General features: G+C 43.3%; 6 protein-coding genes across 6 annotated transcripts in view; 5 read left to right on the top strand and 1 right to left on the bottom strand.

The window, feature by feature from the left end:
- LOC139374512 (Usher syndrome 2A (autosomal recessive, mild)) overlaps positions 1-5,640 on the top strand; it is a 267,344-nt gene extending 261,704 nt beyond the window's left edge. Inside the window, exons 66-67 of the mRNA XM_071115513.1 lie at positions 4,161-4,346; positions 5,551-5,640. Coding sequence (XP_070971614.1) covers positions 4,161-4,346; positions 5,551-5,640 — 276 coding nt within the window. The remainder of the gene's footprint in view (positions 1-4,160; positions 4,347-5,550) is intronic.
- An 8,137-nt stretch (positions 5,641-13,777) lies between these two features.
- On the bottom strand, positions 13,778-32,166 carry LOC139374319 (BTB/POZ domain-containing protein KCTD3-like). Its single transcript, XM_071115350.1, is given in 20 exon segments — positions 13,778-14,567; positions 14,686-14,824; positions 15,197-15,390; positions 16,790-16,886; positions 17,692-17,847; positions 20,649-20,819; positions 24,279-24,395; positions 24,513-24,600; positions 26,324-26,445; positions 26,585-26,621; positions 26,623-26,694; positions 26,769-26,853; positions 26,959-27,049; positions 29,683-29,848; positions 30,094-30,179; positions 30,489-30,547; positions 30,662-30,735; positions 30,880-30,925; positions 31,169-31,222; positions 31,821-32,166. Coding segments are annotated over 20 exon segments (2,610 nt in total). The 5' UTR covers positions 31,892-32,166; the 3' UTR covers positions 13,778-13,882.
- A 3,299-nt stretch (positions 32,167-35,465) lies between these two features.
- LOC139375349 (nuclear receptor-binding protein-like) lies at positions 35,466-47,618 on the top strand. The gene is made up of 18 exons (XM_071117047.1): positions 35,466-35,654; positions 36,349-36,707; positions 36,802-36,924; positions 37,500-37,604; positions 37,766-37,855; positions 37,994-38,034; positions 38,328-38,422; positions 38,581-38,664; positions 38,801-38,859; positions 39,011-39,109; positions 39,266-39,398; positions 39,559-39,649; positions 39,752-39,802; positions 40,275-40,410; positions 40,516-40,569; positions 40,691-40,754; positions 43,555-43,610; positions 46,072-47,618. The coding sequence occupies exons 2-18, from the start codon at positions 36,498-36,500 to the stop codon at positions 46,165-46,167; spliced, it is 1,587 nt and encodes a 528-aa protein (XP_070973148.1). The 5' UTR covers positions 35,466-35,654; positions 36,349-36,497; the 3' UTR covers positions 46,168-47,618.
- A 7,603-nt stretch (positions 47,619-55,221) lies between these two features.
- On the top strand, positions 55,222-65,105 carry LOC139374318 (keratinocyte-associated protein 3-like). Its single transcript, XM_071115348.1, has 7 exons — positions 55,222-55,336; positions 56,698-56,882; positions 56,974-57,033; positions 57,189-57,386; positions 59,095-59,229; positions 59,312-59,422; positions 63,457-65,105. The coding sequence occupies exons 1-6, from the start codon at positions 55,324-55,326 to the stop codon at positions 59,399-59,401; spliced, it is 681 nt and encodes a 226-aa protein (XP_070971449.1). The 5' UTR covers positions 55,222-55,323; the 3' UTR covers positions 59,402-59,422; positions 63,457-65,105.
- Positions 65,106-65,402: 297 nt separating this feature from the next.
- On the top strand, positions 65,403-99,732 carry LOC139374317 (frizzled-3-like). Its single transcript, XM_071115347.1, has 10 exons — positions 65,403-65,478; positions 66,567-67,204; positions 86,016-86,212; positions 86,766-87,231; positions 87,372-87,671; positions 88,115-88,366; positions 97,011-97,159; positions 98,049-98,160; positions 98,271-98,458; positions 98,794-99,732. Exons 2-10 carry the CDS (start codon positions 66,935-66,937, stop codon positions 99,020-99,022), a joined length of 2,163 nt encoding a protein of 720 aa, XP_070971448.1. The 5' UTR covers positions 65,403-65,478; positions 66,567-66,934; the 3' UTR covers positions 99,023-99,732.
- Positions 99,733-120,861: 21,129 nt separating this feature from the next.
- On the top strand, positions 120,862-143,734 carry LOC139375348 (zinc finger protein 658B-like). The gene is made up of 4 exons (XM_071117046.1): positions 120,862-120,919; positions 121,360-121,449; positions 126,613-126,784; positions 141,343-143,734. The coding sequence occupies exons 1-4, from the start codon at positions 120,890-120,892 to the stop codon at positions 142,863-142,865; spliced, it is 1,815 nt and encodes a 604-aa protein (XP_070973147.1). The 5' UTR covers positions 120,862-120,889; the 3' UTR covers positions 142,866-143,734.
- Positions 143,735-144,179: the final 445 nt, after the last annotated feature.

Genomic DNA, 144,179 nt, shown 5'->3' with positions numbered 1-144,179 from the left:
AATACTTAGGTGTCTGGTTAGACTGTAAACTCTCCTTCCAGACCCATATCAAACATCTCCAATCCAAAGTTAAATCTAGAATTGGCTTCCTATTTCGCAACAAAGCATCCTTCACTCATGCTGCCAAACATACCCTTGTAAAACTGACCATCCTACCAATCCTCGACTTTGGCGATGTCATTTACAAAATAGCCTCCAATACCCTACTCAACAAATTGGATGCAGTCTATCACAGTGCAATCCGTTTTGTCACCAAAGCCCCATATACTACCCACCATTGCGACCTGTACGCTCTCGTTGGCTGGCCCTCGCTTCATACTCGTCGCCAAACCCACTGGCTCCATGTCATCTACAAGACCCTGCTAGGTAAAGTCCCCCCTTATCTCAGCTCGCTGGTCACCATTGCATCTCCCACCTGTAGCACACGCTCCAGCAGGTATATCTCTCTAGTCACCCCCAAAACCAATTCTTTCTTTGGCCGCCTCTCCTTCCAGTTCTCTGCTGCCAATGACTGGAACGAACTACAAAAATCTCTGAAACTGGAAACACTTATCTCCCTCACTAGCTTTAAGCACCAACTGTCAGAGCAGCTCACAGATTACTGCACCTGTACATAGCCCACCTATGATTTAGCCCAAACAACTACCTCTTTCCCTACTGTATTTAATTAATTTATTTATTTTGCTCCTTTCCACCCCCATTATTTTTATTTCTACTTTGCACATTCTCCCATTGCAAATCTACCATTCCAGTGTTTTACTTGCTATATTGTATTTACTTTGCCACCATGGCCTTTTTGCCTTTACCTCCCTTATCTCACCTCATTTGCTCACATCGTATATAGACTTGTTTATACTGTATTATTGACTGTATGTTTGTTTTACTCCATGTGTAACTAACTCTGTGTCGTTGTATGTGTCGAACTGCTTTGCTTTATCTTGGCCAGGTCGCAATTGTAAATGATAACTTGTTCTCAACTTGCCTACCTGGTTAAATAAAGGTGAAATAAAAAAATAAAAAAATAATAACCATGTCATAATATGTCATAATAATCATGTCATAATAACCATGTCATAATAACCATGTCATAATAACCATGTCATAATATGTCATAATAACCATGTCATAATATGTCATAATAACCATGTCATAATATGTCATAATAACCATGTCATAATAACCATGTCATAATAACCATGTCATAATAACCATGTCATAATAACCATGTCATAATAACCATGTCATAATATGTCATAATAACCATGTCATAATATGTCATAATAACCATGTCATAATAACCATGTCATAATATGTCATAATAACCATGTCATAATAACCATGTCATAATAACCATGTCATAATAACCATGTCATAATATGTCATAATAACCATGTCATAATATGTCATAATAACCATGTCATAATAACCATGTCACAATATGTCATAACCGCTGGCATAACCTGTCATCATTTATTTTTTTTATTTCACCTTTATTTAACCAGGTAGGCCAGTTGAGAACAAGTTCTCATTTACAACTGCGACCTGGCCAAGATAAAGCAAAGCAATGTGACACAAACAACAACACAGAGTTACACATGGAATAAACAAGCGTACAGTCAATAACACAATAGAAAATAAAGAAAGTCTATATACAGTGTGTGCAAAAGGCATGAGGAGGTAGGCAATGAATAGGCCATAGTAGCAAAGTAATTACAATTTAGCAGATTAACACTGGAGTGATAAATGTGCAGATGATGATGTGCAAGTAGAAATACTGGTGTGCAAAAGAGCAGAAAAGTAAATAAAAACAATATGGGGATGAGGTAGGTAGACTGGATGGGCTATTTACAGATGGGCTATGTACAGCTGCTGCTCAGATAGCTGATGTTTAAAGTTAGTGAGGGAAATATAAGTCTCCAGCGTCAGCGATTTTTGCCATTTTCGGTCCAGTCATTGGCAGCAGAGAACTGGAAGGAAAGGCGTCCAAAGGGGGTGTTGGTTTTGGAGATGACCAGTGAGATATACCTGCTGAAGCACGTGCTACTGGTGTTGTTATCGTGACCAGTGAGCTGAGATAAGGGGGAGCTTTACCTAGCAAAGACTTATAGATGACCTGGAGCCAGAGGGTCTGGCGACGAATATGTAGCGAGGGCCAGCCGACTAGAGCATACAGGTCGCAGTGGTGGGTAGTATATGGGGCTTTGGTGACAAAACGGATGGCACTGTGATATACTGCATCCAGTTTGCTGAGTAGAGTGTTGGAAGCGATTTTTGTAAATGACATCGCCGAAGTCAATGATCGGTAGGATAGTCAGTTTTACGAGGGTATATTTGGCGGCGTGAGTGAAGGAGGCTTTGTTGCGGAATAGAAAGACGATTCTAGATTTAATTTTGGATTGGAGACGTTTAATATGAGTCTGGAAGGATAATATGGTCATAACACTGTCATGGCCCATATTTACACCTGTTGTGACATATATTGCGTTATTTTATGGCTGGCTATGACACGTACATAAGAGTGTCAAAACCCAGATTTATGTTCCTGAAATCTGCTCCATTGGAATAGGTGCATGTCTGACATCAACGTGTGCACAGTTACATGATCATTTAATATGGTCATTTAAAAAAAAATTATACATAACAAACATACTGTGTGCTATGGTGTAATGGAATGTTTTGCCTTGTGTGCTAGGTTTTGTAGGTGTCATAACCATCCATAAAATAACACATGTCACAGCAGGTCTAAATATATGGGTAATGACAGTGTTATGACCATATAACAGGTTATGACAGGTTGTCAGCTGTTGTGACATGGTTATGACCATATAACAGGTTATGACAGGTTGTCAGCTGTTGTGACATGGTTATGACCATATAACAGGTTATGACAGGTTGTCAGCTGTTGTGACATGGTTATGACCATATTACAGGTTATGACAGGTTGTCAGCTGTTGTGACATGGTTATGACCATATTATGACATGTTATGACGCTGGGTGCCAAGTAAAGTGTTACCAAAATATATATATTTATTCGTTTTTTTATTGTTGGACATAAAAGACTAAAAACACCAGCAAATCAGCTCCAAGTGATTTTAATTTTGGAAATCTTTTTCCAGCTATTCCCACACATAATAGAGATACAAATGGTTATGTTTTAGTCAAATATTATATCTGCTTGGGCTTCTTGTGGTCAATTTGCAGTGTGCAAATTGTAATTAGGTTCCAGCCCCCTGACTTCCGCTCAAGAAAAACATTGCCCTGCAGCTGAATCTAGCTGATCATCCCTGTTCTACATTTTGATAACACATGTGTGCCTCAACACCATTATAACCCGTATGTATGTATCCTCCTCTAAAGTTGACACGCACTGCAAACTCACACACATAGCTGATGTGTCACACACTGCCTCTGCCCCAGCAGTTTGATACGGTAACAGACTGTCTAGAGGACAGCAACGTGACTCTAAAGAGCTACACTATGAACTATGAGGTAGGAGGGGAGAGAGTGTGTGCATGCACCCTACTGTATACAACCTTATTGACTAGTTAAGGGGGAAAGGGAGTGTGCATGCATCCTACTGTATACAACCTTATTGACTGGTTAAGCGGGAAAGGGAGTGTGCATGCATCCCACTAACTCTTACACACTTGGCAGGATGAGAAAGTGTGCATGTACCACCCTATAACCCCAAATGGATGCATGCATGATTTGAGTCTCGGACTAACACGTTTACAATCAACTGGTGTCACTGATTTCTCCTGGAGGGTGAGATGATTTGGGTGATTCTTGATTCAGCTGTGCCTGGCCTTGTCCTTCTGTTTAGAATGTACACATTAATGGTTAACAATGACCATTTCATGTGGACATGTGGGTCGTGTTTCTCTTGGTGTGTGACATACTATTTTAGTATGTGGGATACTTCTATTCTACTGGTGGGTGGGTTAATGTTTTAGTATGTGGGATACTTCTATTCTACTGGTGGGTGGGTTAATGTTTTAGTATGTGGGATACTTCTATTCTACTGGTGGGTGGGTTAATGTGTGTTAGTATGTGGCATACTTCTATTGTATTGGTATGTGGCTGATGATTGTGTTGATGGCGGTCGGTATATCATTGCATTTCATCCACTTCTACTTCTTGTTACCCATCACCCCCCCAGGGCCTGACGGACAGTAAGATTGTGGGCGGAGGCTCACGGTTCAGCCCCATGTCGGTCCTCCGAGTGCCCAGCCAATCACAGCTCAGCCACGCCTACTCCCAGAACTCCCTGCACCGCAGCGTCAGTCAGCTGATCGAACAGGACAGGAAGTCTCTGATGGGGGAGGGAGGACAAGACTCTGGGCTGGTGAGAGGGGGAGGGACATGACTCTGGACTGGTGAGAGGGGGAGGGACACGACTCTGGACTGGCGAGAGGGGGAGGGACATGACTCTGGACTGGTGAGAGGGGGAGGGACATGACTCTGGACTGGTGAGAGGGGGAGGGACACGACTCTGGACTGGTGAGAGGGGGAGGGACACGACTCTGGACTGGTGAGAGGGGGAGGGACACGACTCTGGACTGGGAAGGAGGGGTACACAACTCTGGTGAGAGGTGGGAAAGGGGTAGGAGAGGGGACACAACTCTGGACTGGTGAGAGGTGGGAAAGGGGTAGGAGAGGGGACACAACTCTGGACTGGTGAGAGGTGGGAAAGGGGTAGGAGAGGGGACACAACTCTGGACTGGTGAGAGGTGGGAAAGGGGTAGGAGAGGGGACACAACTCTGGACTGGTGAGAGGTGGGAAAGGGGTAGGAGAGGGGACACAACTCTGGACTGGTGAGAGGTGGGAAAGGGAGAGGAGAGGGGACACAACTCTGGACTGGTGAGAGGTGGAAAGGGAGAGGAGAGAGGACAACTCTGGACTGGTGAGAGGTGGAAAGGGAGAGGAGAGAGGACAACTCTGGACTGGTGAGAGGTGGGAAAGGGGTAGGAGAGGGGACAACTCTGGACTGGTGAGCGGTGGAAAGGGAGAGGAGAGGGGACAACTCTGGACTGGTGAGAGGTGGGAAAGGGAGAGGAGAGGGGACAACTCTGGACTGGTGAGAGGTGGAAAGGGGTAGGAGAGGGGACAACTCTGGACTGGTGAGAGGTGGAAAGGGGTAGGAGAGGGGACAACTCTGGACTGGTGAGAGGTGGGAAAGGGGTAGGAGAGAGGACAACTCTGAACTGGTGAGAGGTGGGAAAGGGGTAGGAGAGAGGACAACTCTGGACTGGTGAGAGGTGGGAAAGGGGTAGGAGAGAGGACAACTCTGGACTGGTGAGAGGTGGGAAAGGGAGAGGAGAGAGGACAACTCTGGACTGGTGAGAGGTGGGAAAGGGAGAGGAGAGAGGACAACTCTGGACTGGTGAGAGGTGGAAAGGGAGAGGAGAGGGGACAACTCTGGACTGGTGAGAGGGGGAGGAGGTGGGAGGAGTAGAAAGTCCTACAATATAATGCTTAAATCCCACTGATGATCTCAGATTGTGTTGCATTATATGATCTCCTAACCATGTTGTTGTTTCTGTTGCAGTATGTGGAGGATGATGACTTTGTGGAAGCCATCAAAGCCTTCAGCTCTGTGAGGAAGGAACACACCATGTTCACAGACACACACCTCTAGATGCCCCCCCCCCCCACACACACACACACACACACACACACTACAACCACCAACACCTGGGCTCTCGACACACTACAACTGAACTGAAAACCCAGAACTCAACTTACAAACGCAGTCAAAACATGAACACAAAACATGGACCTCAAACTGAAACCATGAACCCTGAACTCAAGTTAGGAATCCTGGATTCAGAACTGAAAGAACCCCAGGCTTTCTAAAACTCCTATACTCGTCATTATTACTTTATGCCAACTGTCATAACCTAGAAACAGCTAAACATTTCAGCAAGTGTGGAACTCAAAGCAATGCCTCTCATCTCTTTCATTTTAATCATAACAGCGAATCTACTGTAAGTGTGTGGTAACTGTGCCTAGTAAACCTAGCATCAATTACATTTTTAATGGTATTTGTGACAAGACCATTTTTATAATCAGTGTCAAAGCCAACTGTTTATGTGAATGAACTATATCCACAAATGTATCATCTGACAGTATTTGTTTGATCAATGTTGTGGTAAGTGGTTGACGGACGTTTTGATGTGGTAATATTTTTCTTGAGGTTAACCATAGTGCTGTGTGGTGCTTCCACACACCTAACATTGTGTTTCAAACTACACTACATGACCAAAAGTATGTGGACGCCTGCTCACGGAGCATCTCATTCCAAAATCATCGGCATCAATATGGAGTTGGTCCCCTCTTTGCTGCAATAACAGCCTCCACTCTACTGGGAAGGCTTTTCACTAGATGTTGGAACATTGCTGTGGGGACTTGCTGTGCCCGACCTCACAAAAGCATTAGTGAGCACTGATGTTAGCTGATGAGGCCTGGCATTCCAATTCATCCCAAAGGTGTTTGATGGGGTTGAGGTCAGGGCTCTGTGCAGGCTAGTCAAGTTCTTCCACACTGATCTTGACAAACAATTTCTGTATGGAACTTGCTTTGTGCACGGGGGGGCATTGTCATACTGAAACAGGAAAGGGCCTTCCCCAAACTGTTGCCACAAAGTTGGAAGCACAGAATCGTCTAGAATGTCATTGTATGCTGTAGAGTTAAGATTTTCCTTCACTGGAACTAAGGGGCCTAGCCCGAACCATGAAAAACAGCGCCAGACCATTATTCCTCCTCCACCAAACTTCACAGTTTGCACTGGTATTCAATAACAGCACTTTGACGCGGGCAGCTCCAGCAGGGCAGAAATTTGTCGAACTGACTTGTTAGAAAGGTGGCATCCTATGACGGTGCCACGTTGAAAGTCACTGAGCTCTTCAGTAAGGCCATTCTACTGTCGATGTTTGTCTATGAAGATTGCATGGATGTCTGCTTGATTTTATACACCTGTCAGCAACGGGTGTGGCTGAAATAGCCAAATCCACTCATTTGAAGAGTTGTCCGCATACTTTTGTATATATAGTGTATCGTAGAGATTTTCAGCAAGTTTTCTTGGTACAGTAAATAATGTTGTCCTTTAGTTTTTTTACACTGGCAGTATTAATTTATTAATGTAAAAAGTATATATTTATATATATATATTTATATATATATATAGTGATTTTTTTTCTTTGTATGTGGTCTGGCCTATGTTCATAATGTCTTATAACTGTGTTACATATCTCCATCTTCAACTTCGTCTTGAGTCAGCTGTTTAGCCCAGACTACTATGACAATCCTTGGGCCAGACAATAGTTTGTTTTGCCCTGGCACTATACAGCTGATTCAAATAAAGCTTGACAATGAGTTGGTTATTTGAATCAGCTGTGCAGTGCCAGGGCAAACCCCAGGACCTAGTTTGTGAAGCCCTGCGCTAGAGAGATGGCACATGGTTGGCTGTACAGTTGGATGATCTGTGTAGTGACATGGCTGAAGAGAGACAGGCCACTCTAGTGTCCTAGTTTAGATCTCTCTGCCCCTCTCCTGCACCTGGCCTGGTTAGAACACAGTGACCAGTTGAATAAAACAAATTGACTCTTCTTGTGCAGCTTTGTGTAGAGAGCTGGGCACAAACAGTTTTCTAGGTATTCTAGGTACTAGAATGAGTTTTTACTTTTTCATGATAAGACCTGTCATATTGTAATGAATTTGTTTTTTTGAATGTCTCCCGATTAATAATGTATTTGAGAAATACATATTGTGATGTAACTTAAATAGTGTGATATGCTGCTTTTGTTGGTGGTATTAAAAACCAGTGGGTGGTAGATGCACACGCACTTTGGCCGGAATTCCATCCGATGCCGCTTTGTCGGCAATGCACGTTTTAAAGGCAACGTTCCAGCGTTCGTGGAGACCACATTCACTGTAAATGCTGCATCTATCGGCTCATTACCTTTATATGACACGTTGTACAAAATCCACAAGCTAATTCAATCCTGGCCTTTACAATAGACACTCTCCCAACATCAACATTAAATGTGTGGAAACCAACAGGATTGGAGTGAGGCTTGAAAACGTGCGCTATGTATGACACAGTTGTCAGAGTTGTGGTTGGTGTTTGAGGAAAGACAGAAGGTTGATATACTGGGTTATTGTGTTTTACTCCATCAGTACAGACTAGAGGAGACGTCAGAGAGGACAGAAGGTTGATATACTGGGTTATTGTGTTTTACTCCATCAGTACAGACTAGAGGAGAAGTCAGAGAGGACAGAAGGCTGATATACTGGGTTATTGTGTTTTACTCCATCAGTACAGACTAGAGGAGACGTCAGAGAGGACAGAAGGCTGATATACTGGGTTATTGTGTTTTACTCCATCAGTACAGACTAGAGGTGACATCAGAGAGGACAGAAGGTTGATATACTGGGTTATTGTGTTTTACTCCATCAGTACAGACTAGAGGAGACATCAGAGAGGACAGAAGGTTGATATACTGGGTTATTGTGTTTTACTCCATCAGTACAGACTAGAGGAGAAGTCAGAGAGGACAGAAGGCTGATATACTCGGTTATTGTGTTTTACTCCATCAGTACAGACTAGAGGAGACGTCAGAGAGGACAGAAGGCTGATATACTGGGTTATTGTGTTTTACTCCATCAGTACAGACTAGAGGTGACATCAGAGAGGACAGAAGGTTGATATACTGGGTTATTGTGTTTTACTCCATCAGTACAGACTAGAGGAGACGTCAGAGAGGACAGAAGGCTGATATACTGGGTTATTGTGTTTTACTCCATCAGTACAGACTAGAGGAGACGTCAGAGAGGACAGAAGGCTGATATACTGGGTTATTGTGTTTTACTCCATCAGTACAGACTAGAGGAGGCGTCAGAGAGGACAGCAGTTAATAGTTACAGAACACACACCTATTTCATCTCAATGCAGTGTAACAATTCCTATGACAGGTGGTACATCGAGACATTACACTGACAAAGGCCTTATGAAAATGTCATCATCTACCAACAGATAAACAGAATGCTCGTCAACAACAGAGTTTTTGTGGAGAAACCAATATTAAAACCACACTAAACTGTATGAAGTTTAGACATATGTAGTAGGTGACAGATAGGCACACATTTATCACCGTTGTCTGAACCTTGAGTTTACACACATCCACAGATCCCTCTAGGGGAGTCCCATTGTAGTAACTGGCCACCCAAACCCCTCTACCAAGCAGTAGAACTGGAGCTGCAAAACTAAGGCCTGCCATTCAACAAGTATTAGGTCCTTCATGTCAACCAATTCACATCACAGACACACACAGGCCTAAGGGGATGGTATTTCAGCGAGCCATATAGCTGTTAGTTTTGTTTTTATGTCCCTTAAAAAGGGACACACCAAACTGGCAGTTACGACTGTTCCCCAACTCAAGGAGGCCATTTTGACAAGGACAATAGTAGCTGCACGTTCACAGGCACATTCACAACTATTGTCAAAGTTTTAAAAAGTGCTTGTAGCAGACAGTATGGCCCTTGGCAACTCACACACTCAGATGCAGCAACATGACTTTATTACACTCATAAATCACACTGCTATCAAATGCCATTTTCAGACAACAAAGTTGCTAACGTCTCTAAAGGGAAGGTTACTCTCCTGAGGTCAGCGCTGCTGCCAAGTGTGTTAAAGACACCGTCGAGGACACACACACACACACTGACAAGAGTATCCACACCAAGCTGGTGCTTCCTCCCTGCATTACCCACTGAAATATAACAGACATGTTGATCACATGACAGTCTGTCCGAAGACTATGGCCTAGATTCATTCAGATCAAGCATTAAATGGCAATAGTGGACACCCGCATAGCTGCTCTTTTGGTGGTGTCGTAGGTATAACTGGTTAGAGATGTCAGATCTGTGAGCAGCTGCTCGTGTGGTCATTGTCGCGATGCCCGTCACACCCATCCCACTCGCGTTAGAAGTTCAGAACGAGAAAGTGTTGGCTATATAGAAATAGTGACGCTCAAATTGAGAAATTATTTAACTAAATAATACGGATTTATATCAGACTAACAAAGGTGTATGTTACAACACACATTCCCGTGGAGCTCAGTTGGTAGAGCATGGAGCTCAGGTGGTAGAGCATGGGGCTCAGGTGGTAGAGCATGGGGCTCAGGTGGTAGAGCATGGGGGTCAGGTGGTAGAGCATGGGGGTCAGGTGGTAGAGCATGGAGCTCAGGTGGTAGAGCATGGGGCTCAGGTGGTAGAGCATGGGGCTCAGGTGGTAGAGCATGGGGCTCAGGTGGTAGAGCATGGGGCTCAGGTGGTAGAGCATGGTGCTCAGGTGGTAGAGCATGGGGCTCAGGTGGTAGAGCATGGGGCTCAGGTGGTAGAGCATGGGGCTCAGGTGGTAGAGCATGGGGCTCAGGTGGTAGAGCATGGGGCTCAGGTGGTAGAGCATGGGGCTCAGGTGGTAGAGCATGGAGCTCAGGTGGTAGAGCATGGAGCTCAAGTGGTTGAGCATGGGGCTCAGTTGGTAGAGCATGGTGCTGAGGTGGTAGAGTATGGGGCTCAGTTGGTAGAGCATGGAGCTCAGGTGGTAGAGAATGGAGCTCAGGTGGTAGAGCATGGTGCTGAGGTGGTAGAGTATGGAGCTCAGGTGGTAGAGCATGGGGCTCAGTTGGTAGAGCATGGGGCTTGCAATGCCAGGATTGTGGGTTTGATTCCCACGGGACCAGTACGAATAAAGTATGAAAATGTAAGCACTCACTACTGTAAGTCGCTCTGGATAAGAGCGTCTGCTAAATTACTAAAATGTTTTTAAAAAGTTCAAACTTGTAACAAGGCTGCATGGGATTATTACTAATGCGACTCGGCGCACCCAATGGCCATGTCCGTGATATGTAGAACACCGGGAGCCATTTGCTAATTCAACACCTCCAACATTGCCTAAATAAAAACAATGAAACTGCTATGCCGTAATGGCAAAACTGATTGAATCTATCCCTATGAGTCAACCAAGTTTGTTATTGCTGGGATGAAGCAAAAACCTGCACCCCTATTATACCCGACCTTACAATACCATAGGGCCATAAATAGGTCCAGTCTTTAGACTTCATCCTGTCTAGTCAGCTCAGACACAACAGCAGTGCCAACAGGTGAATAACAGATTAGTACTATACCATAGGTCAGTAAGCACTGATACACACTATATACAGCAACATAATAATGTGTTTGTACATACGGTGTTATACAAAATGTTATAACGAGCAACATAAATAGATCTATTTATTTTCTTTAGTATCTGGCTGGAGTGAAAGTATAAATATGAGAAGAGATGTAGTTTAGGCCTAGATTCAATCTGATCGCCCCTATACAACATTCAAATAGATTCAATCTGATCGCCCCTATACAACATTCAAATAGATTCAATCTGATCGCCCCTATACAACTTTCAAATAGATTCAATCTGATCGCCCCTATATAACATTCAAATAGATTCAATCTGATCGCCCCTATACAACATTCAAATAGATTCAATCTGATCACCCCTATACAACATTCAAATAGATTAAATCTGATCACCCCTATACAACATTCAAATAGATTCAATCTGATCGCCCCTATACAACTTTTAAAGGCAATGTTCCCACTTTCGTAGAAACCACATTCACGGTAAACGCTGGATATGTCGGTTCAATAGGAAATTACCTTTAAATGTCAAATCGCACTATAAGGCGGATCTAACGTGGATCGGAATAAATCCAGGCCTTAGACACAGAGGGACAGGCATTATTCCTCAAAGGGCTAAATATCATCTCATACCAAATAAAATGTTACTTCATTATTTAGTCTTCATAGTGCGAGTGCAAATACAATTTAGGTACGATAAAATATGATTCATATCAATATATATTATAGGAGAACAAACAGATTTGTCGCAAACAACAGCAAATATGTAGATAGTTACATAAATATTAAATGCATCAGTATGGTTAGATATATATACATATATATAGTTTGGATTTTGTAGGTATACTCTCCATATACAGTATAATCAGGTTGCATATTATTTAAATGTACTTTGTACATGTTCAACATTCCATCTCTTATTGAACACCTCTATCTAAAACAGACCTGGGTCAAATACAGTACATTCAAATACAAGGGGTGTGCTTGATTTAGAGTGTTGGGCAGAGTTTGCACTTTTGGGACTATTCCATTGGTTCCATTGTAGTGGACAAGCTAAATCAAGTGCACCTCAAGTTGTATGTACTTGACCCAGGTCTGGTCCAGTCATGGGGTAGAGGATGTCTTAGGAAGGGAACTAAAGGATGGGCTCCATTGATAACTCTTGCTCTCTATCTCTCTCTCTCCCCTATTCTCTTTCTCCATCTGAAAGCTATCGTTGGGTAACAGGAGTGACAATAATAGCAGCTATCCAACCTGTGACAACTGGACAGTCAGATGTACAACCTTTGGTCTAAGGCCTGGATTCAATCAGATGGAGCTTTAACCAGCATTTGCAAGACAGTTAAGAACAAATTCTTATTTACAATGACCGCCTACACTGATCAAACCCGGACAGCGCTGGGCCAATTGTGCGCCGCCCTATGGGACGCCCAATCACGGCCGGTTGTGATACAGCCTGAATGTGTTGGAGTTGTACAAGCGGTATGAGCTGGCATATCGGTGAGCGGATGCTCCTGTCACACATCAATCGCCTTCCTTATTATCCCTTTGTGCTAGAGGTTCAAAACGGCACTAGAAAGTGCAGGCTTCTATCATATTAAAGATAATGACTGATGTCATTGATGTGAGGTTGATGCGTGTTTTCATGCTCATTTGATGGGGGATTTATGCCCACCAGTCTAATTTGAGTGTTTGAACTTTAACGCGGCCGCGTGGGATTTGTTGGGATTACAGTCTGGTGTGGTTTCGTTGCATCCAATGGCAGGTTACGCAAAGAGCCTCTTGTGGATTTGACAGCTCTAACGCAGTTCCACCTCCAACACCTCCAAAACCACGCTATGCGGCTGCCAATCTGATTGAATCTGCCCTTAAGACTCTAGATCCTCTCTCCATCACAGGACAGGGGGATACGTAGATTATGGCTGATGTCAAGGAAGGCACTACAAAATGTAATCCTCCTTATATTTAAAGAAACAATACCATGGAAAGTCACATTGATCTTCAGCATGAGACGTTGGTCTGTTTGGATCAGGAAGTACAGATAAAGTGATTTACTGTGTAGTGTTGAATTCATTCATGTCTAAAACACAACACACATGGCTACTGGCTACTGGTTTGGGAAAGTGACCACAAGGGGGAAATAAACGTATGTAGCACTTTGTTAACAGTCGGTAAACTACATGCATCCAACACAAGAAGTCTGAATGATGTCATGAGGGACTATTGGAACAAACATTGGAGGTGCACCCTGGCCGTGAACCCACACTCCAAGGGTGTCTCCTGGAGAGTTGGGATATGCAAAAAACACGTCCAATTCACACACAAGTATTAATACACACTTGTACATGTATGACGTTAGAACAAATATAAGCACCCACCAAATGATGTATTATTATTCATTGTGTAGCAACCAGATACCAGCAATGATGGAGATATATAAAGGGTTAAAGTCATGATCCTTAGGCTGCGGCAAGTTTCAACCTCTTGACTAAGAATATAGGGCTTTCTTTTGAGATGTCATGAGATGAAGTTGCCCTCAGACACTGATCTAAGGCCAGTTCCTCCTAATGGTTAGGCTTGTGGAGGGTTGGCTGGTCCTAGATCAGGGTTTACGGGGGTAACTTCTACCTGAGTTGACTGACAGACACAAGGAGTGTGTCTGCATCAGAGCTGTCTTTCACTCACAGGCTGCTGTCCTGATTGGCCGGCTCGCTGCACTTCCTGCGCCGGGGGGAAGTGGAGGCCAGCTTAGTGGGGGAGGGGGAGGCGGTGGAGGAGGAGTCACTGCATCCTCCCGAGGACACCCCCGAGGACAGCGAGGAGAGCTGGGGGACGGGAGGTGCCCTCTTCCTGCCCAGAAACAACCCCCCCTCAAACCCTGCCTTCCTCCTCACCTCAGACCTAGCCTCCGCCCCTGATCCAAGCCCCGCCCACTCCTCCTCCTCCAATTGGAGCCTTCGACGAATGTCTCCACCAGGGCTCTCAGGCAGTTGCCGTGGCGATTCTGTGATACCCTCAGCTGCATCGGTGTCTGTGACCACAGCAACGTTAGCAAAGACATTAGCGTAGGCGGCGTTAGTGGTTCGGCTAGCCCAGAGCTCCATGGCAGAGCCCCTCCTCCCAACCTCCTCTCCAGCCTCACACAGCGACCGGGTTCTGGCTTCTGTACCTGGGCGTGCCCCCTGTCCTGGAGCCTGTCCAGGGCTCTCCAGCAAGCCTTTCCCTAGGGAGAAGTTCTGGAAGTCTTTGTAGTTGTGGAAGGACTCTGTGCGCCGGGCTCGGGCCAGCAGTGGGCTCTCTCTGTAGGGTCGCAGAGCTCCGTAGGTGGCCGTCTCTGGAATGGGATTCTGGGCCTGCAGCTGGAGGCTGGAGAGATAAAGACAACGGGGGTCAGAGAAATAGATATAGACAGCATGAAAAAGACACAGTAGACAGACAAACGTGCACAACATAAAGAGTCAGACTCAGGGGTGTAGAGACTGACCTGGAGCAGGACTCTCAGAGATGGCTGGGCTGCAGCACCGAGGGGGCGGGGCTGATGTTGGGCGTGGCACAGCGGGAGGTGCTGAGGTCACACTGGTCCAATAGCTGAAGCAGCTCCTCTTCTGTTGGCCCGCCCACCTCTGTCAATCAAACACATTATAATTGATCAGTGTCAAACTACATGTGAAAACAAAGTGTCAATGACTAATCAAATCAAATGTTATCTGTCAAATGCAGAGAGAAAAATATAAAAAAATAACACGGGGAATAAATACACAATGAGTAGCAATATCTTCACTATATCCATGGGGTACAAGGTACTGAGTCGATGTGCAGGGGTACGAGGTAATTGAGCTAGGGGTAAAGTGACTAGGCAAAAGGATAGATAATAAACAGACTACAAGCCATAGATAGGTACAATGCCCTCAGATGCATAATGTTCCTATGCAAATGATTTGTTATCTTTTCACACAGACACACCTTTCCACTACACACACACATACTCTCCTTACCATCTTTCTTCTTCTCCTCTCCCTTGTTGGCAGTGTCCATAGCGGTGGTGAGGTCCCACATCTGAATGCTGCCATTGCCATGGCCTGTGAACAGGTACCTCCTGGGTCTAGAACCCATCCTGCTAGAACCCTCACACTCCCTAACTGTGAAACACGAGATGGTGGTCCCATCCACTGCCGCCACCTCACAGATCCTTGTGGGGACAAGCAGAACAGACCACATCAGACTGGAACAGACCGGAACTGACTGCATTCAGACCAGAACAGAGCAGCCACAGTTCTGGTAGCTCAGTATGTTGGAGCCATAGTAATAGTAAATGAATTACAATACTATAGTAATAGTAAATTAATTACAATACTACAGTAATAGTAAATTAATAGTAATTTCATAGGATTTCTATGGCTGGAGCATAGTGCTAGCAATACCTGGGTTATAGGTGGAATGTCTACTTGGACCACATTTGGTGAATTTACAGTTGAAGTTGGAAGTTTACATACACTTAGGTTGGAATCATTAAAACTCGTTTTTCAACCACTCCACAAATTTCTTGTTAAACAAACTATAGTTTTGGCAAGTTGGTTAGGACATCTACTTTGTGCATGACAAGTAATTTTTCCAACAATTGTTTACAGACAGATTATTTCACTTATAATTCACGCCTGAAGGTACCTCGTTAATCTGTACAAACAATACTACGCAAGTATAAACACCATGGGACCACGCAGCCAGACTACTGATCGTACTTTTTGGAGAAATGTCCTTTTGTCTGATGAAACAAAAATCTAACTGTTTGGCCATAATGACCATAGTTATGTTTGGAGGAAAAAGGGGGAGGCTTGCAAGCCGAAGAACACCATCCCAACCGTGTAGCATGGGGTGGCAGCATCATGTTGTGGGGGTGCTTTGCTGCAGGAGGGACTGGTGCACTTCACAAAATAGATGACATCATGAGAGAGGAAAATTATGTGGATATATTGAAGCAACATCTCAAGACATCAGTCAGAAAGTGAAAGCTTGGTTGCAAATGGGTTTTCCCAATAGACAATGACCCCAAGCATTCTTCCAAAGTTGTGGCAAAATGGCTTAAGAACAACAAAGTCAAGGTATTGGAGTGGCCATCATAAAGCCCTGACCTCAATCCTACAGAAAATGTGTGGGCAGAACTGAAAAAGCGTGTGTGAGCAAGGAGGCCTACAAACCTGACTCAGTTACACCTGCTCTGTCAGGAGGAATGGGACAAAATTCACCCAACAAATTGTGGGAAGCTTGTGGAAGGCTACCTGAAACGTTTGACCCAAGTTAAACAATTTAAAGGCAATGCTACCAAATACTAATTGAGCGTATGTAAACTTCTGACCCACTGGGAATGTGATTAAAGAAATAAAAGCTGAAATAAATCATTCTCTCTACTATTATTCTGACATTTCACATTCTTAAAATAAAGTAGTGATCCTAACTGACCTAAGACTGAGAATTTTTACAATAATTAAATGTCAGGAATTGTGAAAACGCTGGATGAAAGAGCTAAATGACCATGTTTATCAGACAAGGCTATAACATCATGATATGTGTGTATAACTGATGTGTAATACCTTTTCCCAGTGGAGGAGAGGCGAACAAACAGCTTGTTGGTGATGGGGATGACCTTCTGAATAAACACCTGCTGGTCGTCTCTCTCCCCAAATGGACCTGAGGGGAGACCACACCACCCTGGATACTGGTATCTAGACCCACCCTGGATACTGGGCTCTAGACCCACCCTGGATACTGGTATCTAGACCCACCCTGGATACTGGGCTCTAGACCCACCCTGGATACTGAGCTCTAGACCCACCCTGGATACTGGTATCTAGACCCACCCTGGATACTGGGCTCTAGACCCACCCTGGATACTGGTATCTAGACCCACCCTGGATACTGGTATCTAGACCCACCCTGGATACTGGGCTCTAGACCCACCCTGGATACTGGTATCTAGACCCACCCTGGATACTGGGCTCTAGACCCACCCCTGGATACTGGGCTCTAGACCCACCCTGGATACTGTGCTCTAGACCCACCCCGGGATACTGGGCTCTAGACCCACCCTGGATACTGGGCTCGAGACCCACCCCTGGATACTGGGCTCTAGACCCACCCTGGATACTGTGCTCTAGACCCACCCCGGGATACTGGGCTCTAGACCCACCCCTGGATACTGTGCTCTAGACCCACCCTGGATACTGGGCTCTAGACCCACCCTGGATACTGTGCTCTAGACCCACCCTGGATACTGTGCTCTAGACCCACCCCTGGATACTGGGCTCTAGACCCACCCCTGGATACTGGGCTCTAGACCCACCCTGGATACTGGGCTCTAGACCCACCCCTGGATACTGGGCTCTAGACCCACCCTGGATACTGGGCTCTAGATTTACTTTAACAATTGTCCATCCACCCCTTCCATTTACCATATCTATTCATTTCTCCTTCCCTCCCGCTCCCCCTCTCTCACCAATGTCATTGCCTGATGAGTAGCTGCCGTGGCTCTCAGTCTCCTCCAATGAGAGGATCTTAAAGGAGGCGAGGGGGGTGGAGCCAGGCTGCGTGGAGATCATGCCTCGGAACCGCGTCACTGTCCACGTACGCACATGGTTGTTGTCCGCACACACTGAAAGGAGACAAAACACACACCCACGGACAGACGAGAGACACACAATGTATATGAAACACAGCCAGACCCACCCTGGAGCCAGACCCACCCTGGAGCCAGACCCACTCTGGAGCCAGACCCACTCTGGAGCCAGACCCACTCTGGAGCCAGACCCACTCTGGAGCCAGACCCACTCTGGAGCCAGACCCACCCTGGAGCCAGACCCACTCTGGAGCCAGACCCACTCTGGAGCCAGACCCACTCTGGAGCCAGACAACTCTGGAGCCAGACCCACTCTGGAGCCAGACCCACCCTGGAGCCAGACCCACCCTGGAGCCAGACCCACTCTGGAGCCAGACAGCTCTGGAGCCAGACCCACCCTGGAGCCAGACCCACCCTGGAGCCAGACAACTCTGGAGCCAGACCCACCCTGGAGCCAGACCCACCCTGGAGCCAGACCCACCCTGGAGCCAGACCCACTCTGGAGACAGACGACTCTGGAGCCAGACCCACCCTGGAGCCAGACCCACCCTGGAGCCAGACAACTCTGGAGCCAGACCCTCCCTGGAGCCAGACCCACCCTGGAGCCAGACCCACTCTGGATCCAGATCCACCCTGGAGCCAGAGCCACTCTGGAGACAGACGACTCTGGAGCCAGACCCACTCTGGAGCCAGACCCACTCTGGAGCCAGACAACTCTGGAGCCAGACCCACCCTGGAGCCAGACCCACCCTGGAGCCAGACCCACCCTGGAGCCAGACCCACTCTGGAGCCAGACAACTCTGGAGCCAGACCCACCCTGGAGCCAGACCCACCCTGGAGCCAGACCCACTCTGGAGCCAGACCCACTCTGGAGCCAGACCCACTCTGGAGCCAGACAACTCTGGAGCCAGACCCACCCTGGAGCCAGACCCACCCTGGAGCCAGACCCACCCTGGAGCCAGACCCACCCTGGAGCCAGACCCACCCTGGAGCCAGACAACTCTGGAGCCAGACCCACCCTGGAGCCAGACCCACTCTGGAGCCAGACCCACCCTGGAGCCAGACCCACTCTGGAGACAGACGACTCTGGAGCCAGACCCACTCTGGAGCCAGACAACTCTGGAGCCAGACCCACCCTGGAGCCAGACCCACTTTGGAGCCAGACCCACCCTGGAGCCAGACAACTCTGGAGCCAGACCCACTCTGGAGCCAGACCCACTCTGGAGCCAGACCCACTCTGGAGCCAGACAACTCTGGAGCCAGACCCACTCTGGTGCCAAACAACTCTGGAGCCAGACCCACTCTGGAGCCAGACCCACTCTGGAGCCAGACAACTCTGGAGCCAGACCCACCCTGAATACATACAGATATATCATCATCATCATCATCGTTATTTTCTTATCCCGCTTCCATAATAACTAGTGCTGAGCGATTAACTGAAATGTCGGTAATTTGACAGATGTCGGTTTAATTATTTGAATTCCATTTTTTCTTTTTTTCTTTCTGTGAGCTCAATGTGCACATTGCACACTTTATCTAGAGATAAATCAGATCAAGCCGAACTGTGTGATGTAGTAGGAAGTTGTAGTTTACAACAGGCCAATATTCTACATAGTTTAGCGTAGAAAACGTGATAATCAACTACAATGACCATAATCCATTGCGCGCCTAAGTGTCCGGTCTGTGTTTCTTTTACGCCTGCAACGGAAGAGAGAAGAATGCGAGATCAGAAGGGGATAAATAGAGAGCAGTTGCTTCAACAGGTATTTCTACCTGAAAACACTGTACATGATCTAAGTGCATCCCACTGCTGTCTTTTCTCTTTATTATTGGATGTAAATGATTTATTTTAAAATATACTGAACAAAAATATGAATGCAACATGCAACCCTATCAACAGCATACCACCCTGCATCCCACTGCTGGCTTGCTTCTGAAGCTAAGCTGGGTTGCTTCTGAAGCTAAGTAGGGTTTGTCCTGGATGGGAGACCAGATGCTGAAGGAAGAGGTGTTGGAGGGCCAGTAGGAGGCACTCTTTCCTCAGGTCTAAAAAAATATCCCAATGCCCCAGGGCAGTGATTGGGGTCATAGGGTGCTGTCTTTTGGATGGGATGTTAAATGGGTGTCCTGACTCTCTGTGGTCACTAAAGATCCCGTGGCACTTATCGTAAAAGTAAGGGTGTTAACCCCAGGTGTCCTGGCTAAATTCCCAATCTGGCCCTCATACCATCATGGCCACCTAATCATCCCCAGCTCATTCATCCCCCTCCTCTCCCCTGTAACTATTCCCCAGGTCGTTGCTATAAACGATAATTTGTTCTCAGTCAACTTACCTTGTAAAATAAAATAAAAAGTGATTGATAGTTGGTATTCAGCAGTCATAAAAATATGCCTTTATTTACTTTGAAGAACTACTAAAATAGTGATTTTGATTGGCAGCAGCTCTATAGAGATGAGGAGTTTGAATTAAATAATAAAGTAATCAAATAAAACAAATGTAATATACACCACTGAAATATATGATTAAAGTAATGTGAATAAATGATGGTTAATAAGTGTAATCAGTAATGGGCAGTCACTACTATCATGGGACTTTTATTCATTGTTTTATTGTGTTACAGCATTCAATCCACATAATGCATAGTTCTTTTAATTCTGTTTTTAATTTTTTTATCAAAACCGAATCGAAAATCGTGATTATTTTTGTAATAATCGAACCAAAACCGAACAGACCTCAAAAAGAGGACCTCAAAAACAGACCTAATTATGTTTTTTAATCATTCAGCACTAATAACTCGGCTCAAATATATCACACTATTTCCCTTGTCCCTTGTTACCTGAGACCAGGTGTTTCTCAGAGAGCATGATCTTGGTGACAGGGGAGCGGTGGACAGTGAAGGTCTGGAAGAGCTGAGGTCCAGAGCCTACTGTCTCAGGGTGTTGGACTATAACCCACACTGCTCCAGAACTGGTCCCATACGCCATCTCTATCCAGTTACCACTCACACCTAGGGAGAGAGAGAGCAGAGACAACGAGATAAACTCCCATACAAAACATTAAGAACACCTGCTCTTTCCATGACAGACTGACCAGGTGACAGTTATGATCCCTTATTGATGTCACTTGTTAATTAAATCCACTTCAATCAGTGTACATGAAGGGAAGGAGACAGGTTAAAGAATGATTTTTAAGGCTTGAGACATGGATTGTATATGTGTGCCATTCTTAGGGTGAATGGGTAAGACAAAAGATTTAAATGTCTTTGAATGGGGTATGGTAGTAGGTGCCAGGCACACCGGTTTTTCAAGAACTGAGTTTTTCACGCTCAACAGTTTCCTGTGTGAATAAAGAACGGTTCACCACCCAAATGACATCTAGCCAACTTGACACAACTGTGGGAAGCATTGGAGTCAACATGGGCGAGCATCCCTGTGGAACGCTTTCCACACCTTGTCGAGTCCATGCCCGCATCCCTGTGGAACGCTTTCCACACCTTGTCGAGTCCATGCCCCAACAAATTGAACCGAGGGGGGGGGGGTGCAATTCAGTATTAGGAAGATGTTCCTCATGTTTGGTGTACTTAGTGTACACAGGCTTCAAACAGCTGAAATTACAATATTTTTGGTTATGGAAAATATATTTCACAGTGGTTTAGATGGTGCAATGATTCTCTTCCCAATGACTGTTTGCTTTGTCACAAACTGAAATTAGGCAAAATATTATTAATTTTAGCAACCAGGAAATGTCACAAAAACGCAAAAACACAACATAGAAAACGGAACATAGACAACCCATCCAACTCACGCCCTGACCATACTAAAACAAAGACATAACAAAGGAACTAAGGTCAGAACGTGACAATCTGCTCGTGGTGGCACAACACCTTTTTAAGAGACTTTATGTCCGAGTGCTTAGTTTACAGAAAAATACCACCTCAAATGCATATGCACACAAACTGATCCACCGAATGAACCTTATCATCACACGGAGATCTAGAATCCAAGTTCTTAAAAACTTCTTCAGGATTAGTGGGTCCCCTGAAGGACGGTTGAGCTAACGTAGGCTAATGTGATTAGCATGAGGTTGTAAGTGACAAGAACATTTCCCAGGACATAGACATATCTGATGTTGGCAGAAAGCTTAAATTCTTGTTAATCTAACTGTACTGTCCAATTTACAGTAGCTATTACAGTGAAAGAATATCAAGCTATTGTTTGAGGAGAGTGCACAGTTTTGAACATGAAAAGGTATTATTAAACAAATTAGGCACATTTGGGCAGTCTTGGCACAACATTTTGAACAGAAATGCAATGGTTCATTGGATCAGTCTAAAGCGTTGCACATACACTGCTGCCAAATAGTGGCCAAAATCTAAATTGCATCTGGGCTGGAATAATACATTATGGCCTTTCTCTTGCATTTCAAAGATTGTATTATCTTGTACCATATCTAATGTGTTATATTCTCCTACATTCTTTTCACATTTCCACAAACTTCAAAGTGTTTCCTTTCAAATGGTACCAAGAATATGCATATCCTTGCTTCAGGGCCTGAGCTACAGGCAGTTAGATTTGGGTATGTCATTTTAGGCAAAAATTGAAAAAAGGGGCCGATCCTTAAGAGAACTCCATGGACGCCCTGACCGATATGTGACCACTTAGTTACTGTGCTGTCCTTTCTGCACCAATAATCAATTAAAATAACCCTCATCAATACCTGTTGCCTACGTCTAATAGTCCTACTCATCACTAGGGCAGCAGACATCCTAGCGGTTGAGAACGTTGGGCCAGTACGTGAAAAACCTGATCGAGGCACTTAACCCTAATTGCTCCTGTAAGTCGATCCGGATAAGGGCGTCCGCTAAATGACAAATGTAAAATAACTTATTATTATTACAAATAGAAGATTATCACTTCCAACAATGGTGCTTGTTTAGTAAAGTTAAATCAGAGCTGAATCAATGTCTCGCAAGATCACAATGATTTATTAGTAATTTACATAACAGAACCGAATATAATAGCATACAGTGCATTCGGAAAGTATTCAGACCCCTTGACTTTTTCCACATTGTTACATTAGTCTTATTCTAAAATGGATGAAATACATATGTTCCTCATCAATCTACAAAACAGTTTTTTAGATTTTTTAGCAAATTGAAAAAATTTAATAAAACAGAAATACCTTATTTACATAAGTATTCAGAACCTTTGATATGAGACTCAAATTAGAGTTCTGGTGCATCCTGTTTCCATTGATCATCCTTGAGATGTTTCTACAACTTGATTGGAGTCCACCTGTGGTAAATTCAATTGATTGTAAGGCACACACCTGTCTATATAAGGTCCCATGGTTGAAAGTGCCATGCCGGCCATACTGAGCAATAGGGAGAGAAGGGCCTTGGTCAGGGAGGTGACCAAAAACATGATGGTCACTCAGAGAGCTCCAGAGTTTCTCTGTGGAGATGGGCGAGCCTTCCAGAAAGACAACCATCTCTGCAGCACTCCACCAATCAGGCCTTTATGGTAGAGTGGCCAGACGGAAGACACTCCTCACTTAAAGGTATGACAGCCCACTTGGGGTTTGCCAAAAGGCACTTAAAGGACACTCAGACCATGAGAAACAATATTTGGAGCAATATACAAAGAGATCCTTGATGAAAACCTGCTCCAGAGCGCTCAGGACCTCAGACTGGGGCAAAGGTTCACCTTCCAACAGGACAACGACTCTAAGCACACAGCCAAGACAACGCAGGAGTGGTTTCGGGACAAGTCTGACTGTTCTTGAGTGGCCCAGCCAGAGCCCAGACTTGAACCCAATCGAACATCTCTGGGCAGAACTGAAAATAGCTGTACAGCGACGTGAGTGATTGAGAATACTGTGAGAATACGTCACAATCATTGCTAAGAAAGGCTGAACTCAAATAATATATTTCTTTATTTTTTTACATTTTACCCCTTTTTTTCCCCAATTTCGTGGTATCCAATTGTTTTAGTAGCTACTATCTTGTCTCATCGCTACAACTCCCGTACGAAGGTTGAGATTCATGCGTCCTCCGATACACAACCCAACCAAGCAAGCCGCACTGCTTTTTAACACAGCGCGCATCCAACCTGGAAACAAACCACCAATGTGTCGGAGGAAACACCGTGCACCTGGCAACCTTGGTTAGCGTGCACTGCGCCCGGCCCGCCACAGGAGTCGCTGGTGCGCGATGAGACAAGGATATCCCTACCGACCAAGCCCTCCCTAACCCGGACGACGCTGGGCCAATTGTGCGTCGCCCCACGGACCTCCCGGTCACGGCCGGTTGCGACAGAGCCTGGGCTCAGGGTCTCTGGTGGCACAGCTGGCGCTGCAGTACAGCGCCCTTAACCACTGCGCCACCCAGGAGGCCCAAATAATATATTTCAGTCTTCGTTGGTGTGTGTGCATGCGTGTTTGAGAATGTATCTGTGTATGTACTCACTGGTCTTGGGTGTGAAGTAGACACTGAGGGCAGTTATGGCATCGTCAGATGGGTCGTGGTACAGTTCTGTCACCAACAGATCATTATCCTTCATCCTCAAAGGAAACTTCTGCATGTCTGTGTGAGTGAGTGAGTGAGTGAGTGAGTGAGAGAGAGAGAGAGAGAGAGAGAGAGAGCATATGAAACCAAGAAAGGCTGGGGTCATTTCCATTTCAATTCAGGTAGTGTGTGTACCTATATAGTAAATGGATCCGTTGTTGCAACCCAGAAGCAGGAAGGAGCCAGCTGTGTCACAGCTGGTGATGGGAACTACGTCTTGCACCTGATGGAGAGAAAAGAAAGGGTTAAACTCTCTCCCTTTCTCATACACACAATGTCAAACACATACAGTGCCTTGCGAAAGTATTCGGCCCCCTTGAACTTTGCAACCTTTTGCCACATTTCAGGCTTCAAACATAAAGATATAAAACTGTATTTTTTTGTGAAGAATCAACAACAAGTGGGACACAATCATGAAGTGGAACGACATTTATTGGATATTTCAAACTTTTTTAACAAATAAAAAACTGAAAAATTGGGCGTGCAAAATTATTCAGCCCCCTTAAGTTAATACTTTGTAGCGCCACCTTTTGCTGCGATTACAGCTGTAAGTCGCTTGGGGTATGTCTCTATCAGTTTTGCACATCGAGAGACTGACATTTTTTCCCATTCCTCCTTGCAAAACAGCTCGAGCTCAGTGAGGTTGGATGGAGAGCATTTGTGAACAGCAGTTTTCAGTTCTTTCCACAGATTCTCGATTGGATTCAGGTCTGGACTTTGACTTGGCCATTCTAACACCTGGATATGTTTATTTTTGAACCATTCCATTGTAGATTTTGCTTTATGTTTTGGATCATTGTCTTGTTGGAAGACAAATCTCCGTCCCAGTCTCAGGTCTTTTGCAGACTCCATCAGGTTTTCTTCCAGAATGGTCCTGTATTTGGCTCCATCCATCTTCCCATCAATTTTAACCATCTTCCCTGTCCCTGCTGAAGAAAAGCAGGCCCAAACCATGATGCTGCCACCACCATGTTTGACAGTGGGGATGGTGTGTTCAGCTGTGTTGCTTTTACGCCAAACATAACGTTTTGCATTGTTGCCAAAAAGTTCAATTTTGGTTTCATCTGACCAGAGCACCTTCTTCCACATGTTTGGTGTGTCTCCCAGGTGGCTTGTGGCAAACTTTAAACGACACTTTTTATAGATATCTTTAAGAAATGGCTTTCTTCTTGCCACTCTTCCATAAAGGCCAGATTTGTGCAATATACGGCTGATTGTTGTCCTATGGACAGAGTCTCCCACCTCAGCTGTAGATCTCTGCAGTTCATCCAGAGTGATCATGGGCCTCTTGGCTGCATCTCTGATCAGTCTTCTCCTTGTATGAGCTGAAAGTTTAGAGGGACGGCCAGGTCTTGGTAGATTTTCAGTGGTCTGATACTCCTTCCATTTCAATATTATCGCTTGCACAGTGCTCCTTGGGATGTTTAAAGCTTGGGAAATATTTTTGTATCCAAATCCGGCTTTAAACTTCTTCACAACAGTATCTCGGATCTGCCTGGTGTGTTCCTTGTTCTTCATGATGCTCTCTGCGCTTTTAACGGACCTCTGAGACTATCATAGTGCAGGTGCATTTATACGGAGACTTGATTACACACAGGTGGATTGTATTTATCATCATTAGTCATTTAGGTCAACATTGGATCATTCAGAGATCCTCACTGAACTTCTGGAGAGAGTTTGTTGCACTGAAAGTAAAGGGGCTGAATAATTTTGCACGCCCAATTTTTCAGTTTTTGATATGTTAAAAAAGTTTGAAATATCCAATAAATGTCGTTCCACTTCATGATTGTGTCCCACTTGTTGTTGATTCTTCACAAAAAAATACAGTTTTATATCTTTATGTTTGAAGCCTGAAATGTGGCAAAAGGTCGCAAAGTTCAAGGGGGCCGAATACTTTCGCAAGGCACTGTACATACCCACTTCCAATGGCACACAGCCCCACACACCCTATGTTGCCAATGCTGTGTGACAGCGTTCCAGACCCCCACCTTCCCCATGTGACTGGTGGCCACTAGCTGGTTCCCAATGAAGAATAGATGATCTACTGGTACACCCAGACTAAACACACCTGGAGAGAGCGAGGGATAGATAGAACAGAGACAGAGAGGGGGGGGGGGGGCGAGAGAGAGGAGGGGATAGAGTGAGTCAATAACACACACACAAACATGTCTCTCTTCGTCACAATCTCTCAAACACACGCCCCCTACCTATCTCGTTGCCGCTCCCTCCGTCCTGGATGGATGCTCCAGAGGATGATGTTGCTATCGGAGGCGGCTGCCACCATCTTGTCCTTATCGCCATGGGGACCGCCTACCACCTTAAAAAGAATACATATGATAGATAACGCAACTTTCAGGACAATCCATTGTGATTATAGCAGTACAACAGTACCTTGGCGTTGAGAGCGATTCTCTCAATGGACCAGTCCAGATAGGGGCTAGAAAACACCTGCTGCCACCCTGACGACTCCTTTATCCTGGAGTGGAGAATACACACACGTTAGTACACACACTGAAGATTCATAATCTATCAATAATATCAACTCCGAGTGGATGGATCCAACTACAAAGGCCAGAGTTACCTGTAACAGATGACAAAGTGTGTATAAGCCACTACGATCCAGTTATGATGTCCAGCTACAATCAGCACCTTCCTAGGATCCACCACAGCACCTGGAAACATAACATAGTACTTGACTAACTGCCTGGACACACACAGTGCTGTACAATGTACAGGTAACTGTACAGAGTATATTGTATATAGTACAAAGTATATTGAAAGCAGGTGCATTCACACAGGTGAAAATATCTTCCCATCATGCTTAGAGTCAAGTATAAAAATGCTAGGCAGGCCATTATTTTGGCTACCATGGCTATGCCTCCACAGAATGACAATGTCACTAATTGTTTGATGAGCCTGAAAACGATGTAAATCATCTGTCACTGCGCCTGAGACAGCATTTTCCACCACCTTCAACAAAACACCAAATTATGGAATTTCTCATGGAAGAATGGTGTCACTTTATTTTGTCAGTTACCTGGTTTGGGTAGGCCGGTGCTGGTACCATTTTCCCCTACTTTTTATGCTAGACATGCGCTGTACATTACCATGATTGTGCAATAGTGCTTACGAATGCAATGTGATTTTTAGAATCTGTGCATGACCATGTAAAATGTATTTGGGTGAGGGTGTCAACAAAATGTTATGTCATCAATATAATTCATAGAATAATTAAGTTCTGTGCGTACTACACTAAGAGCCCTGTCATGGTCTCTGACCAGCTTAAACCGGCTGTGGCTCTAACACACACACACACACACACACACACACACACACACACACACACACACACACACACACCATCTCAGAACTAGGTTAACTGGGAGCTTTTGACTGTGGTGCTTCTTACCCCCATCCAGACAGTGTCTGTTAACTCCAGCTGTAACGCAGCCACACACACACAAACATGCACACACCAAGGTTTCCGTTGGGAAAATGTGGCTCCGGACATTTTAATTTACTGGACATTTGAGACATTGACCAGAACCATACGCATTGGATGCGTAACCTGGTTAGGGTGTCCACCCACAGTGCAAAGAATGATGTAAATCACATTTAGAATATGTACATTCATATTAACAGAACATGCAAGTCTAGGATACAATGATATGCGGTCCTTACCTAATTCTGATGTGCACTTTGAACATGTTAGAATAACTGTCCACATATGCTTTTCCTCATCCAACAAGACAAGTAGCAAAACAACTAACTTATGTCAATCTACTATAGTAGAAAGGTTTAGGCTACCTATTCTATTGGTCAGCTTTTTAAGAAAGAAATAGCCGATTCCAAACAGACTCTGGGTCAGTTATAGACAGATCCCAAATTCATACAACCAGTAGGCCTAGGCTACATAAACAAACAATACATTTTAAAAGCAACGAGTCTGATGCAACAGATCAGAACTTGTAGCTTAAAATGTTGATAAACTATTATTTATTCACATTATAAGCGCAGCAATGCACACAAGGCAGGAGGCTACGCGTGAATGTTCGTTCCAAAATGCAATTAGCGGGACAATACAGTTGTCAAAATGGCACTGCACATGCGAGCTCTTTCATGTGACAGAGATGAAAATATTTGTTATAAATTTAGAAAGAGAAGATCTAATAGGCTACTTTGAAGCAAGTTAAGACATGCCTCATAATACTGTATTAAAACATTCAGGTTTCAAACAATTAAGTGCATGTTTTCAAAAATGCATACTGCCTCCAGCACACTGTAAAGTGGTGTGTGACGCGCTGATCAAGCCTGCCTTCCATTGCTGATTGATGCCACGTTCAAAACAACTGAGAACTCGGAAATGTCAGACTTCCGAGCGTTCAAGACAACTGAGAAAAAAACGAGCTCCGAATAGGAAAAATCTTTTTGAACGGTCATCCAACTCGGAATTTCAACTCGGAAACTCTGGCCTCTTTCTAGAGTTCTGACTTTCTGAACTAATTCCAACTCGGAAACTCTGGCCTCTTTCTAGAGCTCTGACTTTCCAAACTAATTCCAACTCGGAAACTCTGGCCTCTTTCTAGAGCTCTGACTTTCTGAACTAATTCCAACTCGGAAACTCTGGCCTCTTTCTAGAGCTCTGACTTTCCAAACTAATTCCAACTCGGAAACTCTGGCCTCTTTTTAGAGCTCTGACTTTCTGAACTAATTCCAACTCGGAAACTCTGGCCTCTTTCTAGAGCTCTGACTTTCCGAACTGAAGATCACTGACGTCATGATTTGACCTCGTATTTTCCCAGTTGTGTTGAAAGCACCACAAGATGCTGCAGCAGCTCAGCGTGGTCGAACAGATTTTCAACTCAAAGGCTCTGCATTTGTATGCTGTACACGTGTGATAAGATAAATAACAAATATACTGTGCACACAAGCCAATTTAATTTCATACAATTATGCAAATGACCTATAGACCGATAAGCATGACTAGTCAAATGTATTTCCATAGACTGGTATTTCCATCAGTGAATAGGCTAAAATGCATTATTTCGCCCCAATTTTATTTATCGGCTTTTCTAAAAACATTTTTGGGGACAAAAGTCGGCAATTACAGGCTAACGGAAACCCTGGCACACACACACACAGCCCATCTCCTGACCAATGGTAGGACTGAGTATTCTGATTGCTCGTTAAACAGGCACACAGTGTTCTAATGAGTCTGGGGAGTAGAACAGCCCAGCTCCAGCACTGCTCCATGCCTCATTACACACATCCTTGTTTTTTAACCCTTAACTGCCCCCCTGCTTACCCAGTCTGTGTGGCGCCTCGGCTCCAGGGGTTCCGGGAAGAGAGGTGTGGGGGGGGCAGGTTTGGGGGAACCCCCCTTCTGCTCTGCTAGGACCAGGCCGATCCTCAGCGGCAAGGCCAGAGGCTGCAGGGGTGGGGCTGGAGTTACGGGCTGGGAGAAGCACATTCTTTAATCCACCAATCAACCAACCAACTCATGAAACAATACATCAAATTCTACATTACTAACACATTTTTATAAATGTCAAAGATACCAAAAGTACAAAGACAAAACTAACACTAGAAAGAGCGTCACTAGAGCACTTATATTTCCCTTGTAAACAAACAGAGGAATAGAGAGAGAGTACAATGTCCTGTAATTCACCTGTGCCAGAGGATGCAGAATTCTAGGTAAGAGGAGTTGTGGGAATACAGTACCTGGAGGGGGAAGGTATCCATGGAACAGAACACTGCCACAGCACGAACGTTCTATTTCCTCACACAGCAGCAACCTCCTCACTGAAGACAGCCACCACAACACAAGAGACAGATATTCAGAAATACTTCAGAAACCAAACATAATTATGCCACCAAATCAGCACTTCGTGTCAGTTTTATATTGTATATTTTATGTAGGTAGTATAATGTATCTGATAGCTAATAGGTAAGTGGACAAGGGAAAACTATAAAGTGATTATTATTTGTGTTTTTCCCCAGATTAGCTAAAGACATGAAGTGAGAAATATAGCAAATAAATAACTATGTAATACCATAGTAATACCAGATAGTAGCATAGTAATTATTAAATTTAGTGCATGGAGGCCATACCTAATGGCGTTATCCCATAAAACTCAGCTTCATGGCGGAGAATGTTAATGTTTACCCCCCTACGAAGAGAAGCGAACATCAGTCAAGACCTAACCTGGCCCAATATGCTTCCCCATAATGTAGACTATATACACATATTGACCTTGTATGTAAGGAAGGTCAGGTATTTTTACCTTAAGTCTAACTCTTTGGTTCGAAGGAAATTCAAGATGGGCGCAAAGGCTGTTGGGTCCCTGTCAATAAATATCTAGAGGACAAGAGGGACATTTAGAATCATGTTGTTTTTCTTTTGGGGGGGGGGATAAATACCATTGGTACAGTAATATCACTGTATAAAAGAGCATAAGAGAGTAGATCTGTGGAATGTTTAGTAGAAAGACTCAGAACTCACAGCTCCAGTTTCATCCAGTAGAGATGATATTCTCCCACTCAGCAAACTGAAACACACACAGGCACATACACACACTTAACCTCTTGCTCTAGTTAGCCATAAAAAGCTAATCTCAGCTTTCGCTCTGGCTTTATCTCAACTGTGGGGCAATCCTGTAGTCCTGTTTGATACACTGTACATTACCAAAATTGATTCGCTGGGAGATAAACATGAAGTGAACTGGGTCACCTTTCCAGAGCTGTAGCCAGATCACATCTTAGCAGAGATAGAGATGTGTGGATTGACCCACCTTGAAAAGAAAGAGTCTGGGATCCACATGAGAGTCTGTCTAGAGGTGCTGAACCTGAGGAAGGAGAGGATATACCTAAGATCACACCGATTCAGACATATCATGACAACGCAAAATGAATGAGATTCAATAACAGTGGATTGTATTGTACAATACTACTATTTTCACGTTTTTCATCATATTCATCCAGAGATACACAAGCCCAGGTGTAGGATATCACCACATATTGTATTCCTATGTCCAAGCCAAGGTGGGATCATGTTACAGATCAATACACACATACATTATGGAAAGTGTTTAATGTGGGATATCATGCTTGGGTAATTAATATGCTGCTGCTAACACATATGTGACTGGAACACCGTCAATAATTTGGGGAATTTACTACACATTGTTCAGACATATCCTAAAATACGTTTTGCAACAATGTAAACATGCATTGACAATGCGGGCGCGTGTGTTGCGTGCTTTTCGTGCATTTTATCGCAGCCCGTATTCCATGTTATCGTCTGCGACATCATATCAACCTAAAAAGAACGACCAAGCCGTCTGTCTGCCTGTTCGAGTCTGTTAATACTATCCTGCCCTCCCTGAGAGCAAGCACATTGACAGTTATTTTAGACTGAATTGGTCGATTTAAACGATGTAATACCGTGTCCCACCAACGTTCAGTTGGATAATTTCTCCCATCCCAGATGTTAAATTGTTGCCATTCGCGGCCATGTTTCCACCCCGTCCCGTGCGCGTGGGTTACTCGTAGCCAGGAGGAGCTGTAGTTTCCAGTACGTTGTAGCAATCTCCAGTTTCCCCACTTCGGCTCCTCGCTCCCCCGCGTCCTTCCAAGCCTCCATAAAATATTTCACTTCCAAACAGCAACTGAAATTCTCCCTGCATACATAACCTAGCATAAACTACAGCTATGTGTAACCTTGTGGTAATGGTCAGGCGCGTCTAATTTTGCTGTATTCACCGATATACTGGTTCCTATAGATCCATGTGTGTTTTTAGTGGCGTGTATTTTAGGGTTCTGGTCAGTTTTCTGTGTGGTGCGGTGACTCGATGCTGTGATCTTCTTACATGAGGTATAATGGCGGTTGGCATCCAATATGTTGCATTACCGCCCCCAACTGAACTATAGTATAAATCCATTACACGTTGTAATACATCGTGGGAAAAGGGGAAACGGGAAAAATGTAATAAAACATATTTTTAATTACCATACCAACTAAACCTACACTCATTAAAACCCACCACCTTATTCCACTAATTGAATCTGATCCTACCCCAGGCCAACGACCTGGAAGGAAGGGACACCACCAGTCAACACACCCTGAAACTCTTCTGAAGTCAAATCTCGTACACCCAAGTACTTCTCAGCTGCTGCCAAAACAACATCTATTTTCTGTAATTTACTTTCCATTTCTGCGGTACAGTTGATAACCATTGCTACAGAATGAACGCTAAGAAGCGAACCTTACTGAAGCATATATAACTCATAGGCCCGTCCCTCTGTGCTGGCACAAATCTACTACTCAGAAGGATCCTCTCAGCATAACTCACCCTTGACCCATCTTCCTCTACTTTCTTCACTGCCTCGGCATACAACACCTGCCTCAGCATACAACACGTGCACTTCCGATCTCCAGCAACATTGACACACAACTTTTACCACTGAAACTACACAATCCTTTGTCTCATGCCCTCCTGCACACTTCTCACATCTTGTAATCTCCCTCCTAAACACTGGTGCAACATGACCATAAACGTAGTACCTGAAACACAGCAGTGGATTTTCCACTAAAGATCTAACAGGATAACTGAAATATCCTAACATTACTTTGTCAGGTAAAGACTCTGATTCAAAACTCAAAACGCACAGAGCGCCCACTCCCTCTGGGCGGAAGAAACACAAACTTCACAAGTCCACTTCAGCTTACCTTCACCGATTTAACAGTACCCAACATCTTTTCCACCCAACCTGATACCACATTTGGATCAGCCAAAATGCCTTATCATAGTAGTTACATATTCAACCTCAGGAGGCTGTGGAAATTTGGCTTGTCCCTAAAACCCTCACAAACGTTTACAGATGCACAATTGAGAGCATCCTGTCAGGCTGTATCACCGCCTGATACTACAACTGCACCGCCCGCAACCGCAGGGCTCTCTAGAGGGTGGTGCTGTCTGCCCAACGCACCACCAGGGGGCAAACTACCTGCCCTCCAGGACACCTTCAGCACCCGATGTCACAGGAAGGCCCAAAAAAATCGTCAACCACCCGAGCCACGGCCTGTTCACCCCGCAATCATCCAGAAGGCGAGGTCAGTACAGGTGCATCAAAACTGGGACCGAGAGACTGAAAAACAGCTTCTATCTTAAGGCCATTCCACTGTTAAATAGCCTTCACTAGCCGGCTTCCACCCGGTTACGCAACCCTACACCTTAGAGGCTGCTGCCCTATATTCATACAGTTGAAGTCGGAAGTTTACATACACTTAGGTTGGAGTCATTTAAACTCGTTTTTCAACCACTCCACACATTTCTTGTTAAATAACAAACTATAGTTTTGGCAAGTCGGTTAAGATATCTACTTTGTGCATGACACAAGTAATTTCCAACAATTGTTAACAGAGATTTTTCCACGTGTAATTCACTGTATCACAATTCCAGTGGGTCAGAAGTTTACATACACTAAGTTGACTGTGCCTTTAAACAGCTTGGAAAATTCCAGTAAATGATGTCATGGCTTTAGAAGCTTCTGAGTCAATTGGAGGTGTATCTGTGGATGTATTTCAAGCCTACCTTCAAACTCAGTGCCTCTTTGCTTGACATCATGGGAAAATCAAAAGAAATCATCCAAGACCTCAGAAAACATTGTAAACCTCCACAAGTCTGGTTCATGCTTGGGAGCAATTTCCAAATGCCTGAAGGTACCACGTTCATCTGTACAAACAATAGTACGCAAGTATAAACACCAAGGCACTATGCAGCCGTCATACCGCTCAGGAAGAGACACGTTCTATCTCCTAGAGATGAACGTACTTTGGTGCGAAAAGTGCAAATAAATCCCAGAACAACAGCAAAGGACCTTGTGAAGATGCTGTAGGAAACCGGTACAAAAGTATCTATATCCACAGTAAAATGAGTCCTATATAGACATAACCTGAAAGGCCACTCAGCAAGGAAGAAGCCACTGCTCAAAAACCGACATAAAAAAACAGACTACAGTTTGCAACTGAACATGGGGACAAAGATCGTACTTTTTGGAGAAATGTCCTCTGGTCTGATGAAACAAAAATATAACTGTTTGGCCATAATGGCCATCATTATGTTTGGAGGAGAAAGGGGGATGCTTGCAAGCTGAAGAACACCGTCCTAACTGTGAAGCACGGGGGTGGCAGCATCATGTTGTGGGGGTGCTTTGCTGCAGGAAGGACTGGTGCACTTCACAAAATGGATGGCATCATGAGGTGGGGAAATTATGTGGATATATTGAAGCAACATCTCAAGACATCATTCAGGAAGTGAAAGCTTGGTCGCAAATGGGTCTTCCAAATGGACAATGACCCCAAGCATACTTCCAAAGTTGTGGCAAAATGGCTTAAGGACAAAATGGCTTAAAGACAACAAAGTTATTGGAGTGGCCATCACAAAGCCCTGACCTCAATCCTATAGAAAATATGTGGGCAGAATTGAAAAGTGTGTGCGAGCAACGAGGCCTACAAACCTGACTCAGTTACACCAGCTCTATCAGGAGGAATGGGCCAAAATTCACCCAACTTATTGTGGGACGCTTGTGGAAGGCTACCTGAAACGTTTGACCCAAGTTAAACCATTTTAAAGGCAATGCTACCAAATACTAATTGAGTGTATGTAAACTTCTGACCCACTGGGAATGTGATGAAAGAAATAAAAACTGAAATAAATCATTCTCTCTACTATTATTCTGATACTTCACATTCTTAAAATAAAGTGGTGATTCTAACTGACCTAAGACATGGACTTTTAACTAGGATTAAATGTAGGGAATTGTTAACTGAGTTCAAATGTATTTGGCTAAGGTGTACAGTGGCTACGTTAAACGTTACTTTTTGTATCCTTGTAAGATTTTTTCTAGCCAAACATGGTTACTTTGTATCATGATGCGAATACAACATTGATAACTACGCGCTGATAAATAAGGGGCTATTTAGCCAACAAATGCCCTAATTAATGAATGGGATAGGGTTGAGTTGGAGGTAGAGTTATCTGATCCTAGATCAGTGGTAGGGGAGCAATGTTTACCTCTCGAGCACTGAGGTATAGGTTATCAAAGCTGCGCTTTACATGCGCATTGCGTACAATGGTGGAAGTAGTTCTGATATTCTGCGAATGGGTGTCCCTCCCCCTGGCCATTTATAGATAGCTAGCTTCTAACGTTATTAGCTAGATGAATTACGCACTGTGAGGGGTTTTACAATAAATACATGTCGTCGCTTTCTTATAAGTAAGTAGCTAACCGTGTGTGTTGATAGAATTGCTGGGTAACAATGGGACTATTGCTGACTTGTTAATACGCTAGCTAGCTGACAATAGCTAATAAACTGCTTGCCTAAGTTATCTTGCTAGTTCTCGAGATAGCTAGCTAACTTTGCTAACGTTAGCTAAAGTTGTGTTTTCAGCTTGTTTGTTGTTTATCGGAGTTAGTGCTTGACATTTCCTGAATGCATGTAACTGTTTATGTAGCATTTTGTAGATGAGACCAATGGCCGGGGATAACTTTACGTTTTAGTGAAAGTTGATCAATTAGCTAGCTTCTGTTAGTTATATCTAGTGTCCTGAGTTCGGTATAGAGAGGCGTGTAAAGTTAACTTGAGTGCCCGACAGCCAATTAGCTTGCTCACTAACGTTAGCAAACTAACAAAACAATTTACTTGGCTGCCTCATTAATTACAGTCTACTATAACAACTGCATAGCAAGTAAGCCACTTTTCAATTTTAATTCTGGTAAATCTCTTTTCTTTGCTGCCTTTACTGGTAACCATAGAGTTGTTGTTGAGGAGTGACAAAGCAAGTCTTGACCCAATTGGATTAGTAGTTCATAAAGAAAAGTTGAGGTCTTATTTCATATAACAGGTAAGGTATTGATTGCTATGTAAGTTGTGTGTGTGTGTGATATTAAGTGTCCCGTTTGCCTATAGTGCCTCATAGCTCCCAGGGTGTGTGAGAGGAGGGAGTGGAAGGGGGCGCGACTGCTACAGTTTGAGAAGAGCGAAAAAGGTGTTCTGCCTTCACGCCCCCCCAGAGGAGAAGCGTAGCATAGTCCTTCTCAGAGACCTGTATTGCTGTGATGTCAGAGGGAGACGGTAAACCCCTCCAGGTTCCGGAAGCCAAGGCAGAGACGGTGACCCCAAGTGGCCAGGGACCTGCGTCTGTGTGTCCCCCTGTAACAGGGCCCCCCGCCACCACCCCCACAGAGGATGAGGAGGAGGAGAGCGAAGACGAGTCGGAGATCCTGGAGGAGAGCCCCTGCGGCCGCTGGCAGAAACGCAGAGAGGAGGTGAGATGAGAGACCATTGGACTGTCAATTAACGTTTTGCAACGGTGTTTGTGAAGGTACTGAACCATGTCTCTGCCTCTGTTCTCTCCCCCAGGTGAACCAGCGGAATGTCCCAGGGATAGATGCTGCCTACCTGGCCATGGACACGGAGGAAGGGGTGGAGGTGGTCTGGAACGAGGTCATGTTCTCAGAGAGGAAGAACTTCAAGCTGCAGGAGGTACAGTATGCCTGGCGGCGACACCAGCAGGATGCTCAGTCTGAAATCAGACCCCCAGTGTCCTTTTATTGACTCATTACTTAATCTGAACTCAAATTCAAACAGCTCAAAGCTTCCTTTCTAAGTAGCTGAATACAGGCAGCTCTGGCCTTACAATAAAATAACATCATTTTATTTATACACCACATTTCAGACATGGAATGCAACGCAATGTGTAGTTTACAGGGGGGAAACACTGCTTCAGACTTCCTGTGGTCATGTATTCCGTGATGAAAATAACCTGAGGTGAAGACAAAGGGAAAAAAAGAAGAATCATTCAAATTATGTTGCTACATTCTTCCATCATTTCACTCACTTGCTTTGAGGCTTCTATCTCATGATGCAATCTGGCCTGGAGGAAGAGATAGCATTTGTTATTTCCCCCCTCCTCTCTCTTGTCTAGTAGAACTGTTATCTTTGTACTTGAGCGAATATCTAATGTCATATGCCTTGCACACTGATACAAACAGTTGAGCCCACCACTACAGACCCTGTTTAGTTAAATGTTTACCATGTCTATCCACCTCTGTGAACAGGAGAAGGTGAAGTCTGTGTTTGACAACCTGATACAGCTGGAACATCTCAACATCGTCAAGTTCCACAAGTACTGGGCTGACATCAATGACATCAACCGTGCCAGGGTAAGTTCTGTCTGCTACGAGAGGAGAAACCTTCCTTGTTTGGCCTGGTTGATATAATCAGGACTGAATGCGAGTGAGGAGTGAGGGAAATTATGGAACAATGTAACAACATAATTTGAATGATTCTTCTTAACTTGTTTTTTCCTTTGTCTACACCTCAGGTTATTTTCATCACTGAGTACATGTCCTCTGGAAGTCTGAAGCAGTTTCTGAAGAAGACCAAGAAGAACCACAAGACTATGAATGAAAAGGTGCAGATATCATAATAGAATTAACCCTGCCCACCACGTCATCTACAACACAGTAGCACATCAAAGGATGCTTAGCGTATAAGAAGACATTCAATAGTCTACATGTAACAGGAAGTATGTTGTTTGTTTGTTCTTTAGGCCTGGAAGAGATGGTGCACCCAGATCCTCTCAGCCCTCAGGTCAGTCTTTCTCTCACACAGACCATCTCTGTCATAGCTGCAACGCTAATACCTGGACCCCATATCCAATCCAAATGGGCAGCCAGGGTCATGCTCAGTAGGCACGAAACAGGGCTGAACGTTTTAAAACCGAATGAAATGGGGAGGTACTAATACCCGATATTGTCAAAATGTTTTGATTTCCATTCCAAAATATTTTCCTGTGTAGTGTGCTACTGAACCTACCCTGGTTTATGAGGTAAGCCAAAAAACCACAGTGCTTTACTTCTCTGCTTTCTGATGTGGCTCTGTAGTTACCTCCACTCCTGTGAGCCACCCATCATCCACGGGAACCTGACCTGTGACACCATCTTCATCCAACACAACGGACTCATCAAGATAGGATCAGGTAGGACTCTAGTCATAGCCACTGGTTTATTACGGGCTTAGCAGCAATGTCCAGGCCAGCCCTGTATGGGTTTATCTTCCAGAGATAACATATTTATAACCGGTTATAACAGATTTATAGACTGTCTAACCCAGTATATCTGTGTTTTTCTCCTTCAGTGGCTCCAGACACCATCAACAACCATGTAAAGACCTGCAGAGAGGAGCAGAAAAACCTGCACTTCTTCGCCCCAGAATATGGTGGTAAAGAAGGACATTTATGGATAGGTTATATGTTTGGTTATTTGTAGGGTATAAGGAATGCATATATTCTCAGGAAATGATGGACTATTAAGTCACTCAATCCATTGTTTCCTATCTTACATTCTCTCATCTGTAGCTGTTGCAGATGTCACTACTGCAGTGGATATCTATTCCTTTGGGATGTGTGCCTTGGAGGTGAGATGGGACACTTAACATCACCGATTTCCCATGTCGATTTATCTCTTTGTGCCAGAATTTGTGATGGCATTACTCCGCATCATTTTTATGTGACGGTGTTGCGACTTGTGTTGCGTGGGTGGTGGTGATATCATTGTGTGTTGTGTAGATGGCAGTATTGGAGATCCAGGGGAATGGAGAATCTTCCTACGTCTCTCAGGAGGCCATCAACAATGCCATACAGTCACTGGAAGACCTACTGCAGAGGGTAGGAGTGTGTTTGTCTGTGTGCGTAAACATGACATAATACAGAACATTAATAGATAAGAACAGCTCAAGGACAGAAGTACATATATACATGCGTGCATGTATTATAAGATTTTCCCTGGAACTGTGTGTGATGCCATGTGTGTGTACCTTGCAGGAGTTTATCCAGACTTGTCTGGAGGCTGACCCGTTTAAGAGACCTACAGCCAGAGAGCTGCTGTTCCACCAGGCTCTGTTTGAGGTGCCCCTGTTGAAGCTGTTAGCTGCGCACTGCATAGTCAGCCACCAGCGTGAGTTTTATTGTACACACACACACACACACTCTCACTCACATACTCTGTATCATCAGGCACCAGTGTGAGTCTCAAACACAAGACACGCATTCTCACAAACACACTGCATTGTCACCACCAGTGTGAGTACCCCTAATCTTTTCCATACCTCTTTTAGACATGATCCCTGAGAATGCCTTAGAGGAGATCACTAAGAACATGGACCCCAACCTCATCATCGCTGAAATCAAGGAGGGTGTGCAGCTCAAGTAAGAGACAACAGTTTATACTTCAAGGAAGCCACAGTTGTTTTTTGATCTCAGGGTATTTTCTTCAGAAACCTGTGCTGATCCTGTTTCTTTCCTCATCAGACTGTCTCAGTTTCCTGCCTTGGAGCTGGATAAGTTCCTGGAGGATGTCCGGTAAGGAACTCCCCATCAACTATTGACCACGACTGGACAGATGTCTAGCATGCTCACCACTAAAGGGCGTAGTTAACCCACAGCACTCAGTACTAGACAATGATCATGTAATACACTATACAACCACCTGGTGGCAGTATTTAACTTGGACTGTTATTCTGCTTTGCCTGTATCTCAAATGTGTTTGTATCCAGCCCTTCCACTACTCTTACTTTTAGTTGAAGTATTGTTAGAATCTCTATTTGAAAAATGAATGAGAATACCTGCAAACTCAAGATTTGCTCCCAGAGTTTTGATTTGGCAAGCTTTTGAACAATCCGGGGTCTTCACTTTGGCCTTAATTAAATGTGTGTAAGATTATTGCCTGTCTGTGATTTGACCCCCCCTGATTGGTCATAAACAAATAAAATGTGTACTTTACCCGTCTAATCATGACATGTAAAGTAACCCCGCTGCCCTCCCTACCCAACAGGAATGGCATCTACCCCCTGACAGCATTTGGCTTGCCCTCTCACCAGCAGCCCCAGCAGTCCCCTGTTAAGTCCCCCATTGTCACCCCTTCTGTTAAATCCCCCACCCCAGAACCTGCTGAACTAGAGACACGCAAGGTGAGTGGGGAAAGTATACAAATCCACTCAATGAACTAATAATGGTAATACTACGTAATACATTTTATCTGTTGGATTCCTATCTACATTTCTTACCTTCTGCAGGTTGTTCAGATGCAGTGTAATATTGAGCCGGTGGAGGAGGGTGCAAAACATCATGTAAGTAGCGTTAATCTAATTATTTTTAGATCAGTGAATAAAAGTTAGATGACCATAGACGAGTGTGTTCTAGTGGCCAGTCACTGAATGTGTAACCGTTACATCTCCTTTCTATCCACAGCTGACACTACTGTTGAAGCTGGAGGACAAACTCAACAGACACTTAAGCTGTGACTTGTTACCCAGTAAGAACAAGAGATAGAAACACACAGACATTGATCTGGGCAGGCAGGGACTGGAGATCAAAGTATACGAACAGCTAAAAGAAAAGGAAGACTGCACACACACTGTGATGCTATATCTATGCTATTGGCAACCCAGTGTGCTTTATTAGAACGCTTTGACCCTTAGGTCTTCTATAATAATAGCCTGACAATCCACAGCCCATATACAGCTCCCAAGGGGGCCAATAGGATTAAGTCTTACAGGATGGTCCCTCTCCTAACAGACCAGACAGACCACAAGTCTCCATCAAACTATGTGTTATAGACAGGTGTTTGGGTAAGATAACATAACCACACAGCATTCCTTTAAACCAGGGATGGCAAATGGCAGCCCTCAGATCAATTTAAAATATGTACAATACCAATCAAAAGTTTGGACACACTCAATTCAAGGATTTTTCTTTCTTTTAAAATTGTAGAATAATAGTGAAGACATCAAAATGCTGAAATAACACATGGAATCATGTAGTAACCAAAAAAGTGTTAAACAAATATATTTTAGATTCTTCAAAGTAGCTTCCATTTTCCTTGATGACAGCTTTGCACACTCTTGGCATTCTCTCAACCAGCTTCACCGGGAATGTTTTTCCAACAGTCTTGAAAGAGTTCCCACATATACTGAGCACTTGTTGGCTGCTTTTCCTTCACTTGGCGGTCCAACTTATCCCATACATTCTCAATTGGGTTGAGGTCGGGTGATTGTGGAGGCCAGGTCATCTGATGCAGCACTCCATCACTCTCCTTGGTCAAATAGCCATTACACAGCCCGGAGGTGTGTTGTGTCATTGTCCTGTTGAAAAACAAATGATAGTTCCACTAAGCGCAAACCAGATGGGATGGCGTATTGCTGCAGAATGCTGTGGTAGCCATGCTGGTTAAGTGTGCCTTGAATTCTAAATAAATCACTGACAGTGTCACCAGCAAAGCACCGTCACCCCTCCTTCATGCCGTTCACCTACTCTGCGTCTCACAAAGACACTGATTGGAACCAAAAATGTAAAATGTGGACTCATCAGACCAAAGGACAGATTTCCACCGGTCTAATGTCCATTGCTCGTGTTTCTTGGCCCAAGCAAGTTTCTTCTTCTTATTGGTGTCCTTTTAGTAATGTTTTCTTTGCAGCAATTCGACCATGAAGGCCTGATTCACGCAGTCTCCTCTGAACAGTTGATTTTGAGATGTTTGTTACTTGAACTCTGAAGCATTTATTTGGGCTGGTAACTCTAATGAACATATCCTCTGCAGCAGAGGTAACTCTGGGTCCCAGTTTCATCATAGCACTTGATGGTTTTTGCGACTGCACCTGAAGAAACTTTAAAAGTTCAAGTTCTTGACATTTTCCGGCTTGACTGACCTTCATGTCTTAAATGATGCACTGTCGTTTCTCTTTGCTTATTTGAGCTGTTCTTGCCATAATATGGACTTGGCTTTCGTCTGTATACCACCCCTACCTTGTCACAACACAACTGATTGGTTCAAATGCATTAAGAAGAAAAGGAATTCCACAAATGAGCTTTTAACAAGGCACACCTGATAATTGAAATGCATACCAGGTACCTCATGAAGCTGGTTGAGAGAATGCCAAGAGTGTGCAAAGCTGTCAAGGCAAAGGGTGACTACTTTGAAGATTTTCAAATCTGAAATATATAACACTTTTTTGGTTACTACAGGATTCCATATGTGTTATTTCATAGTTTTGATGTCTTCACTATTATTCTACAATGTAGAAAATAGTAAAAAATAAAGAAAAACCCTTGAATGAGTAGGTGTGTCCAAACTTTTGACTGGTATTGTATATGTATATATTTTTTGGGGGGGGGTACACTCATTCGGGGTCTCAACTTGCTGTTGTGAGTTAGAATAGTAGAATACACAAGGTGGATGTAGGTACCAGACCTGCGAGCAACTGCTGCCCCTCATGATGAGTTCAGATATATTGTGGGCCCCACCCCCATCAAAGTTGTCCATTCCTGCAATTAAACAATGTCAGATTTCACAATTGGAGAGATTTACAGTTATAACCCTCCCAGCTCTTGTTTCAGACTCTGTGTGTGTTGTCTGGGAATGGCACGACTTTGGCCATCCAAGCCTGTCTGTGTTTTTGTCTTTATGACTCCAGACACTGGCCTGCCCTAGTGTACTGTAACCCCAGCCTAACCCACACCAATGGGGCTGCTCCTATCGCATGCATAGCTGCCACCAACAGACTGTGTGCGTGGACATACATGCATGTGTGCCGTGTATGTGTGAAAAGTAGTGGGAGAGTCTAACGTGCAAATAAGATGGAATGGGGAGGGTGGGGGAATGCATAGGCCATATCAGGGATCCCTAGACAGTACAAACAGGATATTATTGAACCCTGTAAGGAATAGAGGTTTAAGTCAGGGATATACATGGAACAAGTCTTTGCATGGCCAGGTGGGTGTGTCCAGACACACACATGGCAGGCGTCTAGTGTTGCAGGCCTGCGTGTTGAGAATGGCAGGCGTGTGTATGCTGCTGGCAGCTGCTCTCTGGGGAGGGCTGGGCACTGACACTTTCTGCAGTAGACACACACATTATGCATCTATCAGTGATAGTAAGATTATAACAGGAAGAGACTAGGCACTACGGTTTCTGTCTAAAGTCCAATGTAACTCTTGTGGTTAATGTTGGTGTTACCAACACAGTTAATTTTGCACCTAAAGGGCAACTTCACTGCTAGACAATGTGTGTGTGTGTGTGTGTGTTTCCACTGACCCTGCTGTCTGTTCTGTTTCAGATGAGAATGTACAGGAACTGGCTGTTGAGCTTGTACAACTGGGCTTCATCAGCGAGGTAAGGGTGTACTTTTGTGAGAGAGAGGAACAAGTGTGTGTGTTTGTAGGGGTTCTGTGGTAGAGAGGTGTGTGTGTGTACAGTAGAGAGGTGTGTGTGTGTCAGGGTTTGTGAGAGTGTAATTGTTGTAGCTGGCATAGGAGAGGCAGTGAGTGTCCATTTAGAGGGTCACACCCTGCACCCACTTCAGCTCTCACTGACCCCTATAAACACACACCCAAATGCCAGATAGCAGCTCCTGCTTTCCACTCTACTATAGATAGGACTGTCTGTTTTTAGAGTCTCCCACTCTTACTTTGTGCCTTCAGAAAGTATTCACATCCTTTAACTTTTCCCACATTTACAGCCTGAATTTAAAATGGATTGTCACTGGCCTACACACAATACCCCATAATGTCAAAGTGGAATTATGTTTTTTAGATTTTAATTTTTTACAAATGAATTTTAAAATAAAAAGCTGAAATGTATTGAGTCAAGCCTAAATAAGTTCAGGAGTAAAAATGTGCTTAATAACTTGCATGGATTCTCTCTGTATGCAATAAGTGTTTAACATGATTTTTGAATGATTTCTGTACCCCGCACATACAAGTATCAACACCGGGGGAATAAATCAAATTACATCCGTAATATCGACAGAAACATGGCAAACGTTTTTTCTAATCAATCCTCAAGGTGTTTTTCAAATATCTATTCCATAATATATCAACTGGGACAATTGGCGTTTCAGTAGGAGCGAGAGGGAAAATGACTACCTGTCTTTTACGCAAGAATCACTCTGAGAGCCCTCAGCTGGCCACTTACGCAATGTAGTCGTTTACGTTCATTCTTCAACATAAAGGCGTGAAACTACGTCAAAATGCTGTAGACACCTTAGGGAATACGTAGAAAAAGGAATCTGGTTGATATCCCTTTCAATGGCCAATAGGGGTGCATAGGAAGACAACGGTTTCAAAATAAGAGGCACTTCCTGATTGGATTTTCCTCAGGGTTTCTCCTACAATATCAGTTATGTTATACTCACAGTCAATATTTTGACAGTTTTGGAAACTTTTTAGTGTTTTCTATCCTAAGCTGTCAATTATATGCATATTCTAGCATCTGGTCCTGAGAAATAGGCGGTTTACTTTGGGAACGTTATTTTTCCAAAAATAAAATAGGGCCCCCTAGTTTCAAGAGGTTAATAACTTGCATGGATTCTCTCTGTGTGCAATAATAGTTTTTAACATGATTTTTGAATGACTACCTCATCTCTGTACCCCGCACATACAAGTATCTGTATGGTCCCTCAGTCGAGCAGTGAATTACAACCACGGGTTCAACCACAAAGACCAGGGAGGTTTTCCAATGCCTCACAAAGAAGGGCACCTATTGGTAGATCGGTAAAAAACACTGACATTGAATATCCCTTTTAACATGGTGAAGTTATTAATTATTCTTTGGGTGGTGTGTCAATACACCCAGTCACTACATGAATATAGGTGGCCTTCTTAACTCAGTTGCCGCAGAGGAAGGACATCGCTCAGGGATTTCACCATGAGGCCAGTGGTGACTTTAAAATTTTAATGTCTATGGTAGGAGAAAACTGAGGATGGATCAACAACAGTGTAGTTACTCCACAATACTAACCTAAATGACAAAGTGAAAAGGAAGTAAAGTAGTAGTACTGCAAAAAATGTGGCAAAGCAATTAACTTTTTGTTCTGAATACAAAGTGTTATGTTTGGGGCAAATCCAACACATCACTGATTTACCACTCTTCATATTTTAAAGCACGGTGGTGGCTGCATCATGTTATGGGTATGCTTGTCATCGGCAAGGACTAGGGAGTTTTTTAAATTTATTAACAAAATAGAGCTAAGAACAGGCAATATCCTAGAGGAAAACAAGGTTCAGTCCTGCTTTTCAACAGACACTGGGAGATAAATTCACCTTCAGCAGGACAAGTACCTAAAGCACAAGGCCAAATAGACACTAGTTACTAACCAAGACACCGTTGAATGTTCCTGAGTGGCCTAGTTACAGTTTTGACTTAAATCAGCTTGAAAATCAAAAGCAAGATTTGAAAATGGCTGTCTAGCAATGATCAACAACTAACCTGACAGAATTTGAACACAATCCAGGTGTAGAAAGCTCTTAGGCTGTAGTCGCTGCCAAAGGTGATTGATTCTAACATGTATTGACTCAGGGGTGTGAATACTTGTGCAAATTGCATATTTCTGTATTTAATTTTCGATAAATTTACAAAAATATCTAACATGTTTTCACTTCATTATGGGATATTGTGTGTAAATGGGTGTGAAAAAAATATTTTTACTCCATTTTGAATTCAGGCTGTAACAACAAACTGGAATAAGTCAAGGGGTATGCATACATTCTGAAGGCACTGTATATCTCTGAAGCATGGCATCCATAATATCTTCAATATGTTCAACAACATGTTAATTGATTGATTGTCCCTACAGGTGGACCAAAGCAGGATGGCCACTGTGTTAGAAGAGGCCTTCACCAAGTTCTTCAGCAGAAACGGTTCCCTCAATCCCATTACTGTGTCCTCATAACAGGATCAACATGGACCCCCATTCCATTACTCCATTACCTACACGCTTGTTACAACCCTCCCTTTCTTACCCCTAAGGATCCATGGATCCCCACTTCAGTACATATACACCTATTGGCAGGCTTAGGCCTACACCTATACCCCTGCTGGCCCCAACCACCACACATACACACGCCACACCCCCTGCCTCAGACTCTTTCACCCAAAACCTTGTGTGGTGTCTTCTATTTCTCTGGAGGACCATAGAGCCTTATTGTGGGGCTGTCCGAGTCAGTCCCTCTCTGTTTAGTTCTCTCTATATACACAGTAGCAACTTCTTTTGGAAAGGAAGCCAACACAGTTATCATATGTCAGTGTTACTTGTTTGTTTGTGTTTTATATCTTTGCCATTTGCCTTCTCGGTGGCTGTATACATGCACATGCTATCCGCCTTAAAGTTCTCTGCTTCAGTGTGGTCACGCACGGCTGTGCATGAATGTCTGCAGTGAACTTACCTGTAGGTGACCATTGTAGGCTGCGTTTAGACAGCCTGCCAAATTCTGATCTTTTTTTCTCTAATTGGTCTTTTAACCAATGAAAAATATCTGAATTGGCTATATTTATGTTACAAATGTGTCATTGTATCTTTCCCATTTTTGTTTTTTACACTCATAGTTTACTGTGGTCTCAACTGATGGAGCCAATAGTCTGGGAGGGGCTGTATTTACAGGCTGTCAGTCAAAGCAGAGGAACACGCTGAATGATTTACTGGAGCTGTCCAATGGCTGGAGCTGTAGTTAAGAGGTGTTTGCGTGGTGAACAGTATTCATGCCTCTGATTTGTTATCACAACTGTATCTGTTCTGTAAAAAAATATATACTTTACATTGTTTGGCAAACCTTATTTCTTATAGTGTACTTGGATAATGAAATGGTTTCCTTTGGACGTTCCGTTGAATATTCTGCCTATTGAGAAAGTTTTTTTTGTTGTGAACAGCAAGTAAGGGTTTTACTTTACTGTACACATCCAAAGAGGAGTTTGTATGAGGAATAAATATATAGATATAAGTGGATAAATTGTTAATGTAGTGGCCTGGCTGTGTGACTGGTACTGCTTTAGCCAAGCTGTTGTCTTGCCAAATACAAAAATGAAATGCTGTTGAACGCAGTTAGGTAACCTTGGTCACGTTCAGTAGGACACAATTTTGTGGAATTAAAATCTGTTTTACAGTTACTGTAATATTCAATGTGCTTTTTTTTCTTTATAGTAGTCTATCTATGTTCTGAGGAGCACTTGGGCAGTGTAGTTAGTGGTTGAGAAAGAGGGTGTGTGTGCGTGCGCATGAGAAGTAAGTTTGTGCTCGTGTGCCTTCTGACAAGTGCGTATCCTATGACAGCCTCTGCAATGTATGACTTTGTTTCCTCTTTAAATTGTTTGGTATTTTCTATTTGTAAATAAATATGTAATGCACCACCTCTGCCCAAATATCTCATTATTTACTAAATCTCCTTCCAACTGGGATGTTTAATCAGGAAGTGCTAACAGTAACTAACTGAATACAGTTGAAGTTGGACGTTTACATACACTCAGGTTGGAGTCATTAAAAACTTGTTTTTCAACCATTCCACAAATTTCTTGTTAGCAAACTATAGTTTTGCTAAGTCTGTTAGGACATCTACTTTGTTCATGACACAAGTAATTTATCCATTAATTGTTTGCAGACAGATTATTTCATTTATAATTCACTGTATCACAATTCCAGTGGGTCAGAAGTTTACATACACTAAGTTGACTGTGCCTTTGAAAAGCTTAGAAAATTCCAGAAAATTGTCATCAGAAGCTTCTGATAGGCTAATTGACATCATTTGAGTCAATTGGAGGTGTACCTGTGGATGTATTTCAAGGCCTACCTTCAAACTCAGTGCGTCTGCTTGACATTATGGGAAAATCAAAAGAAATCAGCCAAAACCTCGGAAAACAATTGTAGACCTCCACATGTCTGGTTCATTCTTGGGAGAATTTTCTAAACGCCTGAAGGTACCATGTTCATCTGTACAAAAAATAGTACGCAAGTATTAACACCATGGGACCACGCAGCCATCATACCGCTCAGGAAGGAGATGTGTTCTGTCTCCTAGAGTTGAACGTACTTTGGTGCGAAAAGTGCAAATCAATCCCAGAACAACAGCAAAGGACCTTCTGAAGATGCTGGAGGGAACGTATCTATATCCACAGTAAAACGAGTCCTATATCGACATAACCTGAAAGGCCGCTCAGCAAGGAAGAAGCCACTGCTCCAAAACCGCCATAAAAAAAGCCAGATTACGGTTTGCATCTGCACATGGGGACAAAGATCGTAATTTTTGGAGAAATGTCCTCCGGTCTGATGAAACGAAAATAGAACTGTTGGGTCATAATGATCATCGTTATGTTTGGAGGAGAAAGGGGGAGGCTTGCAAGCCGAAGAACACCATCCCAACCGTGAAGCACGGGGGTGCAGCATCATGTTGTTTGGGTGCTTTGCTGCAGGAGGGACTGGTGCACTTCACAAAATAGATGACATCATGAGAGAGGAAAATTATGTGGATATATTGAAGCAACATCTCAAGACATCAGTCATGAAGTTAAAGCTTGGTCGCAAATGGGTCTTCCAAATGGACAATGACCCCAAGCATACTTCCAAAGTTGTGGCAAAATGGCTTAAGGACAACAAAGTCAAGGTATTGGAGTGGCCATCACAAAGTCCTGACCTCAATCCTATAGAAAATATGTGGGCAGAACTGAAAAAGCGTGTGTGAGCAAGGAGGCCTACAAACCTGACTCAGTTACACCAGCTCTGTCAGGTGGAATGAGACAAAATTCACCCAACGTATTGTGGGAAGCTTGTGGAAGGCTACCTGAAACGTTTGACCAAAGTTAAACAATTTAAAGGCAATGCTGCCAAATACTAATCGAGTGGATGTAAACTTGTGACCCACTGGGAATGTGATGAAAGAAATAAAAGCTGAAATAAATAATTCTCTCTACTATTATTCTGACATTTCACATTCTTAAAATAAAGTGGTGATCCTAACTGACCTAAAACAGGGAATTTTTACTAGATTAAATATCAGGAATGGTGAAAAACTGAGTTTAAATGTATTTGACTAAGGTGTATGTAAACTTCCGACTTCAACTGTACCTCCAGCTAATCTGTGTGGTTCACGCTCACCATTATCAAATAGTATTTGTCACATGCCTTGTAAACAACAGGTGTGGACCAACGGTGAAATGCTTTCTTACGGGCCCTTCCCAACAATGCAGAGGAAGAAAATGTAGGAATAGGAAAGTAAAACATGTAATAATAGATACACAATGAGTAATGAAAACTTGGCTATATACAAAGGGTGCGAGGGTTTAACTAACTATTGCACAATCGTATTATTTGGGGGGTAGAAGCTGTTCAGGATCCTGTTGGTTCCAGAATTGGTGCATCGGTACTGCTTGTCGTGCGCTAGCAGAGAGAACAGTCTGTGACTTGTTGCCTGGAGACACTGCCCGGTATAGAAGTCCTGGATGGCAGTCATCTACTGGGCCGTTCGCACTACCCTCTGTAGCGCCTTGCGGTAGAATGCCAAGCAGTTGCCATACCATGCAGTGATGCAGTCAAGATTATCTCAATAGTGTAGCTGTAGAACTTTTTGAGGATCTGAAAATCTTTTCCGTCTCCTGAGGGAGAAGAGGCGTTGTTGTCGTGCCCTCTTAACGACTGTGTTGGTGTGTATGGATTATGATCCAAATTAAATCAAATTTTATTTGTCACATGCGCCAGATACAGTGCTTACTTATGAGCCCTTTCCCAACAATACAGAGTTAAAAAGTAAGAAAAGAATAGCAAATAAGAAAAAAAGGAAATAGTGACATAATAAAATAACAATAGCGAGGCTATATACAGGGAGTACCGGTACTGAGACAATGTGCAGGGGTATGAGGTAGTTGAGGTAATTAAGGTAATGTGTACATGTCGGTAGGGGTAAAAAAGGGGACTATGCAATCAGGAAAGATAATAAAATCCAGGCACATGTTATTTGTCACATGCGCCGAATACTTACTTATACAAGCCCTTAACCAACAATACAGTTCAAGAAAATATTTCCTAAATAAACTAAAGTTAAAAAAATAAAATAAAAAAGTCACACGAAAATTATTAACAATAACGAGGCAATATACAGGGGGTACCGGTACCGAGTCAATGTGTACAGGTTAGTCGAGATCATTTGTAAAGTGACTGCATAGATCAAAAACAGCGATTAGCAGTAGTGTAAAAACAAGGGGGGGTTGGGGGTCAAATAGTCTGGGTGGCCATTTGATTAACTGTTCAGCAGTTTTATGGCTTGGGGGTAGAAGCGGTTCAGGAGCCTTGGGTCGCAGACTTGGTGCTCCGGTACCGCTTGCCATGCGGTAGCAAAAAGACCAGTCTATGACTTGGGTGACTGGAGTCTTTGACAATATTTAGGGCCTTCCTCTGACACTAACTGGTATAGAGGTCCTGAATGGCAGGGAGTTCGGTCCCGGTGATGTACTGGGCCGTACGCACTACTCTCTGTAGCGCCTTGCGGTCGGATGTCAAGCAGTTGCCTTACCATGTGGTGATGCAGCCAGTCAAGCTGCAGAATTTTTTGAAGATCGGAAGGCCCATGCGAAATCTTTTCAGCCTCCTGAGAGGGAAAAGGCGTTGTCATGGCCTCTTCACAACTGTGTTGGTGTGTTTGGACCATGATCCTTAGTGTATACTAAATACTGAACAACAGCTATGAACATAATATGTAACCCCAATAATCTTTGTCCCGTTAATGTCCCGTGGGCAGATTCTGCACAGTTGACCAAATTATGTGAGATTTTACTTCTGGGTTAACCGAGATTGCCCTCCCTTGAACTCCCAACTCAAACATCAAAGGCATCACATCCCTGGGAATAAGCTTCACCCTCCCCAATTTATTCAAACCCTTCCAGAACAAACTAATTCACTCAAAAATAATTTCCTTCCACCATTCATGTAGACAAGAGTGCAGAATCTAGAACACTTCCATAGTCTCCATTAGGGCTGTTGCGGTCATGAAATTTCGTCAGCTGGTGATTGTCAAGCAAATAACCGCCGGTCCCACAGTAAATGAAGGTTAATGAACATAAACACATTTAGCATTTCCTAGCTTCCAAGCCACTGATGCAGATCTTTGGAACATCTACATTTTAAAAAAGTCTAATAAATCCATGTAATATAGCCTACACCATCAAAATAAATCCATCATTTATTTCTGACCAGTCTAAAGAAACAATATATAAAGAAAATGTAGTCTATTTCAGAAGAACAGAATACCATACTGAGTTGTCCTTATGTTAGGCCCTGATCTGGCTATCCCATAGGGCTGTGGGCAACACTAGTTCATTTACCAGACAAGATTTGCTTAGTATTCCATGGCATTATTTTATATTATTTTATAGCATGAAGAATACAATTTAACATATATGAATAAAGGATATTTTCTCCAAATTATTTGAGGGAGTATGCATATACTCTGTGTTGAGCAGTTAACAAAGAAACAGGTACTCCTATATGCTTAATTTAGAGTTATTTATTTAACTTTAGTTGTGATACAAACATTGGGCTATATGTTTTAATACATTCTAAGGCTGCATGATACGACTCTAATGATCATTTGAAAAAGGTTGCATAAAAGGCATGAGCTCTGCTTTGTTTTTTTGCACAGGCTGTACACACTTCATCAGTCTCTCATTCACAAGCACTTGTTAATGCCTAAAACTTTACGTTGGCATCTCCTTTGTGTCGCCATAATGCCCCCTAAAAAAATCCATGCCTTTTGCGGCCAGGGGCCCTTGGGCAGAATATAACAATGATAATTTTCTTCTCGGGGCTGCATGCTCCGAAGCACCGCTAACTCACATGGCTCTCCATCAAATGATCGGGTCTTTCTCACAGGCTACAAGTGAAGACAGACACATTGGGGACACAACTGGGCGGGTCCTTATCCCATTCCGAGGCACATATTGAAGATATTGGAAGAACTGTCCACATTTACTTTTCATCAGCCAACAAGATGAGTAGGCCTTACGAACTGCAAAAACACTATCCTATGTCAATCTACTATCCACATAGTACAAAAGTTGACCTATTCTATTCTGTGCAAGAAATAAATATTCCAAACATAGTCTGGGACAGTTGTGGGATGCGATAGATCCCAAATTAATACAACCACTAGAATAAAAAAAAAACGTTTTTAAGCAACAGATCACAACGCTTATTTTAATATGTTGATAAACTATTAGGCCATTTCTTCACATTATAAGCACAGCAATGTGCACACAGTATTAGGCTATAAGTGCGAATTGTCCATTAGCGGGAAAACACCATTCTCAAAAGTGACCGCAAATTCGATATGCATGTAATGCTTTTTATTTTTATGGTGAAAATGATCTTCCCCAAATTTGAAACTCATTTACAATACCAGTCAAAAGTTTGGACACACCTACTCAGTCAAGGGTTTTTCTTAATTTTTTACTATTTTCTACATTGTAGAATAATAGTGAAGGCCTCAAAACTATGAAATAACACACATGGAATCATGTAGCAACCAAAAAAGTGTTCAACAAATCAAAATATATGTTATATTTTAGATTCTTCAAAGTAGTCACCCTTTGCCTTGATGACAGCTTTGCACACTCTTGACATTCTCTCAACCAGCTTCATGAGGTAGTCACCTGGAATGCATTTGAATTAACAGGTGTGCCTTGTTAAAAGTTCATTTGTGGAATTTCTATCCTTCTTAATGTGTTTGAGCCAATAATTTGAGTTATGACAAGGTAGGGGTGGTATACAGAAGAAAGCCCTATTTGGTAAAAGACCAAGTCCATACTATGGCAAGAACAGCTCAAATAGAGAAACGACAGTCCATCATTACTTTGAGACATGAAGGTCAGTCAATGCGGAACATTTCAAGAACTTTTAAGGTTTCTTCAAGTGCAGTAGCAAAAACCATCAAGCGCTATGATGAAACTGGCTCTCATGAGGACTACCACAGGAAAGGAAGACCCAGAGTTACCTCTGCTGCAGAGGATAAGTTCATTAGAGTCACCAGCCTCAGAAATTGCAGCCCAAATACATTTTAAAAGTAACAGACACGTTAAAAAAGTAACGTTTCTCAACATCAACTGTTCAGAGGAGACTGTGTGAATCAGGCCTTGCTGCAAGGAAACCACTACTAAAGGACACCAATAATAAGAAGATACTTGCTTGGGCTTAGAAACACGAGCAATGAACATTAGACCGGTGGAAATCTGTTCTTTAGTCTGATGAGTCCAAATTTTCAATTTTTGGTTCTAACAGCCATGTCTTTGTGAGATGCAGAGTAGGTGAAAGGATGATCTCCACATGGCACAACAGTCTAAGGCACTGCATCTCAGTGCTAGAGGCGTCACTACAGACACCCTGGTTTGAATCCAGGCTGTATCACAACCGGCCGTGATTGGGAGTCCCATAGGGCGGCGCACAATTGGCCCAGCGTCATCCGGGTTTGGCCGCTGAAGGCTGTCTTTGTAAATAAGAATTTGTTCTTGCCCGGTTAGATTAAATAAATAAAAAATGTAAAATGTGTGGCTCCACCGTGAAGCATGGAGGAGGAGGTGTGATGGTGTTTGCTGGTGACACTGTCACTGACTTATTTAGAATTCAAGGCACACTTAACCAGTGTAACAGTATAGCTTCCGTCCCTCTCCTCGCTCCGAACCAGGGACCCTCTGCACACATCAACAACTGACACCCACGAAGCATCATTACCCATCGCTCCACAAAAGCCACAGCCCTTGCGGAACAAGGGGAACAACTACTTCAAGGTCTCAGAGCAAGTGACATCACCGATTGAAACACTATTAGCACACACCACCGCTAACTAGCTAGCAATTTCACATCGGTTACACCAGCATGGCTACCACAGCATTCTGCAGCAATACACCATCCCATCTGGTTTGTGCTTAGTGGGACTATCCTTTGTTTTTCAACAGGACAATGACCCAACACACCTACAGGCTGTGTAATGACTATTTGACCAAGAAAGAGAGGGATGGTACTCAGCACTCTATTCCAATTATCTTCAGCATTTTGAAATGGAATTTGGTTTACTTTCTGAATCTAAATGGTATTGACCCCAACCCTGGAAGCCTACTCTACAACAATGACCATACAATGATGACCGTGTGCTGAAGCAAGAAATTATTGCCTACTTCACCCATATTTGGTAAAATTTTTGCAAACAAGTAGTGTGTAGTTCCAATAGTTCACTGCACCAGTACATGGCAAAAAAGGTTAACTACTGAAACACTTCCTAGATATGAATTTAGTTCAACTACCACCAAGCTAATAGAGCTCGCCAGCTTGTAGTCCTAAAAAACAGAAATTAGTTACTTCTGGTTTGTTCAGCCATTCCTATGGAGAAAATGAATGGGTAAAGAATAGGGATTTGGGATAAACAATGGAAATAAGGTTTGAGATTAACACAGGTTTAGGAGATTTTATACGTATTATTCTATGAGATAATATCAGTCCGTTAACATGACCTTTATGAATTATGAACCCTTTATGGGCATTGTGTGTTTTTTTCTGACAAATGCTTCAACATGTACAAAAAAATGACATTGGCTGATTAAGATTATTTCATAGAACAAAACATTTGAGATCTTCTAAGCCTGTGTTTACCACAAACCTTATTTTCTGCGTTAATCCGAAAACCCAACAAAAACGCCATTAATTTCCCCATAGGCTTTGTCCAACGATCCATGGAGGGGTTAGTGCCTACAAAAAGACACCATAACTATTCTCTCTCGGTATAACATGTAGGTCACTACACAACACCAGCAGTAATTCCCTTAACATAGAGATCAATAGTAATGGCGTCTTTTTGTAGGCGCAAACGCAAACGCAGGAACGCCCACATGCTGGAACGCCCCGAATTACGTGCTGCAGTTGCACACTATTGAAAACCCCAAATGAAGAAGAACAAAAATGAACGCCCAACTTCCGCTCGACAGGTGAAGCCCGTGACGTCACCGACTCGGAAAGCGCGAGGAACTGCTTCATGAAAACAAAAATAATTATTAGAAACAATCTTGCGTAATATACAGCAACGATATGTGTGGTTTCGGTAAGTTAACTTTAAATAGCTTATATTTTAGTGGTGGAAGCAACTTATTGTGTTAACTTTAGCGAGGCAACCATTATGTCTAGGTTGCACAGGTGTTCGTTTGCGTATTTCGAAAGTAAACCGATGATCCACCAATGATGCTTTTAACAGTAAATTAGCTAAACGTTTGGTGAGGACTGAGGAGTCCAATAAGGGACACTGTTGATTCAGTGTTTCAGATGCTTATATGGGGTTTGCCTGTAAACTCGACGCTGAGTTGCATTGAATTTAATTCTACGTCAGGCAGAAATTAGCGTTTGAATCGGGAAAGTTTCCTCTCACCACCGCTACAAGCAAGAATTTTGAATAAAAGTACATTTTAACGTACTTTACCGGTAGTTGGCGGTATGAATGTGAGACGATATGTCCACACGAGTGTAATTACATCCACTTTTCAAAGCGCCGGTAGTGAGTTCAGATTTCTATCATGCTCACAACATAACAAATACATGCATGAAATAGCCTATTTACCGAGTTGTGCACGTTTACATGCTTCTGCACATGCTTCATCTGAACGGCTCTACCATAGCTTTGAAAAGTTATAGAATTATACTTTCCTGTGGATATATTCTCACATTCCTACCACCAAAATTACCAACCGCACGGTCCGGTAAAGTATGTTAAAATATAGTTTTATTCAAAATTCTGTCTTGAAGAGGTCGTGAGAGTTAACTTCCATGATTCATGCTAATTTCTGCCTGACTCGAATTCAATGCAATTCAATATTGGGTTTCCAGGTAAATCTGGGGTGTATTCATTAAGTCTTGCAACGGAAACAAGTGACAGTTTAAGAACCAAACGGAAGCAAACAGCAATCAGAACGAAACAGGGAGAGTCCAACCTGAATTTGTGCAATACAAACCAAAACATTTTCCATTTTCCAAATTGCAAAACGTTTAGCAACGAAATCCGACTAATGACTAGTACCATCTTGTTTGATCATGTAGAGCCTATTAGAACCATCAGTCAATTATTTGTATAAGTCAACATTCCACACCTTTAGTGGTATAAATGTTTCTACCAACTAATAGGCCAAAGTTGAAGAGTATTACTTACTTTTATGTAGGTAAACTCACAGAACTAGAATGAGATTAAACTGCCATTCTCTATGGTGATTACTGTGCACTCGACTGTAATCTTATTTACATTCCAGTTCCATTCAAGAAGTACACTGAAATAACAATTATCTTCAGTGCTTTTCAATGAGGACAATGTGAAATTGGAATTAGTTTTACTTTCTGAATCAATGGTATTGACCCCAACCCTGGAAGCCTACTCTACAACAATGACCATACAATGATGACCGTGTGCTGATCTGTCAGATAAGGAGAAGGGCCCGGGGCGTCTGATGAAGAAGGGGTTTACTCTGATCCTGGTGGGTCACATTAACTTCATTCTGGGAGCCATCATCCACGGCAGCATCCTGCGCCACATCTCTAAACCCAACGACCAGATCACTACCGAGTTCACCGCCGCCAACATCATCTCCGTCACCTCCGGACTGCTGGTCAGTCAGAGAATTATAGATAACGATAGTAACAATTAGTAATAACGTGATGTTATAGACAGAAACTGAAATGTTCTGTTTCCATTTTCAGAGCATTGCAACAGGAATCATTGCCATATTGGTGTCAAGAAATCTGTCAGTTTGGAAGCTGGTAAGACCATCAATAACAATAAAATATCATTTGTAAGATACAATGAACACCATTAAGTCCTCAACTGTCACATTTTAAACTCCTCTCATCAAAATGTTCCCCACCTCCTTGACTTCACCCCTCTTTCTCCCTGTCCTTCTGTTCCCCAACTCCAGCACATAGGTCTTCTGATTAGTTCCTTCCTGAATGCCCTACTCTCTGCAGCCTGTGGCATCGGGCTCCTATTAGCTATTAGCCTCACCATTGCCAACGAGGGGCGGGGCCTCATGTTGGGCTGCAACTTCACTGACTTGCCAATCAACGCCCGCTCGCCAGTCAACGCAGACTGCCCCTTTGACACCACACGGATTTATGTAAGTCTCTATCCCTCTCTCTCTCGCTCTGTCTCTATGCTCCTTTGACATCACAAAAATATACATATGTATAAAGTCTCTCTCAATCTATATGGCTATTAGCCTCACTATTGACACACACACACACACAGTGCCTTCGGAAAGTATTCAGACCCCTTGACTTTTTCCACATTTTGGTAGGTTACAGCCTTATTCTAAAATTGATTAAGTTGTTTTTTCCTCATCAATCTACACACAATACCCCATGACAGGATTTGAGAAATTTGTGCTAATTAATAAAAAACTGAAATATCACATTTACATAAGTATTCAGACCCTTTACTCAGTACTTTGTTGAAGAATCATTGGCAGTGATTACAGCCATGAGTCTTCTTGGGTATGACGCTACAAGCTTGGCACACCTGTATTTTGGAAGTTTCTCCCATTCTTCTCTGCATATGCTCTCAAGCTCTGTCCGGTTGGATGGGTAGCATTGCTGCACAGCTATTTTCAGTTCTCTCCAGAGATGTTCGATAGGGTTCAAGTTCAGGCTCTGGCTGGGACACTCAAGCACGTTCAGAGACTTGTCCCGAAGCCACTCCTGTGTTGTCTTGGCTGTGTGCTTAGGGGTCGTTGTCCTGTTGGAAGGTAAAACCTTCACCCCAGTGAGGTCCTGAGTGCTCTGGAGCAGGTTTTCATCAAGGATCTCTCTGTACTTTGCTCCGTTCATCTTTCCCTCGATCCTGACTAATCTCCCAGTACTTGCCGTTGAAAAACATATCCGCAGCATGATGCTGCCACCACCATGCTTCACCGTAGGGATGGTGCAAGGTTTCCTCCAGACGTGACACTTTGTGTTCAGGCCAAAGAATTCAATCTTGGATTCGTCAGACCAGAGAATCTTGTTTCTCATGGTCTGAGAGTCTTCAGGTGCCTTTTGGTGAGCTCCAGTTAGACTATCATGTGCCTTTTACTGAGGAGTGGCTTCCGTCTGGCCACTCTACCATAAAGGCCTGATTGGTGGAGTGCTGCAGAGTTGGTTGTCCTTCTGGATGGTTCTCCCACCTCCACAGAGGAACTCTAGAGCTCTGTCAGAGGGACCAAGGCCCTTCTCCCCCGATTGCTCAGTTTGGCCGGGCGTCCAGCTCTAGGAAGAGTCTTGGTGGTTCAAAACTTCTTCCAATTAAGAATGATGGAGGGCACTGTGTTCTTGGGGACCTTCAATGCTGAAGACATTTTTTGGTACCCTTCCCCAGATCTGTGCCTCGACACAATCCTGTCTGACCTGTATGGACAATTCCTTCAACCTTTTTGCTCTGACATGCACTGTCAACTGTGGGACCTTTTTATATAGACACGTTTGTGCCTTTCCAAATCATGTCCATCAATTGAATTTACCACAGATGGACTCCAATCAAGTTGTAGAAACATCTCAAGGATGATTGATGGAAACAGGATGCACCTAAGCTCAATTTCGAGTCTCATAGCAAAGGGTCTCGAATACTTATGTAAATAAGGTATTTTTGTAATTAATACATTTGCAAACATTATATAAACCTGTTTTTGCTTTGTCATTATGGGGTATTGTGTGTAGATTAATGAGGGGGGGGAAAACAATTTAATCAATTTAAGAATAAGGCTGTAATGTAACAATGTGGAAAAAGTCAAGGGGTCTGAATACTTTCCAATGGCTGTGCGTGTATGTATATATCTCTTTCATTCTCTCCAGGACACTGCCCTGTCTCTGTGGTTCCCATGTGTACTTCTGGCTGGACTGGAAACAGGACTTTCTATCTGGTGCTTCGTAGTGGGACTGGTACTGAGGGGTCTAGGACCCTGCTCTCACACATACCTCAAAGAACAGGTAACACTCACTCACTCACTCACTCACTCACTCACTCACTCACTTCTTTCTCCATCTCTCCTGTTTCTGTTCTCTGTGCCAGCTTGAGGAGGAGGCTCTAACTAATAGGGCAGATCCAGAGTACTCACTCCAGGTCCGGAGCCTGATTGGTCAACACTCTGCCTACGCATAGAGGACTGCCACAGACCGGGAGGTGAGGGTTCAGTCCACTGGAGCTTGATCCTTCCAACAGATTCTAGCCCCTTCTCCTTTCCCATTGCTCTAGGCCAGGGATGGGCAACGACGGCCACTATTTGTAGGCCTGTGGATCAAATTAAATGTATTTATAAAGACCTTCTTACATCAGCTGATATCTCAAAGTGCTGTACATAAACCCAGACTAAAACCCCAAACAGCAAGCAATGCAGGTGTAGAAGCACGGTGGCTAGGAAAAACTCCCTAAAAAGGCCAGAACCTAGGAAGAAACCTAGAGAGGAACCAGGCTATGAGGGGTGGCCAGTCCTCTTCTGGCCATGCCGGGTGGAGATTATAACAGAACATGGCCAAGATGTTCAAAAGTTCATAGATGACCAGCACGGTCTAATAATAATCACAGTGGTTGTCGAGGTTGCAACTCAGGAGTAAATGTCAGTTGGCTTTTCATAGCCGATCATTGAGAGTATCTCTACCGCTCCTGCTGTCTCTAGAGAGCTGAAAACATCAGTCTGGGACAGGTAACATGTCCGGTGAACACGTCAGGGTTCCATAGCTGCAGGCAGAACAGTTGAAACTGGAGCAGCAGCACGGTCAGGTGGACTGGGGAAAGCAAGGAGTCATCATGACAGGTAGTCCTGAGGCATGGTCCTAGGGCTCCGGTCCTCCAAGAGAGAGAGAGAATTAGAGAGCGCATACTTAATGTCACACAGGACACCGGATAAAACAGGATAAATACTCCAGATATAACAGACTGATCCTAGCCCCCCGACACATAAACTACTGCAGCATAAATACTGGAGGCTGAGACAGAAGGGGTTGGGAGACACTGTGGCCCCGTCCGACGATACCCCCAGACAGGGCCAACCAGGCAGGATATAACCCACCCACTTTGCCAAAGCAGAGCCCCCACACCACCAGAGGGATAGCTTCAACCACCAACTTACCATCCTGAGACAAGGCAGAGTATAGCCCACAAAGATCTCCGCCACGGCACAACCCAAGGGGCGCCAACCCAGACCGGAAGATCATGTCAGTGACTCAACCCACTCAATTGGCGCACCCCTCCTAGGGACGGCATGGAAGAGCGCCAGTGACTCAGCCCCGGTTAGGGTTAGAGGCAGAGAATCCCAGTGGAGAGAGGGGAACCGGCCAGGCAGAGACAGCAAGGGTGGTTCGTTGCTCCAGTGCCTTTCCTTCACACTCCAGGGCCAGACTACGCAATCATATGACCCACTGAAGAGATGAGTCTTCAGTAAATACTTAAAAGTTGAGACCGAGTCTGCGTCTCTCACATGGGTAGGCAGACCATTCCATAAAAATGGAGCTCTATAGGAGAAAGCCCTGCCTCCAGCTGTTTGCATAGAAATTCTAGGGACAGTTAGGAGGCCTGCGTCTTGTGACCGTAGCATACGTGTAGGTATATATGGCAGGACCAAATCGGAAAGATAGGATAGATAGGAGAAGGCTTTGTAGGTTAGCAGTAAAACCTTGAAATTAGCCTTTGCCTTAACAGGAAGCCAGTGTAGAGAGGCTAGCACTGGAGTAATATGATCAATTCTTTTTTTGGTTCTAGTCAAGATTCTAGTAGCCGTGTTTAGCACTAACTGAAGTTTATTCAGTGCTTTATCCGGGTAGGCAGAAAGTAGAGCATTGCAGTAGTCTAACCCAGAAGTGACGAAAGCATGGATGAACTCTTCTGCATTATTTTTGGACAGAAAGTTTCTGATTTTTGCAATGTTGCGTAGATGGAAAAAAGCTGTCCTTGAAACCGTCTTGATATGTTCGTCAAAAGAGAGATCAGGGTCCAGAGTAACGCCGAGGTCCTTCACAGTTTTATTTGTGACAACTGTACAACCATCAAGATTAATTGTCAGATTCAACAGAAGATCTCTTTGTTTCTTGGGACCAAGAACAAGCATATCTGTTTTGTCCTAGTTTAAAAGTAGATCATTTGCAGCCATCAACTTCCTTAGGTCTGAAACACAGGCTTCCAGCGAGGGCAATTTTGGGGCTTCACCATGTTTCATCGAAATGAACAGCTGTGTGTCATCCTCATAGCAATGAAAGTTAACATTATGTTTTCCGAATGACATCACCAAGAGGTAAAATATATAGTGAAAACAATAGTGGTCCTAAAACGGAACCTTGAGGAACACCGAAATTTACAGTTGATTTGTCAGAGGACAAACTGATATCTTTCCGACAGATAAGATCTAAACCAGGCCAGAACTTGTCTGTGTAGACCAATTTGGGTTTCCAATCTCTCCAAAAGAATGTGGTGATCGATAGTATCAAAAGCAGCACTAAGGTCTAGGAGCACGAGGACAGATGCAGAGCCTCGGTCTGACGCCATTAAAAGGTAATTTACCACCTTCACAAGTGCAGTCTCAGTGCTATGATGGGGTCTAAAACCAGACTAAAGCAGTTCGTATACATTTTTTGTCTTCAGGAAGGCAGTGAGTTGCTGCGCAACAGCTTTTTCCCAAAAATTTGAGAGGAATGGGAGATTCGATATAGGCCGATAGTTTAAAAAAATATTTTCTGGGTCAAGGTTTGGCTTTTTCAAGAGAAAAAACTGCCACTTTTTTAGTGAGTTTGGTACACATCCGGTGGATAGAGAGCCGTTTATTATGTTCAACATAGGAGGGCCAAGCACAGGAAGCAGCTCTTTCAGTAGTTAAGTTGGAATAGGGTCCAGTATGCAGCTTGACGGTTTAGAGGCCATGATTATTTTCATCATTGTGTCAAGAGATATAGTACTAAAACATTTGAGTGTGTACCTTGATCCTAGGTCCTGGCAGAGTTGTGCAGACTCAGGACAACTGAGCTTTGAAGGAATACACAGATTTAAAGAAGAGTCCGTAATTTGCTTTCTAATGATCATGATCTGTTCCTCAAAGAAGTTAATGAATTTATCACAGCTAAAGTGAAAGCCATCCTCTCTTGGGGAATGCTGCTTTTTAGTTAGCTTTGCGACAGTATCAAAAGCATTTAGGATTGTTCTTACTTGAGGAAAATAAGGATGATCGAGCAGCATTGAGGGCTCTTCGATATTGCACGGTACTGTCTTTCCAAGCTATTCGGAAGACTTCCAGTTTGGTGTGGCGCCATTTCTGTTCCAATTTTCTGGAAGCTTCAGAGCTCTGGTATTTTCTGTATACCAGGGAGCTAGTTTCTTAGGACAAATGTTTTTGTTTTTAGGGGTGCGACTGCATCTAGGGTATTGCGCAAGGTTAAATTGAGTTCCTCAGGTGGTTAACTGATTTTTGTACTCTGACGTCCTTGGGTAGGTGAAGGGAGTCTGGAAGGACATCTAGCAATCTTTAGGTTGTCCGAGAATTGGATCAATCCCCCCAGGATAAAAATAATAGTGTTATACACTAGGTGCAATTGAAAAATGTGGTTGTGCATCAGCAGTTATGTCAGTCACTGACAGTCACTCAATTAGCCCATGTCAGCTAAAAAAAATTAATCTCGCCAGCTATCTAAACTTGAGCTAATCGTGGTCAAATGAACGACCCTCATTGATTTGGTTTGTTACTCTCACTCAGATATCATATTTAAAACTGCAACAATTTAGGTATGTCCAAAGGCAAAATATGTAGAATTTCAGGAAATTAGCTTCAAAACTTGTCAAGAGGGGGGTCGCTAAAATGTTTTGTTTGCAGGTGGCCCCTCAGTGAAATGTTGACTGCATGTGTGGGTATGAATGTTGGGTACGCAGACTCACAAGCCACTGTGGCCCCTCATGATGAGTTCAGATTTTTGTGGCCCCCACACCCCATCAGTTACTCATCACTGCTTTAGGGGGCACCACGGTGCCTAATGGTGCTTGTTTTAGTGAACCTGCAAAACACAAGTAGTTCATAGGATATGTCTGTGTAATTACCATTTAATTTGAGGTTATTTCTGCATGGTAAACGGAAGTGCTACCATTTTACATGTAATCTGCTTCCTTCAGATCTGCCACAACTAAAGATATGTTTCAACTGAGCTGAAGTAATATCTCTCCTCATGCTTTCTTGTCAACAGTGTTTGATGATGGTGTGACTGAGCCTCTTCGTCTTCAGAGAACCTCCCTGGTGCCTTTACCTCCATTCATACCAAAGACTCTCCTCTCCCTCAACGTGATAGGCTAGCTAGACTGCTGGATGACATTGTCTCTGTGTCTGCCTCAGAATGTCTGTCCTCCCCTCGATCCGCCGACATTTCACAAAAGCAAAATTACAAACGCCTGTAGTGTAGAGATTATTTATGGATCAATATCTTCGTTATAGTATTTTAAATAATTGCATTTAATCACATTTGGCATTTATCATGCTTCATGCTTTTTTTATTTTCTGCACATGTTATTTCCTCCTTTTAACAGCAGCGCACTGTTATATACCTCGTTAAATTTAACGACTAACTCTCAGCTAAGCCAAATATGTTTGTTTTATGACTACTCTTGTATTTAACTACCAATCTCAGCCAAAGATGTTTTATTGTCATGTGTGTTTTTGTAACCTGATTATGTCTACCTGCCTGATCTACCAGGCCTCGATGCGCTCCGTAGTGTTTACTACTCTGTTATTTCCTGGCTTGAATGTATACTGTGGGGATATGGGAATAGAATGCCTGAGAGGGGCTCTGAGGGTTCATCTCAAATTGCATCTTCTTCTTTCCAATTCCTAGAAACAAATCTCCCACATTGCAGTTTTCTCCCAATTTTATTTCTCCTGCAGGTGCATATAGAAGAAGGGGAACAGGGAGAGCTGAACCACTTTAGTGTACTGAGACGCACACTGAAATGTTGACTGAAACCCAATGCAGGGGCCCCTGGGGGCCGGGGTGCATGAGTGGTCAGGTAGACACCAGTATGTAGGTCATACAGGTGTAGCTGGGATGGGCTCACATTCCCCGACACCAGGCAGAAGTGATCAGCTCAGTGCTGAAACGGTTAATCTGGTGCTGGGTTAAATCAAGCGGGTCGTAATCTTTGCACACAACACTAATCCCCCGATCTGAGGGGGGAATCAATATTGATATAAGGAGGTGACTGACCCTGTCACAACAAAGGTTGTTTTCTATGCGTGGCCAGCTGAATGTTGTTCCTCCAGGGCTGCCATATGTTGTACTGTAGTACTACTACTTTAGTGGGTGTCCACTAGCTTCTATAGCCACAAAGTCATATTCCACAGTCACAAAGTTGTAATTTGCTACAAAAACAAGCGTTTTGGTTTTAAGGTTAGCATTGTGGTTAAGTTCAGGGCTAAGGTTAGGTTTAAAATTACATTTTAAGACTTTAATTGTAGAAATGGGTGGGGTGTATGACTTTGGTAACTGGTGTCGGCCACTTTGGAGGGATAAACTAGTGTAGGCTACTCATTAGAATGAGCTGGATTTCACTGAGTTTAAACCCTGGTGGATTGTCACTGGAATGTGGTCCAATAACATTTTATGTGTAAGGGTTGGGGTCTTACATTTTTTATTCAGGAAGTCAGTTGAACTTCCTGAATTGATCCTGACCATGATCTTAATCTACATTTCATGCATGGTGTGTTTAGGTTGCCTGCAGTATTTTTACATGAAGTTGCATGTGTTTAGTTGATTTTATATTTAAGGACTGCACCGATCAATGTGTTCAACGTTTTAATATGGAATCATTTTCTTCAAATAAATGTTAACTCTTTGATTTATCATTACTATCCTCTGTGTTCTCTTCACATGACTGTTTACATCAGTGTTAAGGTGGGATGGGGACTTTCAGGTTTACTCAGTCGGCAAACTATTGCGCAACTATGAAGGAATGCACAGTGTATATATAACTGGACACGGTGTGAATTATATTGGGATTTATCTGATATATCACACAAATCAATTGAATTGGTCGATGATAATGTTGCATACACTGGTGGTCTAGCTCAAAGCGCGAGTCCGGGGAACAGATCATTTCATGAATTTGCGTGCAGCAGCGAGAGAGAAGACCGAGAGAGCTAGCGACGTGCTTGTGTATTGTCACTGGAAGAAACAGCCGCAAAGAGCAGTGCAGATCGACGATTATTCCAATTGAAGGTGAAGTTTGGATTTTTTTGGCACTATGCACAAGACGTTCATTCGAAGACTTTGTTCTTGTTATAGCTTGCATATTTAGTCACTTTATCAGTTTGAGGTTGCGACACAAATTGCAATGTAACCATGTCACGTTTACGAGTTAGCTATCGTATACAATTTTACAATTACTAAAAAAAGCCAATACATGATTTGTTTTCTTTGCTTCCTATAAAAATGCAACGCAAATGGTAGCGTTAGAACAGAGACAAGTTCCTTCGCGAGCTGTAGTTCAGAGATTTCAGACATTCTAAAATGACATGAGACTAGATAGAAAAACAATGTTACACTATTATTGCGTTGCATTTTGTTACTATTAACCGGCATAGCTACATTACTACACACTTACAGAGGTTGCTGTATCTCCTATACACCGTTTAAATGGCATTTCTTTCAGATACCGGCAGTGGCAGGGTAATCAACCCATCCGAAACATTGGGAGAATACGTTAGTTGCCCGGCTGGCATGGGGGTCGGCTTGCATGGGGGTACATTTAAATGAAAAGAGAGTGGAATGCAAGACGATGATGCATGATTTTCTAGGCACAATATATTGAATTGACTGGAAGGGCGTGTGCGCAGCTGTGTAGTAACAACGCCCAATAAGGTTGTCCTGCAAAAATGACTATAAATTGCTCTGCGTAGTAACCACTACATAGATACATACTGTATTGGACGACACAACTATAGGCCTGTATACCTATAGGTGTGTCATAGACCTATAGGACAGTATCATGTTGACGGTAGCCAATCCTGATAGAAATGCATTGTATAATATATCTGCTTGTATGTAAGCTTATGTTTACCAGTGAAGTTGAACTGACACCCAATTGTTTTCACCCTCATCAATTATCTGTCTGTGTGAGCATAAATACATATATAAAACAATAACAGTGACTGTAATAATAATGTAATAAAGACAATATATGGGGACTTGTGTAAATGAAGGGTGGGGTTGCTGTTTTTCAACTCCCAGTCTCTTGTCACTTGTTTACAATTGTATAGGACTGTCTTGTCACTTGTCTAAACATTCTTTTGTATTTTAACTTGTAGGTCTTGCTTGACTTGTGCTACTGGCCCATTGGACGTTCTTTGTGAAGAAACACTGAATACTTTCAATAGGCAGTCTCTTCTTTCATTGGAGAGAGAAGACCATAGCTGTGCTGGGGGAAACGGTGGAAAATCTAGGCTGATGATCACACCCCTCCAGCAGGTACAGACCCAGACAGAGGAGGCTGACTGGGTGGATCCCGTAGCCAGACTGGGTGCACTCCTCTGGGGGATGGAAGCAGCAGGATTCCCCTGTGAGTGCCACAGATCTCCATGGTGTGATTGTGTAGAAGAAGAAGAATAGCCCTGCTGTTATCTCATCCCTCCTTTCCTCTCTTCATCCCTCTCTCCCCCTCCCCTGCTCATTGAGGATGAGAGTGAGGTGGGACTACACGTCACCTGCAATAGCAGACTCGCACAGAGAGAGGGTCATGCCTAGGTCACTCTTCCTCTTGCTTCTCTTCCTCTCATCCCTCTGCTCCACCTGTCTGTCCATCCATGCGGAGACAGCAGAGAGCCACAGTACGTTTACCTGTGAGCCAGTAGGACTGCGGATGTGCCAGGACCTGCCTTACAACGCCACCTTCATGCCCAACCTCCTCAACCACTACGACCAGCAGACGGCCGCACTCTCCATGGAGGTACGGACTATAGCTGTGTCTGTATATATGGGAATTGCTGTTGCCCCAAAGGGATAATGGTTTATGAATAGAGACTGATATGAGGTTGTAATTGGAGCGTTTGGGCTGACATAGAATCCAACCGACTCAGGTTACTGGCTGTTCTGTCCTTCTTCAGAATGAATGGGCAAGGATAGGTACAGTCAGTAGGCTTTAGCCTACTAGTAATTATTTCTCAGCAGATTTCAAGGCTGACATATTTTTCTGTAGTAGAGTTTTGGGTAAAACCTTGTGAAGGGGTAGAGTTAGGGGTAAAACCTTGTAAAGGGGTAGAGTTAGGGGTAAAACCTTGTAAAGGGGTAGAGTTAGGGGTAAAACCTTGTAAAGGGGTAGAGTTAGGGGTGAAACCTTGTAAAGGGGTAGAGTTAGGGGTAAAACCTTGTAAAGGGGTAGAGTTAGGGGTAAAACCTTGTAAAGGGGTAGAGTTAGGGGTAAAACCTTGTAAAGGGGTAGAGTTAGGGGTAAAACCTTGTAAAGGGGTAGAGTTAGGGGTGAAACCTTGTAAAGGGGTAGAGTTAGGGGTAAAACCTTGTAAAGGGGTAGAGTTAGGGGTAAAACCTTGTAAAGGGGTAGAGTTAGGGGTAAAACCTTGTAAAGGGGTAGAGTTAGGGGTAAAACCTTGTAAAGGGGTAGAGTTAGGGGTAAAACCTTGTAAAGGGGTAGAGTTAGGGGTAAAACCTTGTAAAGGGGTAGAGTTAGGGGTAAAACCTTGTAAAGGGGTAGAGTTAGGGGTAAAAGCTTGTAAATACATGTCTTTCTCTGTCCGTATGCCTCTGTGGCTTGGAGGCGACGTGTCAGAGACAGTATTTTCTGATTGGGTGATGAAAGGTCTGACTTGTGTGTGTGTCATCTGCATCTCCAGTTAAAGGCATTAATGACTATGATGGCATAATGTTATCTCCAACCTTTCAAAATGCCCTCATCTGTTTTGTTACCCATTACCTTACTACACATGTACACTCAGTGTATATAGCTTCCAAAAACCATGTAGCTGTACTTTCATCTTTTGCCTCGCTTTCCCTTCTCTGTCTAAATCTAGTTGTAGCATGATGATGATGACATAACTTATGTTTTGCTGCAGTGGACCAGTTATGTAAATATATTATGAATGAAGTGTAAAAATCCAATCTGGTCCAGAAATTCCCAGCACAGCTGTTCCTCATTTTCAGATGATCTTGACCCCGTCTGAATCACCCGAAAACATCACATGGGGAAAACCAACCAGGTGGTGATTTATTTTCTGTGTATTCAATCATTGAGCATTTTTTGTTGTTGTTGAATTGTATCAACATATATTAATGTTAAGATTTTAAACTAACGTCTGTTGTTGAACTTGATTTAATCCAGTAGAGAAGTTGCCTAACCTAAACCCTACCCTGCAGCCCCAGAAGGCAGCTTTACAAAATTGTTGCAACAAGAGGAGTTTGTGCGAGTGTTTAGTTGTCTCTCCCAGTCTCCCTGGCAGCATCAGTGGAGGGCTCTGGATGTGGGAACCCGCAGAGGAAATGTAATAATATCCCTCACGGGACACTGGCTATACCCGCTCTGATTCATAGTGTCTTTGTGTGTGCACGCGAACGCGGCTTACATCTGTCTCACCAGAACGCTGTGTAAACCCTGCCTTTAGTGAACCACATCCAATTACAGCAACAGAAAACATGTATCGAGTAGAGCTGTAGCCCTGACTGTTGAGCTGTAGCTGTAGCTGGGCCCTGGGTTTAATGCTGTATGTTTGTCTGAGGCCTGTAGCCCTGGTTGGTGGTGTAGTTGGGCCCTGGGTTTAGCGCTGTATGTTTGTATGAGGCCTGTAGCCCTGGTTGGTGGTGTAGTTGGGCCCTGGGTTTAGTGCTGTATGTTTGTCTGAGGCCTGTAGCCCTGGTTGGTGGTGTAGCTGGGCCCTGGGTTTAATGCTGTATGTTTGTCTGAGGCCTGTAGCCCAGTTTGGTACTGTGCTGTGTATCCTGAGTGATTGACAGCGGGTCTATTGGTGCCAGATGACATTATTCACCAGTGCTAACAAGCCACTAATCTGCCCCAACGCTCCACAATCAAGGGTTTGATTCTCAGCTTGGAACGATTCTCTCTCACCCGACACTGCAGTCAATTAAGCCTAGGGGGAGGAGAGGGGGTAGAAAGGGATGTGGCGAGAGGGTTAAGATTAAAAGAGAGAGAAAGAGTGTGTGAATGGCCAAATGAGCTCTTGAGTCACAACAGAGCACCCAATGTTGCACCCACTAAGCAACCCCCCCCAACACACACACCTGTATTTAGCCTCGTTGTTGTTATTTTATTGTTATTTTTTTCTTTTTTACTTTTGTTTATTTAGTAAATATTTTCTTAAACCAATTTATTGAACTGCATTATTGGTTAAGGGCTTGTAAGTAAGCATTTGACGGTAAGGCCTACACCTGTTGTTTTCGGCGCATGTGACAAATACAATTTGATTTGATTTGATGCAGTGGTGACAGCCAGGTGGTTCCCAGGGTCTTACGGTTCCCAGGGGAAATTGGGCATGATAACATCACTCTGGAGTTGGCCTGGTCTGACAGGAGAATAATAAGGATATTTAATTAATAATAACTGATTGGATTTATCCCCTCTACCCTCTAATAATAACCCTGTACAAGAGAGAGACCAGATAGACCTGAGCTAAGGGACAACTACGAGAGAGAGAGACCAGATAGACCTGAGCTAAGGGACAACTACGAGAGAGAGAGAGAGAGAGAGAGAGAGAGAGAGAGAGAGAGAGAGAGAGAGAGAGAGAGAGAGAGAGAGAGAGAGAGAGAGAGAGAGAGAGAGAGAGAGAGAGAGAGAGAGAGAGAGAGAGAGAGAGAGAGAGAGAGAGAGAGAGAGAGAGAGAGAGAGAGAGAGACCTGAGCTAAGGGACAACTACATGAGAGAGAGAGAGAGAGACAAGATAGACCTGAGCTAAGGGACAACTACATGAGAGAGAGAGAGACCAGATAGACCTGAGCTAAGGGACAACTACATGAGAGAGAGAGAGAGAGAGAGAGAGAGAGAGAGAGAGAGACCAGATAGACCTGAGCTAAGGGACAACTACATGAGAGAGAGAGAGAGAGAGAGAGAGAGACCAGATAGACCTGAGCTAAGGGACAACTACATGAGAGAGAGAGAGAGAGAGAGAGAGACCAGATAGACCTGAGCTAAGGGACAACTACATGAGAGAGACCAGATAGACCTGAGCTAAGGGACAACTACATGAGAGAGAGAGAGAGACCAGATAGACCTGAGCTAAGGGACAACTACATGAGAGAGAGAGAGAGACCAGATAGACCTGAGCTAAGGGACAACTACATGAGAGAGAGAGAGAGAGAGAGAGTAAAGGAGGTTGGATAGAAGAGGGAGAGAGTATGTGGTGTGTGTCAATTTGATACGGGGAGGGTGAGGGAAAGTGGGTGAGTGGGATAGAAAGAGAAAGTGTCTCAGACTGGAAGAGCGGGATAGTCAGGGTGTGTGGGAGGTCTGTCTCCACCATGGTGGTTCTCTTCTCTGTCTGTCTCTCTCCCAGCATGGGATCCTGGCAGCCCACATACTCTACTGCTCTAATCAACTACACTAAACCCTGGGAACACCACTTGACCACCGTGTCCTTAAAAAAACACACACACACACTGCTACCCTGAATTGGGTGATTACGCCATTCAAAGTCTGTCAGAGAAATTAAGGGAAGTATTTAGTCTTAAAAGCCTTAATTATCTTGCCATTTCTATAGAGCTCAGTTAAAATACAGAGAAACAATCAGAACGTCAATGCATTTCCACACATAGCCTTCACCAGAGACAGACAGTTGGCTGGGATAACACCAGTTAGCCTACACCTCGGTGAGACAAATCAAACCCATCCATCGATCTATACTGTGTAGGCTAGTAGTAACTATATCCTATATGGTGATGACATATCCTCAGTGGGATAGAGAGCCAAGTTCTGCTTGGTGCAGTAGAGAAGAGCAGAACAGTCCTGTGATGAAAAGCATACCTACAGTGCCTTCAGAAATGTATCATACCCCTTGAGATTTTTTTCTAACTGGTCTACATACAATAGCCCATAATGTCAAAGTGGAATTATGTTTTTCGACAGAAGCACAAACAGATATAATATTTGACTAAAACATAATAATTTCAACCCTTGCTTACATTTGGTATACAAGCACATATACAGTGCATTTGAAAAGTATTCAGACCCCTTTACTTATATCACATTTTGGAATGTTACAGCCTTATTCTAAAATGGATTACATATTTAAAAATGACCTGAGCAATCTTTACAGAATACCCCATAATGACAAAGCAAAAATAGGTTTTTAGAAATGTTTGCTAATGTATTACAAGTAATTAACATTATTTTTGATGGTAGTCTACTTGTGGTAAATTCAATTGATTGGACATGATTGGATATATAAGGACCCACAGTTGACGGTGCATGTCAGAGCAAAAACCAAGCCACTAGGTCGAAGGAATTGTCCGTAGAACTCCGAGATCTGGGGAAGGGTACTAAAAAAAAAATCTGCAACTAACTTTGAAGGTCCCCAAGAACACAGTGGCCCCATAATTCTTAAATGGAAGAAGTTTGGAACCACCAAGACTCTTCCGAGACCTGGTCGCCCGGCCAACCTGAGCAATCGGGGGAGAAGGGCTTTGGTCAGGGAGGTGACCAAGAACCGAATAGTCACTCTGACAGAGCTCCAGAGTTCCTCTGTGGAGATGGGAGAACCTTCCAGAAGGACAACCGTCTTTGCAGTACTCCACCAATCAGGCCTTTATGGTAGAGTGGCCAAAAAGAAGCCAATCCTCTGTAAAATGCACATGACAGTCCACTGGAAGTTTGCCAAAAGGCACCTAAAGGACTCTCAGACCATGAGAAACAAGATTCTCTGGTCTGATGAAACCAAGATTGAACTCTGGCCTGAATACCAAGCGTCACATCTGTAGGAAACCTGGCACCATCTCTACTGTGAAGCATGGTGGTGGCAGACTAGTAAGGATCGAGGGAAAGGTGAACGGAGCAAAGTACACAGAGATCCTTGATGAAAACCTGCTCCAGAGCGCTCAGGACATCAGACTGGGTCCGAAGGTTCACCTTCCAACAGGCAACGACCCTAAGCACACAGCCAAGACTAAACAGGAGTGGCTTTGGGACAAATCTCTCAATGTCCTTGAGTGGCCCAGCCAGAGCCCGGACTTGATCACAAGAACGGTGAGCAAAAATCCCAGAACCACACGGGTGGACCTAGTGAATGACCTTCAGAGAGCTGGGACCAAAGTAACAAAGCCTACCATCAGTAACACACTACGCCGCCAGGGACTCAAATCCTGCAGTGCCAGACATGTCCCCCTGCTTAAGCCAGTACATGTCCAGGCCCGTCTGAAGTTTGCTAGAGAGCATTTGGATGATCCAGAAGAAGATTGAGAGAATGTCATATGGTCAGATGAAACCAAAATATAACTTTTTGGTAAAAACTCAACTCGTCGTGTTTGGAGGACAAAGAATGCTGAGTTGCATCCAAAGAACACCATACCTACTGTGAAGCATGGGGGTGGAAACGTCATGCTTTGGGGCTGTTTTTCTGAAAAGGGACCAAGACGACTGATCCGTGTAAAGGAAAGAATGAATGGGGCCATGTATCGTGAGATTTTGAGTGAAAACCTCCTTCCATCAGCAAGGGCATTGAATATGAAACGTGGCTGGGTCTTTCAGCATGACAATGATCCCAAACACACCGCCCGGGCAACGAAGGAGTGGCTTCGTAAGAAGCATTTCAAGGTCCTGGAGTGGCCTAGCCAGTCTCCAGATCTCAACCCCATAGAAAATCTTTGGAGGGAGTTGAAAGTCTGTGTTGCCCAGCAACAGCCCCAAAACATCACTGCTCTAGAGGAGATCTGCATGGAGGAATGGGCCAAAATACCAGCAACAGTGTGTGAAAACCTTGTGAAGACTTACAGAAAACGTTTGACCTCTGTCATTGCCAACAAAGGGTATATAACAAAGTATTGAGATAAACTTTTGTTATTGACCAAATACTTATTTTCCACCATAATTTGCAAATAAATTCATAAAAAATCCTACAATGTGATTTTCTGGATTTTTTTTTCAATTTTTCATTTTGTCTGTCATAGTTGACGTGTACCTATGATGAAAATTACAAGCCTCTCTCATCTTTTTAAGTGGGAGAACTTGCACAATTGGTGGCTGACTAAATACTTTTTTGCCCCACTGTACATTGTGTTTGCCAATACCCCTAAGATCATGTACATTTGATGCAGCATTATGACGACTCATTGTCACAATGGTAAGGATTAACTGAGCTGGTCTTGGATCATTTACCAGTCATTGTTTCAACGCCTTGAAATGTGTGGACAGAGTCCAGGAGCCAAGATGATTTGGATGGACTCCGTCATTCCTGTAGAGTATCTTCTGTTTCCAGAATGTGTCAAAGTTATTAATAAAAGTGACTTTAGCAGAGCTACAGTAGTCTTTTAGCCAGATGTGTAATGCCAGCAGTCTGCTGAATCTTTCACACCCGTGGCCCAACGATGGTACTGGACCTGAAATTATTGGCTGTTTTAGATTTTTTTTAACGCTAAAATCAGTTCTTTAAAATCCATTTTCACATGTTCTGAGCTAGCCCTCCTGATGTCGTTTGACCCCACATGGACTACGACAGTGTCAGGTCCCGGCATCTGGGGTAGAACAGTCTGCAGCAGCCTTGTTATGTCCCGTACAGCCTTGTTATGTCCTGTACTCGTGCTCCTGTGGTAGAACAGTCTGAAGCAGCCTTGTTATGTCCTGCACAGCCTTGTTATGTCCTGTACTCGTGCTCCTGTGGTAGAACAGTCTGAAGCAGCCTTGTTATGTCCTGTACTCATGCTCCTGTGGTAGAACAGTCTGAAGCAGCCTTGTTATGTCCTGTACAGCCTTGTTATGTCCTGTACTCGTGCTCCTGTGGTAGAACAGTCTGAAGCAGCCTTGTTATGTCCTGTACTCGTGCTCCTGTGTAGAACAGTCTGAAGCAGCCTTGTTATGTCCTGTACTCGTGCTCCTGGGTAGCACAGGGTTTTTGACTTGGGGACCGAGATGTTTCTCACCATAGAGCTGTCTATGATGACAGCTGGTGATGTTGAATGGGCCGGTCTCTCAACCAGCCTCACGGTCTGGTGAGGCTGGGAGCTCGATTACTCCAATTACGGGCTCAAAATGGCCAGAAACAAATAACTCGTCAGTCTATTCTTGTTCTGAGAAATGAAGGCTATTCCATGAGAGAAATGGCCAAGAAACTGAAGATCTCGTACAACGCTGTGTACTTCTCCCTTCACGGAACAGCTCAAACTGGCTATAACCAGAATAGAAAGAGGAGTGGGAGGCCCCGGTGCACAACTGAGCAAGAGGACAAGTACATTAGAGTGTCTAGTTTGAGAAACAGACTCCTCACAAGTCCTCAACTAGCAGCTTCATTAAATAGTACCCACAAAACATCAGTCTCAACGTCAACAGTGAAGAGGCGACTCCGGGATGCTGCCCTTCTAGGCAGAGTTGCAAAGAAAAAGTAATATCTCAGACTGGTCAATAAAAATAAAAGAATAAGATAGGCAAAAGAACACAGACACTGGACAGAGGAACTCGAGCTCGCCATCTACACCAGGGCTGCCAGTGTCCCTGGGAACCCTTGTGTAGAGGGTGCATTTTGGTGTAGGATTAAGGGAGTGTTGTTGGTTTTAAATCCTCAATGATTAAGTCAGGATCTTTAAGCTGGTCCTAAATCTGTGGATAGTGGCATCTTCTATCTATGATGTATTGACTGTATTATAAAGCCGTTGTGACATAGGAGAGTAGTTGATATGAGTCTGATGTAACTGAATGGTGTGTGATGCAGCCCAGAGGGCAATGTTGTGTGACAGGAGCTGTGTGGGTGGTAGTGATAGTGGGTGTGACTGTATGTAGGGATGGTACTCATTGTATGCTGTGATGGCTGTGGTGCATACACATTCAAATAGACAAAACATGGGAACATGTTTTGATTTCCTCTTCACAGGGGTCTGTGCATAAATACTCCTAGTGTGTGTGGGTGCGCACACACATGTACATACCCCCTGACCTCCTGCAGGATGAGGACCATCAGAAGCCTTAGTGTTAGATTGATCCGTTTCTCCTCATCACCGGTTACTATGGTACCCAGAGCGGAAATGCAAAAAGATGAATGCCAGGAAGAGAAGAGAGGAGTGGAGCAGGAGAGACCTGATGAGAGAGAGAGAGCTAGTTATGGAGGGAGGTGAAGAGTAAATTAAGGAGGTGGGTGTGTTGCAAGGATGGATAGGAAGGGTAGAAAGTGGATGTATATAGGAATGGCAAAACGAGTTGAGAAAGGGAGGAGGGGAAGTGGGCATGTGCTGGAATTCAGGAACAGCTCTTGTCTGATCCGGATTGAATGATGGAGGAATGAATAAATAAAATGAATGAACGAATGACTTGGCGAGTGTGGGAGAGGGCTGTCTTTTAGTCCCTCTCTTTTCAGAGAAGAGGAGTGCAGATTAAACTGTTTGTCCTCCTGCTCTTATCATGACCAGCCCCCTCTCTCTCTGGAAAGCCTGAGAGAGGAGGGAGAGAGGCAGCCCAGCATGGACAATAAGGTTACGGAACAAGAGAGAGAAGGATTGGAAAATGGAAATGGTTGATGCAATAAGAGTAGGGACTGTGTCACATTGTGCAAGGATGTGACTAATAGAGGAAGGATATTATGAATGACAGAGTGATACAGCTTTAGGGTATGAGTGATGGAGAGAAATACAAGGATGTGGCTAATAGAGGAAGGATATTATGAATGACAGAGTGATACAGCTTTAGGGTATGGGTGATGAAGAGAGAGAGAAAGGCGGTAAAGAATGGGTGATGGAGAGAGGGCTGACGGTGTTGAATAGAGTAAGAGAAGAGATGAATCAGCATTATTTTTAAAAGATGAATTGGTCTTAAGATGCTGTCCCTAAGTGCTCTGACCCCGGTGGCAACAAGAATAGACTACAAACACAGTTGAGCCAAAAGCAACACACTACAAAAACAAGGTGGTTTCTAATTATGCCAATGATTTCCCCTTCCCTGATTGTCTTCGCCTCTTCTTTCTTTGGTTTTACAGGCGTGTGTCAAATAAAATAAAATGGTATTTGTCAAATGCCCTGAATACAACAGGTTTAAACTTGAATGTGAAATGCTTACTTACGAGCCCTTTCCCAACAATGCAGAGTTAAAAAGTAATACAAAATGAGCCAATTCTTAAAAAAGGAAATAGTAACACAATAAAATAACAATAACCAGGCTATATACAAGGAGTACTACCGGTACGAAGTCAATGTGCAGGGGTACGAGGTAGTTGAGCTTGTTGAGGCATGTACATGTAGGTAGGGGTAAAAGTGACTAGGCAATCAGGAGAGATAATAAATAGAGTAGCAGCAGCGGATGTGGAGAGTGTGAGTGTGTGGCGCCAATTTGCATGTGTGTGGGTAAGCATATGTAGTGTGTGTGTAAGCCCCAGCACCATGTGATTGCAGTCTGCATGTTAGCGCTCAGCTAGTTTAGTAGTATGTGAGGTGTCAAGTGTCACCATCACCAGAGTGGCATTAGGGCACAGTAAGACCAGTCACCTGACCTGACCACTGGGCCATATTACAGAGACCAGTCACCTGACCTGACCACTGGGCCATATTATAGAGACCAGTCAGCTGACCTGACCATTGGGCCATATTATAGAGACCAGTCAGCTGACCTGACCACTGGGCCATATTATAGAGACCAGTCAGCTGACCTGACCTGACCACTGGGCCATATTATAGAGACCAGTCAGCTGACCTGACCTGACCACTGGGCCATATTATAGAGACCAGTCAGCTGACCTGACCACTGGGCCATATTATAGAGACCAGTCAGCTGACCTGACCTGACCACTGGGCCATATTATAGAGACCAGTCAGCTGACCTGACCACTGGGCCATATTATAGAGACCAGTCAGCTGACCTGACCACTGGGCCATATTATAGAGACCAGTCAGCTGACCTGACCTGACCACTGGGCCATATTATAGAGACCAGTCAGCTGACCTGACCACTGGGCCATATTATAGAGACCAGTCAGCTGACCTGACCACTGGGCCATATTATAGAGACCAGTCAGCTGACCTGACCTGACCACTGGGCCATATTATAGAGACCAGTCAGCTGACCTGACCACTGGGCCATAGTAATCTCACTACTAATGACAGCTTTAGGAAGTGAGCTGCCGTGTGTGTGTGTGTACTTGTATTCCTACCTTATTAGGACCCCTATTCACCCACTGTCCTGACAAGGTAGGAAAACAAGACATTTCTGGAAAAGTCAGGAATCTTTTCATGTCCTGAATTTGTTACAATTCTATTTTAAGTTTAAGGGTTAGGTTAGGGTTAGGGTTTTTGGGTTAGGGTTAAGGTTAGGTTAAGGAGTAGTGTCAAAATGGTCAAAACATTTGACTCCCCCAAAAGTCCTGAAATTTCAGGAAAATAAAGCTGTGTGTGTGTGTTTGGTAACCACAGGGCTCAGTCAGACAGAGGTAGCAGGTTCTCACGTTCCTAACACCAATCCCAGTGACTCTCTGATCCTCAGGGAAACCCATTCTTTTCCCTTTTTCTCTTCCCTTTCTCTCCTTCTTTTCCCTTTTTCTCTTCCCTTTCTCTCCTTCTTTTCCCTTTTTCTCTCTCCCTCTCTCTTCTTTAAGCCGAAGACATTATACAGAGTTTCTTCAAGAGTTGGCAAACTGGCTTTCCTACCGTCACCCTAATCTTCACCACACACACACACGCACACACACTGTGCAACTTGTTTTTCTCTGTGTCTGCTACCAACAGCCCCACCCTGTACCTTACAACTATCTGGGGATGAGAGGAAGGAGGGACAGAGAGAGAGGGTGAATGAAAGGTTATAGCGATAGAGGGAGGCTGTGAGACAGATAAAGAGATGAAACAGAGAGTGAGATTTATTTCCCTGTCTGGAACTATCCTCCAGACCCATCCATCACGGTCCCCCTCAAACTCCCAGTTGACAGCCCAGGACAGGCAGAGTCTGCTAGGTGTCTGCGCCAGACAACTACCCCGCTCCGGTGCCTGCCTCTCTCTCTCTCTCTCTCTCTCGTGGGGCTCACTAAGGTAACTTCCATTCAGTCTTTCTTTATACAAACCGTGGCTTCTACCGAAGAGAGAGAGGAAAGGAGGGAAACTTAATCCGGCTATTGAAGTAGAGGAGGAACAGACGGGGTCTTTTTCGCCCCTACCAAAATACCCTCCCTGTTTCACATACATCTCCTCCTACACACACAACCCACACAGCCTTCTGCTCAGCACCCCATAAACACCCCCAACGCTGCTGCCAGAACACACTCCTCTCCTATGGAGAATCTAACATGAACTTGTGTCTTCTGGAAACATCATGTCTATGTAGCACACAGTATGATACAAAACTCTTCCATTAATTAAAGGTGTTCAGAATACTCAACTCACCATAATCCTCAATTTAGAGCTGGGCTGAAACAAAAGCATGCACATCGTATCGCTATTCTCCTGAGACCAATTTTTCAAAAGTTATCTATCTGGATTTCGCCTATCGGATAGGATTAAATACATAGAACTAAAATGCATAGATTGGGAGTCCCCATTCCATTCAATGATTTGTCTGTTCTATTCATTCTATTTTTATGCATGAAATCCTATCCGATAGGTGAAATCCAGATAAATAACTTTTGAAAAACTGAGCCAAGGGGATGACCACGCCTGCCTCCTCCCCATCCTTAAGCCAAAGGGTTGTGCAATCACCCCAAGGCTTGTTTTAGGGGCGAAGGCTTTTGTCTTGTTTTTGACCAGCGACAGCAGAACAAAACATTTGCTCCCAAATAAAACCAGATCGTCATGAATACAGATTTGATCACCATTCTTATCCCCCTCCTTTGACACCACAATCAAACCACTTAGTGTCGATATTCTCGGTACACACACACACAGTGGTAGAGAGACCAGTACACACACACAAGGGTAAAGAGACCAGCACAGTACACACACACAGTGGTAGAGAGAGAGACCAACACAGTACACACACACAGTGGTAGAGAGAGAGACCAGCACAGTACACACACACAGTGGTAGAGAGACCAGCACAGTACACACAGTGTTAGAGAGACCAGTACAGTACACACAGTGGTAGAGAGAGACCAGCACAGTACACACACACACAGTGGTAGAGAGACCAGCACAGTACACACACACAGTGGTAGAGAGAGACCAGCACAGTACACACAGTGGTAGAGAGACCAGTACAGTACACACAGTGGTAGAGAGAGACCAGCACAGTACACACACACAGTGGTAGAGAGAGACCAGCAGAGTACACACAGTGGTAGAGAGAGACCAGCACAGTACACACAGTGGTAGAGAGACCAGTACAGTACACACAGTGGTAGAGAGAGACCAGCACAGTACACACACACACAGTGGTAGAGAGACCAGCACAGTACACACACACAGTGGTAGAGAGAGACCAGCAGAGTACACACAGTGGTAGAGAGAGACCAGCACAGTACACACAGTGGTAGAGAGACCAGTACAGTACACACAGTGGTAGAGAGAGACCAGCACAGTACACACACACCGTGGTAGAGAGAGAGAGACCACCATAGTACACACACACAGTGGTAGAGAGAGAGACCAGCACAGTACACACACACAGTGGTGGAGAGAGTCACACAGCAGGAAATATGAAAGAGTATGAAAGAACACTCCATTCGGCTGGCCTGTAACAGTCATGCAGAAAAGAGCTGTGTTAAGGGTTTCCCCATGCTTCTGTAAGGACATGGCACTCAATAGGAATGTAGAGGGAGTGTGCGTGCATTGTGGGGGATATCAAAAGAAGGCCTCTGATTGGTAGTTTTAACGTGAGGTGTTCCCATTCAGCCATTCTGATAGGTAGAGCAGGACAGGACCAGATGAACACTGAGACATAGAAATTGTCATACACACACTCACGCACAAACACACACTCATGCTCTTGCTACTCACACACACACATACACACACTATCTAGAGGTGTCCATTTGTGGTGCCAACATGTTCACCTGTGAGTTTTGGCCCGTAAACCCGAGCTCACACGCTCTACCACTCTTTCTCACAAAGGCGTTTATGCATGACCAAGATCTCACCAGATTACATTATATTTTATTTTACCAGGTAAGTTGACTGAGAACACATTCTCATTTATAGCAGCGACCTGGGGAAAAGTTACAAGGGAGGGAGGATGAATGAGCCAATTGGCAGCTGGGGATGATTAGGTGGCCTTGATGGTATGAGGGCGGTTTTTTATTTATTTCACCTTTATTTAACCAGGTAGGCTAGTTGAGAACAAGTTCTCATTTACAATTGCGACCTGGCCAAGATAAAGCAAAGCAGTTCGACACATACAACAACACAGAGTTACACATGGAGTAAAACAAACATACAGTCAATGATACAGTATAAACAAGTCTATATACGATGTGAGCAAAAGAGGTGAGATGAGGGAGGTAAAGGCAAAAAAAGGCCATGGTGGCAAAGCAAATACAATATAGCAAGTAAAACACTGGAATGGTAGATTTGCAGTGGAAGAATGTGCAAAGTAGAAATACAAATAATGGGGTGCAAAGGAGCAAAATAAATAAATTAAATAAATACAGTAGGGAAAGAGGTAGTTGTTTGGGCTAAATTATAGATGGGCTATGTACAGGTGCAGTAATCTGCGAGCTGCTCTGGTGTTTAAAGCTAGTGAGGGAGATATGAGTCTCCAGCTTCAGAGATTTTTTGTAGTTCGTTCCAGTCATTGGCAGCAGAGAACTGTAAGGAGAGGCGGCCAAAGAAATAATTGGTTTTGGGGGTGACCAGAGAGATATACCTGCTGGAGCACGTGCCACAGGTGGGTGATGCTATGGTGACCAGTGAGCTGAGATAAGGGGGGACTTTACCTAGAAGGGTCTTGTAGATGACATGGAGCCAGTGGGTTTGGCGACGAGTATGAAGCGAGGGCCAGCCAACGAGAGCGTACAGGTTGCAATGGTGGGCAGAGGTTTAACGTCCCAAAACACTGACCTGGAGAATTTTTTTAGACCATAGGAAAGAATACCGCCCACTTGCCCTCCAACACACTTCCAGCAGCATCTGGTCTCCCATCTAGGACAAACCCTGCTTAGCTTCAGAAGCAAGCCAGCAGTGGGATGCAGGGTGGTATGCCGTTGGCCTAATATTGACTGTGTGTGTGTGCTCAGTCATTTGAGGCTGTTGTGATGGTGTGTGGGGGTGTGCTATTACTGTCTTAAAAAACATGGGATCTTATGCGTTGCTGCACCCATTTGCGGGTAGAACTTATTTTCTCGTGCACAGATCTGGAAAGCATCAATCGAGAATGATCAAAACAGATTCCTAACAAGGCAGGTAGGCCAACACACACACAGAGAGAGAGTGGGGTGGGTCGTGCTCTAAGTGCAGCATTTTATTCCTCTGCATTTGTCTTGACTCATTACCGTCAAATAATGTCTGAGCGCTGCTCATCGCTCACTCGCCTGAATAACCATCTTCCTTTAGGCAACAATAAAAGGACACTCTAAAATGTGCAGTTTTGCACAAAACACAATGCCACAGATGTCGCAAGTTTTGAATGAGCATGTAATTGACATGCTGACTGCAGGAATGTCCACCGGAGCTGTTTCCAGAGTATTGAATGTTCATTTCTCTACCATAAGCCTCTTCCAACGTCGTTTTAGAAAATTTGGCAGTTCGTCCAACCGACCTCACAACTATTGACCACATGTAACCACGCCAGCCCAGGGCTTCCACATCCATTTTCTTTACCTGCGGGATCGTTTGTCGGGGGGTGGCTGCCTGCCAAGTGGGTAGGCCTATGCCCTGTCCGGGTCCACCCATGGCTGCACCCCTACCCAGTCGTGAAATCCATAGATAAGGGCCTAAATCATTTATTTCAATTGACTGATTTCCTTATATGAACTGTAACTCAGTAGAATCTTAGAAATTGTTGCATGTTGCGGTTATATTTGTGTTCAGTATATTTGGATAACTATTTACAGGTCTTATGGCTTGGGGGTAGAAGGTGTTCAGGGTGCTGTTGGTTCCAGACTTTGCGCTCCGGTACCGCTTGTCATGCGGTAGCAGAGAGAACAGTCTATGACTTGGGTGGCTGGAGTCTTTGACAATATTTAGGGCCTTCCTCTGATACCGCCTGGTATAGAGGTCCTGGATGGCAGGGAGCTCAGTCCCAGTGATGGACTGGGCCGTAAAGCACTACCCTCTGTAGCGCCTTACAGTCGGATGCCAAGCAGTTGCCCTACCAAGCGATGATGCGGCCAGTCCAGATGCTCTCTATGGTGCAGCTGTAAAACTTTTTGAGGATCTGAGGGTCATGATAGGTCCTTAGTGATAGGCTTCAGATTGTCAGATCTTCATACCGACCATGTGCCATACCGGGATATTCGGTAATACCGGCACTGAACACAAGGGGTGCTGTTTTCAAACCTCACTGATACTCTGTAATCCAAGGGTTAGCAATGCTAACAAGTACATGTAAAATCCCATAGAGAATGCTAATTGAATGCTAACGAGCACATTGCAAAGATTTTGTACAGTTTCTGACCTAAAGTATTCAAGTATTTTATACAGTTAACTTAACAGTTATAAGATATCTAGCTGGCAAACATTTAGTTGTAAATTGCATACTGTAATTAAATCACCTGGCCCATGCTGCACAACAGTGAGTGCCTCTCATTGTTCATAATAATGTGACAGGTGAGATGAAGAACGCAATGTTCTTTATATCCTAACGTATTGCACAAGTTGACTGCAGGTATTTACTTAAAAGTAGCTACGAATATTCAAATGTATTTAAAAACTTCAAAGAAATTGTTCAGTTTTCCAAATACCCAGGTATACGGTCTATACCCTCGCCACTATAGTCCCGTTGATGTGAATAGGGGTGTGCACAAATGGGGGTGTGCTCGGCCCTCCGTTTCCTGTAGTCTACGATCAGCTACTTTATCTTGCTAACGTTGAGGGAGTGGTTGTTGTTCTGGCACCACACTGCCAGGTCTCTGACCTCCTCCCTATAGGCTGTCTCATCGTTGTCGGTGATCAGGCCTACCACTGTTGTGTTGTCAGCAAACTTAATGATGGTGTTGGAGTCGTGCTCAGTCGTGGGTGAACAGGGAGTACAGGAGGGGACTAAGCACGCACCACTGAGGGGTCCCCGTGTTCAGGACCAGTACGGCGGATGTGTTGTTACCTACCCTTACCACCTGGGGGCAACCCGTCAGGGAGTCCAGGATCCATTTGCAGAGGGAGGTGTTCAGTCTCAGCGTCCTTAGCTTATTGATGAGCTCCGTGGGCACTATGGTGTTGAACGCTGAGCTGTAGTCAATGAATAGCATTCTCACAAAGGTGTTCCTTTTGTTCAAGTGGAAAAGGGCAGTGTGAAGTGCAATAGAGATTGCGTCATCTGTGGATCTGTTGGGGTAGTATGTGAATTGGAGTGTGTCCAGAGTGTCTGGGATAATGGTGTTGATGTGCGCCATGACCAGCCTTTCCAAGCATTTCATGGCTACAGATGTGAGTGCTACGGGGCGAAAGTCATTTAGACAGGTTACCTTGGCGCTCTTAGGCACAGAGACAATGGTGGTCTGTTTGAATCATGTAGGTATTATAGACTGGGTTAGGGAGAGGTTGAAAATGTCAGTGAAGACACTTGCCAGCTGGAGACACACACTCACAGTATACACACGCCTGCTACTATTGTACAAATTACACATTGACGTACACACAGGTTGATTTGACTGGTCCTCTGTGTATCTATGTTGGTGTTAGATGTATGAGCACAGATTGCTAGGGCTTGTAGAGAAAATGCATTCAGACAAAAGCACTGATGTAGCCAGTAGCTATCTACCCAGCTGCTAGAGCAGGGATGGGTTCTCTCCATCTTTCTAACCCTGAAGAATCTGCTGTTTCTTCTTCTTCAAACCAGCATCTGATTTAGATCTGGGAAACCAGGTGTGTTTACCAGTAGAGCAGACACTCGGGCCCCAAAGGACCAGAGTTTCCATCCCTGCTCAATAGCATAAATGTTTATCTTGTTGCTCTCTGTGGGTGATGTTGTGGCTGACCAAAGGCGTGATATTCACTGTGTGTGTCCTGACTGTTCTCTGATGTGAGGGCTGCCTGTGAATATTTCATAGCCTGGAGTAAATATTTATGGTGCTTCTGACGACAACTATATCCCCCTCTCTCTTTCCTCCTCCCACCTCTCTATATCCCACCTCTCTCTATCCCCTCTCTCCCTCTCTATATCCCCCTCTCTCCCTCTCTATAACCCACCTCTCTCTATCACTCTCTTCCTCCCCCTCTCTCTATCCCCATCTTTCCCTCTCTCTATCCCCCTCTCTTCCTCCCTCTATCCCCCTCTTGCTATCCCCCCCTCTCCCTCTCTCTATCCCCCTCTCTCTATCCCCTTCTCTCTATCCCCTTCTCTCCCTCTCTATATCCCCCTCTCTCTATCCCTCCCCTCTCTCTATCCCCCTCTCTCTATCCTCCTCCCACCTCTCTATATCCCACCTCTATCTCCCTCTCTCTATCCCCCTCTCTCTATCCCCTCTCTCCCTCTCTATATCCCTCTCTCTCCCTCTCTATATCCCACCTCTCTCTATCACTCTCCTCCTCCCACCTCTCTATATCCCACCTCTATCTCCCTCTCTCTATCCTCTTCTCTCTATCGCCCTCTCTCCCTCTCTATATCCCCCTCTCTCTATCGCCCTCTCTCCCTCTCTATATCATTCTCTCACCCTCTCTCTATCTCCTTCTCTCTATCCCCCTCCCTATCCCCTTATCTGTATCCATCCTCTCCCTCTCTCTATCTCCCTCTCGGTCTCTCTATCCCCCTCTCTCTATCCCCCTCCCTATCCCCCTCTCTCTCTATCTCCCCTCTCTATTCCCCTCTCTATATCCCCCTCTCTATCCCCTTCTCTCTATCCCCCCTCTCCCTCTCTCTATCCCCCTCTCTATATCCCCCTCCCTATCCCCCTCTCTCTATCCCCCTCTCCCCTCCCTATCCACATCTCTCTATCGCCCTCTCTCTATCCCTCTCTCTATCCTCCTCTCTACCTCTCTCTATCCCCCCACTCTCTATCTCTCCCTCTCTCTATCACTCTCCTCCCACCTCTCTATATCCCACCTCTATCTCCCTCTCTCTATCCTCTTCTCTCTATCGCCCTCTCTCCCTCTCTATATCATTCTCTCACCCTCTCTCTATCTCCTTCTCTCTATCCCCCTCCCTATCCCCTTCTCTCTATCCGTCCTCTCCCTCTCTCTATCTCCCTCTCGTTCTCTCTATCCCCCTCTCTCTATCCCCCTCCATATCCCCCTCCCTATCCCCCTCTCTCTATTCCCCTCTCTATATCCCCCTCGCTATCCCCCTCTCTCTATCCCCCTCTCCCCTCCCTATCCCCCTCCCTATCCCCATCTCTCTATCGCCCTCTCTCTATCCCTCTCTCTATCCTCCTCTCTACCTCTCTCTATCCCCCCACTCTCTATCTCTCCCTCTCTCTATCCCCCTCTATTTCCCTCTCTCTCTATCTCCCGCTATCTCTATCCCCCTCTATATCTCCTTCTCTTTCTCTGTCCCTCCCACCTCTCCCACGTTGTTTCCCTCCCTCTCTCCTTTCCTCCTTCAGCCCTTCCACCCCATGGTGAACCTGCAGTGTTCGGAGGACCTGAGGATGTTTCTGTGTGCCCTCTACGCTCCAGTCTGTATGGAGTATGGCCGCGTGTCCATGCCCTGCCGAGCCCTGTGCCACCGTGCCAAGAGAGACTGCCACAAACTCATGGAGATGTTTGGGGTGGCCTGGCCAGACGAGACAGAGTGTAGCAGGTATGTATGGGACTGTTTCTGTGTTGGCTTTACACAACACTGTGTCCTGAACTTACCCTGAGCCTACTTTAACCTGAACTTACCTTGAGCCTACTTCAACCTGAACTTACGCCTGAGCCTACTTTAACCTGAATTTACCATGAGCCTACTTTAACCTGAACTTACCCTGAGCCTACTTTAACCTGAACTTATCATGAGCCTACTTTAGCCTGAATTTACCCTGAGCCTACTTTACCTGAATTAGCCTGAGCTTACTTTAACCTGAACTTAGCCTGAGATTACTTTAACCTGAATTTAGCCTGAGATTACTTTAACCTGAACTTAGCCTGCGATTACTTTAACCTGAATTTACTCTTAAATTGTTGGAGAAATCTTAAACTGTCCATAGTACAGTATCACCATCATCACAACCCTAATCTGATTTCCATGTAGAGCCTGAACCTTGAACCCTGACTGGTTCTCAACACAAACATCACAATCCCTCTTTCAACCTAAACTCAACCTTAACTATTTTTATAATCTCTCTCTCTCCCGCTCCCGCTCCCGCCCCCAGGTTCCCAGACTGTGACGAGCCCTACCCCCGTGCGGTGGACCTCCAGACCAGTGCAAATCCCACCGATATCTCTCCCATGTCTGTCCAGAGGGATTTTGGCTTCTGGTGCCCCCGCAAGCTCAAAATGGAACCCGACCTGGGCTACTCATTCCTGGGCGTGAGGGAGTGCTCGCCCCCCTGCCCCAACATGTACTTCCAGCGCCCGGAACTCACCTTCGCCCGCTACTTCATCGGCGTGGTTTCCATCGTCTGTCTCTCGGCAACACTCTTCAGCTTCCTCACCTTCCTCATCGACGTCACGAGGTTCCGCTACCCGGAGCGGCCAATCATCTTCTACGCCGCTTGCTACATGATGGTGTCGCTTGTGTTCTTCCTGGGCTTCCTATTGGAGGACAGGGTGGCTTGCAACGCAGCGAGCCCCACCCAGTACCGGGCGGCCACCATCACACAGGGCTCCCACAACAAGGTGAGCCATCCCCGTCTGTTGTCTTAGTGATTTATTGATTAGCTGCTTTACTCTATGACATTCAGGGCCACTACTGTATATTAAAGAAGGTAGCAATGATAGGATGTAAGTGTGAGATATTTTCAATCTCCCCCTCCCAGGCGTGCACGCTGCTGTTCATGGTGCTCTACTTCTTCACAATGGCGGGAAGCGTGTGGTGGGTCATCCTCACCATTACCTGGTTCCTGGCGGCCGTGCCCAAGTGGGGCAGTGAGGCCATCGAGAAGAAGGCCCTTCTCTTTCACACCTGTGCCTGGGGCCTGCCCGGCTGCCTCACCGTGGCCCTGATGGCCCTCAACAAGATCGAGGGCGATGGCGTGAGTGGCGTGTGCTTCGTGGGCCTCTACGACGTCACGGCGCTGCGCTGGTTCCTGCTGGCGCCGCTATGCCTCAATGTGGCGGTGGGTGTTTTATGCTCTAGAAAGGAGAGTTGTTCTAAAGGCTTTTACACCTCTGTCTAATTACAGCAAATTAATTATCCATCTTGCATTGGGTAGTTTTTCCCCAACTCAGACCAACTGTCTGTGGCTGATTCTACGTGTTAAATCTGGACCAACTACGATGGAGAATGTCTTGCGGCGAACAACTGAGATTCTTTCAACAACCGTCCATAGATGGTTGGGTTGGCTGTTGGATAGATGTGTAGAAGCCTTTAGAGTCTAACCTATGCATCCCTAACATACATGTGATGGCCCCTTGAATCAATACATTATCAATATCTGAAGATGGTCCCCTTGAATCAATACATTATCAATATCTGAAGATGGTCCCCTTGAATCAATACATAATCGATATCTGAAGATTGTTCTCTAACCTAGTCTAATCCCTATATATCTGCCTCTAGGTGGGTGTGGCTCTGCTTCTGACGGGGATCGTGGCGCTGAACCGTGTGCGTATGGAGATCCCTCTGGAGAAGGAAAACCAGGACAAGCTGGTGAAGTTTATGATCCGTATCGGGGTGTTCTCTGTGCTTTACCTGGTGCCCCTGCTTACGGTCATCTCCTGCTACCTGTATGAACACAGCTACAGGTCTGTCTGGGAGACCACCTGGGTCCAGGAGCGCTGCAGAGACTACCACATACCCTGTCCCTTCCAGGTAGGTGTACAGTTCCTTCAGAAACTATTCATACCCCTGGATATATTCCACATTTTGTTGTGTTACAGCTTAAATTCAAAATTGATTATTATTTTTTTTTTCAGCCATCAATATGCAATACCCCACAATGACAAAGTGAAAACATGTTTTTAGAAATGTTTGCAAATTTATTGAAAATGAAATACAGAAATATCTCATTTACATAGGTATTCAGATCATTGAGTCAATACTTTGCACCTTTGGCAGCGATTATTATAATTTTTGTATTTAACCTTTAGTGTGTTAAATCGGAGGGCCTGTTGTCCGGACCTCTGGCAGGCTCTATGGGGGTACCACAGGGTTCAATTCTCGGGCCGACTCTTTTCTCTGTATATATCAATGATGTCGCTTTTGCTGCGGGTGATTCCTTGATCCACCTCTACTCAGACGACACCATTCTGTATACATCTGGGCCTTCTTTGGACACTGTGTTAACAAACCTCCAAACGAGCTTCAATGCCAGACAACACTCCTTCCGTGGCCTCCAACTGCTCTTAAACGCTAGAAAAACTAAATGCATGCTCTTCAACCGATCGCTGCCCGCACCTGCCCTGCTGACTAGCATCACTACTCTGGATGGTTCTGACTGTGGACAACTACAAATACCTAGGTGTCTGGCTAGACTGTAAACTCTCCTTCCAGACTCATATTAAGCACCTCCAATCCAAAATTAAATCTAGAATCGGCTTCCTATTTTTCAACAAAGCCTCCTTCACTCACGCTGCCAAACATACCCTCGTAAAACTGACTATCCTACCGATCCTTGACTTTGGCGATGTCATTTAAAAATAGCCTCCAACACTCTACTCAGCAAACTGGATGCAGTCTATCACAGTGCCATCCATTTTGTCACCAAAGCCCCATATATTACCCACCACTGCGACCTGTATGCTCTCGTCGGTTGGCCCTCGCTACATATTTGTCTCCAGACCCACTGGCTCCAGGTCATCTATAAGTCTTTGCTCAGTAAAGCTCCGCCTTATTTCAGCTCACTGGTCACCATAACAACACCCCCCCCTAGCACGCGCTCCAGCAGGTATATCTCACTGGTCATCCCCAAAGCCAACACCTAATTTGGCCGCCTTTCCTTCCAGTTCTCTGCTGCCAATGATTGGAACGAATTGAAAAAATCGCTAAAGTTGGAGACTTATATCTCCCTCACTAACTTTAAGCATCAGCTATCTGAGCAGCTAACTGATCGCTGCAGCTGTACACAGCCCATCTGTAAATAGCCCATCCAACTACCTACCTCATCCCCATAATGTTTTTATTTACTGTTTTTGTTGCTCTTTTGCACAACAGTATTTCTACTTGCACATCATCTACACATCTATCACTCCAGTGTTAATTTGCTAAATTGTAATTACTTCGCTACTATGGCCTATTTATTGCCTTACCTCCTCACTCAATTTGCACACATTGTATATAGATTTTTCTATTGTTTTATTGATTGTACTTTTGTTTATCCCACATGTAACTCTGTGTTGTTGTTTTTGTCGCACTTCTTTGCTTTATCTTGGCCAGGTCGCAGTTGTAAATGAGAACTTGTTCTCAACTGGCCTACCTGGTTAAATAAAAATAAACTAGGCAAGTTAGTTAAGAACAAATTTTTATTTACATTAACGGTCTACCCAAGGAACGGTGGGTTAACTGCCTTGTTCAGGTGCAGACAGCCCTTTTCAGGTCTTGCCATAGATTTTCAAGTAGATTTAAGTTAAAACTGTAACTCGGACACTCAGGAACATTCATTGTCTTCTTGGTAAGCAACTCCAGTGTAGATTTGGCCTTGTGTTTTAGGTTATTGTCCTGCTGAAAAGTGAATTAACCTTTCAGCGTCAGGTGTTCCATTCTGTTTCTTTTTTATCCTGAAAAACTCCCCAGTACTTAATGATTACAAGCATACCCATAACACTATGGAGAGTGGTCTTCCATAACGTGTTGTATTGGATTTGCCCCAAACATAACACTTTGTATTCAGGACAAAAAGTGAATTGCCTTGCCACATTTTACATAGGTGCCCTTCTTTGCCCTTCTTTGCGAGACACTGGAAACCTCCCTGGTCTTTGTAGTTGAGTCTGTGTTTGAAATTCACTGCTCGACTGAGGAACCTTACAGATTATTGTATGCTTGGGGTACAGTGATGAGGTAGTCATCAAAAATCATGTTAAACACTATTATTGCTCACAGAGTGAGTCCATGCAATTTATTATGGGCATTTTTACTCCTTAAGTTATTTAAGCTTGTCATAACAAAGGAGCTCAGAAAGTATTCAGACCCATTCACCTTTTCCACATTTGTTTATTATACAGCCTTATTCTAAAATGGATTAAATAGTTTTTTCCACTCATCAATCCACACACAATACCTCATAATGACAAAGCAAAAAAAATCTAATAACTTAATTGTCAAATTTACATAAGTATTCAGACCCTTAACTCAGTACTTTGTTGAAGCACCTTTGGCAGCGATTACAACCTCAAGTCTTCTTGGGTATGACACTATAAGCTTGGCACACCTGTATTTCGGGAGTTTCTCCCATTCTTCTCTTCAGATCCTCTCAAGATTTGTCAGGTTGGATGGGGAGCGTCGCTGCCCAGCTATTTTCAGTTCTCTCCAGAGATGTCCGATCGGGTTCAAGTCCGGGCTCTGAATGGGCCACTCAAGAACATTCAGAGACTTGTCCCAAAACCACTGGCTGTGTGCTTAAGGTCGTTGTCCTGTTGGAAGGTGAACCTTCGCCCCCAGGCTGATGTCCTGAGCGCTCTGGAGCAGGTTTTCATCAAGGGTCTCTCTGTACTTTGATCCATTCATCTTTCACTCAATCCTGACTAGTCTCCCAGTCCCTGCTGCTGAAAAACATCCCCACAGCATGATGCTGCCATCACCATGCTTCACCGTAGGGATGGTGACAGGTGATGAGCGGTGCCTGGTTTCCTCCAGATGTGACGCTTGGCATTCAGGCCAAAAAGTGAATCTTGGTTTCATCAGACCAGAGAATTTTGTTTCTCATGGTCTGAGAGTCCTTTAGGTGTCTTTTGGCAAACTCCAAGTGGGCTGTCATTAGCCTTTTACTGAGGAGTGGCTTCTGTCTGGCCATTCAACCATAAAGGCCTGATTGGTGGAGTGCTGCAGAGATGGTTGTCCTTCTGTAAGCTTCTCCCATCTCCACAGAGGAACTCTGGAGCTCTGTCAGAGGGACCATCAGGTTGTTGGTCACCTCCCTGACCAAGGCCCTTCTCCCACGATTGCTCAGTTTGGCCAGGCAGCCTGCTCTAGGAAGAGTCTTGGTGGTTCCAAAATTATTCCATTTAACAATGATGGAGGCCACTGTGTTCTTGTGGACCTTCAATGCTGCATAGATGTTTTGGTACCTTTCCCCAGATCTGTGCCTCGACACAATCCTGTCTCAGGGCCCTACGGACAGTTCCATCACCTCATGGCTTGGTTTTTGCTCTAACTGTGGGATGTTATAAAGACAGGTGTGTGCCTTTCCAACCATGTCCAATCAATTGAATTTACCACAGGGCCGTCACAACCTGAGCTCAATTTCGAGTCTCATAGTAAAGAGTCTAGCCAACTACATTTAAACTCAGTTTTTCACAATTCCTGACATTTAATCCTAGTAAAAAATCCCTGTCTTAGGTCAGTTAGGATCACCACTTCATTTTCAGAATGTGAAATGTCAGAATAATAGTAGAGAGAATTATTTATTTCAGATTTTATTTCTTTCATCACATTCCCAGTGAGTCAGAAGTTTACATACACTCAATTAGTATTTGCTTGCATTGCCTTTAAATTGTTTAACTTGGGTCAAAGGTTTCAGGTAGCCTTCCACAAGCTTCCCACAATAAGTTTGGTGAATTTTGGCTCATTCCTCCCGACAGAGCTGGTGTAACTGAGTCAGGTTTGTAGGCCTTGCTCGCAAGCCATTTTGCCACAACTTTGGAAGTATGCTTGGGGTCATTGTCCATTTGGAAAACCCATTTACTACCAAGCTTTAACTTCCTGACTGATGTCTTGAGACGTTGCTTCCCTCCTGCAGCAAAGCACCCCCACAACATGTTGCTGCCACCCCCGTGCTTCATGGTTGGGATGGTGTTCTTCGGCTTGCAAGCCTCCCCCTTTCTCCTCCAAACATAACGATGGCCATTATGGCCAAACAGTTATATTTTGGTTTCATCAGACCAGAGGACATTTTTCCAAAAAGTACAATCTTTGTCCCCATGTGCAGTTGCAAACTGTAGTCTGGCTTTTTTTATGGTGGTTTTGGAGCAGTGGCTTCTTCCTTGCTGAGTGGCCTTTCAGGTTATGTTGAGATAGGACTCATTTTACTTTTACTGTACCTGTTTCCTCCAGCATCTTCACAAGGTCCTTTGCTGTTGTTCTGGGATTGATTTGCACTTTTCGCACCAAAATACTTTCATCTCCAGGAGACAGATCGTGTCTCCTTCCTGAGTGGTATGATGGCTGCGTGGTCCCATGGTGTTTATACTTGCGTACTATTGTTTGTACAGATGAACGTGGTACCTTCAGGCGTTTGGAAATTTCTCCCAAGGATGAACCAGACTTGTGTAGGTATACAATATTTGTCTGAGGTTTTGGCTGATTTCTTTTGATTTTCCAAGGATGTCAAGCAAAGAGGCCCTGAACTTGACGGTAGGCCTTGAAATACATCCACAGGTACACCTCCAAATGACTCAAATTATGTCAATTAGAAGCTTCTAAAGTGATGACATCATTTTCTGGAATTTTCCAAGCTTTTTAAAGGCACAGTCAACTTAGTGTATGTAAACTTCTGACTCACTGGAATTGTAATACAGTGAATTATAAGTGAAATAATCTGTCTGTAAACAATTGTTGGAAAAATGACTTGTGTCATGCACAAAGTAGATGTCCTAACCGACTTGCCAAAACTATAGTTTGTTAACAAGACATTTGTGGAGTGGTTGAAAAACAAGTTTTAATGATTCCAACCTGAGTGTATGTAAACTTCCGACTTCAACTGTATGTAAATATTTCTAACATTTCTAAAATCTGTTTTTGCTTTGTCATTATGGGGTACTGTGTGTCGATTGATGATGATTTTTATGTATTTAATCCATTTTAGAATACAAGGGGTCAAGGGGTCTGAATACTTTTCCGAATGCATTGTATTGACTCAAGACATTTTAACTTTTAATTTATATTTAACAATTTCTAAAAACATAATTCTACTTTGACATGATGGGGTATTGTGCATAGGCCAGTGATGAAAAATCTCAATATAATACATTTTAAAATCAGGCAGTAAAACAACAAAATGTGGAAAAAGGAAATGGGTGTGAATTCATCCTGAAGTCACTTTAGGTTTAGAGGTATTTTTCTCTCTCGCTCTCTATTTCTCTGTCTGTCTCTGTCTCTCTCTGTCTCTCTTTCTCCCTCTCTGTCTCTCTCTGTTTCTCTATCTGTCTCTGTCTCTCTTTGTCTCTCTCTATCCGTCTCTGTCTCTCTCTGTCTCTCTATTCATCTCTGTCTCTCTCTGTCTCTGTCTCTCTCTCTGTCTGCTAGTTTACTGCTCCAATTACCAGTCCCTCTCTAGTTAGTTTTCTGTAACCCACACATTGTAACGTTACTCTGCCCAACCCAACTCCATGGCATCAAGTTTCCTCCACTCTGTGGAGGCTTTGTAGTGCTCCCTCTTAATTATTAAGCACCTGGTGTGTGTGTGTGTGTGTGTGTGTGTGTGTGTGTGTGTGTGTGTGTGTGTGTGTGTGTGTGTGTGTGTGTGTGTGTGTGTGTGTGTGTGTGTGTGTGTGTGTGTGTGTGTGTGTGTGTGTGTGTGTGTGTGTGTGTGTGTGTGTGTGTTAGAGCTGGCACAATTACCGTGTAACTGTAAAAAAACATTTTTGGTAACGAACTGCTGACTGAAGATTGACGAAACTTTGTTGCTCCTAGCTGAAACAACTCACTGGGCACAGATGTCAGTTCAATATCTAGTTTTGATTTACATTTGGTAGATTTTTCAACTAACATGAATTGAATGTAAAATCAACAAAAAATGTTACCATCTCGTTTGATCCAACCAATCAGTTTTTCACGCCGATTCAACGTCATCACATCAATTTTTTTGGTGGTTGAAATGAGGTGGAAACAATGTTGATTCCACCAGTTTTGCCAAGTGGGAAGCAAGGTGTTGTAGCAAACGAGCACACATAAAAGGCTGCAAGCAAGGTGCAGCACTAGCACACATTGAACAGGTTTGGAACCTCTAACCCTGGCAATTTGGCTGGTAAACTCATGGATACACTCGCAATGGCTGCCTGGTATTATGATGCAATAATTTCCATGGTAATGTAGAATGTTCATTCAAATGATTGGTATCAACAAACCACAGCACATGCTTCCTGATTTGACTTCCTGCTTTGCTCCTAGGTGGAAAATGGGAAGGTAAAGACAACGTAATAATTCCATGCTGAAGCATTAGAAAATTAAAACATTAATGGGACCAGCGCTGTTGCTGGATTCTACAGGATTAGCCTTGAAAACGTGACCAGCGGTCAGAAAATCCAGTAATAATGTGGCTATAGATTCTTCTATTTTTTATGAACAGAATGACAGTTATAATATGTGTTCGCTGAGTAGTTAGCTGAAATTCAATACGATTGTGTTTACTTTTCACTTTGATGCCAAACTTTCTGTACTGCTACCATTCACTCCCAGTCATTCTGAATGCAGAAGCTGGTCCCTTGTTAAATGGTTCTGGCATGGTTCCCCAACTAGCGGCCCAACTGGCGGCCCAACCGACTGCCCAACTGGCGGCCCAACTGGCTGCCCAACTGGCGGCCCAACTGGCTGCCCAACTGACTGCCCAACTAGCGACCCAACTGGCTGCCCAACCTGCTGCCCAACTGGCGGCCCAATTGGCTGCCCAACTGGCGGCCCAACTGGCTGCCCAACTAGCGGCCCAACTGGCTGCCCAACTGGCTGCCCAACTGGCTGCCCAACTGGCTGCCCAACTGGCGGCTCAACTGGCTGCCCAACTGGCTGCCCAACTGGCGGCCCAACTGGCTGCCCAACTAGTGGCCCAACTGGCGGCCCAACTAGTGGCCCAACTGGCTGCCCAACTGGCTGCCCAACTGGCTGCCCAACTGGCGGCCCAACTGGCGGCCCAACTGGTGGTTTTATTTGGCCCCTCGAGTTTTCTGATGGAAAACAATGATATACAGTACCAGACAAAAGTTAGGACACACCTGCTCATTCAAGGGTTTTTCCCTCAGGCCTTATTGCTTAATTATAACAGCTGTGCTTACACAGTCTCTGTTATACACACACACACCGCACACAGATTACCAGGTGGCGAAAGCCTTTCATCTTCCCGGCCATGTATCAGTTAAAAGTGGACGTGTGTCTGCCACTGCAATAGAGAGAATGTACGTTAGTAGAACAGTTGAGAAGGATGGACATCACAGGAGGTTGGTGGCACCTTCATTTGGGAGGATGGGCTCATGGTAATGGCTGGAGCGGAATATTTGGAATGGTATCAAATATTTCAAACACTTGGTTTCCAAATGTTCGATGCCATTCCATTCACTCTGTTCCAGCCATTATTATGAACATCCTCCCCTCAGCTGCCTCCACTGGTAGACATTACAGCTGCAATAGTACACACATGTCTATCTCGCTCTCTGTCTCTCTCTACATCTGTCTCTCTGTCTCTCTCTCTCTCTCTCTCTGTGTGTCTCTCTCTACATCTCTCTGTCTCTCTCTCTCTCTCTCTGTGTCTCTCTCTACATATGTCTCTCTGTCTCTCTCTCTCTCTCTGTGTCTCTCTCTACATCTGTCTCTCTTTCTCTCTCTCATAGTATAAAGTTGAATGAATGAAAGTAATATGAGCAGTGATGAGTGTGTGAATGTGTTGGTGTGTATATGGAATATGTGGTACGAGCAGGTGCTCTGACTTTTGTGTCCTCCCTGTGCAGTGATCCTCTCTGCATCCCGTAGTCACATTGGAATTCACATTTTACTCTGTGTTATCTGATCGCTCTCCCGGAGGTCGATATGTGTGTGTTTGTTGTTTGTGTGTGCGTGTGAGAGTGGCACATTTTAGTGATGTTATTTGTGGCCACAAGAGAAAGTTGTGGTTTTAGACCAGGGGTCTCCAACCCTGTTCCTGTAGAGTTACCCTCGTGTAGGTTTTGTCTCCAACCCCAGTTGTAACTAACCTGGTTCAGCTTATAAACCAGCTAATTATTACAATCAGGTGTGCTAGATTAGGGTTGGACTGGAAACGTACAGAACAGTAGTCTCCAGGAACAAGGTTGGAGAGCCCTGTTTTAGACTACAGGTAGCTAGTCTTTCTCGCTGTCTCTGTGTGCACACATACACACAGACACACACACACAGTCACTGCGCTGGCATGTGGAGTAGAGCAGAAGGGAGGACTGTCTGTGGGCAGTGAGCTGTGCAGTATGAGGAAGAGGACACACACCATCTCACTCTCCTCTCTGTCCTGCCTCTTTTGCTGTGTGTTAGGTTGAATAGTTGTTTTGATGAAATAGCAGATGTTTCTGATGAAATAGCAGATGATTCTGGACTCACTCCCTCAACCCCCTCTTTCTCTGTGTAGGTTAAGCAGACCAGTCGTCCAGACCTGGCCCTGTTCCTCATTAAGTACCTGATGATGCTGGTGGTGGGGATTCCCTCAGTTTTCTGGGTGGGCAGCAAGAAGACCTGCTTCGAATGGGCCAGCTTCCTACACAGACGCAGAAACAAAGAGTAAGCCGGGAGAGAGAAAGCGAGAGAGTGTGTGCTCATGTCTGCGCGTGTATTTTAATGTTTGTGTATTTCTCATTTCAAGCCGGTAATTTCAATACATAGTAATGTAGAACCACTCGCTAACTTGATAAATTGCAGAAAATATTCAAATGAGCAATTTGACCAACATTTGAATGTGGAATGTCATTAAAAGCCTCGTCATTCCCTCCCTCCTGACACACACACTTCCCATAACCCGGTCTCCATGGTGATTAGGCTATTTTCTGTGCCTGTTCTCCCACCCTCAACAACACCCTCCTCCTCCACTCACCCCATCAATCTCTCCTCCCTCCCACTCCTCCATATCTCCATATCCTCTCTGCAATTCTCTCATCCTTCTACCTTCCCTCTCTCCCTGCCCTCTTCTGTGTATCACTCCCTTTCTTCCCTTCTCTCCGCCATCCCTTTTCTTTCGGCTTGCCCTTCTCCCTCCCTCTCTCCTCCTCCTCTCCCCTTCCTCCCTCCCTTCTCCTCTCCCCTTCCTCCCTCCTCCTCTCCCCTCCCTTCCCCTCCTCCTCTCCCCTCCCTTCCCCTCCCTTCTCCTCTCCCCTCCCCTCCCTCCATCCCTCCTTCCCCCTCTCACTTCATCCTCCCTCCCCTTCCACTCATTTTCTGCCCTCCCATGCCCCTCCCTCTCTCCTCCTTTCCCTCCCCTTCCACTCATTTCCTACCCTCCCATGCCTCTCTCTTCCCCTCCCTCCCCCTCTCCATCCCTCCCCCTCTCTCCCTCCCTCCCCCTCTCACTCCCTCCCCCTCTCTCTCCCTCCCTCCCCCTCTCACTCCCTCCCCCTTCACCCCTTTACCCCTCTCACCCACTTCCTCCTCTCTCCCTGCACTCCTCCCTCCACAGTAGTGGGGTGAATGAGAGCAGACAGGTGCTCCAGGAGCCAGACTTTGCCCAGTCTCTACTGAGGGACCCCCACACCCCCATCATCAGGAAATCACGGGGAACGTCCACCCAGGTATGACTGGCACCATGACCTTATCATAAAACATGGCCCTAACCATAATTCATAATGTAATATAATATGATATCACTAATTGTTTTTCATTCCTAATCCTCCTCCCCCAGGGCACCTCCACCCATGCCTCCTCCACTCACCTGGCCATCCTGGATGAGCCTGACGACCCTAGACACGCCCCTGATGACCGCAGACCAATCCACTCACTGGGCCACGCCTCCTCCACCCGCAGCAAGGCTGGCAGCGTGCACAGCAAGACCAGTTACCATGGCAGTCTACATCGCTCCCGAGACGGACGGTAGGAGAGTGAGAGAGAAGTTTGAAAGGAGGGAGAGAGGGTTGGCTACGGATGCCACTATATATGAGCCGTTTTTATAATCAAAGATGAATACATGATGAAACTGGATTCAGGCTTTCCAAAGCCTATTGTAGTTATGGCACTTCAAGATATCCTTTTCTGTAGACAGCTGCTAATCTATCTGTTATTAACAGTTCTATACCTGAGATAAAATCACCTGGCTGTAGATTAGAGAGCACAGCTGGCATACATGTTGGTGTGGATGTGTGTGTTGTACATAAAGTTGTGAACTACTGAACTAACGTCTCCTCCCCTTCTCTTTCCCCTACGCCCAGCTACACCCCCTGTAGTTACCGAGGCGGCGAGGAGCGCACTCTACCCCCCCACGGCAGCACGCCCCGCCACGACCACCTGCTGTCCACTCACAGCAGCCTCCACGGTCTGGATGCCCAATCACAGCACAGCAGCCAGTGTGATCTCTCCGTGGCCACACCCACCCTTATCACCCACGGGACGAGCTTCGGCCGCGTCACTAATAATGGTGACAATGGAGCCAGCGCCTGACCGGAAACAGGAAATTATGTAATCACTGCTGAACAGGAAGTTGTCAGTTGTCCCGCTCCCCACCTTTGACATATACACAGGTCCCTCCCATTCAGGAGGAATGTGTGAGAGAGGAAGTGGGGCCTTCAGTTTGACTGACAGATGGATCACTCCTGGACAGCTTTTCACAGAGGTTGCTAAGTAGCGAGATGCTAACCCTCAATCAGTCAGTTGGACTTGGATTGGACTCTCTATAGAGGGAATGGCTTCATGGCCAGAAAGCCAGCGCACTGAATGAATGAATGAAGGGGATTGTGTGTGTACTCTGATACACACCAAGAGACCCAGAGATGAGCTGATAAGGTCTACTCTGTGTGTGTGTTACAGTGCTCTTTTGCTGTGGTTGTGAAACAAGACTATTATTTTTTTTTATACTGTGGAGATTGGCTGTGAGTACTGCTGAAAATATGAGCGTGAGTGTACTTGTAGTGCAGTACTATACTCCCACCTGGTGGAGAGAAACTATAGAAGCTAGGAGAGATCAATGCCTAGGCCCGACTTCGTAGGCACTCCTGTAGGTCAGTAAGGATGAATAGGGTTCAATAATAAGGTCATTTCTTCAACTTGTCTTATGATATGATAGGTGAAAAACATTTGGGGCCGTATTGCTTCAGAAGTGCGTAGGGAATAGTTGCTAGGGATCGATTTGGGATTCAGAAAGTTAGAGAAAAATAGGGAAGGACAGATGGAGGTTGGAGTAGTGCTTATTTTGCTGCTGCTTCAGAGCTAAGCAGAGAGGAATGTGGGGGACCTTTTAAAGGGGATGGGAGGGGGGGTGTATCCAAAGTATTTGCTATTGACAAGCGCTGTGTGAAACAACAGAGGATCTGTACCCCTAACACTGGAAGAAAGGACTACTGGAAGAATGCACTGGGGAGGAAGAGGAAAACACTGGGGAGGAGGAGGAATACACTGCGGAGGAGGAGGAATACACTGGGGAGGAGGAGGAATACACTGGGGAGGAGGAGGAATACACTGGGGAGGAGGAGGAATACACTGGGGAGGAAGAGGAATACACTGGGGAGGAGGAGGAAAAAAGGAAAATTGATAATATGGGAAAGATTGTGCTTGTGTTTACTGGTGTTTGTCCTGTCTTTCTGTATCCGTCTCTCACTCACACACATAAAACTGCAGTAGACTTCTCCATTATGGTCATCAGGTGATTTTCTCACAACCCCTCAAAATCTCTCAGCCTAGCTCACCCCTACTCTCAGCCTTACCTGTGAACAAACACACACGCAAACCTACATACACACACACACTCCAATGTACACTAAACCCTCCCTTGCCTCTAACCCAGCCTACCTCATCAGTCCAGAGGTACCTTAAACCACACCTGCCACTCCTCAGTCACCTCAGACTGCTGCTATTGTGTGTCTTTGTAATACACTGCTGCTCGTGTGTGTGTGTGTGTGTGTGTGTGTGTGTGTGTGTGTCAGGACACTGTCAATCTCCGGAGTTCTTCTTTGGTGTTTTTCCACCTGATGCCTAATACTTTACCCATGATGCTTCACCACACTGAGTTGCACCTCAAAGACGTGTCCACTGGGCACCTCAAGATGCAACACGTTCCTCTCTGTGTCTGCCTGTCTGTCTGTAGTGTGTTCCTGAGCAAAGTCGCATATTTTTGCATGTCAAACACCCAAATATCCTTGTTCTGTGCCCGCTTGTGTGATTGACTGTGCTTCTCCCAGTTACCTCCTCACTCTCACTCATTCCCTTTCAGTCTCTAAAGCTCTCCTGCCTGCTGTCATGGTAGAAGTTGCCCTTACCCACAATCATAACCTAAACCCTGGTCCTCGAGTGTCCAGATATTGCATGATTTAATTCCCAACTAAGCACCTCAATTATCTGACTACTGGTCTGGTCACCTCATGGAATGTTGAGGGATTAATTGATCAATATCAATGATTGGCTACATTTAACCTACATGTCCAAAGCAGATAATCAATTCCTTTTCAATTCCAGTAAATTCAGAAAGTAAACAAAATTCCAATTCCAAATTCTCCAAATTGAAAATCATGACAGAGAATTTTAATTTCTGTGTTCTTCCTGAATTGACAGGAATTGACCCCAACCCTGATTCCAAGACCAGGATTTTCTACCCAGGATGAGGGACAATGTTCTCTCTGTACACATCACAGCTTTCCTAAAAAATAAAATAAAAGATTGAGCACTTTAACTCTATGGCTAGCTCTGTCTGAATGTGTGTAGATGTCAAGTTGAGTTGTAGAGTTATGCAAGAATTGCAATAAAGTTTTTGTATGAAAGTGTTTGCGATGTTGGGGTGTGTTTTGGTTCATCTTTGTGTGGTTATGTATACAACACTGCTGGGCCATCTCTCTCTCTTGTAAATATTGGACCGTGAAGTCAAGATATTTTGGGCTCTATACCTAAGCACCTTTTGATTTAATATGTCAACTAGAAACAAATGAAGCCTACATGTCAGTTAGTCAAAAAAAAAGAAACTCCAGTCCATGTGGTGGCGGTAATGCATCACAAGCCATGCCAACCGACATGATTATCCACAAAGAAACATCGTTTCGGAGCATGCGGAGAATGCTATTAATTTCGTGGCCTAGTCAAAAAGGTTCCAAACTTTAATTTGCCTAGCATTTCGCACCTAATAATAACATAACTACTGTAGCTGCAAACGTTAAACGACCCTACAAAAAAAGGACACAGCTAATTCAATATCATGGTAAGCAAACAGCATATTTGCACATGGACGCTCTAGTCTAGAGCGCCTGGTTAAATTGTGTTTACGAGCATTTTGTCCAAATGGGCAAACTAGTGAGATGTGTGATACTTGAAAAAAAAGGAAGTTTGCTTCTTTTACTATCATCCTAAATTAAGATATTGAATTATTTTGCCGTCTAATGCATATTACGCTACTTTCCATGATGTGGACAGTGTTACATTACACATGGATGTTTCGGCCACATCGAATTGGGGGGTATTAACCGAATTACACCCGTTTTACCTCAGATTGGTGATGTTACTATTCAAGTTTATTTAATACGATGCCAAAATATAAATTGCCTAAAAACAATCTTTGTTTTTGTACTGTCTACTTTGTCATAAGCACTGGGGGGGTCACAGCTCTCAAACCCTAATTTTTCATACATAGGGTTTTCTGTGGTTACATTCGCCCATGGTTGGCTCCATGAGAACTACAATTCCGAAACTGTGTTTTAAGTTTAGAAACGTCAATTATTGCTTTAAAACCGATTTTCTAAACATATGCTGATTTTCCCCCTTATCTTTCATATCAGTGAGGTAGGTGGTAATTAACACAGGTGGCCACCTAGGTCTTCCCTAAACAAGCGATGTAACATGGCCGTGTGGAAAAACTAACCCTGTAAAGGTGTGTAGTAATTTAACGTTTATTGTTATTATTTCTCGCTGATATGAAATAGTTCTTTATGTTTCTAAAACCGTAAGGCAAGCGATGTTTTAACGTTGACGAGTGTCAAAGTCACTTGTCACTGGCCACATATCAATAGACTGATTTTTAAAGTCAAACTATCACTTAAATAGCAACCAGCAGTTGTCACTGTTGATTGGCAGGTCGTTGTTTGTTGACATTAACTAACAGGAAAAGTTGTTTGTTCCATTTTCCTTGATTGCAGCCTCCTGAAATCAACATCTGCCATTCCAAAATATTGATAGAAGCCTTGTACAAATGCTAATCTAACCAACCATGTAGAGGCTATTGCAAGTTTCCATGTGGCCTTTGAATAAGGTTGAAACAGTGCTACACCCCTGTTTGGTCATTTGTTACAAAAATACATTTACACATGCATGTTATTCAATCATTGCACCCACACTACTCTTATGCATTGCCAGGCGCTAAAATAGAAGTTGCTTCTATTTGAACGCAATGCAAGACCTACCTCTCCTCATTGGCTTTTAGAAGCATATACCCACGTGCCATCTCCTCATTGGCTATACCCACGTGGGTGTTTGAAAGATGAACTGAGGTCGATTGTGGTAATACACCTTATTTTGAAAGTGTGTTGCTATCATATAAAGTCCAAAGAAGAAAAGGCCTGGAAGGAGGAGAGATGACTATAAACGTTTCGGTTGATTGTTTTATGTGTGGATTAATTGTCGGAGTAGAGAACCTTGTGCATTTCAGGTAAAATAACTTTATATTCCAGGCAAATTAGCTAGCAACAGCACGCTAGCTAGCTAAATTGCCATACATGTTTAATGCCTTTCGACCTGTCCCCAAATTAATATAATTGGTTTAGTTTGTTTTGATATTTCAACCGGTGTGTTGTGGGGAGACAAAATCAATTTGCGCATGATGGCGGGTTGGGCATGGTGTTACATTTACGGTGTTGGCGACCCACTTGAATCAAAATGCCGCACTTCAAAATGTAGCTAGCTGTCTTCTACATGTTGTCCTCTAACCAGTGAGGTATACATTATTCCCAGATTCCGTGTGGTTTTTGAGCTGTGTTAACAGGATGTGCAGTCCCACTCGTGCAAATTGATTTCAAAGTGATAATTGATATGAGTGATTGACAAAGCAGTGTTTCTTTCTGTTTTGGTGTGTGTGCAGTTTAATTAAAAGCTTCTCGTATTTTTTTTTTACAAGTAATATGATTACTGCTGCACGTGTACATTACCAGTCAAAAGTTTGGACATACACTTTATTTTACTGTTTTCTACATTGTAGAATGATAGTGGAAACAAACTATGAAATAACATATGGAATCATGTAGGAATGTCAACTGGCAGCAGCATCCTTTTCAATTAAGACCCAGAGTAATCCCCCCATTTTTACGCTGCTGCTACCGTTTTATTATCTATGCATCATCACTTCACCTCTACCTACATGTACATATTACCTCTTACCTCAACTAACCTTATTTGTTGTTTTTCTATTCTTTTTAAAAATGTATTATATTTATTTTTTATTGAGTAAAGACAAATAAGTGTTAAAGTATTAACTGCATTGTTGGTTAAGGGCTTGTAAGTAAGCATTTCACTATAAGGTCTACTACACCTGTTGTATTCGGTGCATGTGACAAATACAATTTTTGATTTTTGATTTGATATACCAGAAATCACCAGAACGGGTTTGCCCTGCCTTAACATAGGTCGAATTGTAGCTTGCTGGTTGACTTTACAGGAATGTTACCAAGCGAAGCTTGTCCTGGGAGGCTTCCTCCAACAGCCCATAAAGAAAAGATAGCTAGCTAGTGCACTCTTTTGCAGGAATATGATAGCTACTTTTCACCAATGCAAAGACCTTGTTGGGTTTGCTAGCTTATCCTCTTCATGTGTGTGTCATTTCCCAAAGATAAGACTTGGGTTGTTCTTGAATTGTGGTGGAATTTGCACCCCTTGCAACCATGTAAAACACTTTAAAATGACTAACAGTTACAGAACAAATGTTTTTGTTGATATTGAACTTTTCATCAATGATGTTCAGACATTTTACTAAGGGGTTGGCTTGTCCCAGTAGTTGTAGTGACATGATTTAGGGATATATTATCTATTATTTTGAATGCTAGAATGTAAACCAGTATTTAAATAAATTAAAACAAAGTCTATTCCAAATACCTAATTTAATTTATTACAAAATATAATATGTCCCTTAGTTTTGTCACTGGTGTTTCTGCCTTAAATCGCTCTTTACAAAGAAGGATCCTGAGTATTAACTATCGGGGGAGGGGTCTAGAAAAAAATAAGATAATCACATCCTTTTATGTCATAAATTTGTGGTGTCTATAACCAAAGTGTCAATTGGTGTTACTCAATTTAAATGAAATGACATTGTGATAAAAGTTACTAATCATATTACTTTAGTTATTGATCTTTAAAGGCTTAATGACCTTCGATTTGAGCATCTCTGGTCTCCATAAAATTAGTTTTTTGATTTACCTAAAATGTATTACTACCTTGCTGGTGGCACAATGTTGTCATAAAGGTAAAATATTTAGTCATTAAGCTGCCATATTAGTTGATGTACATTTTTCCAAAATGCCATGTGCCACCGCAATTCAATAATGTCCCTCTTGCTACACCCTTTCAGAAATCTAGTGTTTGTTCTATACAGATATTGAACTTGACAAGCCTACATAATATCTGTTGTTATTATTCTAGGATTGTGAGGACAGTGCCAGCCTGTCTCTTCCCTACCAACCTGATCCTGAACCTACGGTCACACTGGGTCCTGACTGTAACAGTGGAGCTCAGTGCACGTTGCCGCCTCTTGCACTGCTGCTGGAAGACTGCATTAACCTGCTGGGGCCAAATGCAGAGTCTATGAAACTCGAGGAGGTAGCGTAGTAAGCATACATTACAAAATGATGTAGTTCATCAATGTATATTGTTCCATTTGACACCACCTACAGTGTTTGTTTATGTTGTTTTTTATTTTAGGATTGTGAGGACAGTCCCAACCTGTGTCTTCCCCACCAACCTGATCCCAATTCGCCCCTCAAGAGGGTGACCGTACTGCTGAAGGACTGCAGGAAATTACTGAGTCCTGGCTGTAACAGTGGAGCTCGGAGGATACTGCTGCCTCTCAAGAGAGTTCGAGTACAGCTGGAGGACTGCAGGAAGAAGCTGGGGCCAAATGCACAATCTATACAAGTTGAGGTTGTTGATAGCAGAGGTTCAACTCATCCAGGTAATTGATCAAATTTAGTAAACCTATAAGCATTTATTAATATTACTTTCCTCTAATCGGCACATAAGACGTGTCTTCCTGTGTTTCTAGACTGACCTGTTGACACTTATGTTGGTTTGTTTTGTTGGAAAGTCAATGACTTAGACTTCCCCATGATCTTCGATCTCAGATTTTATGTGGCCCAGAGGGTGACATTTTCCTCACAAAACAGCACTGAACTGTGGAAGACCACATCACAATACTCTGCAGTGTGGTAAAGTTAGTAATACATTTTTTTTAAATTCAAGTTCTAGTTGCAGTATTAAATTACTGCCTTATGTACTGTCTTGACTTGTGTCAAAATGCTTTTTATGCATGGGACAAATGTCACCATGGTCCTTTCTAATTATTTTAAATGTTGTTCAATGCTTATCTTGTCTGGCTTGTTATTACTGTGATCTTGTTGAAATGATTTAACTGATTTAGTTGAATCTGGTTTAGTTATTCATAGTGAATGTGTTTTTGGATAAACCGACAGACCTATGTGTTTAATTTAGATGTAAAATAAAAGATTTCCACGAAAGTGTAAAACTCTTTTCCTCATCCCTGATTTTCAGTTTGATTTGTTTTATTAGATGGTGAAACAGTGATATACATCTGCCTTACATACAGAGAGGCTAGGCTACACCATCAAAGCCATCACTTCAAAGACTTCCATGAATACATCCAGCAATATATTCAGTCACAACCTCCTGAAGCAAAGGCTCCTAGTTCTATCATATTCAAATTCCACATGAACATAATTGAATTTAAGTGATTATTGTGGAAAAAAATAAGCAACAAAGTTAAACTAATTTGATTTAAGAGTAATTGTCAGACTGAGTAAATGTAATCCTTTTTATTATTCAAAGGTCAACATTTAAACTATTTCGAGAATTTGCTAAGATCTGGCTGAGCCTCAAAGCTCAATGGAATCAGTATTTGTGTTCTGTCCTGGCCACAGAAAAGAATGTCAGGAGGTACACTAGGAGGAGTTTCCCATTGAAAGTGTGAGATGTAGATGGAGCACTTCTCATGTCTCAGGGTCTGGTCAGACTACAGCACCCTGTGTCTCTCCATGGCTTCTCCTGGATCTTCTTTGGTCTCTGAACTTCTCCCAGCCTCAGCTATAGAACTCAGAGGACCTTGGGGATGGGGTTCTATAACTCTGACCCAAACGCAGAGCGGTGTTCAGATGCTGTGGGTGATGTCAGGGAGTCGTATGCAGAGCTTCTCCGAGACTGCTCAGAAATGTCATCTCCACTCACAGTGGAACAAAACAATGGCGGTCTATATGTTTCTCAGCGAATGGGAGCTGGGCAATTGACAATACTAAGAATATAGATTCTGCTCCAGGGTTAGTCAGAACTGTAACGCTCACTGTTTGGATCAAATATATCTTTGCTCCTTGCTCTCAACTTCTTTAGACCCTAGTCTCTGCTTCCTGTGGGTCCTGAGCTGGTCTGACTCTGTGGTGGATCTATAGGAAAACAACTATGGTCAAATTCTTAAATACGTTTTCAGAATGTCTGATCATTTTCTTGCCTTTGCATCTGGATTTCATATCTTAGACCCACTTTTGCAAAACTTGAAATACAATAAAGTATTTAGACATCTTACCTTTTTCCATATTTTGTTACATTACAGCCTTATACTAAAATGGATTAAATAGATTTTTTCCCTTGGTCAATATATGCACAATACCTGATAATGACAAAACAAAACATTTAATAAAACTAACAAACATTTACGTAAGTATTCAGACCCTTTACTCAGTACTTTGTTGACGCACCTTTGGCAACGATTACAGCATCGAGTCTTCTTGGGTATGACGCTACAAGTTTGGCACACCTGTATTTGGGGAGTTTCTCCCATTATTCTCTGCAGATCCTCTCAAGCTCTGTCAGGTTGGATGGGGAGCGTTGCTGCACAGATATTTTCAGGTCTCTCCAGAGATGTTCGATCGGGTTCAGACACTTATCCGAAGCCACTTCTGCGTTGTCTTGGCTGTGTGCCCCCGTCAAGGATGTCTCTGTACTTCGCTCCATTCATCTTTCCATCGATCCTGACTAGTCTCCCAGTCTCTGCCTCTGAAAAACATCCCCACAGCATGATTCTGCCACCACCATGCTTCACCTTAGGGATTGTACCAGGTTTCTTCCAGATGTGACGCTTGACATTCAGGCCAGAGTTCAATCTTGGTTTCATCAGACCAGAGAATCTGGTTTCACGTGGTCTAAGAGTCCTTTAGGTGCCTTTTGGCAAACTCCAAGTGGATGGACTCCAAACAAGTTGAAGAAACATCTCAAGGATGATCCGTGTAAACTGGATGCACCTGTGGTAAATTTAAATTGATTGGACATGATTTGGAAAGGCACACAGCTGCCTATATAAGGTCCCACAGATTGTATTTATTATGGATCCAAGGCGGCAGCTACCCTTCCTGGGCTCCAGCAACATTAAGGCAGTTTAAAAACATTTTCACAACAGTGTTCCCTCAGGCACCTACTCTAACCACTACCCCATATCTACAGTACAAAATCCATGTGTAAGGTGCTTATGTTATCGTGTGTATGCATGTCTGTGCCTATGTTTGTGCTGCTTCACGGTCCCTGCTGTTCCATAAGGTGTATTTTTATGTGTTTTTAAATAAATACAATTTTACTGCTTTCATCAGTTACTTGATGTGGAATTGATTTCCTTGGAGTCATGGCTCTATGTAGTACTGTGTGCCTCCCATAGTCTCTTCTGGACTTGGGGACTGTGAAGAGACTTCTTACGGCATGTCTTGTGGGGTATGCATGTGTGTCCGAGCTGTAGTTCAAACAGACAGCTCGGTGCATTCAATATGTTTAATTCAGCGTTGCATTCAACCTCTCATAAATACAAGTAGTGATGAAGTCAATCTCTCCTCTACTTTGACAAAGGAGAGATTGACATGCATATTATTATAATTAGTTCTCTGTGTACATCCAAGGGCCAGCTGTGCTGCCCTGTTCTGAGCCAATTGCAATTTTCCCCAGTCCCTTTTTGTGGCACCTGACCACACGACTAAACAGTAGTCAAGGTGCGACAAAACTAGGTCCTGTAGGACCTGCCTTGTTGATAGTGCTGTCAAGAAGGTAGAGCAGTGCTTTATCATGGACATACTTATCCCCATCTTAGCTACTGTTGTATCAATATGTTTTCACCATGACCGTTTACAATCCAGGGTTACTCCAAGCAGTTAAGTCACCTCAACTTGCTCAATTTCCACATTATTTATTACAGGACTTAGTTGGGGTTTAGTGAATGATTTGTCCCAGATACAATGCTTTTAGTTTTAGTCCTAAATATTTCTAACTTATTCCTTGCCAACCACTCTAAAACTAACTGCAGCTCTATAAGGGTTGCAGTCATTTCAGTCGCTGTAGTAGCTGATATGTATGGTGTTGAGTCATACGCATGCATAGACATACTGGCTTTACTCAGTCAGTGGCATTTCATTAGTAAAGATTGAAATAAATGAAGGGGTCTAGACAGCTTCCCTGGGGAATTCCTGATTGTGTTGGAGAGGCTTTCATTAAAGAACACTGTGTTCTGTTAGACAGGTAGCTCTTTATTCACAATATAGCAGGGGGTGTAAAGCCATAACACACATGTTGTTCCAGCAGCAGACTATGATAATGTCAAAGCCGCACTGAAGTCTAACAAAACAGCCCCCCCAATATTTTTATTGTCAATTTCTTTCAACCAATCAGTCAGATGTGTAAGTGCTGTGCTTGTTGAATGTCCTTCCCTATAAGCATGCTGAAAGTTTATAAAAAATGTTTACTGTAAAATAGCATTGTATCTGGTCAAACACAATTTTTTCAAAAATGTACTAAGGGTTGGTAACCGGCTGATGACTTTTTCTTCCCTCCAAGTCTGGGGGCACACACTTTCTAGTAGGCTTAAATTGAAAATAGTGCAAGTCCTATTTGCCATATCATCCACTATTATCCTCAGTAATTTTCCCTCCAAGTTGTCAGACTCCAGTGGCTTGTCATTGTTGATGGACAATCATTTTTTCACCTCTTCCACACTCACTTTACGGAATTCTAAATTACAATGCTTGTCTTTAATTAATTTGGTCAGATATACTTGAATGTGTAGTGTCAGCGTTTGTTGCTGGCATGTCATGCCTAAGTTTGCTTATCTTGCCAATGAAATAATCATTAAAGTAGTTTGCAATATCAGTTGGTTTTGTGATGAATGAGCCATTTGATTAAATTAATGATGTAGCTGAGTTTGCTTTTTTCCCCCAAAATTTCATTTAAGGTGCTCCAAAGCTTTTTACTATCATTCTTCATGTCATTTATCTTTGTTTCATAGTGTAGTTTATTCTTCTTTTTATTCACATGATTTGTCAATTTGCCATACGTTTGCCAATTGGCTGTGCTCCCAGACTTATTTGCCATTCCTTGTGCCTCATCCCTCACAACCATAACATTGTTAAATTCCTCATCAATCCACTGGGATTTTACAGTTTTTAGAGTCATTTTCTTAATGGGTGTGTGCTTATTAGTAACTGGAATAAGCCATTTAAATGTGCCAAGTGCAACATCTGTTTATTCATTACACACCATGGACCAACAAATATTCTTTACATGAACAAAATAGGAATCACTACAAAACGTATTGTATGTCCTCTCATACACAATATTAGGCCTAGACTTTGGAACTTTGGTTTTCCTAGGTATAGCTCCTATATTGTGATCAATACATCCGATGGATCTGGATACTGCTTTCAAGCTAATTTCTGTAGCATTAGTAAAGATGTGATCAATGCATGTTGATTTCATTCCTGTGCTGTTTGTAACTACCCTTGTGGGTTGATTGATAACCCCAGGTTGCAGGCACTGGTTAGTTTGAAGTTGTTTCTTGAGTGGGCAGCTTGATGAAAGCCAGTCTATTTAAATCACCCAGAAAATATACCTCTGTTAATATTGCATACATTATCAAGCATTTCACATGTTATCCAGATACTGACTGTTAGCAGTTGGTCTCTTGCCGCTTCCCACAAGAATAGGCTTTAGGTGAGGCAGATGAACCTGTAGCCATATTACTTCAACAGTATTTAACATGAGGTCATCTCAAATCTTTATATTTTAAATTGATTTAACCTTTAACTAGGCAAGTCAGTTAAGATCAAATTCTTATTTACAATGACGGCCTACACCAGCCAAACCCGGACGACGCTGGGTAAATTGTGCGCCGCCCTATGGGACTCCCAATCACAGCTGGTTGTGATACAGCCTGGAATTGAACCAGGGTGTCTGTAGTGACGCCTCAAGCACTGAGATGCAGTGCCTTAGACCGCTGCACCACTCGGGAGCCCCTTCACAGGAATGTGGTTCTGATTATGAACAGCAACACCTCCACCATTGGTATTTCATGTAAATGTTATAACCTTGTATTGCTACAACTCTATCATCAAAGGTATTATCTAAGCGAATTTCAGATATAGTCAGATTATGAATGTCACCTGTAACTAGCAAATTATTGATTTCATGAACCTTGTTTCTTAAGCTACATATGTTAACGTGGGCTGTTTTGAGCACTTTTCTTCTGGGATGCTTACTTGTTTTCATTGCTTTACTGGGGAGCTTAGCAGAAGTAGATATGTCCATGTTATTTATGTTAGTGCAGGGTGAGCTGCAGACAGTGGACTTCCTTCTAGGGCACACCGCCTCAGTGCTAACAGTATAAATCTGGTTCATAGGCACATGATTACTGCATACAATAGCTGTAGGATCAGCAGAGGCATTCAGTACAGTTAGAGAGACATCAATTAGGTTACCTTTATTGTGTCTACCAACAACCCTGGTGTATTGTATATTTGCCACTATGTTAGGGATTAGCTGATCTGGGCTTGGGTCATTGTTTGAACGCGGCAGGGTAGCCTAGTGGTTAGAGTGTTGGACTAGTAACCGGAAGGTTACACTTGGAGTTTGCCAAAAGGCACCTAAAGGACTCTCAGACCATGAGAAAAAAATTATCTGGTCTGATGAAACCAAGATTGAAAACTTTGGCCTGAATGCCAAGCGTCACGTTTGGAGGAAACCTGGCACCATCCCTATGGTGAAGCATGGTGGTGGCAGCATCATGCTGTGGGGATGTTTTTCAGTGGCAGGGACTGGGAGACTAGTCAGGATCGAGAGAAAGATGAACGGAGCAAAGTATAGAGAGATCCTTGATGAAAATCTGCTGCAGAGCGCTCAGGACCTCAGACTGGGGTGAATGTTCACCTTCCAACAGGACAATGATCCTAAGCACACAGCCAAGACAACCCAAGAGTGGCTTTGGGATAAGTCTCTGAATGTCCTTGAGTGGCCCAGCCAGAGGCCGGACTTGAACCCGATCGAACATCTCTGGAGAAACCTGAAAATAGCTGTAGAGCGACGCACCCCATCCAACCTGATAAAGCTTAAGAGGATCTGCAGAGAAGAATGGGAGAAACTCCTTAAATAGGTGTGCCAAGCTTGTAGCGTCATACCCAAGAAGACTCGAGGCTGTAATCGCTGCCATACAGTCCCATGATTAGGCTAGATTAATAGGACTATTGTTCAACCCATATTGTACACTTTTTTCCACCTTCCAATATTTAATGTATTGAAATTGAATATGACAATTTTCAGGATGAATCAAACCACTTTTTTTATTCATCAATATATTTTGTGGGTGAAGAGTCTCCAAACCTGTTTTTTTTATTATGATTCATACATACATACTTTCCTGACCTTAAAATTTGTCCAAAAAATGTACAAAATCAAGAGTATTTTTTTATCTGCCAGTTGGTGCAGAAATGGAGCTGAATATTCTTATATTTAGATTGCTTTCTTTCACTGATCCCTATATACTGAACTCTGTTCCCCGGGCGCCGATGACGTGTGTCTATTAAGGCAGCCCACTGCACCGCTCCGATTCAGAGGGGTTGGGTTAAATGCGGAAGACACATTTCAGTTGAATGCATTCAGATGTACAACTGACTAGGTATCCCCTTTCCCTTTTTCTGGTGTCGACAAAAGTCTAATTAAGAGGTACACCGTATTTAAAGGGATGTACTGAAAACCCTATTAAATGAAAATTCCATGAGAAAATCTGTTGGCCAGCAAGTGGGAGGGTTTTCAGTGGTTGAATTAAATTTATTCAGCGCACACAAGGGAACCAGGCCTGCAAAGCACATTACGCACCTGCATAAGGTAAGTCTGAATACCAACTACTGAGAAGTGCGTAGGAAAGGTATGCATGGGAAAGAGTACATTTCCTAAATCTGAATCAGGCCTGTATTGTTTTGTAAAATGCCAAATAGTTTGGTGTCTTGTGAACGCAGTTTTGAAAACCGACAACATTGTTCCAAACTATGCTTGTATGTGATTGAGAAAAACAACATAAGGTCAATGGTAGTTCAAACCTAGTTAAATGCTGAATGAATTACATAAAATGTATGTGTACTTAAAGCTACAGTATGTATCCTTTTTGAGCGACCCGACCAAGTAAAAAAAAATCTGGACATAAAGCAGTTCAAGCAAGTAAAGACTATATGCAATCAATTAAAGTTATACAGTTTAGTATATTAATACAGGTTCGTTAGAATGTTTCTTACTGACTGGAGGAAGCCCCTTCATGCTGTCTGTCTTCCTGATTATTGCAGATTGTTCCTGCTCCTCTTCATTAGGCTGAAACACACCACCTCTCTTTCCTGCCACCATGTCCTCCATCTTCTCCAGCAGCTCTGTGACGTGAGTGACATCACCCCTGTTCGAAATTATTCAGGACATGATACCTGTTTCCACATTTCTCAACAAGCCACTGGAGGGCCTCCCCTTCTCTCAATGTGCTGCTCAATGGTTGTGTCTCATAGGTGAACAGCACTATAGTGTGACTCCAGACTTTCTCACTGAGAAGATCCAGGCGTTCCTCTATTGATCTTCTGTGTTTCTCAGTGAATGAATGATCCCCTCATATGACCAGGAGGAGAGTGTGGGATCCTGGGGGACATAGAAACACACTGAGCACAATCTCCTGTTTAACCAGCTCAGGAGTTTCCACTAAGGGAACAACGTTTTTTGTTGTTGTAAATTCCCATGGAACAACCCCATGGGACACAAAGCAAATCATTATTTGGACACGTGCAATATGTTTTAATCATCTGAGAGTTATAAAAACACTAAAGTTAACATAGGTGTGTACAATGACTTATCTGTACCATGCTCTGAGGAAAAAGTTAGACATTATTGCTGTTTATATGACATTATATATCACAAATAAAATGTTATTAGTCACATGCGCCTTACAGTGAAATGCTTACTTACGAGTCCCTAACCATCAATGCAGTTTATATACAGTATATTTAAAAATATATATATGAATAAGAAACAAAAGTAACAAGTCATTAAAGAGCAGCAGTAAAATAACAATAGCAAGACTATATACAGGCGGGTACCGGTACTGAGTCAATATGCAGGGGCACCGGTTAGTTGAGGTAATATGTACATGTAGGTTGAGTTATTAAAGTGATTATGCATAGATGATAACAACAGAGAGTAGCAGTGGTGTAAAAGAGGGGGGGGGGGGGGGCAATGCAAATATTCTGGGTAGCCATTTGATTAGGTGTTCAGGAGTCTTATGGCTTGAGGGTAGAAGCTGGTTTGAAGCCTCTTGGACCTAGACTTGGCACTCCGGTACCACTTGCCGTGCGGTAGCAGAGAGAACAGTCTATGACTAGGATGGCTGGAGTCTGACAATTTTTAGGGCCTTCCTCTGACGCCGCCTGGTACAGTGAGGGAAAAAAGTATTTGATCCCCTGCTGATTTTGTTAATTTGCCCACTGACAAAGAAATGATCAGTCTATCATTTTAATGGTAGGTTTATTTTAACAGTGAGAGACAGAATAACCAAAACAAATCAGAAAAATGCATGTCAAAAATGTTATACATTTATTTGCATTTTAATGAGGGAAATAAGTATTTGACCCCTCTGCAAAACATGACTTAGTACTTGGCAATCACAGAGGTCAGACATTTTCTTGTAGTTGGCCACCAGGTTTGCACACATCTCAGGAGGGATTTTCTCCCACTCCTCTTTGCAGATCTTCTCAAAGTCATTAAGGTTTCAAGGTTGACATTTGGCAACTAGAACCTTCAGCTCCCTCCACAGATTTTCTATGGGATTAAGGTCTGGAGTCTGGCTAGGCCACTCCAGGACCTAAATGTGCTTCTTCTTGAGCCACTCCTTTGTTGCCTTGGCCGTGTGTTTTGGGTCATTGTCATGCTGGAATACCCATCCACGACCCATTTTCAATGCCCTGGCTCAGGGAAGGAGGTTCTCACCCAAGATTTGACGGTACATAGCCCCGTCTATCGTCCCTTTGATGCGGTGAAGTTGTCCTGTCCCCTTAGCAGAAAAACACCCTCAAAGCATAATGTTTCCACCTCCATGTTTGACGGTGGGGATGGTGTTCTTGGGGTCATAGGCAGCATTCCTCCTCCTCCAAACACGGCGAGTTGATGCCAAAGAGCTCCATTTTGGTCTCATCTGACCACAACACTTTCACCCAGTTGTCCTCTGAGATATTCAAATGTTCATCAGCAAACTTCAGACGGGCATGTATATGTGCTTTCTTGAGCAGGGGGACCTTGCGGGCACTGCAGGATTTCAGTCCTTCACGGCGTAGTGTTACCAATTGTTTTCTTGGTGACTATGGTCCCAGCTGCCTTGAGATCATTGACAAGATCCTCCCGTGTAGTTCTGGGCTGATTCCTCACCGTTCTCATGATCATTGCAACTCCACAAGGTGAGATCTTGCATGGAGCCCCAAACTGAGGGAGATTGACAGTTATTTTGTGTTTCTTCCATTTGCGAATAATCGCACCAACAGTTGTTACCTTCTCACCATGCTTGGCGATGGTCTTGAAGCCCATTCCAGCATTGTGTAGGTCTACAATCTTGTCCCTGACATCCTTGATGAGCTCTTTGGTCTTGGCCATGGTGGAGAGTTTGGAATCTGATTGATTGATTGCTTCTGTGGACAGGTGTATTTTATACAGGTAACAACCTGAGATTAGGAGCACTCCCTTTAAGAGTGTGCTCCTAATCTCAGCTCGTTACCTGTATAAAAGACACCTGTGAGCCAGAAATCTTTCTGATTGAGAGGGGGTCAAATACTTATTTCCCTCATTAAAATGCGAATCAATTTATAACATTTTTGACGTGCGTTTTTCTGGATTTTTTGTTGTTATTGTGTCTCTCACTGTTCCAATAAACCTACCATTAAAATTATAGACTGTCATTTCTTTGTCAGTGGGCAAACGTACAAAATCAGCAGGGGATCAAATACTTTTTTCCCTCACTGTATAGAGCTCCTGGATGGCAGGAAACTTTGCCCTAGTGATGTACTGGGCCATACGCATTATCCTCTGTAGTGCCTTGCGGTCGGAGGCTGAGCAGTTGCCATACCAGGCAGTGATGCAACCAGTGATCTCGATGGTGCAGCTGTAGAACCTTTTGAGGATCTGAGGACCCATGCCAAATCTTTTCAGTCTCCTGAGGGAGAATAGGTTTTGTCGTGCCCTCTTTACGACTGTCTTGGTGTGCTTGGACCATGTTAGTTTATTGGTGATATAGACACCGAGGAACTTTAAGCTCTCAACCTGCTCCACTACATCCCGTTAGGTAGTCTACATTATTAAGGGGGTAGAATTTAATAAGTATGTCTTATCTATTAGTGATCTGAGGGTCTCTCTCTGTTCCTGAACCTTCATCAGTCTCTGTTTTGCTCTCTCTTCCTCTACCTTCTTTCTCTCTTCTTTCTTCTCTAGTCTCTTTCTCTTTATCTAATAATGGCCTCCTCTGTTTCCTGACACCGCCTCCTCTGTTTCCTGGCACCGCCTCCTCTGTTTCCTGACACCGCCTCCTGTGTTTCCTGACACCGCCTCCTCTGTTTCCTGACACTGCCTCCTCTGTTTCCTGACACCGCCTCCTCTGTTTCCTGACACCGTCACCGTCTTTCTTCTCCAGCAGCTCTGTGACATAATTTTTTAACAAGCCACTGGAGGACCTTCCCTTCACTCTCAATGTGCCGCTCAATGGTTGAGTCTCCCAAGTGGTGAACAGCACAATAGTGTGACTCCAGACTCTCTCACTGAGAAGCTCCAGGTGTTCCTCTACTACTCTGTTTCTCAGTGAATGAATCATTGACTTGATTTATTTTCTATTTCACCTTTATTTAACCAGGTAGGCTAGTTGAGAACAAGTTCTCATTTACAACTGCGACCTGGCCAAGAGAAAGCAAAGCAGTGTGACACAGAACAACACAGAGTTACACATGGAATAACATGGAATAAACAATAAACAAGCCAATAACACAAACAAGTCACTGATACAGTAGAAAAAAGAAAGTCTATATACAGTGTGTGCAAAAGGCATGAGGAGGTAGGCAATAAATAGTCCATAGTAGCGAAGAATTACAATTTAGCAGATTAACACTGGAGTGATAAATGAGCAGATGATGATGTGCAAGTAGAGATACTGGTGTGCTAAAAAGCAGAAAAGTAAATAAAAACAATATGGGGATGAGGTAGGTAGATTGGGTGGGCTATTGACAGATGGACTATGTACAGCTGCAGCGATCGGTTAGCTGCTCAGATAGCTGATGTTTAAAGTTGGTGAGGGAAATATAAGTCTCCAGCTTCAGCCATTTTTGCAATTCGTTCCAGTTACAGGCAGCAGAGAACTGGAAGGAAAGGCGGCCAAATAAGGTATTGACTTTGGGAATGATCAGTGAGATATACCTGCTGGAACGTGTGCTACCGGTGGGTGTTGCTATCGTGACCAGTGAGCTGAGATAAGGCGGAGCTTTACCAAGCATAGACTTATAGATGACCTGGAGCCAGTAGGTCTGGCAATGAATATGTAGCGAGGGACAGCCGACTAGAGCATACAGGTCGCAGTGGTGGGTGGTATAAGATGATTTTGTAACAAAACGGATGGCACTGTGATAAACTGCATCCAGTTTGCTGAGTAGAGTATTGGAAGCTATTTTGTAGATGACATCGCCGAAGTCGAGGATCGGTAGGATAGTCAGTTTTACTAGGGTAAGTTTGGCGGCGTGAGTGAAGGAGGCTTTGTTGCGAAATAGAAAGCCGATTCTAGATTTGATTTTGGATTGGAGATGTTTAATATGAGTCTGGAAGGAGAGTTAACAGTCTAGCCAGACACCTAGGTATTTATAGTTGTCCACATATTCTAGGTCAGACCCGTCCAGGGTGCTGATGCTAGTTGGGCGGGCAGGTGCGGGCAGCGAACGGTTGAAGAGCATGCATTTGGTTTTACTAGCGTTTAAGAGAAGTTTTAGGCCACGGAAGGAGTGTTGTATGGCATTGAAGCTCGTTTGGAGGTTTGTTAGCACAGTGTCCAAGGAAGGGCCAGAAGTATACAGACTGCTACGACCAGGAGGAGAGTGTAAGATCCTGGAGGACACAGAGACACACTGAGCACAATCTCCTGTTTAAACCAGTTCAGGAGTCCACACTACAGTGGCAATAACCCACCAGCCTGGAGTGTCAAGCACAGTGACTTGCCTCTGTGCTACTTCTCCCTGTCTCTTCACACACTGAGCAGCTGTCCTCAGGTCAAACTCCTCTCTGCCCAAGATGGTGTTTCCTGCTGAACTCTTTCCAGCTCTTCTGTATCTCAGCAGGACCATATTCAGCTCTGTGTCTGTGTCTGTCTGTGTGTCTGTCTGTCTGTGTGTCTGTCCGTCCGTCCGTCCGGTCGGTCGGTCGTAGAATTCTACATTGTAGAATAATAGTAAAGGCATCAAAATCATGGAATAACACATATGAGATCATGTAGTAACCAAAAAAGTGTTAAACTAAAAATATTTTTGATTACTCAAATAGCCACCCTTTGCCTTCATGACAGCTTTGCATACTCTTGTCATTCTCTCAGCCAGCATCATGACGAATGCATTTCCAACAGTCTTGAAAGAGTTCCCACATATGCTGAGCACTTGTTGTCCAACTCATCCCAAACCATCTCAATTGGGTTGAGGTCGGGTGATTGTGGAGGCCAGGTCATCTGATGCAGAACTCAATCACTCTCCTTCTTGGTCAAATAGCCGTTACACAGCTTGAAGGTGTGTTGGGTCATTGTCCTGTTGAAAAACAAATGATAGTCCCACTAAGCGCAAACCAGATGTGATGGCGTTTCGCTTCAGAATGCTGTAGTAGCCATGCTGGTTAAGTGTGCCTTGAATTCTAAATAAATCACAGACAGTGACACCAGCAAAGCACCCTCACACCATCACACTTCCTCCTCCGTGCTTCACGGTGGGAACGACACATGCGGAGATCATCCATTCACCTATTCTGCGTCTCACAAAGATATGGTGGTTGGAACCAAAAATCTATATTTTGGACTATATTTTGGAAAAAAGTCCTTTGCTCGTGTTTCTTGGCCCAAGCAAGTCCCTTCTTCTTATAGGTCCTTTAGTAGCGTTTTTCGTCCAGCAATTTGACAATGAAGGCCTGATTCACACAGTCTCCACTGAACAGTTGATATTGAGATGTGTCTGTTACTTGAACTCTGTGAAGCATTTATTTGGGCTGCAATCTGAGGTGCAGTTACCTCTAAAGAACGTATTCTCTGCAGCAGAAGTAAATCTGGGTCTTAAAGTAATGATGGACTGTCATTTGTCTTTACATTTTTGAGCTGTTCTTGACATAATATTGACTTGGTCTTTTACCAAATAGGGCTATCTTCTGTAGACCACCTCTACATTGTCACAAAACAACTGATTGGCTCAAACGCATTAAGGAAAGAAATTCAACAAATTAACTTTAACAATGCACACCTGTTAATTAAAATGCATTTCAGGTGACTACCTCATGAAGCTGGTTGAGAGAATTCCAAGAGTGTGCAAAGCTGTCATCAAGGCAAAGGGTGGCTACTTTGAAGAATCTCAAATGTAAAATATATTTTGATTTGTTTATCACCTCTTTGGTTACTACATGATTCCATCTGTGTTATTTGATAGTTGTGATGTCTTCACTACTATTATTTTCAAAGGCTAATTGATCATTAGAAAACCCTTTTGCAATTATGTTAGCAGAGCTGAAAACTGTTCTGCTGATTAAAGAAGCAATAAAACTGGCCTTTAGACTAGTTGAGTATCTGGAGCATCAGTATTTGTGGGTTCGATTACAGGCTCAATAATGCCAGAAACATAGAACTTTCTTCTGAAACTCATCTGTCTATTCTTGTTCTGAGAAATTAAGGCTATTCCATGTGAGAAATTGTCAAGAAACTGAAGATCTCATACAACATTGTGTCCTACTCCCTTCACAGAACAGCGCAAACTGACTCTAACCAGAATAGAAAGAGGAGTGGGAGGCCCCGGTGCACAACTGAGCAAGAGGGCAAGTACATTAGAGTGTCTAGTTTGAGAAAAGGACGCCTCACAAGTCCTCAATTGGCAGCTGTGCAGCAACACTCCCCATCCAACGTGACAGAGCTTGAGAGGATCTTCAGAGAAGAATGGGAAAAACTCCCCAAATACAGGTGTGCCAAGCTTGTATAGGCATACCCAAGAAGACTTGATGCTGTAATCGCTGCCAAAGGTGCTTCAACAAAGTACTGAGTAAAGGATCTGAAAACTTGTGTAAATGTGATATTTTATTTTTTTATTAGCAAAACAAAAATAAACTGGTTTTGCTTTGTCATTATGGGGTATTGTGTGTAGATTGATGAGGGAATAATACATTAAAAAAATAGAGTAAGGCTGTAACGTAACAAAATGTGGAAAAATTAAAGTGGTGTGAATACTTTCCGAAGGCACTGTATGTTTAAAATGCACGATTATCATGTTGCTATCTGAATGTTTAAAAACTTTTGTCGTATCCCACTTTGATTTTGTTGGATCACATGATTTTCTGTGAATAATTCGGGATGAGTTTGGCCTAAAATTGTGTAGTATGACCACTTCATGAGGATAATAGAATCTCTTAATGGAAATGGATTTTGTGACTCCCAGATGTCATTATACTCCCGTACGGACAGAGGGCGATATTGCGATGCACCAGCAATTCACTGCACACACTAGCAAAGAGAGAGGATGAGAAGCTTCTGTTCATGCTACGATGGCGTCAGAAGTGAAACCTGTCTTTGAGGTACGTTTCCACTCAGCAAACTTTAAAGATAAAATCAGTTATGTATATTTTTTTAAGTACCTAAAAATTATCGTTTTATGTGCCTCATCACAATAAAATACTGCGTAGTGTTTGAACGCTCGTGCAGGATTACCAACTAATTGTGTTTGTTGTGGAATGCAGCTAGCCACGCGGCTGTTTTCATTTGGCTGACTGTTGTCTTCTTGTATGACATGTTAAGTGTGCAATTGGTTGCGTATTGCAGAACTGCATAATTGTATCGACTTATGTCATAATGATTTCATTTTTCAGCAAAAAAACTCATTGGCCTTTTTATAATTCTAAATGAAGATGTCCTATCATCAGTGAGGGGTTGATCGTGCTACTCTGTTGCAATTTTGATGTTTTCCTTTGTCTTGTTTGTTATTATGCTTTTAACTAATACATGTTTTCTGCAACAGGAGAACACTGCACTAGGATTCCTGTATAGGCTGATGAATGGGGCGTTTCAGGACAGAGACTCCAAAGATTCCGTTTTCTCCAAGGCTAATGTAAGCAGTGCTAATCACATCAGCGTTGCGTCGGCAACACTAAAAAAAGTAATTCCGGGTTACGGAATTTCAGAAATTGTCCCAATATAAGTCCCCCACGTAACAGTAGAAAATTATAATTAACCTGTATTTATTTATGATACATGTACAGTAATTGTCTAAACATTAACTAGTATTAATATTTGTTCATATTTAAGTGACATTTGCATTAGATTTGGGGTTTAGGATGGTAAAATAATGGTCAAATAAATGCCCCCAATGCTAATCATTGTACATGGAATACATATTGGCTTATGCCTGCCCATACCATAACCCCACTGCCACCATGGGGCACTCTGTTCACGATGTTGACATCAGCTAACCGCTAGCCCACACAACTCCATACACACTCTGCCATCTGCCCGGTACAGCTGAAACCGGGATTCTTCTTTGAAGAGCACACTTATCCAGCGTGACAGTGGCCATCGAAGGTGGGACGTTTTCTGATAGTTTGTTCAGAAATTCAATGGTTGTCCAAACCCACAGTTTCATCAGCTGTCCGGGTGACTGGTCTCTGACTATCCCGCAGGTGAAGAAGCCGGATGTGGAGGTCCTGGACTGGCTTGGTTATACGTGGTCTGAGGTTTTGCGGCCAGTTGGACTTAGTGCCAAATTCTCTAAAATGATGTTGGAGGTGGCTTATGGTAGATAAATTAACAAAATTCTCTGGCAACAGCTCTGGTGGACATTCCTGTAGTCTGCATGTCAATTGCACGCTCCTTTAAAACATCTATGGCATTGCTGTGTGACAAAACTGCACATTTTAGAGTGGCCTTTTATTGTCCCCAGTACAAGGTGCACCTGTGTAATGATCATGCTGGTTAATCAGCTTCTTGATTTGCCACACCTGTCAGATGGATGGATTATCTTGGAGGAGAAATGCTCACTAACAGGGATGTAAACAGATTTGTTTACAATTTGAGAGAACTAAGCTTTTTGTATGTATGGAACACGTCATATGTTTTATTTCAGCTCATGAAACATGGGACCAACATTTTACATGTTAAGTTTATAATTTTGTTCAATAATACGGAGTATTGCTAATAGAGCAAAATCTATTCTGGGTGCCGCAGTAAAAGTAATGTAGGGAATACTCAGTAGGGTCTGTAGAATGTATATATGATGTCATTTCATCGGGCTGTGAATAATACAGAGTGTTGCCGGCCTTTCACTGTTTTTAAAATGAGGTGTCTGGACACTATGGTACAAATATAGCACTATTTCAGGAAAAATAAATTGTGCTGAAATCGAAGTGGGGTGGGTAGTACTCAAGTCAGGTCTGTAGACTCTATATACAGTGAATTCGGAATGTCCTATTCTTTTCCAGGAGCTGATTTAGAGGCTGGAGTACTGCTGAAAGGTTTGGGAGGAATCTTCTGTAGTAATTGATCAGTCCCGTGAAAGATCTCACATCTGTGATATTTTGTGGTCGTGGTGCCTGTACCACTGCCTCAATTTTGTCCTGTGTTTTGTGCAATCCATTGCAGTCAATTTCATGTCCACAGAAGACAATCTTGTCTTTGAAGAACTCACACTTCTGTAAGTTTGCCTGTAGACCATACTCTTTCAGTCTTTTCAGGACCTCTTCCAGGTTAGCCAGGTGCTCTTTGTCGGTGCGTCCTGTTATGATCATGTCATCCAGGATACACTGGGTTCCTGGGATTCCTTGCAAAATCTGGTCAATAGTTCGTTGCCAAATGGCTGGGGCTGATGCAATGCCAAAAACCAGGCGGTTATCCCTGTATAGACCTTTGTGTGTGTTTATGGTCAGGTACTGTTTGGAGCTCTCTTCAACCGGTAGCTGCAGGTAAGCCTGTTTCAGATCGATTTTACTGAAGTGTTTCCCACCAGCTAGTGCAGCAAAGATGTCATCTAGACGTGGTAGGGGGTATTGGTCCACATGCAACATTGAATTCACAGTTACCTTGAAGTCCCCACACATTCTAACAGACCTATCTTTCTTCACAATAGGAACTATGGGTGTGGCCCATTCGCTTCGGTCCACTTTCGTCAGGATCCCTGTATCCTGCAAGCGATCGATTTCCGCTTCCACCTTTGGTCTCAGGGAGTATGGAACAGATCTGGCTTTGCAGAATTTTGTTGTTGCGTCATCTCTTAGTACACGTTTTGATGTGAAGCCTTTTACTGTTCCCATCTGATCACTGAAAACTGTGTTGTATTTCTTCCACAAGTGTTCCAGTGTTTGGTCTGTGCCTTTCTCTTTGGACTGGAACGTGTGGAGCATTTTCAAGTCACACCAGTTCAGCTTTATTTTTGAAAGCCATTCCCTGCCAAATAATGGGGGGCCAGTTCCAGGCACCACATACAGCTGTAACTGCTGTGTTTGCCCCCCATAATGCACTCTGACCTGCAACGCCCCCATTGGGCTCAATCTCTCTCCTGAGTATGTCATCAGCAACACATTTGTGTTCTTCAGCTTTATAGCCTTAAAGTGCTCATTGTAGACGGTAGTGGAAATTATAGACACTGCAGATCCTGTGTCCAGCTCCATTTTGAGGGGTTTGCCTTCGATATCTGGTGTCACCCATATTATGCTACTGCTGGGAGAAGTCACTGTGTTTAACTCCATTGTACCAATTAATCGTTCATCTGAATCACTGCCACTGTTCTCTGCTAGTGCATTTAATTTTCTCAGTTTTCCTGTTGTGACTGAATTTTGCTTTGCATGCTCTTTGAATGTGCCCCCTTCTACTGCATTTGTGACAAATTTCGTCTTTGAAACGGCAGTCTTCTGCTCTGTGACAATCTGTCACACCTGTTGCAGTTTTCGGCCACACGGGGGCGCTGTCGGCTGCGTGAGAACTTGTGCAGGGAAATTTGTTACCGGTCAGTACTTCTTTTACTTTGCAACTCAAATGCATCTTTAGTCGTGTTTTCCATAGCCACAGCAATTTCAACAGCCTTTGCAAACGTGAGCTCTGATTCTGTGAGCAAACGTTTTTATATATGTTCATGTTTCAGTCCACAAACAAATCTATCCCTTAATGTGTCATTTAGGTTCTCTCCAAACTGGCAATGTTCAGACAGTTTCTTTAACTCTGCTACATATGTACTAACACCCTCCCCCTCATTCTGATCTCTCTCGTGGAAAGGAAAACGTTCCGCGATGAGGAGTGGTTTAGGTGATTTTGCAATATCTCCACAATCTCTGAATGTTTTGAGGGCTTCAGAGGGGGCAGTCAGATCTCTTAGCAAACTGTATGTTTTTGGGCCAATTAAACTCGACAACGCTAGTTCTCTCGTTATCAGCAATGTCGTTTGCAATGAAGTACTGTTCCAGTCGTTCAATGTAAGTTGCCCAGTTTTCTTGCGTGTCATCAAACACATCTATTTTCCCGATGCTAGCCATTCTTTACCTCCGGCTCCACGGGTCTTTGATCTGCCGCCTCGTTCTCGTCAGCTCTCGTCGTCTTCACTGCTTGCTAGCTGTTGTGCTACAGGGTCAAAATCTTCCTCTCTTCCTACGAACTCCATCTATATTCGTGATGCACACTGCAGGTAATCATCCTCGTCGCCATTGTAGTCTTAACACTTAGTACTTATTTATGTAATATACATAGACTCTGAATACAAACAATTGAACTGGAGCTTCACATTTACTCAAACGAGTTAGTACCAGAATAACATAGAACAACACTGCGCATGACCAAGGGTGCTCCATCCTTAAAGGGGACATCAGTAATTAACAGAACATAAGTTAGCATAGATTTTATATATATTCAAAGGTTGTTAGCCCCATAGAGAATGATAGAGGCCTTCAGTGGCTTTAGCTTGATGATCAGTTGATTAATTTAATCAGTTGTGTAGTGCTAGGGCAAAAAACAAAACATGCACCCCTTGGGTTCCTGAGGACCAAGTTTTAGAAACCCTGGCATTTTGGCACAGACAGTGCCACAGAGCTCGCCAGCTTGTAGTCCTAAAAAGTGGGAAATGGCTTACCTCTGGTTCGTTCAGCCATTCAAATGGGGGAAAGAATAGGTTTTTGAGATAAATGCCCCCAAAAATGTCTGGGGTTAAGAAGTTTAGAAGATCTTACGTTTTGTTCTATGGGATAATATCAGTCAGTTAACATGACCTTCATGAACTATGAAGCCTGTGCTTTTTTTATTACATAAATGCTTCAAAATTTAAAACGAGTGATGTTAGCTGATGAAGATGATCACATAGAACAAAATATTAAGTTATGAAGATCTCATACATCACTTGTTTTACATTTTGAAGCATTTATGTAATAAAAAAAGCACAGGCTTCATAATTCATAAAGGTCATGTTAACTGACTGATATTATCTCATAGAACTAAAAGTATAAAATATTTTAATTGTCTGTTAACCTCAGATTGTTTTAGCTGTTTATCTCAAAACCCTTCCCATAGGCTTTGTCCAACGAACCATGGCGGAGTTGGTGCCTACAAAAAGACACCATTACTATTGCTATATATTGAGGGCTTCCACCGTTTTAATGTCGTCAACTGGGTGGGACATCCAACTTCATTGGCTGATCCCTCCTGGTGACCCTGTTAGAGTCATGTCTAACCTACCCTGTTGGTCGTCAACAACCAGGTGTTCCGGTTTTCAAGGAAATGGAAGAGACCCTGTGACGCGACTACTGTTTTTGGACTTTAACAAGGCGACAATATTAACTCCTCCTCCACATTTACTAACACTGCAGAAGAGATCATCCCCGACAGTTATTTTATTCTCATCAAGACCAGAATGTGGGGGGGATCTAGTTTCAGGCATTTCTTTTACACCTGCTAAGTTAGGTTGTCTAACCAGGTCATCAGAAGGGATCAGCCAATTGTGAAGAAAATGTAATACTTTAAAATGGAGATGGCATTAATGGCGCTGCCCATGCTGTCACAGATGCCATAATGGCACGGACACAATGAGACGTCTTTCCATCTGCATGGTTAGCCCTGACATCTCATCTGAATGAATATGATTCTCTTTGAATGATACTTTCACAATAAGTTTATGTACAGTATGAAATATACCTGCTGTGCTTTTGGTGTCTCCGTTCTCTACAGGAGTATACAGCCCAAATGATTCTGGAGAGCGCTGTAGATTACTTACAGTAAATGTTTTTCCCGCCCTTCACTCCAGGATTGTAAGGACAACTTCAGCATAACTCCGCCCCATCACGCAAAAGACAAACCGCCCCTGCTGACTCTTAGAAAGGTTTCAGTGATACTGGAGGACTGCAGGAATTTACTGGGAGACCGTTTCAGACAATGTGAAAGAGAGGAGAATGGATTTGAGGCTTCAATTCCTCTTGGTAAGTGTATTTGTTATGAAGTAGTGTAAAAAGCAGCCAATTCAATGTGCCAAACTAGGTCAAAATATATATATTTTTGGGGGTATTCTGTTTAAGTTGTGTTCTTTATAACAATTATGAGATAAAAGTGTTTGGAAAGTATTTATGTGCCTTAATTTTAGAAGATATAATAAGAGTTAACAGATTTCATTGTATTGTTCCATTGTTTTGAATCGAAGCCATCTGATCATTACCGTTTTTTTATATGGCGTGACTATTTTTGCAGATTTTTCTGGAACCCGAAGGTTCTTTGGTTAAAGATACTGAGATTTCTGTGCATGTGCAGGATTTAATTTTTTAACGTAGCTGCTGCCTACTCCGCTACTTACGTAGCTGTTGCTCGGGGGCTGCTCGTGCTTCGCTGCCGCTTCCTCCCCTGATCGACGATGAATGTTGTACACAAAAGGCATGTCGACATGTTTAATCGCCTCAGGCTATTAAGCATAAGTTGATTGCATGTTATTTTCTTTCAAGAGGAATTGCATGCTGACATCACCGGCCATGCGCGTGTCATCGTGCACATGTTTATTTTGTCTGTCCCCATCAGACGTGATCATGACTAGAGGTCGACCGATCATGATTTTTCAACGCCGATACCAATTATTGGAGGACCAAAAAAGCCGATACCTATTAATTGTCAGATTTTTTTATATATATATATATTTGTAATAATGATAATCACAACAATACTGAATGAACAATGAACACTTATTTTAACTTAATATAATACATCAATAAAATCAATTTAGTCTCAAATAAATAATGAAACATGTTCAATTTGTTTTAAATAATGCAAAAACAGAAGAAAGTAAAAGTGCAATATGTGCCATGTAAAAAAAAAAAGCTAACGTTTAAGTTTCTTGCTCAGAACATAAGAACATATGAAAGCTGGTGGTTCCTTTTAACATGAGTCTTCAATATTCCAAGGTAAGAAGTTTTAGGTTGTAGTTATAATAGGACAAATTGTTTTTTTTTTTTTTTACCTTTTATTTAACTAGGCAAGTCAGTTAAGAACAAATTCTTATTTTCAATGACAGCCTATGTTACCCAACTAATTCTGATTCATCCACCCCAACCGTTCCCTCTATACCATTTGTATTTCATATTCCTTTGACTATTGGATGTTCTAATAGGTACTTTAGTATTGCCAGCCTAATCTCGGGAGTTGATAGGCTTGAAGTCATAAACAGCGCAATGCTTGAAGCATTGCGAAGAGCTGCTGGCAAACGCAGTAAAGTGCTGTTTGAATGAATGCTTACGAGCCTGCTGCTGCCTACCACCGCTCAGTCAGACTGCTCTATCAAATCATAGACTTAATTATAAGATAATAACACACAGAAATGTGCCTTATTTTCCGGATTTGACCATATCAATGACTTATCATTGTAAAAAAACAATGTTTATTATTTCAGTGAAATACGGAACCGTATTACCACATGAGGAGAGAGACACAACTTCACACACCAGTCAGTTATACTTAAACTACATCTGCATTAGCACTTGACTTTCAACGATTTGCCATTTCTAATGAACCGTTGAGTGTCAACACAATGGCTACTGAGATCTTTTATAGCAAAGATCCACCCCCCTTTGACACGACAAACCACAGATATTTAGGAACTGTTCACAAATAAAGACTTTTACTTGAGAGAGGAGTATCCTATAGCCAGATAGCATTCACTATACATTATCATTCAGTTTGGTCCCTAAAATGAGGTTCTAATCTCGTTCCTGGTACTTCATAGTACAAAAACACCAACTGATCCAATGCATATATCAATTGTCAACTTTAGATTCTCAAGTAAACCCCCTCTTGACCCCACTCCTGGATAAGCTCACTGAGGGGAGTGACTTGCGCACAGACATTGTGGAGACAAGTAATTGGTTCCCCATTAATCAAGCCTTCCCTTCACATGGTTTAAGAATAGGTAAAGACACATTCACATATGAAGACAATGTTCCATTCTGTCCTCTCCCTTTCTGATATTCTGCATAGCACATGTGAAAGACAAGCCTGACCTCTCCCCTCTCTGGGCCCCAAGTGACTGAGCCCTAGCTGAGGGAAAAGTGCAACTGCCAACACTAGAGTCCAAAGGGATACATTCTAATAACAAGTATCTCACATAAGCATATTATGCAACTAAAACATCTTAATTATCTATGTTACCCAACTAATTCTGATTCATCCACCCCAACCGTTCTGTGGCATCCATAAGTCTAAATATTGCTGTTACATTGCACAACCTTCATTGTTATGTCATAATTACGTACAATTCTGGCAAATTAGTTTGCAACGAGCCTAAACTGTTGCATACACCCTGACTGTACGTGCAATGAACGCAAAAGAAGTGACACAATTTCCCTAGTTTAATATTGCCTGCTAACCTGGATTTATTTTAACTAAATATGCAAGTTTAAAAAATATTGATTTTAAGAAAGGCATTGATGTTTATGGTTAGGTACATTCGTGCAACGATTGTGCTTTTTTTCCGCAAATGCGCTTTTGTTAAATCATCGCCTGTTTGGCGAAGATGGCTGTGTTTGTTAGAAAGAAATGGTCTTTACACAGTTCGCAACGAGCCAGGCGGCTCAAACTGCTGCATATACCCTGACTCTGTTGCATAGAATGCAAGAGAAGTGACACAATTTCCCTAGTTAAAAGAAATTCATGTTAGCAGGCAATATTAACTAAATATGCAGGTGTAAAAATATACACTTGTGTATTGATTTTAAGAAAGTCATTGTTTATGGTTAGTTAGGTACACATTGGTGCAATGACAGTGCATTTTTTCGCGAATGCACTTGTTAAATCACCCGTTTGGCGAAGTAGGCTGTGATTCATTGATAAATTAACAGACACCGCAACGCAGGACATGCTAGATAAACAAATTATCAACTGTGTAGTTAACTAGTGATAATGTTAAGATTGATTGTTTTTTATAAGATACGTTTAAGTCAGCCTGCAACTCTCGGTCACTCAACGTGGCCAGTGTGGTGTGCGTGTTAGACTAGATGCAGCTATACACAAAATACATGCTCAACCAGGGCTGTAGCTACATATGAGGAAACCGATGTCCGGACCTCAGTCATTTTTCAGAATAAAAAATCTAATACATAGTTTTGGGGGAACTGTTGGGGTCTCAACTTACTGTTGATAGTTAGAATAGTAGAATACACAAAGTGCAATTTTGAAACTTGGTTGTGCATCAGCAGTTTTCCTCTTGTTATGTCGCTCACTGACAGTCACTCAATTAGTCCATGTCTGTTAACATTTTTTAAAAGCTATCTTACCTTGTTGTAATCATGGCCAAATTACTGTCTGGGCACTGACCTCCAAGGGGGCCCACCCATTTAATTTTGTTGGTCACTCTCACTCAGATATCATATTAACATGGCATTAACAACATCATATTAACATGGCATAAGTCATGGCAAAATGTGTAGAATTTCAGGAAAATAGCTGTAAATCTGTAAAGCAAACTTATTTGTTCACATTTTTCTGTGAACAGAAAGCATTTTAGAGTTTTTAAATTGTATAGAAATGCAGTAAATGAGCTTTAACTTAAATATCTATATTTGGACCTCACTAAAACTCAGACCCTGGCTACGGCCCTGTGATCAACATGTTCGTACAAGCTTTGGTGTCGTAACAGTATTGCAACATAAGCATGTTTGAAGATTCTGAAGAACATGTTCTGAGAATAGGCCTATACTGTCTACATCCTCGCCAGTGATAACACATACAGCAAAAACAACAAGCAAGTCATCAGGAATTGAATGACCTTGTATTCAGATGAACTCCTTTTGAATTTAGAAAATAATGATTTGCCTCTGTGTAGACAAACCACCTGTATTGTTGAATACTTCACAACGGGGTTGAAAAACCTTGTAGGATGTAATCATTTAGCTTTATCCACTTTTATTGAATTGCTGCGATAAAACTGTCATTCTGATCTTGGAATGTTCTGATCACAGCATGTAAGTGTGTATAATTTGCATATCCAGACTCAACTCCAAGACACTATTGCTAGAATGTTAATGTTCACGCCCCATGTAGCTGGGTTTGTGTTGTAGTCATCCCTTGACATGTGATATGTTTGAGTTTGACGGCTGTCAAACTCCGATTACGCCCATACATCACGGGCTGTTATCGTTGGACAAATTCGTTTTGCGTCCGGTTTCAAGCCCTCAACATTCTGGTCTGAAGTACAGCACGCTATCGACTGTGCCCAAATGTATTAATTGGGGTTGTGGCCGACTGGCTAAAAACACTTTATCAATTGGAATCTTTAACATGTGGAAAGGGGGAAAAGTATTATTATTAGTTTTTCACAAGCTTTTTTTCAACCTTTACTAAAGAACTGTCTAATAGCCGAACTAGGTGTGACCCCCCCCACCCCCCCTCCCCAACCTGCAACAAATCATTTGTATCTACCTTTCCACATCTACCTACAGATGGTTAATGTTCTGGGGGGAAAAAAAAAATATTAATTGGTCATGGCTCCTGAGTGGCGCAGCGGTCCAAGGCACTGCATCTTGGTGCAAGAGGCTTTACTACAGTCCCTGGTTTCGAATACAGGCTGTATCACATCCGACCGTGATTGGGATTGGCATAAGGTGGTGAACAGTTGACCCAGCGTCATCCGGGTTTGGCCGGGGTAGACAGTTGTAAATAAGAATTTGTTCTTACCTGACTTGCCTAGTTTAAACAAAGGTTACATTTTAAAAACAAACTGGCATTATCCGCAGCGCAATCAATAGGTGAACAGTGGCTGGTGCCGTTATGCTGTTCTGCTATTCCAAGGATGTGTAACCGAAGAGAGAGACCACGAGTGGGCACAGAAAACTGGGATGGATCCCAAGGCAAATATGGCTTACCAGTGAACCTCCGGGTGTTCATTAATTCTGTTACAGAAGTTTCTGTCCATGACTGGCATTAAAGACCAGGTTAATGAGTACTTGAGGTCACCGAGAAAGTCTGGACATGGCCTGCTCTCCCTTATGTAAGGAATTAGGCCCTTCCCCTGTTTACTACAGTATGTACTGTAGGCTGTTTACTTGTCACACTGCACAGTAGCCTAATAAACAAATGCAGGTGGCTTATATCTTCAAAATGCTTTAAATGCTTCCAAATGTAAAAGCATATACTGTACAGTACTGTATTTCTTCATAAGCTTCTTTATGATTTCGTTAATAAAATAATTATAAAAACTCTTTCAAAATGCAGATGTTGATTTAGTTATGGATCCATAACAAATTACTATGGGAATAAATATCACTGATTTACAGAAATATTGGAACAAAGTTGTCTATGATGGCAAACAATTCAGAATCCTATTATGATGTAGCTTTCTCCTGACCGTCACGTTGTACAGCACCATATTTTCCATGCCATCCTAAAGGAAACCCCGAGGGTTTCGTTTTTCTCGGAATAGAAACACCAAAATATGAATCTAATTAATTAAGCCAAATTTCTTAATCCCATAGACAGTTGAAGTCGGAAGTTTACATACACTTAGGTTGGAGTCATTAACTTATTTTTCAACCACTCCACAAATTATAGTTTTTGCAAGTCGGTTAGGACATCTACTTTGCATGACACAAGTAATTTTTCCAACAATTGTTTACAGACAGATTTCACTTTTAATTCACTGTATCACAATTCCAGTGGGTCAGAAGTTTACATACAATAAGTTGACTGTGCCTTTAAACAGCTTGGAAAATTCCAGAAAATGATGTCATGGCTTTAGAAGCTTCTGATAGGCTAATTGACATAATTTGAGTCAATTGGAGGTGTACCTGTGGATGTATTTCAAGCCTACCTTCAAACCCAGTGCCTCTTTGCTTGACATCATGGGAAAATCAAAATAAATCAGCCAAGACCTCCACAAGTCTGGTTCATCCTTGGGAGCAATTTCCAAAAGCCTGAAGGTACCACGTTCATCTGTACAAACAATAGTAAACAAGTATAAACACCATGGGACCACGCAGCCGTCATACCGCTCAGGAAGGAGATGCGTTCTGTCTCCTAGAGATGAACGTACATTGGTGCAAAAGTGCAAATAAATCCCAGTACAACAGCAAAGGACCTTGTGAAGATGCTGGAGGAAACTGGTACAAAAGTATCTACATCCACAGTAAAATTAGTCTTATATGGACATAACCTGAAAGGCCGCTCAGCAAGGAAGAAGCCACTACTCCAAAACCGCCATAAAAAAGCCAAGACTACGGTTTGCATCTGCACATGGGGACAAAGATCGTACTTTTTAGAGAAATGTCCTCTGGTCTGATGAAACAAAAATATAACTATTTGACCAGGAGAAAGGTGGAGGCTTGCAAACCAAAGAACACCATCCCAACCGTGAAGCACGGGGGTGGCAAAATCATGTTGTGGGGGTGCTTTGCTGCAGGAGGGACTGGTGCACTTCACAAAATAGATGGCTTCATGAGGAAAATTGTGGATATATTGACGCAACATCTGAAGACATCAGTCAGGAAGTTAAAGCTTGGTCCCAAATGGGCAATGACCCCAAGCATACTTCCAAAGTTGTCAAAATGTCTTAAGGACAACAAAGTCAAGGTATTGGAGTGGCTATCACAAAGCCCTGACCTCAAGCCTTAAAAAAAAATTGTGGGCAGAACTGAAAAAGCATGTGCGAGCAATGAGTCTTACAAATCTGACTCAGTTACGCCAGCCATGTCATGAGGAATGGGACAAAATTCCCCCAACTTATTGTGGGAAGCTTGTGGAAGGCTACCTAAAATATTTGACCCAAGTTAAACCATTTAAAGGCAATGCTACCAAATACTAATTGAGTGTATGTAAACGTCTTGCCCACTTGGGAATGTGATGAAAGAAATAAAAGCTGAAATGAATAATTCTCTACTATTATTCTGACATTTCACATTCTTAAAATAAAGTGGTGATCCTAACTGACCTAAGACGGAATGTTTACTAGGATTAAATGTCAGGAGCTGTGAAAAACTGAGTTCAAATGTATTTTGCTAAGGTGTATATGAACTTCCGACTTCAACTGTACTATGTTATTACAAAAAAAGCTTTTAAGTTCTCTGCTAATGCCTATTTGGAAGACTATCAAATGCTTCTCAGATGCTATCTGGTGGTCAAACTAGCACTAACTTGCATTTACAGAAGAAATGGCTGACAACATGCCACAGAATGCTGCAGCAGCCTGCATTGTGTGCTGCAGTATGGCAACTTTTAAAGGAGCAACCACTGTACTTTTGTGATCATTGAAAGGCAAAGTAGCAGTTATTGGGCCTGTGTGTGGTTTAAACAGTTTTTTAGTGGGGAGATGCATGAATGTATCCTGGCAGCATATCAAACACAGGCAAGATACAGACATCATTGCAAACATTGGCTATAGAAGGAGGCACGTCTGGCTGGTGGCTTTGATATGGCAGCAACCATAAAGATTAGCCTACAACACACAACGCAGATAGTTTTCTTCAATGCGATGTGTAGGGACTTGTGCAACTGCAATATCTGTTACAAGAGACAGAAGGTTGTATCCTTCATAATACAGTGCCTCCAGAAAGTATCCATACCCCTTGACTTATTCAGCATTTTCTGTATATTGTTCTGAAGCTATTACACTGTTGCTTTGGCTGTTGATGGGAAGATGGATGGAGCCAAATACAGGACCATTCTGGAAGAAAACCTGATGGAGTCTGCAAAAGACCTGAGACTGGGATGGAGATTTGTCTTCCAACAAGACAATGATCCAAAACATAAAGCAAAATCTACAATGGAATGGTTCAAAAATATACATATCCAGGTGTTAGAATGGCCAAGTCAAAGTCCAGACCTGAATACAATCGAATCTGTGGAAAGAACTGAAAACTGCTGTTCACAAATGCTCTCCATCCAACCTCACTGAGCTCGAGCTGTTTTGCAAGGAGGAATGGGAAAAAATGTCAGTCTCTCGATGTGCAAAACTGATAGAGACATACCCCAAGCGACTTACAGCTGTAATCGCAGCAAAAGGTGGCGCTACAAAGTATTAACTTAAGGGGGCTGAATAATTTTGCACGCCCAATTTTTCAGTTTTTGATTTGTTAAAAAAAGTTTGAAATATCCAATAAATGTCGTTCCACTTCATGATTGTGTCCCACTTGTTGTTGATTCTTCACAAAAAAATACAGTTTTATATCTTTGTTTGAAGCCTGAAATGTGGCAAAAGGTCGCAAAGTTCAAGGGGGCCGAATACTTTCGCAAGGCACTGTACATGGGGTCATTGTCCTGCTGGAATGTAAAATCTTCACCCCAGTCTAAGATAGTTTGCCCTCTGAAGCAGGTTGTTATCAAGGATTTGCCTGTATTTGGCTCCCTTCATTGTCCCCTTTTTCCTTACCAGTATCCCAGTCCATGCTGCTGAAAAGCATCCCCATAGTATGATGCTGCCACCGCCATGTTTCACGGTAGGGATGGTGTTAGACGGTTGATGAGCTGTGCCTGGTTTTCTCCAGACGTAGCGCTTTGCATTCAGGCTGAAAAAGTAAAAGTTTTGTCTCATCAGACTATAGAATCTTTTGCCTTATGATCTGTCTCTCGTGCCTTTTTGCAAACTCCAGGTGTGCTGTCATGTGCCTTTCTCAGGAGTGGCTTCCGTCTGGCCACTCTCCCATAAAGCCCAGATTGGTGAAGTGCTGTAGAGACTTGTACTTTTGGCACGTTCTCCCATATCAGCCAAGGAACACTGGTCATTGGGTTCTTGGTCACCTCCCTGACCAAGGTCCTTGTTGCTCAGTTTGGTCGGACGGTCAGCTCTAGGCAGAGTCTGGGTAGTTCCATATGACGAAGACCACCATGCTCTTGTAAACATTCAACACTAGACATTGTTTTCTACCCTTCCCCAGATATTACTCGTCACAATTCTATCTCGGAGATCGACAGACAGTTCCTTGGACTTCATGGTGTAGTTTCTGCTCTGACATGCACTGTCAACTGTGGAACCTTATATAGACAGGTGTGTTCCTTTCTAAATCATCTTCAAACAATTTGAGTTGGCGGACTCCGGTGGACTCCAAGTTGTAGTGACATCTCAAGGATGATCAAAGGAAATTGGATGCACCTGAGCTCAGTTTGGAGTGTCATGGCAAAGGGGTGGGACTATTAATATAATGAGATATTTCTGTATTTAATTTTCAATCAATTTTCAAATATTTCTAAAAACATTTGTTCACTTTGTGGTTGTGATGGGTGAGAAATTTACATTTATTGTATATATATTTTTTTTTGTATTTTACCCCCTTTTCTCCCCAATTTCGTGGTATCCAATTGTTAGTAGTTACTATCTTGTCTCATCGCTACAACTCCCGTACGGGCTTGGGAGAGACGAAGGTCGAAAGCCATGCGTCCTCAGAACCCAACCAAGCTGCACTGCTTCTTAACACAGCGCGCCTCCAACCCGGAATCCAGCCGCACCAATGTGTCAGAGGAAACACTGTGCACCTGGTTAGCACGCACTGCGCCCGACCCGCCACAGGAGTCGCTAGTGCGTGATGAGACAAGGATATCCCTACCGGCCAAACCCTCCCTAACCCGGACAACACTAGGCCAATTGTGCGTTGCCCCATGGGCCTCCTGGTCGCGGCCGGCTGCGACAGAGCCTGGGCTCGAACCCAGAGTCTCTGGTGGCACTGCAGTGCCCGAGACCACTGCGCCACCCGGGAGGCCCCTAGAAATGTAAATTTAATCCAGTTTGGTTAGACACTATTAGTGGTTAGAGCGTTGGACTAGTAACCGAAAGGTTGCAAAATCGAATCCTCGAGCTGACAAGGTTCAGGGGCAAAAAAACAGATTTTTACAAGGTGGTCATTGAAAATAAAGTTTGTTCCTAACTGACTTGCCTAGTTAAATAAAGGTGTAAAAAATATATATATCTTGACAAATGCATGAATTAGACCACTTTCCCGTCCTTTTAGGTGTCAGGGAAATGTATGGAGTAAAAAGTACAGTATTTTTTGTAGTGAAGTAAAAGTTGTCAAAAATACAAATGGTGAAGTACAGATACCAAAAAAACGACTTAGGTAGTACTTGAAAGTAATTTTACTTAAGTAGTACTTGTAAAGTACTTAAGTAAAAATACTTTCACCACTGCTCAATTGAGAATTTCCACGTAGGGCTGCACAATATGGGCAAATAGTCTTGCTGCAATTAGGATTTGACTTGCGAAATAGAGCAAACTGTTGGAATCATGGAAATGGAATGACTATTCTAATTCTATAGTTAGAATATAATAGTAGACACTTTATTGTGACAGGCTGGGGACTAAAGTGTTAACTGTTTCCTAGGGGATCCTATAAGCTTTGGCTACATTGCATGTTTTCTCTTAGCTACTTCATGTAGCTAATATATTCTTGCTTTGCATATTCCTCTTTGATTTAGAAGACACTTGCACAAACATGCTGATTTAGTTCTCCACCATCACTGGTATTAGCAGGCTGTATTAGCTAGCTACGTTTGCTCTTACTCAGTACATTTATTAGCGTCTCACAAGATTTAGGGCAACTTTCTAACGGTTTGCTGATGTAACACAAACTAATAGTATCAAATGTATTTGTCACATACACATGGTTAGCAGATGTTAATGCAAGTGTTGCGAAATGCTTGTGCTTCTAATTCCGACCATGCAGTAATATCTAACAAGTAATATAACCTAACAATTCCACAACAACTACCTTACCTTACTACCTTACCTTACAAGTGTAAAGGAATGAATACAAATATGTACATAAAGATATATGAATGAGTGATGGCCGAACGGCATAGGCAAGATGCAGTAGATGGTATAGAGTACAGTATATACATATGAGATGAGTAATGTAGGGTATGTAAACATTATATAAAGTGGCAAGTGATAAATTGATTACATTAATTTTTCCATCATTAAAGTGGCTAGAGATTTGAGTCAGTATGTTGGCAGCAACCACTCAATGTTAGTGATGACTGTTTTAAACCCTCTCTGGGATATGTGGAACGGTAGCGTCCCACTTGGCCAAAAGCCAGAGAAAATGCAGAGCGCCAAATTCAAATCAATTCCTATAAAAATCAAACTTTCATGAAATCACACATGTAAGATACCAAATTAAAGCTACAGGTGTTGTGAATCCAGCCAACATGTCAGATTTTAAAAAGGCTTTTTGGCGAAAGCAAACAATGCTGTTATCTAAGGATAGCACCATAGTAAACAAAAGATAACATTTCAACCCTGCAGGCGCGACACAACGCAGAAATAAAAATATAAATCATGCCTTTGACGAGCTTCTTCTGTTGGCACTCCAATATGTCCCATAAACATCACAAATGGTCATTTTGTTCGATTAATTCCGTCTATATATATATATCCAAAATGTCCATTTTATTTGGCGCGTTTGATCCAGAAAAACACAGGTTCCGACTTGCAACGTGACGACAAAATATCTCAAAAGTTACCTGTAAACTTTGCCAAAACATTTCAAACTACTTTTGTAATACAACTTTAGGTATTTTTTAAAGTAAATAATCGATACAATTGAAGATGGGATGATCTGTGTTCAATACAGGAAAAAAAAAAAACTCAAGCATGCTTTCTGGTCATGCACCTCTATCAAACAGTACACATGAAGTGACCCTCGTTCAAGATGGCCGTACTTCATTACACAAAGGAATAACCCCAACCAATTTCTAAAGACTGGTGACATCCAGTGGATGCACCTGAATCCACTGAATTCCCAATGAAAACTCATTGAAAAGAGGGTGACCTCAGGGGTTTTGCCTGCTACATAAGTTATGTTATACTCACAGACATGATTCAAACAATTTTAGAAACTTCAGAGTGTTTTCTATCCAAATCTACTAATAATATGCATATCTTCTCTTCTGGGGATGAGTATCAGGCAGTTGAAATTGGGCATGCTTTTCATCCAAAATTCCAAATGCTGCCCCCTATCCCAGAGAAGTTAAGTCTGATGGCCTTGAGATAGAAGCTGTTTTTCAGTCTCTCGGTCCCTGCTTTGATGCATCTGTACTGACCTCACCTTCTGGATGATAGTGGGGTGAACAGCCAATGGCTTGGGTGGTTGTCCTTGATGATCTTTTTGGCCTTCCTGTGACATCGGGTGGTGTAGGTGTCCTGGAGGGCAGGTAGTTTGCACCCGGTGTTGTGTTATGCAGACCTCACTATCCCCTAGAGAGCCTTCCAGTTATAGGCGGAGCAGCTCCCGTACCAGGCGGTGATAGCCCGACAGGATGCTCTCGATTGTGCATCTGTAAAAGTTTTAGTGTTTTTGGTGACCAGCCGAATTTCTTCAGCCTCCTGAGGTTGAAGAGGCGCTGCTGCGGCTTCTTCCCCACGCTGTCTGTGTGGGTGGACCATTTCAGTTTGTCCGTGATGTGTACGCCGAGGAACTTAACTCTCCACCCTCTCCACTACTGTCCTGTCAATGTGGATAGGGGGCTGCTCCCTCTGCTGTTCCCTGAAGTTCACGATCATCTCCATTGTTTTGTTGACATTGAGTGTGAGGTTATTTTCCTGACACCACACTCCGAGGGCCCTCACCCCCTCCCTGTAGGCCGTCTCTTCATTGTTGGTAATCAAGCCTACCGCTGTAGTGTCGTCTGCAAACTTGATGATTGAGTTGGAGGCGTGCATGGCCACGCAGTCGTGGGTGAACAGGGAGTACAGGAGAGGGCTGAGAACGCACCCTTGTGGGGACCCAGTGTTGAGGATCAGCGGGGTGGAGATGTTACCTACCCTCACCACCTGTGGGCGGCCCATCAGGAAGTCCAGGACCCAGTTGCCCGAGCTGACAAGGTACAAATCTGTCGTTCTGCCCCTGAACAGGCAGTTAACCCACTGTTCCCAGGCCGTCATTGAAAATAAGAATTTGTTCTTAACTGACTTGCCTGGTTAAATAAAGGTAAAATAAATAAAATAAAGGGCGGGGTCGAGACCCAGGGTCTTGAGCTTAATGACGAGTTTGGAGGGTACTATGGTGTTAAATGCTGAGCTGTAATCAAATAACAGTATTCTTACATAGGTATTTATCTTGTCCAGATGGGTTAGGGCAGTGTGATGGCGATTGCGTCGTCTGTGGACCTATTGGGGCGGTAAGCAAATTGGAGTGGGTCTAGGGTGTCAGGTAGGGTGGAGGTATGTCTATAGAATGCTAGTGGATTTATATTAAGAAGCAAAGTGAAAACAGCATTGTTGTCATCAACATTGTTGCATGTGCTGCATTGACCATGCAGACTGCATGCAAATGTCTTGTTGCTGAGGAACATCAAATGTGCTCCTTGGGTGACAGGGGGCGTGGCTAGGAATGTGTGGAAAGTGGCAAGAAGAGAAAGAGCAAAGAGACATAACTCAAGTAGCGAAGTAAACTATAAAAATTGATATTACACATGGCATATCACATTTAACAAACCAAACATTCAAATTCCGGTATAGAAGGTAATGTAAAAACCCAAACCGGTCCCTATATCAATACAGTATCATAAAATACTGTATACCGCCCAGCCCTAATAAATATATATATATATATATATATATATATATATATATATATATATATATATATATATATATATATATATATATATATATATAGTAACATGTTTTTGCAACAAATTGTAGGCCTCTTTCATGGACACAGATTAAAGGGCAGACTCCACTTTTTAACCTGCTTTGATCAATTCCGGCACCAAACCAATGTCTTCATATGAGAAAGGTGTTTGTGGTTAAAAAGATAAGACTCCCCAAAAAATGCTTCTCTGTGACATAAGGTAAGATTAAAAGTGCTTTTCAAATCCTGCAACAAGTTTCTAGCCCAAGGGAGGGTATTTTCCTGCTCCCCACATCATCGCAAATCTCATGGTGTTTGATAAGTTGTGAAGGAAATCTTGAAAATGTTAATATTGTCTTTTGCGTCATAAACAATCCTTGGTTCCTGCTTGTGCTTGGTAAAGATATGAGGAGGAGGGGGGGGGGGGGGTCTTTAAAACCATTTTGCAGAATGCACAGAATATGTTATTTTAAGTTAAGATAGGAGATGGAGCCAGTCACATGTAGGACCCAATAAATCATGTTGGTTGGTTTTTATGTAGCCGTATATAGGGAACGCCTTTGGAGAGCTCACTTCAGATCGGGACTTTATGTATCTAAGTTTGACTGTGACCTCGTTAGCATTCCGATAAACAATTTATTAATTTAAGATTGGCTTTGAGTGTCCTTAGGTAGAATTTCCATGACAAAGTGTCTTAACCTTTGATGTCACCGGGGTAGAACTTCTCTACAAAACTTAGAAATGTGCCGTTTTCACATGTTAACTGGTATTGTGCTGGAGATAAAGATGACGTTGAAAACCTGGACTAAATACTGTCAGATTTAAATATCCTAATAGAGTTTTGGATTAATCGACATGGCTTGATTTTCTTGATTAATCGGTCTTTAATTAAACTTCCTAAGACATTGATCTGTTCTTTTATCTAACCCAAGACTGTTTCAATCACACAGGACGGAGCCCTAGCCGCAAACAGCCGAAGAACAGAAAGAGCTCCTCTACTACATCAGTAAAGCCTAAACAACAACAAACATTTTTCACGATTAAGATGCACCACTGTAAACAGTGTGGGAAGAGTTTTAGTAATTATAAAGATCTAAGGAATCATCAGAAAGTGCACAAAGGAAAGTCCTACCACTGCTCTGACTGTGGAAAGTACTTTTCTATCTTAAGTGCTTTGAGAGTTCATCGGACAGTTCATACGGGTGAGAAACCTTACTCGTGCTCTGAATGTGGGAAGAATTTTAAGCACATGGGAAGCCTAAGAGAACATCAGCTAAGACACATGGGAGAAAAACCCTTTAGCTGCCCTGACTGTGGAAAGAACTTTATAACACAACGCTATCTGAATAAACATCGGCGAACTCATACCGCTGAGAAGCGATACCCCTGTCCTGACTGTGGGAGAGGCTTCACTACGGCAGGACTTATGAAAAGACACAGAAGAATCCATACTGGTGAGAAGCCATACCAGTGCTCTGACTGTGGGCAAGGATTTGCCAGATCCGAGGCATTGAAATCTCACCAGCTTACTCATAATGGAGAAAAACCTTATTCTTGCCCTGATTGTGAGATGAGTTTCAGCTCATCAGCGGGCCTGAAGTATCATCAAATGAATCATACTGGAGAGAAGCCCTACCACTGTGCAGCCTGTAATAAGAGATTCAAGTCAGCTTCAAGTTTAAAGTCTCATCAGAGGACGCACACTGGAGAGAAACCTTACCAGTGTCGTGACTGTGGGACAACATTCTCCAGTCTCAGTAATCTTAAAATACACCAGCGCATTCATTCTGGAGAGAAGCCTTACTCTTGCCCTGACTGTGGAAAGAGATTTTCTGCAGCATCCTCTGTAAAAGCACACCAGCGGTCACATACTGGTGAAAGACCTTTTCCATGCTCTCATTGTGGGAAGGGCTTTACCATAAAGGCACATCTTGTGGTACACATGCGGATACACACTGGAGAGAGGCCCTACCACTGCACTTTCTGTGATGCAACCTTCTCCTCTTCAGGTCCCTTGGTGAGGCACATGCGAATACACACTGGGGAGAAACCTTATAACTGCATTCATTGTGACAAGAGCTTCAAAACCTTGCATGAAATTACTGGTCATACAAGGGTGCATACAGGAGAGAGACCTTACCACTGCTTTAAGTGTGAGAAGAAGTTCAAGGGCCTGGGAGACTTGAGAAAGCATGAGCACACGCATACTGGAGAAAGAGTAGCATGTGGTCAGTGTAAGAAGACCTTTGCCTCCAAAGGAGGATTAAGGTTACACAAAATGTCACACACAGGAGAGAAGCCCCACCACTGCACTGTCTGTGGGAAGAGATTTGTATCAACTTTTCTTCTGAAAACACACAATAGAGTGCACAGTGGAGAGAAACCGTACAGTTGCTCTGACTGTGGGAAAACGTTTTCCCAACTGGCTAACTTATGGACCCACCAGCGCATGCATACTAGGGAGAAACTGTAATGCTGCTCTGAATGTGGAATGTTATTTATATCAAAATCTTGCTTGAAGGTGGACTTGGTATTCCATAGAGACGATCAGCCTTATTCCTGTGGCCGGTTTGGAAAACCAAACACACACCCAAGCCTATTGGCGAAAAACGGTTCCAATGCTCCAACTGTGGTAAAAATGTCACCACATCAGGCCTGAAGTCATAAGTATTTGCATACTGGAGAGAAGTCTGAAATGTCTTGGTTGTGGAAAGGGTTTTGCATTATCACGTCAGTTGAAAATGCATTACAGGGTTCACAGTGGTGAGAAGCCTTACATGTGTAAAGACTGTGGGAAGTGTTTTCCCCAGTCCTCTAATTTGAAGTGTCATCCGATACAACACACTGGAATAAAACCACACCGCTGCTCTGACTGTGGCAAATTATTCACCTAGTACAACATTGGTGTGTGCAGACTGGAGAGAAGTCCCACCACTACCTTGAATGTTGAAATATATTTTCAGTATTAAAAGAACACAAGCGTGTTCACTCTGGAGAAAAGCCTTACTGTTGCTCGGACTGCAAGAAGGACTTTGCACAACTTTGTAACTTAAAAGAAACACCAGAAAACATCATGCAGTAGTCAAAGCTATTGAACCAATTCAATGTTAGTGGTGATGTAGAGTTATTATAGCTAAACATTGTTATGCTTAAACATATGCTATACAAAACTGATTTGGCTTAACAGATGTATAATTTTTTATTAATGACAGTTTAATCGAACATTCCATGTGGTTATAATATATGATTTCCTATGCAGCTCAATAGTAATCTACTATGAATCATTTGTATGGTTTTCGTACCAAACATTCACAAAATTATTAAATGCTCTTTAACCCTGAATTTATTTTTCTTCACTTTTGTCCCTCTGGTCTTGAGTGTCCCTAAAAGCTGATTTGTGTGTGTGATACATTTCATTTAGTGAGCTTTGCTTACATTATTGTAACAAGTGCTGTTTCGTTTGCAAGAAATTCCAGGTTGCGGGCAGAGGTGGTGCAGAAACGTACACATTCATTTGAATTTCAACCAATGTCGGATGAAGTGCAATTTCTAAGTCGTCTTTACAGAAGCAGTCTTAACTAGTGTATTGGGGTGTTAAAGCTGGAATCCTTAAAGGCCCCATTCAGTCTTTGTAATTTTATTTTTAAATCACCACTGTATGTTGAATAGATCAGTGTTAATTTAATGAAAACTCAATGTTTAATTTATTTCCCTGAGCCTCCTTTGGTGTTTGAAATGCTCAGTCTGATCTTGTGGGTGTTAGGAAATTAATGTGAAGATATTTATA

The sequence above is a fragment of the Oncorhynchus clarkii genome, chromosome 19 (genome assembly GCF_045791955.1).
Source record: "Oncorhynchus clarkii lewisi isolate Uvic-CL-2024 chromosome 19, UVic_Ocla_1.0, whole genome shotgun sequence".
Lineage (NCBI taxonomy): Eukaryota > Metazoa > Chordata > Actinopteri > Salmoniformes > Salmonidae > Oncorhynchus > Oncorhynchus clarkii.
This window is presented reverse-complemented; position numbering and strand designations above follow the sequence as displayed.

Coding starts and splice junctions, on each gene's coding strand:
- LOC139375349 (XM_071117047.1), top strand. CDS start 36,498: ATGTCAGAGGGAGACGGTAAACCCCTCCAGGTTCCGGAAGCCAAGGCA. Junction 36,925..37,499: donor AGAACTTCAAGCTGCAGGAG/GTACAGTATGCC, acceptor CTCTGTGAACAG/GAGAAGGTGAAGTCTGTGTT. Junction 38,035..38,327: donor CAGATCCTCTCAGCCCTCAG/GTCAGTCTTTCT, acceptor GTGGCTCTGTAG/TTACCTCCACTCCTGTGAGC.
- LOC139374318 (XM_071115348.1), top strand. Junction 56,883..56,973: donor CCGTCACCTCCGGACTGCTG/GTCAGTCAGAGA, acceptor TTCCATTTTCAG/AGCATTGCAACAGGAATCAT. Junction 57,034..57,188: donor ATCTGTCAGTTTGGAAGCTG/GTAAGACCATCA, acceptor CCCCAACTCCAG/CACATAGGTCTTCTGATTAG.
- LOC139374317 (XM_071115347.1), top strand. CDS start 66,935: ATGAGAGTGAGGTGGGACTACACGTCACCTGCAATAGCAGACTCGCAC. Junction 97,160..98,048: donor CACAGACGCAGAAACAAAGA/GTAAGCCGGGAG, acceptor CTCCCTCCACAG/TAGTGGGGTGAATGAGAGCA. Junction 98,161..98,270: donor CACGGGGAACGTCCACCCAG/GTATGACTGGCA, acceptor CTCCTCCCCCAG/GGCACCTCCACCCATGCCTC.
- LOC139375348 (XM_071117046.1), top strand. CDS start 120,890: ATGGCGTCAGAAGTGAAACCTGTCTTTGAG. Junction 120,920..121,359: donor AAGTGAAACCTGTCTTTGAG/GTACGTTTCCAC, acceptor TTTCTGCAACAG/GAGAACACTGCACTAGGATT. Junction 121,450..126,612: donor CCGTTTTCTCCAAGGCTAAT/GTAAGCAGTGCT, acceptor CCTTCACTCCAG/GATTGTAAGGACAACTTCAG.